The sequence below is a fragment of the Saccopteryx leptura genome, chromosome 5 (assembly GCF_036850995.1).
Source record: "Saccopteryx leptura isolate mSacLep1 chromosome 5, mSacLep1_pri_phased_curated, whole genome shotgun sequence".
Classification (NCBI taxonomy): domain Eukaryota; kingdom Metazoa; phylum Chordata; class Mammalia; order Chiroptera; family Emballonuridae; genus Saccopteryx; species Saccopteryx leptura.
The window spans coordinates 949,746-1,057,832 of NC_089507.1; the positions used below are offsets into that span (position 1 = coordinate 949,746).

Below are 108,087 nucleotides of genomic sequence, written 5' to 3' on the forward strand. Positions count from 1 at the left end.
TTGCCAACACCTTAATTGTTTATTGATTGCTTTCTCATATGTGCCTTGACCGCGGGCCTTCAGCAGACCGAGTAACCCCTTGCTGGAGCCAGCGACCTTGGGCTCAAGCTGGTGAACTTTTGTCAAACCAGATGAGCCCTCGCTGAAGCTGGCGACCTCAGGGTCTTGAACCTGGGTCTTCCGCATCCCAGTCTGATGCTCTATCCACTGCACCACCGCCCGGTCAGGCAGATCTGCTTTTTCTTTCTTTCTTTTCTTTTTTTTTTTTTTTTGTATTTTTCTGAAGCTGGAAACAGGGAGGCAGTCAGACTCCCGCATGCCCCTGACGGGGATCCACCCGGCACACCCACCGGGGGCGATGCTCTGCCCATCTGGGGCATTGCTCTGTTGCAACCAGAGCCATTCCAGTGCCTGAGGCAGAGGCCACAGAGCCATCCTCAACGCCCAGGCCAACTTTGCTCCAGTGGAGCCTTGGCTGTGGGAGGGGAAGAGAGAGACAGAGGAAGGAGAGGGGGAGGGGTGGAGAAGCAGATGGGTGCCTCTCCTGTGTGCCCTGGCCGGGAATGGAACCCGGGACTTCCGCACGCCAGGCCAATGCTCTACCACTGAGCCAACCGGCCAGGGCCCAGATCTGCTTTTTAAAAGAGATCTTTCTACATCTGTGGGAAAACTGGTGAGCTCTGATCAAATCCTGAATTTAGTTAACAATAACGGACCAATGCTGGTTTCTTAGTTTTTATTTATTTATTTTTTTACAGAGACAGAGAGTGAGTCAGAGAGAGGGATAGACAGGGACAGACAGACAGACAGGAACGGAGAGAGATGAGAAGCATCAATCATTAGTTTTTCGTTGCACATTGCGACACCTTAGTTGTTCATTGATTGCTTTCTCATATGTGCCTTGACCACGGGCCTTCAGCAGACCGAGTAACCCCTTGCTAGAGCTAGTGACCTTGGGTTCAAGCTGGTGGGCTTTTTGCTCTAACCAGATGAGCCCGCGCTCAAGCTGGTGACCTTGGGGTCTTGAACCTGGGTCCTTGGTATCCCAGTCCAATGCTGTATCCACTGTGCCACCACCTGGGCAGGCTGGTTTCTTAGTTTTGACAAAGCTACTATGGAAATGTAACATATTGATAGCATGGAAAACAGGTGCGGGGTTGAGGGGACAGTGTATGAGCTTTAAATCTTTTCTGTTCATATAAAGTTATTTACATAAAAATAATAAAAAGGATCTATCTGGCGTAGGGGTGAAGAGGGGAGAGGGAAGAAGAGGGCAGGATTGGTGTTCTGTGTGGCTACTATCTCTAGTCAGTCCCCAACTCAGGTGGCAGAGCCTGTTACCTGTAAAGACTGAACTGGTCTTGAAGCACTCCCCAAGCTTACCAGCACTTATATCTGGCTGCTGACCCAGGGCTTAGGAAGGGTTTTTATTTTTTTCTTTCTACCTTTTAATTTCCTGCAGTTTTCATAATGAGAAATACAAGTATTGCCCTGGCCTTGAGCATCGTCCTGATATGCCAAGGTTGCCAGTTTTATCCCTGGTCAGGGCATATATAAGAGTCAACCAATGAATGTACCATTAAGTGGAAAAACAAATCTGTTTCTCTCTCAAATCAATAAAAATAGAAAAACTAATTAAAAGAAATAGAAGTGTTACTTGAGCACAAAACAATGTTTCTTTAGCCGAAGCCTGAATGCGTTGGCAGCGCTGGCCTCGGGCCCTGCTGCCCTGGGTGGTCCTCCACCTGGGGCAGTCGCCGCGGAGGGTGGGGTAGCAGACGCCCCAGGAGGGGTGGGGGCAGCATGGCGGAGGTCTCCCCGTCTTCTCGCCATCGCCCTCGGTCTTCAGGCATTGCTTCCTTCCTTCTGAGGGACCCAAGAGGCTGCCGAAGCCTTTCCGCCCTGGGGGCGTGGGGTCGGGAGACAGGAAAGGAGAGCCGGGGTTGGGAGCGGCCGGAGGGGACCGTGGGCGGGGGAGGCGGGGCTTCGAGGCGCGTGGCCAATGCGGTGGTGGGATTGCGGGGCGGGGCTCTGGGGCGGGGCCAGCGCAGCGAGAGCGCGGGTGGCCCGCTGGCTGGATAGGTCTCTAACCCCCCCCCGCCCCCCACCACCACCCCGGGCGCCAGCGGCCAAGGCGGGGCCTCCACATCCTCCCTAGAACTTACGAGCTGGTCTTTCCGCGGGCACAGCGGCTCTGCACGGCTCCCACAGCCCTGGGCTTTCCCCTTTGCGTTCTGGAGGGAGCGCAGCCAGCCGGGCAGGTGCGAGCACGCGTCCTCGGGAGGAGGGCTAGGACCCCACACTGCCAGTCCTATCCCGCAGCTATTGACATCGTATTACAGACCTGAGGCCTTTCACACTTGCCCCAAGGTCGTGCCACTAGTTAGGTAGGTGTGGGTGTGAGTTGAATTGCGTCCCTCAAGAGATAAGTTTAAGTCCTAACTCCCTGCCTGTGAAGGCGACCTTATTTGGAAACAGGGTCTTTGCAGATGATCAAGTTAGGTAATAGGTCATTAGGTGGGCCCTACTCCAGTAACTGGTGTCCTCATGAAAGAAAACAGAGACTGGAAGCACACAGGGAGAAGGCCATGTGAAGGTGGAGCCTGGGGCTTGAACGGTGCTTACACAAGCCGGAGAGCCCCAGGTTCTGCCAACCACCACCAGAAGCTATGCAGAGGCAAGGGAAGGTTCTCCTGGGCGCCTTCAGAGGGAACCTTGCCCTACATATGCCCTGCTTCAGGCATCTGGCCTCCAGAACTGTGAGAGAATGACCTTGTGTTGTTTTGTGGTACTTCAGTGATGGCCCTTGCCTGACCTGTGGTGGCGCAGTGGATAAAGCTGTCAACCTGGAATGCTGAGGTCGCCGGTTCAAAACCCTGGGCTTACCAGGTCAAAACACATACAGGAGTTGATGATTCCTGGCCCCCCCCCCCCCCACACACACATTCTCTCTCTCTCTTTCTCTCATTCTCTATTCTCTAAAATGAATAAATAAAGTCTTAAAAAAAAAAAAAAAAACTAACTAATTAAATAAATAAAGATGGCCCTAAGCAATCAGCGCGGGGAACCAGGCCTGGAAGCCTGGCAGTCATAGGAGACATCTCACACCAGCTGGGAGTATGTTCCAGGGACTCAGCCAGCCTGGGATGGGTCAAGGAAGGTTTCTGCAGAAAGTAATATCACAGCTAAGACCTGGCATGGGGATGGGGAAGGGAGACAGTGCAGAACCTGCCCAGGGTGGGTGTGCATAGCTGGCCAAAGGGTGATGTCCAGATAGGACTCAGCTTCACAGACCAAGAGCTCTGGAGAGAGGCAGGGCTCGAGAGGCAGAGCTGGATGTCCTCCCTGTTCCTGAAAGTCCAACGTGAGGCTGTCTGAGAAGTGGGAGTTCTGTGAGCAGCACTGGGAGACCTAGCAGGTGGGTAACATGGTCCATTTTGTGGTTTAAAAAAAATCCCCCTGCCTGACCTGTGGTGGCACAGTGGATAAAGCGTCAACCTGGAATGCTGAGGTCGCCGGTTCAAAACCCTGGGCTTGCCTGGTCAAGGCACATATGGGAGTTGATGCTTCCTGCTCCCCCCCACCACACTCTCTCTCCTCTCTAAAATGAATAAATTTAAAAATTAAATTAAAAAAAAATTCCTCTGGCCTGGTCTGGTGCTCAGTGAATAGAGAGAGTGTTGTCTTGGCGTGCCAAGGCTGCAGGTTCAATCCTTGGTCAGGAAACATATGAGAAATAATGAGTGCACAACTAAGTTGAACGAGTTAATGCTTCTCCCCCCCCCAAAAAAAAAAATCAATGGGGCCTGACCTGTGGTGGTGCAGTGGATAAAGCCTTGACCTGGAACGCTGAGGTCGCTGGTTTGAAACCCTGGGCTTGCCTGGTCAAGGCACATATGGGAGTTGATGCTTCCTGCTCCTCCCTACCTTCTCTCTCTCTCTCTCTCTCTCTTCTCTGAAATGAATAAATAAAATAAAAATAAAAAGAAAAAAAATTAATGGGGAAAAATATTTAAATTTTTATTTATTTAAATTTTTATTTTTCTTTAAGTGAGAAGCTAGGAGACAGAGAAACAGACTTCTGCATGCACCCCGACCAGATCCACCCAGCAAGCCCCCTACCAGGCAATGCTATGCCCATCTGGGGCCACTGCCTCCTTAGCACCCAGAGCCAACTCTCTCCAACCGAGCCATGGCTGCAAGAGGAGAAGAGAGAAATAAAAACAGAGAAGGGAGAGGAGGAGGGGTGGAGAAACAGATGGTAGCTTCTCCTGTGTGCCCTGACCAGAAATCAAAACTGGGACATCCATACACTGGGCCAACACTCTACCATTGAGCCAACTGGTCAGGGCCTAAATTTTTTTTTTTAATTTTAGAGAGGAGAGAGAGAGAGAAGGGTGAGGAGCATGAAGCATCAACTCCTATATGTGCCTTGACCAGGCAAACCCAGGGTTTCAAACCGGCAACTTCAGCATTCCAGGTTAACGTTTTATCCACTGCGCCACCACAGGTCAGGCTCAGGGCCTAAATTTTTTATTTTAATTTTTATTTATTTATTTTTTACAGAGACAGAGTCAGAGAGAGGGACAGACAAACAGGAATGGAGAGAGATGAGAAGCATCAATCATCAGTTTTTAGTTGCGACACCTTAGTTGTTCATTGATTGCTTTCTCATATGTGCCTTGACTGTGGGCCTTCAGCAGACCAAGTAACCCCTTGCTGGAGCCAGCGACCTTGGGTCCAAGCTGGTGAGCTTTGCTCAAACCAGATGAGCCTGCGCTCAAGCTGGCGACCTCGGGGTCTCGAACCTGGGTCCTCCACATCCCAGTCCGACGCTCTATCCACTGCACCACCACCTGGTCAGGCGGTCAGGGCCTAAATTTAAAAATTTTAAATTGGTTTTAGTGAGAGAGGAAGGGAGGAAGAGGAGGAGAGAGAGGAACATTGATCTGATCCTGTATGTGCCCTGACCAGGGATCGAACTGGCAACCTCTGTCCTTTTGGATGATGCTCTAACCATCTGAGCTATCCAGCCAGGGCAGGAAAAACTTTTTTTTTTTAATTCCTTCAGCTGGGTGCAGAGAATGGACTGTAAGGGAATACAGTGGGCAGTGGAACCAATGAAGAGAAAGCTGCCCCTAATTCCAAGGAGAAAGTTCAACCAAGGAAGACCTTGGTTGTGGTGGGGGCAGAGCAGCAGGAGAGAAGAGGAGGATTTAGGAAGTGGAATCTGGGAGGGGAAGGGGAGTCCTGGGGGGAATCTCCAGGAAGCAGCCTTTGTGGGGGAAGATGGGTCTGCCGTTGCCCCCCAGGACTGGATCCTGGCCCTGGGCTGTGGTTTGCTCCTGGAGGTGACTACTGAGACCAATAACAGGCATCTCAAGCCTCTCGGGGCTCCCATAGGCCAGTCCTAAGGCACGTAAAGAGACAGGTGGGCAGAGAGGGTGGGGGGGCCTCCTGTTCAGGCCTTTCAGCTAGGATTTGGGGTGTGGGGCTTAGCAGGGTTTCAGTCTGCATGTCCATCTATCTGCCTGACAGGGACCCATGCTCAGCAGAGTAGCCCATGTGAACTGAGTAGCCTTGCAGTACTGTTTGCTGGCTCCTGGGAGCTGTCCAGTGGATTGAAGTGGTCCTTGGGAAAGGCCAGCTTCCCTGAGAGTTGAGTGGTCAGGGCTGAGAAGAGACTGTTAGGAAGGTCTGAGGGTGGGGGAAGCCCCCGTAACTGGGGCCTGGCTCTGGGCTGAAGGGAGGGGGCCTTTCTTCCCTCCTCTCCTTGGAGGTAGGGGCCACCAGGGGGCACGGGAGGAGGGGCAGCTTGCAGCTGGAGACTGCTGGTTTCCACTTGGAAGCCCTCTTTATTTGGCCAGTGATGGAGAAAGGCTGGGGTCAGAGTGCACTCATCCCCATGGAAACAGCAATGAGCCTGGCCCCTAGGGGACCCTGGCCCTGGTGGGGGATGGGGAGACCAAGCTGGGCTCAGGGGCTCCTTTGGTTAAGGGGTCTGGACCTTGCTTTTGGCAGCAGCTTTTACAGGGAGGTCTGAACTCTGAGTTGCAGGGCCTGTGGCGAAAAGGAGCTGAGAAACAGAGGTGGCTTCAGCAGGGCCACAGAGAGAGCTCGGAGGGGTAAGTGGGTGGGTTGTGCCTCCTAGAACTTTACCCCGTAAGTGGGCGATTAGTAGTTGGTGGGCAGCCAGAGGAGTGAGGTTACAGGCCTTGCAGTGAGGGGACTCCCAGTTCTGCTTGATCTTGTGCTCCGTGGCTGCAGGGCTGGTTCCAGAGCCAGCAGGCAGGTCTGGGGTACTCTGGTCCTCAATGTCTTGCTCAGCTCAGTCTCAGCCTCGGATGCTGGCTGCAGGAGGTTGGGGATGGGGGCCGCAGGTAGGAGCCACAGTGGAGGGCAGCTGAACCTTAATGGTCAGAGCAGGATAGCCCTTACTCTCTGAAAGGCCTCTTGTCTATCTGTGGTTGCTACTTTGTGTCAAGACTGGCTTCTGCCCTGGCTGGGTAGCTCAGTTGGTTAGAGCATTGTCCTGATATGCCAAGGTTGTGGGTTCCATCCCTGGTTAGTGCAAATACAAACGTAAACCAGTGAATGCCTAACTAAGTGGAACAACAAATCAATGTTTCTCTCTTTCCCTTCCTTTCTCTCTCTAAAGTCAATAAATATCAATAAATATACAGAGTAAGATTCTTAGTCTCTCCATCGGCTTCATTTGCCCCTGTGTTAAGTTCCGAGTTTTCTTTCAGAGAAGTGACATAAGTCTCAAAGACCAAAAGAAGATTTGACCCCAGCTGCTGCCATTCTTGAGTGCCCTGCACATCTCTGGGTCCACTGGCTAAAGGCTTCACCTCTCCTGGCCCTCCACCACCTACCTACCTGAGGCCAGCTCTCCAAGAACAGCTGTTCTCTCAGCTCATCCTGCAGGGGAAACTACCCAGGCCTTCAGCACTTCCAAGCTGCGTGAGCACCAAAATAATTGCCCCAGAAACCAATGCCTACCTGTGGGAGCCTCACAGGTGAGCATACCTGTGAGGGATGTGCATCTGCAGATAGGACCTCCTTGTCCAGGAATCTACCTCTTCTTGGCTTCCTGCAGCCCACCAGGCAAGGCACATGGGTATGTGTAGATCTGGGGGGCTGTCCAGTTAGCCAGATTTGCTTAAAATATCTCAGAACCTCCGACAGACAGCTGGAAGCCCGCATTGGGCAGGAAAAAGACCAGCTAGCCCCAAATAACTTTCTTCAAGAAAAGCCAAACACACACACTTGAGTGGTTTGAATAAATTTACATGTTGATTGCATTATTCTGAATCAGATTTTTTGGGGGTGGGGGTGGGGGAGAGGAGCCTTCATTCCAAATCTATCAAATAAAATGAGATACAGTGGTGATTTATCTTGTATTACAGGGACTTAAAAGGTGTTGGGGCGGCCATAAGTTTTCAGGCTTGTTTTGCAGAGGGGCCCAGAGGCATATGGCAAAATGCAAATGTAAGGGGCCACTGCCCAGCTAGACCTCTTTTTAGAGGCTCTGGGTGGGCAGGGTATCTCTTCCGGTTGCTTGAGCTTGCCAGGACCCTGCAAGGACATTGCACACAGCATGACCTCACCATAGAGTTCCCAGACAAAAAGGTGAACAATTCCATAATCCCTGTCAGCTGGGATACTGGGGAGGGCCTTATCCCAGCCCTGGTGTGCACTAAGGTAGCCCCTGTTCTGGTGGGAAGCAGCTGTAGCTGGCAGCTGGCCAATTTCTCTTTATTGAGTGCTGCTTACTAGAGTCCTGCACTGGCAGAACTGACCAGGCCTTTGTACCCTCAACCCCTCAGTCACTGGATATGGCTGGTCCAAGGAAGGGGTGAGTCTGGCAGTGAGGTGGCTCCCTGCAGCTGAGACAGACCCTGTAGGAGCTGGCAGCTGGAGGGTGGGCAGGAAGATTCTTCAAGGGAAACGTGAGTGGCGACCATATGGATTATTGCCCTCACCACAGAATATTCCCAAAGCTGGACTCTGACCAGAGGCTGGCACTCCTGGGCCTCTGCCCCACCCCAGCCTCACTAGAATGGCACCCCCACCCCACCCCACCCCACCCCCGCTCCCTCCAGCAGTTTCAGGGACTGTGATCCCTGACGCTGACCACGGATACCCCACTGCACCCAGCTCCAGGCCAGCCCTAAGCCTGGGAGGCGGGGGAAGGTAACAGCTGAACCCAGGCCCTGTAGATATTCTGCAGGAAGACTGCAATGCCACGCTGCCTGCCGGTTCCCTCATCGCTGTGGTTGTTTGTCTGTGACCATCTCTGCCAAGTCGCTACGACAAGGTCCAGGACTGCAGGGGTGGAGGGGGCTCTGCACCCTCGGGAGCCTCTTCACTCTCCCTAGCACAGCCCAACCCGAGTTCCGCGTGGGGGGCACTGGCCCCGACCGCCACCTTCCCTACTAGGAGGAAGCATCGCCAGGCCAGGGACCATCCTCCTGCGCCCGCGGCCCAAGTGGCTCCCGCGCGTGGCGCGTACGAGCGCAGGGCGCCGGGCGGGTGGACAGCACAAGGAGGGCGCCGCGGCCCACATCCCGAGCCGAGCCGCGCGCGGGGTGGGCTCACGGGCGGCGATTGGTCGCGCGCGGCCGTGACGTCATCACGCGCTTCTCGCTCCGGCCTCCACTTCTGGCTCCGAGCATCTCGGTTCAGCCGACGCCTGGCGCGCGCCCTGCGGAGGAGCGAGAGCGGGCGCGCCTTGGCGCTGGTGTGAGGCGGCTCGCGGGTCCCACGGCCCCGGCCCCGCGGCCTCGGCCCCGTGCGGCCCCCCCCCCTCCCACCCGGCCCGCGGCCGCCGCCCCGCCCCGCCCCGCTCGCCCGGCGCGGATTTGAAAACCCGGCCGCAGCCCGCGAGCGCGGCAGCCAATCAGCGGCGCGCACTTTCCCGCGGCTTCTGCGGCGGCGGCGGCCCGGCGGCGGCGGCTCTCGGGGCGGGCGGGCGGGAGCGCGGGGGCGGGGTCGGCGCCGCGCGCGGAGAGCCTCGGCCTGGCCGCGCTGCGCCCGCCGCCGCCCCCTCCCCTCCGCGGCCGGCCCTGCCTTCCCCGCGGCCCCGGCCCCTTCCCCGCCGCCGCCGGAGCTGGGAGCCGCCGCCGTCCGAGGATGCGACGCACCGCAGGTCACTGGGGCCGCCGGGCCGCCGCAGGCCTGAGGGCGGGACAGGGGTCTGGGCTGGGGGCGCGAGGGGACCGGGCGGTCACGGGGCGGCGGGCCGGCGCGGCCATGTTGGGCCTCCGCGGCGGCTGCACCTGTGCCGGCCTGCCGAGCCGGGCGGCCTTTGTTCGCGGCGGCGCCGAGCGAGCTGGGCCGCCGGCCTTTGTGAGACGCGGGCCGAGCCGGGGTCGGGCCGCGGCCGGGCGGTGGGAGGGGCGCGGCTGGGAGGCGCTTTTTTGTCTGCATTGGGTCCCTGCATGACAGTGGCGGGCGCCGGCCGTTGGTCCAGCGCGGGCGCCCGGGAGCCGTACTGGATGGGCCTTGGCAGGTGGCGGCGGGCGCCGGGTATGGGGGACCCCACCGGACGGTGGGGCGCTTGCCGCTCTCGGCCCCGCCTTGGCGACCCCGGTCCTCAGTCCTGGGGGGCGTACAAGGGGGGCCCCTGAGGCCTCAGGACGCGCTGAAACGCGTCCCCTGTCCGCGCGCTGGCTCGGGCCCCCCCCACCCCTCCACTGGCCAGGAGGGCGGTTTCAAATCGAGGCATTTAAAAAAAACGCTGGTCTTGACTTTGGGTGGAAGGAACGCGGACCCATGGCAGCCTTCGTTAGTCTTTTCTCCCGGTGCCTCTGGACGTGAACAGTTTCAGATTTGACATTTCAGTGTAAACTTTGTAGCACAACGACGTGAATCATTTCCAGGCAGGTAGTAATTGGCGCCCTGGGGTGTGTGTATGTAACAAAACCCTGAAGAGAGAGGACCAGGGAGACTCAGTGAATTGGGAGCAGGTTAGGGAAGTAAGTTCTTCACTGACAGCCCGCGCTCACACTTCAAGGCCTTGGCTTTTCAATGAGTTTAAACACGGAGATGTATGTTCCTTAATCTCTAACCAACTTGAACGCCTCTTGTTAGTACCACAGGTCGGTTGTATCCAGTCTGTTTTAGGTACCTTTTAATATGGTTATCAAGATGGAAAATAAGCTATCCCATTTATGTGGTTGGAACTGTAACTCTTGTTTTCCAGAAGTGATTTAAGTCTCCTAGTTACATATTTAAATGTGAGGAGAGAAACAGTATTAAAAAAAACCACAACTCCAAACAGGAACATGAAGGAAACAGTTCTGTGAGCACAGACCTCACTTTCCTCATGTGTCAGTGTGTGGTCCTGCACCCCACAACCAGCCCTGGTTCAAGTCTAAACTGCCGCCTGGAAGTGAGGAGGACTCATGCCTTAAGCACGATGGCTTTGAGTCATTTCCTTTCCTTTTCTTCCATTTTCTCAGACGCCCAGCAGCCTTCAGTTTGGGGCCAGTGGTTGCTAATGTGAGGGCTCACCGCATGGTTGTGAGTTTGTGTAAGCTTTGTGAAGAACTCTGATCTCTTGAGTACGAAAATCCTCCCCTCCTGGCTGCATTGCTACCGACTGAGGCTGGCCTCTGGGTCCAGCAGTAAACGTTCCATTTTAAGAACATCAGATAAGTAACTTCTTGAGTTTCAGAGACTGCTGGGCAGTTAGTTCCTCCTGTGTGTGCACATACACGAGAGGTTCATGTGTAATGTGTAAACTTAAGAACTTGAAATTTGTGGAGACATACAGAGGAAACCGAGGTAAACAGGCCATCAGTTGTGGCTACCGGGCTTACATTTTTTATGCAGCTGATTTTACGCAGGGCTGTTGAAACGGTCTGGCTGAGGTATGAGGAAGCAGATGAAGAGTGAGTCAGAATTACAGGGGTTAGAGGCCCTGCGGCTGGGCTTCCAGTGTGTCCAGCCTTCCACCTACTCCATGTCCTCTCCTCCTCCAAGTAATCCAACCTTGAGAGGCTTACTCATATCGCAGAATGTAAATTAAAACTAATTAGTTACTTCCTCTTTTATGGTTTGGTGCTTCAGTGTAGAACATGTAAAAGTTGGTGGAATTAGATTTACTAAGAAGTGCTGATGAGAAGATAGAAAATGCTAATAAAATGTGCGCAATGTGAGATACAGGGTTCTTGTCACCAAGCACACATAAAAGGATGTGCTTCAATGATGGTGAGCCTGACCTGTGGTGGCACAGTGGATAACGTGGTAACCTGGAACGCTGAGGTCACCGGTTCAAAGCCCTCAATGAACAACTAAAGTGAAACAGCTATGAGTTGCTACTTCTCACTCCCTTGCCTCTCTCTCTCTGTAAAATCAATAAATAAAATCCTTAAAAAATAAATAAAATGATGCCAAAAGGTCATCATCCAAATTTAAGTTCTTTGTCCTTTTTTATCTGGACAGATAATCTTTTTAAAAAATTGATTAGAGAGAACAAGGGAGAGAGAAATATATCAATTTTATTGTTCTACTTATCTATGCAATCATTGGTTATTTCTTGTATGTGTACTGGCCCGAGAATTGAACCCACAACCTTGTATGTATAGGGATGACGCTCTAACCAACTGAGCTACCTGGTCAAATAATCTTTCCAAATAAAGGCTTTAATCAGCAGGAACTGAAGAAACAGGCTTTAGAGTCACATATTTGGTGTACTGAGTTGTTGGTGTTTTTGTTTGGTGGACTACTTGGCTGTAGAATGTATGCAGTTTTGGACCAGCTTCTTAGTCATCTGAGCCTCACTCTTTTGCTGGACTACAATAAATGTGTCCTTCTTTGCCACATACTTGGTGCCCTCTCCTGACTCCATGCTTTTGTGTAGACTTTTGTTGGGTGTGGACCACTGCTAGTCCTTGCCTTCTGAGTACAGAGGACCCAGCCTTTTCATGGCTGCCTGTGACCTTTCTCCCCTGTTGGCTGGGCTCTTGGAGGTAGGAGGACTCTCATCGCCTCTGCGGGTGCCCCCTCATGGCAGGTACTCAGTAAAGGTTGAATTAATGGGCATAGGGTTTAGGATAAACAAACAACCCTTTTTAATGCCAGCATTCGGCCCGTTTGCCTCTCTTTTTTTATAAGTCATTTTGGAGCAGAAAGAGACCCTCTGGAAGAAGCTGAGTGTGGAAAGTAAGGGGCTGCCCAAGGGCACCTTTCTTTAATCAGGGAGCCAAGAGTGTTTGCCAGCAGGCCTCTTTTCTTTCTTTTCTTTCTCATCATAGCTGACTCAAACATTAAACAAAAAATTATGAGCATGTAAGTACAACAGAACAGACCTGTAACTTTCTCTTAGATGATGCAAGCATTGATGTTTCCACAGTACCTCTTGGTGTCACTGAGCAAGGTAAAAAATATAAAGTCTACAAAATACAAAAGCCAGAGGTGACATGGAAGTTCCAGAGGGTTAGGCTCATACTGTACAAACTGTCTTTTACATGATTTGTTCATTTCTTTTTCAGGAAAGGTTATTTACAGTAAGCACTTGGGGGAGAACAAGACTGAAGTTGGTTACTGCAGGGACTCATCAGCATTTTGCATCTGTCTGTGATTGCAACGTAGCTGTTGAAGGAGTTGATTGATTTGATGAAATTTGGTTTGCTAGTTAAAAAAAAATCAACACAGACCTCAGATTAGTGTTCTGGGGTCTGCCTTCCAAAAGCAAATGGCCAACGATGAGTTTTGAAAGCATCTTAATTTCTGTAATACTTAATGGTTTTGACAAAACATACAAGGATAGAAACTGCAAAGTGTAGGTTGAGCTGAGTGCTGGCCTTTGCTAGTGGGTGTGTAGAGTGTTCTACTGGAAGGAGTTGGGGACCTCCATTTTTGTTTTAACTGGGTGTCATTAAAAGACTTGAGGATGGCCCTATCTAGTTGGCTCAGCAGTAAAACATCAGCCTGGCATGTGGAAGTCCTGGGTTTGACTTCTGGTTAGGGGACACAGGAGAGGTGACCATCGGCTTCTCTATCCTCCCCTTTTCCCTTTCCCCTTCCCCCTTCTCTGTCTGTCTCTCTTTCTCTTTTTCTTTCTCTTTTTCCTCCACAGCCACAGCTTGAATGGTTTGAGCAAGTTGGCCCTGGGCACTGAGGATGGCTCCATGCCTCCACTTCATGCACTGAAATAGCTCTGTTGCTGATCAACGGAACAGTGGCCCGAGAGAGGCAGAGCATCACCCTGTAGGGGGCTTGCCGGGTGGATCCCAGTTGGGGTGCATGGGGGAGTCTGTCTCTCTGCCTCCTTGCTCTGCCACCTCTCACTTAATAATTTTTTTTTAAAGGGACAGAGAGAGAGTCAGAGAGAGGGATAGACAGGGACAGACAGACAGGAACGGAGAGAGATGAGAAGCATCAATTATCAGTTTTTTGTTACGACACTTTAGTTCATTGATTGCTTTCTCATATGTGCCTTGACTGCAGGCCTTCAGCAGACTGAGTAACCCCTTGCTTGAGCCAGCGACCTTGGGTCCAAGCAGGTGAGCTTTTTGCTCAAGCCATATGAGCCTGTGCTTAAGCTGGCAACCTCGGGGTCTCGAACGTGGGTCCTCCACATCCCAGTCCGACGCTCTATCCACTGCGCCACCACCTGGTCAGGCTTTCACTTAATAATAATAATAAAAAAAAGAAAGTCGATGTGAATTCAGCTTATTCTGTTAGATGGTCTATAGCTACATCAGTGTTTTCACATTTCAGTTACTTTTTCACATGTTTTTGCTGCTGTGTTATGGAGGCCATCAGATCAGAAAGCATGTTTCTGACTCCAGAGTTACTGTCCTCAGTCAGTTCTGTGCACCTGGCCGGGTCTTTCTAAAATGTGCATGTGATCCTGTGAGGCCCGCTCTTCAGGGATCCGCATTGTCCTTTGGGGTTCAAGACCAGCCTCACTGCATTTCTTCTTTTGCCCTCTCCTGACCTCTTAGCTCACCTCTGGCTCCCATGCTTGTCCCTTGGGCCTTTGCACGGTCAGTTTGCCCCTTCCCCCATCCCCGTGCATATGTGGGCTCGGCTGGCTTTTCCTGTTCACTCCCCTCAGTTACTCAGCTTGTATGCCACGCCTAGGAAGCCACCGATTCCCTGCCTGCTTTGGGAGCTGCTCAGGGTGTGTCATCAGCACGTTGTCTCACCTACCTTGGGTGCTGTCCACGCTCACTCTGCTCCAGCCACTCTGGCCCCTGACGAGCTACCCACAGCCACGTGGGCCTCAAGCTATTGTCCTTGCTCTTCTTTTTGGACACCTCTGGGCACCTGCATGGCTTGCTCCTTTCCTGCCTTGACATCTTTGCCCCAACTGTCCCTTTCTAGGCATCTCCCCTGCCCACCCTTATCTCTGGCACTCACCCCCTGCCCCAGCCCTTTCTTTCCTTGCAGCAGCTTCCTCTGACAGGTGTGTTTCTTATTTGTCCGTCTTCATGAATGCATTGAGGTCTCTGTAGGGCGAGTTGTTTGGTCCTCTTGGCTTTGATTGCTGTCATACCCCCATGCTGTAGCGGTACTCGAGGGACTGTTTGAACGAATGGAGCCTCAGCCCCTTGTACTTTGTCCAAGATGTCCCAGAAGGGGTGTGGGTGATGAGGAGTGGCCTGAACATGCTTGCCCTGGTGTGAGGTGGGAAAAGTGTCACCTCACCATGGGCTGGTGACAGAGGTCGGAGGGAAGGCTCATGGACCAGTGCTAGAGAACAGTCGCCTTTCCAAGCACAGGGGTCAGGGTAGGAGGGGTGGGCAGATACAAAAAGAATGGTGTCCATGGGCTGGGGTCAGCGTGGGGCTCAGTGAGGGGAGAGTGGGCCCTGGGGGCTCGGGTTCACAGTTTGCAGGATGGGGGGGGGGCAGGGCGCCGTTCTCTTCTCACTGTGGACCAGTGGAGAGGGAAGGTGGGCCTAGCCTCTCATCTACTTCTGTTCTTCCCAAACAGAAGCTTGAGCTCACCCTCCGGCCGGCCGAGAACGGGCCCTGGAGCTTTGCTGTCGGCCCGAAAGAGGAAGCCCTAGATGGGGAGCATGGTGTGTGGTCCTTGCATGCTTTTCTGGCCTCTGTGCCCGCTGGTCCTCGGTGCTGCTCTGAGATGTCATTGTGCTGCTGCCGCAGCTCTGTGAGGAGCGGTGCTCCGTTCCGGCTGTGCTGCCTCCTGAGCCGTCCTGGGGGCGCTGCTGGGCTCCCGCCGGCCCAGCCTCCTTTCTTTGTCAGTGCTGGGCCCTGTGGCGGCTGCACGTTGTGCAGACTCTTGCCTTCCTCTCTGGGTTGTGAGTTTTTCAAGGTGAGGACCCTCTGACTGGTCTTCTGGGCTTCCAGCAGAGCCCAGAGGCACTCAGTTAACAAGTGGAGATACTTTTGCGTCTTCTGTTTTCCTAAAGATTTTTATTTTGTAAATATGTGAATTCCTAGATTTTTTTAAGTTAAAATATGTTAGAAAAAAAAGGCTTCTGAGTTGCTACCCCCAAAAGATTTGAAGTCGAGGTGCCATCTGTGCAGAGCTTCTCCGTAAGTGGCTTTGAGCTGCAAATCTTCTTTACCTCGTCTCATTGAATGCTCACAGCAGGAGACTGAATCCCAAAGATGTTAAGTAATGACCTGAAGTCACTGGGCTATAAGTGATTAGAGCTCCTGCAGGGCCCGGCCTCTCCCATTCTGTGCCCGGGGGCTTACTGCTCTGCCTCTCAGGGGACGTTTTAACAGACTCTCTGTCCTGGAATAGGAGGTGGGCCATCATATTTATTGATTTATTTTTAAGAGAGAGACAGACAGGCCTGACCTGTGGTGGCGCAGTGGATAAAACGACCTGGAAATGCTGAGGTCACCGGTTCGAAACCCTGGGCTTGCCTGGTCAAGGCACATATGGGAGTTGATGCTTCTAGCTCCTCCCCCCTTCTCTCTCTCTCTCTGTGTGTCTCTCTCTCCCTCTCTCTGTCCTCTCTAAAAATGAATAAATAAATAAAAAAATAAAAAAAGAAAGAGACAGACAGACAGGAAGAGAGAAGAGAGATGAGAAGCATCAACTTGCTGTTGCAGCACTTTAATTGCTCATTGATTGCTTTCTCATATGTGCCTTGATGGTCTGGGGGCGGCTCCAGCTGAGCCACTGACCCCTTGCTCATGTCAGCGACCTTTGGGCTCAAGCCAGCAACCATGGGATCATGTCTGTGACCCCATGCTCAAGCTGGCGACTTCTGGGTTTTGAACCTGGGTCCTCAGCATCCCAGGCTGATGCTCTATCCACTGCACCGCTGCCTGGTCAGGCATATCTTTTTGTTAGTAGGCACTGTACTTCTTTTTTTTTTTTTTTTTTTTTTTTTTTTTTGCATTTTTCTGAAGCTGGAAACAGGGAGAGACAGTCAGACAGACTCCCGCATGCGCCCGACCGGGATCCACCCGGCACGCCCACCAGGGGCGATGCTCTGCCCACCAGGGGGCGATGCTCTGCCCATCCTGGGCGTCGCCATGTTGCGACCAGAGCCACTCTAGCGCCTGAGGCAGAGGCCACAGAGCCATCCCCAGCGCCCGGGCCATCTTTGCTCCAATGGAGCCTTGGCTGCGGGAGGGGAAGAGAGAGACAGAGAGGAAAGCGCGGCGGAGGGGTGGAGAAGCAAATGGGCGCTTCTCCTGTGTGCCCTGGCCGGGAATCGAACCCGGGTCCTCCGCACGCTAGGCCGATGCTCTACCGCTGAGCCAACCGGCCAGGGCCTAGGCACTGTACTTCTGACTATCAGCTATGTCCTTGTCCCATGGAGTTTATAGAACTGTGAGGGGGACAGAATATCACTTTTTATTTATTTATTTATTTATTTATTTATTTATTTATTTATTTTTACAGAAGCAGAGATAGACAGGGACAGAGAGAGATGAGAAGCATCAATCATCAGTTTCTCGTTGCGCATTGCGACTTCTTAGTTGTTCATTGATTGCTTTCTCATATGTGCCTTGACCGCGGGCCTTCAGCAGTCGGAGTAACCCCCTACTGGAGCCAGCGACCTTGGGTCCAAGCTGGTGAGCTCTTTGCTCAAGCCAGATGAGCCCGCGCTCAAGCTGGCGACCTCGGGGTCTCGAACCTGGGTCCTTCCGCATCCCAGTCCGACGCTCTATCCACTGCGCCACCACCTGGTCAGGCTTTTTAAAATTTTTTTTTATTTATTAATTTTTTAAATTCATTTTTAGAGAGGAGAGAGAGAGGGAGAGAGAGAGACAAAGAGGGAGAGAGAGGAGAGAGAGAGAGAAGGGGGAGGAGCTGGAAGCATCAACTCCCATATATGCCTTGACCAGGCAAACCCAGGGTTTCAGAATATCACATTTTTGAAGAACCCGTGAAATGGGCTTGCCAAGTGATTGAACCTGAATCTTTATGGCTAACAACCAATTTACAGGAAGTACAGGGAGAAAGGAACACATTAACCACTCACTGCAGGATTGCCATTAGCGGGACTCAGAACATAGGAACCAGAAGACCAGTCACCTGGTTTGGTCAGCAAGGAAGGAGGAGGATCTGTGGATAAGAGATGGGAGGCATGTCACTAACTGCCCTCTGCAGGGTTTGTTGGCACCAAGACAAGGCTAGTTACAGACACAGCGAAACGCCACTCTGTTACTTGGGACAGAAATTAGAACACTCACTAGATTTGCTAGTAAGGAATTCCAATTTTTTTAGCTCCCATAGTGGTTTTGTTGTGCTGAAGAAAAGAATCTGTCCCTTTCAGAGATGCATACAGATCTTTACCGATGAGGTGAGGCACCATCTGTTTGCTTCATGCGTCTGTGAGGGGAGCAGTGAGTGTGGCTGGATCAGGCCGGCATGGGTCGATGGTGGCATGGGTATGCAGGATTCTACGTAGTTTATCGACCGTTGCATGTGTTCAGAACTCTGCAGAACAAAAGAAAGCCAAGAAGGAACGACGGGGGTGTCTAGGGCGATTCTCCCTAACTGGGGACCGGGGTTAGTGCTGGATGGAGCAGGGCAGTGCTTGAGCTGGTGGGCATGAGTATTGCACATGCAGGCACAGCCTATGCAGAGACCCTGGGTAAGAGCAGAAGGCCAGGCTGGTTTGGCTGGACCAGCGGGGGGGGGGGGGGGGGGGGGGAGGGGAGAGGGAACAGTTGGAGGTTCTTGCAGGAAGGGTGTGTGTGAGTGTGAGTGACGAGGCTCTGTCTGCTCTGGACAGCACATGCTTCAGTCCTCTGTAGAGCTGTTGAAAAGGGACGTATTGCTTCTGAGTGGAAGCTATAGGAGACATGTGCCTTATCACACACTCTTTCTGTCTTTTTTTTTTAATTAATTAACTAATTAATTTTTTATAGAGACAGTGAGTCAGAGAGAGGGATAGACAGGGACAGACAGACAGGAACAGAGAGAGATGAGAAGCATCAATCATTAGTTTTTCACTACACGTTGCAACACCTTAGTGGTTCATTGATTGCTTTCTCATACGTGCCTTGACCACGGGCCTTCAGCAGACCGAGTGACCCCTAGCTGGAGCCAGCGACCTTGGGTTCAAGCTGGTGGACTTTTGCTCAAACCAGATGAGCCCACACTCAAGCTGGCGACCTTGGGGTCTCAAACCTGGGTCTTCTACATCCCAGTCCAACGCTCTATCCACTGCGCCACCGCCTGGTCAGGCCACTCTTTCTGTCTTTTGTGAAAGCACGCATGTGTACTCTGAGCAAGGATACCTTTGGGTTGAGCCAAGCAACAGCTGATTGCTGTGGGGCTTGATACTGCACCATAACCTAGTGCAGTGGTTCTCAAAGTCTGGTCCCCTGGGAACTTGTTAGAAAGGCGGATTCTCACCCCCCCCCCCCCACTACTGAATTACGAGCTCTGGATGGGGCCCAGCAGTTGTGTGGTGCTGAGCCTGCGCCTGGCGCTGATGGCCTCAGCACTGAGAGCCTGTCTGCCAGTTTGTTGATTGATAAACCAGTGGGGAGACTGTTTGTCCTGAGAAAGATGGTGGTGATGGACCAGCACTGACGACGTGGTGGGGAGAGAAGTGCAGCCAAACTGACCAGCCTGTTGTTTGGGCTCTGAGAGACGCTGGGTGGGGGGGGAGGGGTCAGTGATGGCCCCTAGTTTTTCCTTTCCTTTCTTTTCCCCATTTCCCCACCTCTCTGCCCTCTGGAGGGCAGCCATTTACTCTATCTGTGAGTCTGTTTCTGTTTCATGGTGTTGATTCATTTGTGGGGTTTTTTTTTTGTTGTTTTTTTTTAGATTCTACTTGTAAGAAAAAATTATATGGCATTTGTCTTTCTGTGTCTGACTTATTTCACTTAGCATAGTACCCTCTAGGTCCGTTTATGTTTTTGCTGGTGGCAGAATTTCATTCTTTATTATTGCTGAGTAGTATTCCATTATATGTGTACCACAGCTTTTTTTATCCAGTCATCCATCGAAGGACACTTAGGTTGATTCCATGTCTTGGTTATTGTGAAGAATGCTGCAGTGAACATAAGGGTGCATGTGTCTTTTTTTTTTTTTTATTCATTTTTAGAGAGGAGAGGGAGAGACAGAGAGAGAGAGAAGGGGGGGAGGAACTAGAAGCATCAACTCCCATATGTGCCTTGACCAGGCAAGCCCAGGGTTTTGAACTGGCGACCTCAGCATTTCCAGGTCGATGCTTTATCCACTGCGCCACCACAGGTCAGGCTGTATGTGTCTTTTTGAATTAGTGTTTCGAGATTCTTTGGCTAAACCCAGAAGTGGATTCACAGTTCCATTTTTAATTTTTTGAGGAATCTCCATACTGTTTTACACAGTGGCTGCACCAAATGCATTCCCCCCAGCAGTGCAGAGGTTTGCCTTTCTCCACATCCTCACAATACTTGTTTGTTGATTTATTGATTAGCCATGCTGGCAGCTGTGAGGTGGTAGGTGGTTGTGGTTTGATTTGCATTTCTCTGATGATAAGTGATTTTGGGCACCTTTTCATTTGTCTGTTGGCCATCTGTGTGTCCTCTTTGGAAAAATGTGTGTTCAGGTCTTTGATAATTTTCTAAGTCTTCTGTTTCTGTTTAGAACTCCTATTATGTAGATGTTTCATTAGCATGATCTTTATATCTTTTTCTTTTTTTTCCTCTCTTCCCCCTCCCTCCCTCCTTTCTTCTTCCTCTCCCTTTGGCAAGACTGTAGGACATGGGCCCTGGCTGGTTGGCTCAGTGGTAGAGCGTCAGCCTGGCGTGCAAGGGGTCCCGGGTTCGATTCCCGGCCAGGGCACACAGGAGAAGCGCCCATCTGCTTCTCCACCCCTCCCCCTCTCCTTCCTCTCTGTCTCTCTCTTCCCCTCCCGCAGCCGAGGCTCCATTGGAGCAAAGATGGCCCGGGCACTGAGGATGGCTCTGTGGCCTCTGCCTCAGGCGCTAGAATGGCTCTGGATGTAACAGAGTGACCTCCCAGAGGGGCAGAACATCGCTCCCTGGTGGGCGTGCCGGGTGGATCCCGGTCGGGCGCATGCGGGAGTCTGTCTGACTGCCTCCCCGTTTCCAGCTTCGGAAAAATGAAAAAAAAAAAAAAAAGACTGTAGGACATGGATGCTCTCTGGTTGCCTTCTTTTGTCCCCTAGCAGTAGGGGGATGCTATTATAACATGCTATAATTTATAGTTATTTTGGGAATATTTTTACATTTTTGTAATGTTCCTTTAAACATCTAGAGAAAATCTTTAGCCTGACCAGGCAGTGGCGCAGTGGATAAAGTATCAGCCTGGGACACTGAGGACCTAGTTTGAAACCCTAAGGTTGCTGGCTTGGGCCCAAAGATTGCTGGCTGTAGCAAGGGGTCACTGGCTCAGCTGGAGCCCCTGCCCAAGTCAAGTCATGTATGAGAAAACAATCAATGAACAACTAAAGTGCTGTAACAATGAGTTGATGCTTCTCATCTCTCTCCTGTCTCTCTCTTTCTCTCTCTCTCTCTCCCCCTCTCTCTCTTGCTAAAAATACAAACAAACAGAAAACACTTTAACTAGATAATGTATTCCCATGCCTCAGAGTTAGAGGGTAGCGTGACAGTCCCCTGGACCCCGGCCCAGCACCTGCCACCACCCCGAGCTGCAGTGGGTGTTGAGGGACACTGGGCCGGCGGGTACGCTCCAGCCTTGGCCGGGGGTTCTTGGGATTTCTCTCACTTCTCTCATTGCGTGTTTCTTTGAGTTCCCAGTTTTCTTTTGCTCTTAAGTTCTTGTCTCAGTAAGTTTCTTTGGGTGCCTGGTGGACCTCAGTGGAGGGCTGAAGGAGCCAAGGGAAGGTCAGGGTCTGAGGGCTGTCCTCTGGGCTCTGCAGGGCGCTCACCACTGGCCTTGCAAGGTGCCTTCCCACTCTGGGCGCTGCGCTGCGTCCAGGTCCCGGCACTGAGCTGTCGCTCAGCTGGCCCACTGGCTGCCTGGCTGTGTGGGGCGCGGACTTCAGGCCAGTCCCTCCCCAGCCCCAAGCCCCTGTCTTTGCGGCAGGTGACCCTGATGTTGAGGGAATTGTCATGCTGCTGGGAGTGTGTTTCAGACAGAAAAAAGGTTCTCACAGATACGTGAGTGATACAGATTCATGTGTATCCCTGTCCATTCGATGACATGAGGATTTAAGAATGAGGTAAAATTCAATTAACATAAAATTCACCATTTAAACCATTTTAAAGCTTATAATTTGGTGAGTTTTTTAGTAAGTTCTCAGCATTGCATACTGTCACCACTGATTCCAGAATATCCCCATCGTCCTGGGAAGGAGCCTTGTGACCCTCACCCCAGCCCCTGGCAGCCACCATCCCGCCCTCTCTGTGGACGTGACTGTTCCCAGCATTTTGTGTGAGCGGCGTCCTGTACTCCTGGCCTGTGCTGACTTCTTTCCCCCAGCTTCATGCTTCCCAGCTCCATCCGGCTGTGACGCATCTGTGCCCTGCTCCTGTCTACGGCCGCCCAGTGCCCTGCTCTGGGGGTGGGTGACGTTCCTTGTGTCCACTTATCCATTGTTGGACATGCACTTGTTTTTGCTTTTATGAATATTCCTGTGAAGGTTCATGCACGTGTTTTTTAATTTTATTTTAATATTTTTAGCAGGAGAGAGATGGAAAGGAAGGAAGGAAGGAAGGAAGGAAGGAAGGAAGGGAGGGAGGGAGGAAGAAAGAAAAGAAAAGAAGGAAAGGAGGGAGGGAGAGATGAGATGAGAAGCATCAATTCCTAGTTGCATCACTTAAAAGTTGTTCATTGATTGCTTCTCATTTGTGCATATCTTGACTGGGGGCTCAGGCCAAGCCAGTGACCCCTTGCTCATCCCAGCGATCTCAGGCTCAAGCCGATGATCATGGGATCACATCTGTAATCCCACACACAAGCCAGGGACCCAACACTCAAGCTGGTGAGCCTGCACTCAAGCCAGCAACCTTGGGTTTTGAACCTGGTGCTGGTCTACAGGGTCCCAGGTCGACGCTCTATCTAGTGCGCCACCGCCTGGCTTTGTGTGTTTATTTTGTTCTTTAGATTCTACACATAAGGGTGATGATATGTGTGACTTATTTCACCTCTAAGTCCATCCAATGCTAGGATTTCGTTCCTTTTTTATGGCTGAGTAATATTCCATTCCATATACCACATCTTTATCTACTCGTCTATGGATGGGCTCTTGGGTGGCTTCCATCTCTTGGCTATTGTAAATAATACTGCAATAAAAATAGGGGTGCACTTGACCTGTGGTGCAGTGGATAAAGCATTGACCTGGAAGGCTGAGGTCGGTTACCAGTTTGAAACCTTGGGCTTGCTTAGTCAAGGCACAGATGAGACGCAACCAGTGAACAACTAAAGTGAATCAACTATGAGTTGCTACTTCTGGCTCTCTGTCTCTCTCTTTCCTCTCTCTGTAAAATCAGTAAATGAAATCTTAAAAAAAAAAAGTTTCCAGACAAGCTAGCTGTCGTTGGGGAGCCCGGTTGCTCCCAGTTGAGGACGGCCACTCTGCGTGGCTGTGGCTGCAGGCCTTGCTGTCACCTCCGCAGTCGGGTGCTTCTGCTGTCCCTCCTTGGAGGGCCTCCCTGGTGGCCTCACAGGGTGCTCTTGGTGGGCGACCTCCCTGCCTGTACCTTGACTAGCTGCTCCTTGGGGTCTTGGTGCCCTCAGGGACTATAGCTGTACAGTGAAGACCCTGCATTATGACAGTGTGGCCAGAGGGGTCTCACACTTGGGCCCAGTGATCAGTGTGCACATGGCCGGTAGTACACATTAGGGCCCAGCAGTTGCCCTTGGCGAAGTTTTCTTCAGGTGGTAACTTTGTCCAGTTTACGGCCACTCCTGTCATGGCCTTTAGTTTGGGCTGAGGCAGGGCTGGGTTGGGATGGGGATGGGGTGGTGGCCAGGCCCCCGCCAGGACGGACGCACGCCGCTGTCTCCCTTTCTGCCTTGGCTCTCCCCATCACTGAAGTGTGCCAGGCACAGGGCGGCTGGTTTTCTACTTTGCTGACCAAGTGACCGGCTCACGGTGCGGAACCTCTGCCTGGGGCCGCAGGGGGACAGGCCTGGCTCTGCGCTCCGGGCAGGGGGTGGTGGCGTCTCTCTGAGGAGCATAAGGCAGATCAGGTGATGTGTCCACCACCACATCGCTTATGAGGTCGTGGCCCAACTTGCCTGGCTTTTGTGTTCTGTTCCTTAAAGGCTGCTCCAGTTCTTTTTTTTTTGCTTTGTGATTTTGTGTCATTTTTGTGGTATTAGAACTGCCTTCTGTGATCTAAATCATTATACACCAATGGTTTTCAACCGCTGGTCCGTGGGCTGGTGCTGATCTACCAGGTGTTTCGTGCCAGTTCGTGAGAGAGTTAACCACCCTGACACTGTATGAAGTTAGCTCTTTTGCGGGCCGGCGGTTGAGAACCACTGCAGTACATCATAAACTGGCTCAGAAAAAAACCCCCCAAACCCACAACATTGTAGAGATGTTGGTGCACGCATTTAGGTTTTAAATGTAACACCTTTCTTTCTTTCTTTGTTTTTCCTCATAGTGTAGGGTTCTGAGGACAGAAGCATCTGGCCTGAATGGAATTTAGCATCAAAAAAAGTCCTCTTTCTGTTGAGAAAGTGGTGAAGTACATGAGGATGAAGCAGGCACCGGAGATGCTGGGCGGCACCAACGGGAAGGCCCCGAGCTGCGAAGTGAACCGCGAGTGCTCCGTGCTCCTGGGCAAAGGCCCGCTCTCCGCGGGGCTGCAGGAGGGCGTCATGCAGAAGTTCAACGGCCACGACACGCTCCCCTTTCTCCCGGCAGAGAAGCTGAAAGACCTGACCTCCCGCGTTTTCAATGGAGAACCCGGTGCTCATGATGCCAAACTGCGTTTTGAGTCCCAGGAGATGAAAGGGGCCGGGACCCCGCCTAACACTACCCCCATCAAAAATGGCTCTCCAGAAATCAAACTGAAAATCACCAAGACGTACATGAATGGGAAACCTCTCTTCGAGTCTTCCATCTGTGGGGACGGTGCTGCAGCTGTGTCCCAGTCAGAGGAGAATGGACAGAACCCAGAGAGTAAGGCGAGGAGGAGCCGGAAGAGGAGCATCAAGTATGACTCTTTCCTGGAGCAGGGCCTTGTGGAAGCAGCTCTGGTGTCCGAGGCCTCGAGTCCCTCAGACAGAAAGGTACTCATGGGGGTTCTGCCTGGGGTGGGGCCGCACAGCAGCCAGCCCGTGACCCGTGACCCATGACCCATGACCCATGACCCGTGCCCGGGAGAGCTCCCAGGGACAGCGCCCTGTGTTTGGTGGCTGCAGGGGTGGGGACAGTGCTGCTGAGAGGGCTGGGTTGTGGCGTGGGCCCTGGCTCCAGGACCCAGCATGGCCTCTTTTAGGCCTCCCAGCAGGCTGCTGAGCCTGTTCTGAGGCCCAAAGAGGTCAGCTAAATATATAAGGTTAAAATGGTAAAAAGAGGTCAGATCAGTTTCTGGACCCAGGTGTGGTCAGTTCCAGACCTTCCGGCGATACTATTTTCATGGGGGTCCTGTTCTGAATGTTCTGTGGCCTCGTGCTGGTCAGTTGGTGGAGGTGTGTCGGGGCCTATTGTGGGGTTTCCAGTTCCCTCCCATCCAAGGACTGAGCTGTGCGGAAGAGGCCTGCCTGTCACCCTTCCCAGTGGTCCCTGTGGACTCACCGTCTCCTCCCCCTGGGGGCCCCGCAGAGGGCCTGCCTCCTTGGGGACTGGCTGTGATGCACAGTCATCTTCCTGGTGCCCAGCGCCAAGTCCCGCCCTTGAACACACTTGACTGAGCTTCACTCATCACAGGCTGGGCTGTAGAACCCTAGCCTACCTACCGTGGAAGGATGTGGTACTTACGTCATTATGTCTTAAAGGACACTCAGGGGGCCCACCACTTAAATGAGTATAAGCCGTATAAAACCTCCAAGGAACCTTGTTCCCGGCCGGCGGAACCAGGGAGGGTGCTGTTCCCACTTGCAGGGTACAAGAGGGTAGCTGAAGCCAGCTTTGGTTGTGTATCATCACCAAGGTTAGAGTATTCAGTTTAAAGTAGAGCCAACACCTGGTTGGTGGTGGCACAGTGGATAGAGCATCGGCCTGGGGCACTGAGGTGCCCCCAATTGGAAATCCTGAAATTGTCGCCAGCTTGAGTGTGGGATCATTCACATGATCCCAAGGTCTCTGGCTTGACTGGAGCCCCCCGGTCAAGGCACATATGAGAAGCAATCAATGAACAACTAAGGTGCCACAACTATGAGTTGATGCTTCTCATCTCTCTCCTCCTTCTTTCTCTCCCTTCCTGTCTTTCTCTCTCAAAAAATAAGTAAATCAATAAAAAGTCAATAAAAAAATCAATAAAATTATAGTTGAGCAGGCCCTGGCTGGGTGGCTGAGTTGAGAAAGCATTATCCTGGTGCACTGAGGCCGTGGGTTTGACCTCTGGGCAGGCATGGACGAGAAGCAGTGACTCTAAATGCAACAACTAAAGGGAACAATGGGTTCAGTCTTCTCCCTCGTCTTCTCCCTCTTTCCCTCTCCTCATTTCTCTCTTTCTATCTCTCTCAAATTAATGGAAAAGTTAAAAAAGTAAAAATAAAATTGTAGTCGAGGAATTTTATTTACAATTTCCACAGATAGGAGAAGAAATGGCCAAAATATCCTTGAACTTGTAAAATAATGAAGAACTTAGCAGGTTCAAAAGACGTAGATTGAGTACTCAGGGGCTTTTTAGGTCTCAGTCTTTTTTTTTTTTTTTTTGTATTTTTCTGAAGCTGGAAACGGGGAGAGACAGTCAGACAGACTCCCGCATGTGCCCGACTGGGATCCACCTGGCACGCCCACCAGGGGCGACGCTCTGCCCACCAGGGGGCGATGCTCTGCCCCTCCGGGGCGTCGCTCTGCCGCGACCAGAGCTACCCTAGCGCCTGGGGCAGAGGCCAAGGAGCCATCCCCAGCGCCCGGGCCATCTTTGCTCCAATGGAGCCTTGGCTGCGGGAGGGGAAGAGAGAGACAGAGAGGAAGGAGGGGGGGTGGAGAAGCAAATGGGCACTTCTCCTATGTGCCCTGGCTGGGAATCGAACCCGGGTCCCCCGCACGCCAGGCCGATGCTCTACCGCTGAGCCAACCGGCCAGGGTAGGTCTCAGTCTTATGATTATAATAGCGAGTTTCTAAAAATGCCATTCAGGGACCTGGACTGTAGGTTGCTGTGGAGGTGCCTGTGGTTGTGGTGAACTCACACAAGGGGAGAGGCCGCTGCAGGTGACTCCCCACCCTGCCACTTGGTTTTGTTAAAACGGATAAATCACCTGATTTCTGACTTACCATCTTCCAAGTGGGAACGCTACTACTTGTCCTGATGGGTTTGTCACATGGCTTAGATGACACAAATATGTAAAACAGTGTGTGAACTACTCTGAGAAAGCGTGCAATGTGACAGCTCTGAGCCCGCCCCCAGCCCCGTGCACACGCTGAGCCCCGAGGGCGTGGCCCCTGAAGAGGGCGGGGCCGCAGTGACTGTGTGTCCCCCGAAGAGCAGAACGCAAGTGCTGGGAGGAGGCCGCCACCTGTGTTCCATGGCGGAGAAACTGGGGTCAGAGCCCCAGGACTCAGATCACGAGGGGGCAGCTGAGACTTGCTGCCAGGCCCTGCTGCTGTCCTCACCACTCCGCCTCCTGCCACCCTGGGTGAGGCGTGTCCTGAGGGCTGGGGTTCCCTGAGAGTTCTGTGACTGATGAATAAAGGTCAGTCCAAGACCATCCACCAGGCTGGGAAATAGGCTTCGGCCACCACCTGCCTGCCGTGAGGCCTGCCTGTGTGGGAACCAGGCCAGCGCTTAGCTGACGGCAGGAGAGGCACGGTCTCAGTGACGCTGGCTGTGGGGGCGCTGATCTGGAAAAGAGGGGTGTGGGGTCCAGCCTGGTCGGTCCTCGGTCTCCTGTGGGTGAAAGGCTGGGCTCAATGTTGTTGTGGGCGTGACAGTGTCTGTCTGTCATTCATTTTAGGTTCCAGCTAAGAAAGAGTCCTGTCCGGGTGCTGGCAGAGACAAAGACCACCTGTTGAAATACAACATCGGTGATTTGGTGTGGTCCAAGGTGTCCGGTTACCCTTGGTGGCCATGCATGGTTTCTGCTGACCCGCTGCTTCACAGCCACACCAAACTCAAAGGTACTGCGTGGGGCGGTCCTCTGCCTCCCTCCTGCCCTCACCTTCCTCCCTTCCCTGCTGCTTCCTAGTCCTCCTTCAACAGCCCCATTTTGGGTCTTTCTTTTTTCTTTTATATTGTGTTAAAATGCACATGACATGACATTTGCCATCTTAACCGGGTTTAAGTGCACAGTTGAGTGATACTAAGCACCTTCCTATTGTGTGGCTCTGTCATCTTGTCACACTGACACTGTCCTCGTGAAACACTCCCGCCCCGCCCCTGCCCTAGCTCCTTCCTCCCCTCCCCCCGCACTGTCCTCTGGCTTCTTTCTGTGGTTTTGATTTGCATTTTCCTGATGATGAGTGATAACTGAGCATCTTTTCATGCGTTTACTGGCCCTGTGTATATTTGCTTTGGAGAAATGTCTGTTTAAATCCTTTGCTCATATTTGGATCGGGTTGTTTGTTATTGTTGAGCTTACCGGGGTTCACTTTTGCAGTTTTACATAGTCAGTGATTCAGAGGTGACAATGATCATTTCTTTTTACGTCCACTCAGGTTGTACTGTATTTGATTGAGGTAGTACTAGGGCAGAAGTGGTCTTTGTCTTGAATTGCTTTTTTCTTTTCTTTTTCTTTTTTTTTTTTAGTGTGAGAGAGAGGGCCAAACGGACAAACAGGAAGGGAGAGAGATGAGAAGCATCAATTCATAGTTACGACACTTTAGTTCTTTGTTGATTGCTTCTCATAGGTGCCTTGACCAGAGGGCTCCAGCTTAGCCAATGACCCCATGCTCTAGCCAGTGACCTTTGGGCTTAAGCTGGTGAGCCCACGCTGAAGTGGGTGACCTCAGAGTTTTGAACCTGGGTTCTCAGTGTCCCAAGCCAACTCTCTGTCCACTGCACCACTGCCTGGTTAGGCTGCAGGTTTTATGGTAAATAGCGTTATTTAGATGTACAGTAATTGCTTATTTTAGCATAACTTTTTATTTTTTTATTTTAACTTTTTTTTATTTATTCATTTTAGAGATGAGAGAGAGAGAAGAGGGGGAGGAGCAGGAAGCATCAACTCCCATATGTGCCTTGACCAGGCAAGCCCAGGGTTTTGAACCAGCGACCTCAGCGTTCCAGGTCGATGCTTGATCCACTGTGCCACCACCAGTCAGGCTAGCATAACTTTTTAGAAATAGTAGAGCATCGTGCTCGCTTCAGCAGCACATATACTAAAATTAGAAATAGTAGAGCATATACTAAGTTTGAGTTGTAAAAATGTCCCAGTTGGCCCTGGCCGGTTGGCTCAGTGGTAGAGCGTCGGCCTGGTGTGCAGGAGTCCCGGGTTCGATTCCCGGCCAGGGCACACAGGAGAGGCGCCTATCTGCTTCTCCACCCCTCCCCCTCTCCTTCCTTTCTGTCTCTCTCTTCCCCTCCCGCAGCCAAGGCTCCATTGGAGCAAAGTTGGCCCAGGCGCTGAGGATGGCTCCGTGGCCTCTGCCTCAGGTGCTAGAATGGCTCTGATTGCGGCAGAGCGACGCCCCAGATGGGCAGAGCATCATCCCCTGGTGGGCATGCCGGGTGGATCCCGGTCGGGCGCATGCGGGAGTCTGTCTGACTGCCTCTCCGTTTCCGACTTCAGAAAAATACAAAAAAAAAAAAAGTCCCAGTTAATTTTATTAGGCCTGTGGGAAGGAGAAAACTAGAAATAGTCACCTTTGGTATCATGAAACTTGGGAATATAAATTGGCACGTGGAGCAGTTGAAGAACATGCTAAGAATATGATGCATTATTGATACAGATTACAGTAGATGGTAATTTAAATCACTGGATAACTCCTAAATCACACCGTCTGTGTGTTTTGGAGGAAAAAATGAGTGGTCAGGTGGTTTGAGGTTTCTTTGGAAAGTTCTCTAGAGTAAAGTTGTAAAGTTTGAGTTTAGTTGTGAGTTGGCAGAGAGATGCTGCTGAACAAGTTAGTGCCCCAGGTGACCTGTTTACCTGTCACGTGTGGTGACCAGAGCCGTGGGGGTTCTGGCCATCTGGATGGCCCTTGGGTGTGTGTGCGTGGTGGCCGCTCCCCCCCTCCCCTGGCTGAGGCCTCAGCTCTGGGAGGAGCAGCGTGGACGGGGGCCCAGCTGACCAGCTGAGAACGCGGGCAGCTGCTGGGAGTGGGGCTGGGGGAGCCCGCCTGGCCAGCAGGGCGGGGTGGGGGCTCAGGATGCAGAGGACTCCACCTGAGTCCTCAGTGCCCCCACCATGTCCTGCCCAGGCCTTCTGCCTCCAGGCCCAGGCGGACATGCAGGCTCCACAGCACTGCCCAGGCCTTCGGCCTCCAGGCCCAGGCGGACATGCAGGCTCCACAGCACTGCCCAGGCCTTCTGCCTCCAGGCCCAGGCGGACATGCAGGCTCCACAGCACTGCCCAGGCCTTCGGCCTCCAGGCCCAGGCGGACATGCAGGCTCCACAGCACTGCCCAGGCCTTCTGCCTCCAGGCCCAGGCGGACATGCAGGCTCCACAGCACTGCCCAGGCCTTCGGCCTCCAGGCCCAGGCGGACATGCAGGCTCCAGAGCACTGCGTGGCCGGGGGAGCCTCTGGGCTGGCTCCAGCTGAGACTCCACGAGGCTCTTTGTATCCTCAACTTGCCCGACTCGGGGAGTCCTTCCCAGGGGCTTTAGGGACCCCAGCATGCACCCTGGAGGTATCTCAATCTGAAGAGTTTGAAAACAAACACCAGCTGAGACTGCCCTTTGCCTGGGAAGGGCCTTCGGAAGAGAGAGAGCCAGGGTGACCCCCCAGCTGGAAAGAGTGGAGTGACATTTGGGAAGAGAAGGTCAGAGAACCTCAGGAAGGATGTGAAGTGGGGGGAGGACAGAGGCGTGGTGGGCGGGTGTCAGACACCGGGAGCTCCTGGGGTCAGCTGTCCCATGTCCCTGTTCAGTGTCCCACACTGTTCTGGGAAGGCGTTAGCACGCATGGTCTGTGGCCATGCTGGTGGGCTGAGTTCCTTGACAGCCTTCCCCGGGATTCAGTGCTCCTTGTTGATTTATTAACTTCTAAAATGGTAAGTGTCCATTTTTACCCTGCTTTCTCTGTTGGATTAGTTGTTATTTTTCTGTGAAAATGAGCTCTCCCTCCTAAAAAATGACTTATTTGTTAGAGTCCTCACTCTTCAGTGCTCACGTTGTTCCAGATGTGACCGTTAGTCCCTTTCAGCTGTGTCCTCAGACATCTCCATCAGCCTGTGGCACTTCCTGCCTGTGGCCCAGCGAGATGTCCCAGGCTCATTTTGCACTTTGTCCTCTGAACCCCCATCCTGGACTTGCCACTTCTTGGAGGAAACCAGGGCGCTCTTGATGGAGGGTAGTTGTGGGAGCCCAGAACTGGGCCCTGCAGGGCGTGTGGTTTCAGGGGTGGAGCAGGGTGGTGTCCTTTGGAGTTTAGGTGTCCTTACTGGGGAAGGACAGGTGTGAGGAAGGGCTTCTGTGTGGAGCTGGTGAGCACGGCGTCTTGTGAATCAGGTAGTGTTTCCATCACCATACCCCCTTTTCCCACCCCAGGTCTTTTTTCTCTTTTTTCTGTGTGTGTGCACTTGTTTTTATTTGTCATGCTTGGGATTGTAGCTGTGCTTGAACCTGATCTCAGGCACACTCCACAGCACACGTGCAGGACAGAGCACAGCTTACAAGCTGCAGCTCAGTATGGGTTGCTTTGCAGGTTTAGATTTCCTCCGAAAATCAAAGTTAGCAGAAATCTTACCAGCTTGTTTCTGATACGGAGTAGCAGAGCTGGTCTGGGCTGCCGTCTCCCGGGTGGACGTCTGGATGGGGCTTCTGGTTTCACACGGGAGGCTGGCTGGGTTCCCTGCGTCCGGGAGGCTCACAGTCTCTCTGGCATGCCTGCACTCTTCTGGTTTCCTCTTTAGAAAACAGGTCTGGAATCAAGTAACTTTTCGTTATGGAGATTTTAGTCATCACTTTTTCTATTTTATGGAATGGAACTCTCATTGCTTTATTTCTAAATTCAGTGTTTTCTAAGAATATTACAGGTAGCCTGGCCTTTTCATGTCTTGGGTTGTTTGATATTAAGTTCTCCTTACTAATTTTTTTTCTTTTGCTTGTTCTGTCAGCTGCTAAGAGGTGTGTTACAGTCTCTCAGTGTGACGGTGGCCTGCCTTGTGCTTGCAGTTTTGTTGGTTTCTGCTTTACCTATGTTGGGGCTCTGGTGCCCTCCAGAGCCTGAACGTGGAAACGCAGGTGTGGGGATGCTTGTCCTGTTTCCCTTGGAACTCTGTGGCTTCATGTCCTTGTGACGGACCCTGTGCTCTGTGCTTGCTCCTGTGGACACCTGGCCTTGTCTGTGTCCTTGTGACGGACCCTGTGCTCTGTGCTTGCTCCTGTGGACACCTGGCCTTGTCTGTGTCCTTGTGACGGACCCTGTGCTCTGTGCTTGCTCCTGTAGACACCTGGCCTTGTCTGTGTCCTTGTGACGGACTCTGTGCTCTGTGCTTGCTCCTGTAGACACCTGGCCTTGTCTGTGTCCTTGTGACGGACCCTGTGCTCTGTGCTTGCTCCTGTGGACACCTGGCCTTGTCTGTGTCCTTGTGACGGACCCTGTGCTCTGTGCTTGCTCCTGTGGACACCTGGCCTTGTCTGTGTCCTTGTGACGGACCCTGTGCTCTGTGCTTGCTCCTGTAGACACCTGGCCTTGTCTGTGTCTTTGTGGCTTCTCTTCCTCCCTGCAGCCTCAGCTTGGAGGAGCCTCGTCCCTTTGTGAGTCCACCCTGCACACAGACGGCTGCTGTCGATTCAGAGGCTCCACAGATTTTGGAGAAAGATGGGCTCGGTTCAGCCCAGATGGGCCGGGGCCACCTTAGGTCCAGTGGGCCACAGGGGAGGAAAGTCACCTCCTACCACATTAGGTGTCTGGCCTCCTATTAGGAGGTATGGATGTTGGGGAGTCAGTGACAGGTGTTTTCATACCAACAACTGTGATCAGTGAATATCAGAATCAGTACAGGAAGGAAGATTACTTATAATAGTGGTAGCACAAGTTAATTATGTGGTAAAATAAAGCAATGAGATATTCACCTCTCAATTTGCACCAAAATAAGTTACATGTAGATTAAAGAAACCTATAAAAAATAGGAGGTAATTGGGTTACATTGTTACCAAATTTCTAGGCAGGAAAGAACTTCAAAAATGTTACATTTATTTCACAAACTTGGAATCAGATAATGGTATCCCTCCTGTGTTTTTTCTACCTGATACATAAGTAGTAGCATTTTTTATGTCACTATTTATAAAAACTCTGTAACTTTATATCATTTCATCATATACACTGTAACATCTCCTTCCTTATGCAAATACTTTGACATGTATCTATATTATGGCATCCAAGGAAAGTATTAAAGTGTAGCCTGACCAGGCAGTGGTGCAGTAGATAGAGCATTGGACTGGGATGCAGAGGACCCAGGTTTAAAACCCTGAGGTCACCAGCTTGAGCACGAGCTCACCAGCTTGAGCATGGAGTTACTGACTTGAGCATGGGATCATGGACATGACCACATGGTCACTGGCTTGAAGCCCAAGGTTGTTGGCTTGAGCAAGAGGTACTCATTCTGCTGTAGCCCCCCAGTCAAAGCACATATGAGAAAGTAATCAATGAACAACTAAGGTGCCGCAACGAAGAATTGATGTTTCTCATCTCTCTCCCTTCCTGTCCCTCTGTCTCTCTCACTGTCTCTGTGACCTCCCCCAAAATTGAAAGTATTAAAGTTTAATGGGAGAAGTCACCAATCAACTGACATATTTCTTAATCTTACCTGTTTTAAAATCAAGAAGCATACGTACTTATAAACATGTCAAATTGTATTGAGGCCTGGCCTATGGTGGCACAGTGGATAGAGTATCAACCTAGAACACTGAGGTCACTGGTTCAAAACCCTAGACTTGCCTGGTCAAGGCACGTATGACAGACAACTAAAGTGAAGCGACATGAGTTGGTACTTCTTCCCCAACCCCAGTAAAATCAATAAATAAAATCTTTTTAAAAAGCCCTGGCTGGTTGGCTCAGTGGTAGAGCGTCGACCTGGCGTGCGGGAGTCCCGGGTTCGATTCCCGGCCAGGGCACACAGGAGAAGCGCCCATCTGCTTCTCCACCCCTCCCCCTCTCCTTCCTCTCTCTTTCTTCCCGTCCTGCAGCCCAGGCTCCACTGGAGCAAATTTGGCCCGGACGCTGAAGATGGCTCCATGGCCTCTGCCTCAGGCGCTGGAATGGCTCTGGTTGCAACAGAGCGACGCCCCAGAAGGGCAGAGCATCGCCCCCTGGTGGGCATGCTGGGTGGATTCCAGTCGGGCGCATGCGGGAGTCTGACTGCCTCTCGTTTCCAACTTCAGAAAAATACAAAAAAGATCTTTAAAAAAGTATTGAGAGGTTAATAGTGAAAAACAGTTTTTTCTACTCCTAAGAAGTAATTATTTTTAATTCAACATTTTCTTCTGTGTAGTTTTAACTGCTAATTTTATCATTTGGACATTTCTGTTGACTTCCTATCCTGGAAAATGGCCCTGGCCAGGGGCACAGTAGATAGGGCATTGTTCCAGAGCATGGAGGTTTCAGTTCGATCCCAGGGTCACTGGCTCTATCCTAAGGGTGCTGGCTCAACCCTGAGGTCACTGGTTAGAACCCTAATTAGGGCACGAGTGAGAGACAATCAATGGGTGTACAACTACGTGGAATGAGTTGATGCTTCTCTCTTTTCTCTCCCTTCCTCCCCCACCTTCCCCCAAAGAAAATTGGTCTCTTTAGTTATTTCCTATTTCTTCCATTTCCACTTTCCCATATAATTAGCTCACTTTATTATTATTATTATTTTCTCCTTTTTTTATTAAGTGAGAGGTGGGAGGCAGAGATAGACTCCCACGTGCCCCCTGACCGACTGGGATCCACCTGTCAAGCCCCCTACCACACAATGATCTGCCCATATGGGGCTGCTGCTCTGTTGCTTGGCAACCAAGCTCTTTTAGTATCTGAGGCGAGGCCACTGGAGCCATCCTCAGCGCATGGCACAACTTGCTCAAACAAGGGGGAAGGTTGGAGAAACAGTCACTTCTCCTGTATGCCCTGACTGGGAATTGAACCTGGGACTTCCACACGCCAGGAGCCAACTGGTCAGGGCCCTAACTCACTGTTTTTTCAAACATAAGTGTTTATCTGATTTTGTCTATGAATAAATGTCACTCAGAAAAACCACCTGTGTGCTGTAATTGACTTTCTGTCTTATATGACCTTTTGTTTTACCTGTAGTCAATTATTGCCTTTCTTTTTAAATCGTATATGTTGCTGTCCATACAGCCTTAATTGTTTTCAATTATTTGCTTCTCTGTCCTTAAAACTTATCCTGTTATATATAAGTCTGCAGTTGAGGGGGATGAAAACCTGTGTTAGATCCTATTTTCCTTTTCTTCTCCTTAGGTCTTATCTTTTTTTTTTTTTTTCAGAGAGAGAGTCAGAGAGAGGGATAGATAGGGACAGACAGACAGGAACGGAGAGAGATGAGAAGCATCAATCATCAGTTTTTCATTGAGACACCTTAGTTGTTCATTGATTGCTTTCTCATATGTGCCTTGACTGTGGGCCTTCAGCAGACCGAATGACCCCTTGCTTAAGCCAGCGACCTTGGGTCCAAGCTGGTGAGCTTTGCTCAAACCAGATGAGCCCGCGCTCAAGCTGGCGACCTCGGGGTCTCGAACCTGGGTCCTCAGCATTCCGGTCTGATGCTCTATCCACTGCGCCACCGCCTGGTCAGGCAGATCTTATCTTTTCACACTCTTTCGTTGCTGCTCAGACAGCCCTCTGGTGTGGGGGATTCTTTCCTCTTGTCTTCTCCTGGAGCTTTCTGCGGAGGCTTCTCTCTCCGCTGCCGTCTGGGTTGCGGGGACTCCCACCTTTGCCTTTCCTCCTCTGGGCCGGCCTTTCCTGAGCCTCAGGTGCTGTTTTCTGCGGTTCCACACTGGGCTCTTTTTCGTCAGTTTTCTTTTTTGCTGGTGTATGTTGTTGGTGACCTAAGAAAGTTTGAACAGGAGGTAAATTTGAGTCCCTGTGGTTTGGAGGATGTGACTTTTCTGTCCCCACATCTGATTTACGGATTTGGCTGGGTATAGAATTTTATGTTGAGAATATTTTTTTTTTTTTGAGAGAGAGAGAGAAACAGGAAAGGAGAGAGACAAAAAGCATCAGCTCATAGTTGCAGCACCTTAGTTGTTCATTGATTGCTTCTCATACGTGTCTTGACCAGGGACTCCAGCCGAGCCAGTGACCCCCTTGCTCAAGCCAGCAACCGTGGGCTCATGCCAGTGACCATGAGATCATATTGATGAGCCCATGCTCAAGCTGGCAACCTTGGGCTTTGGAACCTGGGACCTCAGTGTCCGAGGTTGACACTCTATCCCTTGTGCCACCTCTCATCAGGGGAGAATAATATTTCTTAGAATATTTAGGTATTAATTATTTCATTTCCTGCTAGTATCTACAGTTGCTCTTTTTTTTTTTTTTTTTTTTTACAGAGACAGAGATAGACAGGGACAGACAGACAGGAATGGAGAGAGATGAGAAGCATCAATCATCAGTTTCTCGTTGCACATTGTGCCTTCTTAGTTGTTCATTGATTGCTTTCTCACATGTGCCTTGATCGCGGGCCTTCAGCAGACCGAGTAACCCCCTGCTGGAGCCAGCGACCTTGGGTCCAAGCTGGTGAGCTCTTTGCTCAAGCCAGATGAGCCCACGCTCAAGCTGGCGATCTCGGGGTCTCGAACCTGGGTCTTTCCGCATCCCAGTCCGACGCTCTATCCACTGCGCCACCACCTGTTCAGGCTTTTTAAAAGATTTTATTGGCCCTGGTTGGTTGGTTGGCTCAGTGGTAGAGCATCGACCCCGTGTGTGGAAGCCCTGGGTTCGATTCCCAGTCAGCACACACAGGGGAAGTGTCCACCTGCTTCTCCACCCCTCTTCTCTCTCTTCTCTCTCTTCTTTCTCTTCCTCTCTCTCTGTTTTCTCTCTCTCGCTCTCTTGCTCTCTCCTCCTCCTGCAGCATGGCTTAATTGGAGTGATTTGGCCCCACGTGCTAAGGATGGTTCTATGGCCTCCACATCAAGCACTAAGAAGAACTTCGTTGCCTGACCAGGCGGTGGCGCAGTGGATAGACCATTGGACTGGGATGTGGAGGACCCAGGTTCGAGACCCGAGGTCGATGACTTGATCGTGGGCTCATCTGGTTTGAGCAAAGCTCACTAGCTTGAACCTAAGGTTGCTGCCTTGAGCAAGGGGTTACTCGGTCTGCTGTAACCCCCCGGTCAAGGCACATATGAGAAACCAATCAATGAACAACTAAGGTGCCGCAACTAATAGTTGATGCTTCTCATCTCTCTCCCTTTCTCTGTCTGTCTGTCCCTCTTTGTCCCTCTGTCTCTCTCTCTGTCACACACACACACACACACACACATACACATACACAAAAGAACTTTGTTGCTCAGCAACAGAGCAACGCCTCAGATGGGCAGAGCATTGCCCCCTAGTGGGCATGCCAGGTGGATCCCAGTTGGGGCACATGCAGGAGTCTGTCTCTACCTCCCCTCCTCTCACTGAATTAAAAAAAAAAAAAAAAAAAGATTTTCGCCTGACCAGGCGGTGGCACAGTGGATAGAGCGTCGGACTGGGATGCAGAGGACCCAGGTTCGAGACCCCGAGGTCGCCAGCTTGAGTGTGGGCTCATCTGGTTTGAGCAAAATCCCACCAGCTTGAACCCAAGGTCGCTGGCTCCAGCAAGGGGTTACTCAGTCTGCTGAAGGCCCGCAGTCAAGGCACATATGAGATAGCAATCAATGAACAACTAAGGTGTTGCAACGCGCAGTGAAAAACTAATGATTGATGCTTCTCATCTCTCTTCGTTCCTGTCTTTCTGTCCCTATCCCTCTCTCTGACTCACTCTCTGTCTCTGTAAAAAAAAAAAAGAAAAAAGAAAAAAGATTTTATTGTCCCTGGGCATTGGCTAAATGGATAGAGCATCAACCTGGTGTGTGGATGTCCTGGGTTAGATTCCTGGTCAGGGCACACAGGAGAAGCACCCATCTGCTTCTCTTCTCCCTCTCTCACAGTCAGTCGCTTGATTGGTTTGAGCGTAGGCCCTGGACGCTGAGGATAGCTTGGTTGCTCTGAGCGTCAGCCTCAAGCACTAAAAATAGCTTGGTTGATTCAAGCATTGGTCGCAGACAGGGTTGCCATGTGGATCCTGGTTGAAACACGTGTGGGAGTCTATCTCCCCTCCTCTCACTTAAAAAAAAAAAAGATTTTATTTATTTATTTTAGAGAGAGAAGAGAAAGGAGAAGGGGGAGGAGTGGGAAGCCTCAACTCATAGTAGCTTCTTGTTTGTGTCTTGACCGGGCAAGTTCGTGATTTCAAACCAGCGACCTCCGCATTCCAGGTCGATGCTCTATACACTGCGCCACCGCACAGGCTAGAGTTGCTCTTGAAGTACCTTGTCGTTCTACCTGTCGTTCCATTAACATGGAAGAAACTGTCGTGTCCCCCCCCCCCCCCCGGCAGCTTCAGTGTCACAGAGATGTGTCCTGGGGGGGGGGTGTGGGGGAGGCTCTCAGGGCTGCATTAGTTCTGAGGCATGTTCTTGTGTTCATTGTTTGGAGTTTCTGTTTTTCTTTCAAGGGGGCTATTATTGGGTATTGTGCCCCTGACTGTCCTGTAGTTTTCTTATGGGGCAGGCGTTTTTTATCTTGTTTTTTTTTTCTTCTTTCTGAGAGATTTCTTCTTATCTTCCAAGCCTTCTTGTTGAATTTTATTTTCATGATTGCAGTTTAAAATTACTAATAGCTTTTTCTGTGTTCTCTTTTCATTGCGAACGAGATGTTTCTCATGTGGTCGATGTCTTCCTAGCTGTGTTTGTGTCCCTGCAGACTGCTTGTGTGTTTGGTGGCCTGTGTTTGAGTGGGAAGTGCTTGGAGCAGCCTAAAGCCTGTGTGTTTGTGGGGGGGCTGTTTCCTTATTTCAGAGCAGTGGTTTTCATCTTTTTCACTTGGGGACCAGTGAAAATAGGATTATTTGGGGGACAGAAGTCACCTTGAATGTAAGCAAATTCCACTAAGATCATTGTGTCTATAATCTTCATAGTTGTATGATCAGGGTAGTTAACTCTTTCACAGCCCAGCATGAAATTTCTGGTGGACTGGTTTGCAGACGGGCAAACACAGCTTTAGAGTGTTTGGCTGGTTTGCTTTGTTGGGGGATCTCCAACAGTGTTCTTGGATTTCTCGTGGCCAGTGTTCTGTGTGAGGGAACAGGACAGGCCGTTCCGTGACGGAGACCACTTCTTCCCCATGGGCACAGAGATCTGACCTGATAGCCAGCTTACTAGTTTTCAACCTCACTCCACCTCAGCCCAGTCTGCACCCCGTCTCTTGGGTTTGAGGACCAGGTGTTCCTTCCTTACCCAGGGCCTGCTGGATGTACTGGGGATGTGGCTTTATTCCTTTCTGCTGAGAGCAAAGCAGTGACCATTTCCTGGGTCACACTGTGGCCTCCTGGCTGCCCTTGGAGGTCACCAGTGCCCTTACCCCACTCTGAGGTCTGGAGGGGGTGGCTGGCAGGACTGCCAGCTGGTAGGAGGTAGGGCTGGTCTTTGCACTGGCTGCTCCCTTCACTGCTGACTGTCCTCTCTGTCGAGTGGCAGGGTGTGATGTCCTCTCCTGTCTTTTCGTTTGGTATCTTTCTAAGTGCATCTGGGAGGGAGGCAGTGGAGTAATTTAGTCAGTGTTCTTTCCCGGGCAGCTTTGAACCTTGTCTGGGTGTCCCCCCTTGGCCTGGAGCACTGGCATAAGAGCAGGTTATGCGAGAGCGACAGTCAGCATCAGTTAGCAGCTCAGTGTCAGTGCTTAATAATAGTCTTGCTTAATTTCATCCCAAATTCTAACTTTCAAGGTCTAAAATTTTATTTTGAAAACCAGGTCAGAAGAAAAGTGCGCGGCAGTACCACGTGCAGTTCTTCGGTGATGCCCCCGAGAGGGCCTGGATATTCGAGAAGAGCCTGGTAGCTTTTGAAGGAGAAGGACAGTTTGAAAAATTATGCCAAGAAAGTGCCAAGCAGGCCCCCACGAAAGCTGAGAAAATTAAGGTGATTGATGATCCTTAAGTACAATTTCAAACCAAAAGCTTAGTTTTTATTCTTAATTCTTGACCTTGTTCTGAACTTATGTGGTTTAGAATCGTGTGGTGACGCCTCACGCCTGTCACTGCTCACTCTACCCCAGTGTGCTGTGTCACAGTGAGGTCAACGTGACTATGTTCCCCTAAGACAGCGTGAGTTGTCATTCTCACTTTCCTCTGCAGATACAGAAATGTATTTAATACATAACTTACACGTATGCATTTACATTAGTCAAATGTGGTTAAAATTCATTCCTAGCTTAAAGAAAGAGTTATATTGGGCTGAACTTTGTAAAACCTTTAAATTACTTGGCTTTTATAATTTTGATTTGTAAATTTATCTGAAATTCCAGAAGTATCCTTTAAAGTGGGTTAACTTTTGTTTTCCTAGTGAGACTTAGAGTGTCTGTGTTTTCCTTTTCAGCTGTTGAAACCTATTTCAGGGAAGCTGAGGGCACAGTGGGAGATGGGCCTCCTCCAGGCAGAAGAGGCTGCAGCCTTGTCAGTGGAGGAGCGAAAAGCCAAGTTCACCTTCCTCTACGTGGGGGACCAGCTCCACCTGAACCCCCACGTGGCCAAGGAGGCAGGCATCGTGGTGGAGGCGCTGGAGCCCACCAGAGTCACTGGAGAGGCTGCTGGGGACGCTAGGTCCTGGAGGGAGGAGGGCGTCCCCATCAAGAGAGGGCGGAGAGCCAAGCTGTCTCACTTTGCTGAGAGTCAGGACGGTGGCCTTGGGACAGTGACGACGACTCCTCCAAAGGTGGCAGAGTCCGACCCCAGGAGAGGCATGGGGTCTCCTCCTGGGAGGAAGAGGACTGTAGCGTCCGCTCCACGGAGCAGGAAGGGAGATGCGGCATCCCAGTTCCTGGTCTTCTGTCAGAAGCACCGGGACGAGGTGGGTACTGCGGGGTGCGGCGTGTCCTCACGCTGGGGGGGGGGGGGTCAGAGGAGCTGCCTGTCTTGAGGAGCCGTGGGCTTCCTGTGGGTTCCAGACCTGGAACGCCCCGCTGTGCACCAGCCACTGACCATCATCCCGTGGCCGAGATGTTCATTCTTGGTGCCTGAGGAGGTGCAGGGACTGAGACGTAGCTTTCACTGGGAGCCCCCTGCCAGCCCTCAGCCTGGTGCTCAGCAGGGCCCTGGGGGATGTCTTCCCGGGGCCTGTGTGCACTGACAGACCTCCTGTGCCCAAGAGCACCATCTCTGCTGAGCACCTGTTTCCGCAGTATTTAACAGGACAGTATCAGTCATGAAAGCATTTGAGTGATTTTCTTACTCATGTTTATGGGATGCATGATCTGTTAGTGTATTGTGAAGGCTTGATTCCCCATTAATTTTTTTCATTTTAAGTGAGAGGCCGGGAGGCAGAGAGACAGACTCCTGCATGAGCCCTGACTGGGACCCACCCGGCATGCCCCCTACCACACACTGGGCTGACGCTCTACTGCTGAGCCAACTGGCCAGGGCCCCCATTAATTTTCTAAAAAAATTTTTCCATTTGAGAGAATGAGGACGGGGGAAAGAGAAAGAAGCATCAACTCATTGTTCCATTTAGTTCCATTTAGATGTGCACTCATTGGGTGCTTCTGCGTGCTCTGACCGGGGGTAGAACTCACGACCTCAGCTGCTGGGACGACACTTTATCCACTGTGCCACCTGGCCAGGGCCCCATTTTTGGTTTTGTTCACTGTTGCTGTGATGGGGAGGGGCTTTTCTCAGGAAGGTAAAGGGGTATAATGTTAGAAAATCTATTGTGATTTATTCTGTCACAGATTAATGGTTATCTTAATAGATGGAGAAAAGGCATTAGATGAAATTAATTGCTCTTTGATATGAGTTAGCAACCCAGGATTAGGAGGGGAATTCCTTAAGTTGAAGGGTTTGTATCAAAAACTTTATACTAGCATCACACTTATCAATGAAATGTTAGAAGCATTCTCTTTAAAATTCACAAGGCAGGATGCCTTTCTGTCACCTCTTACATTAAATGTTATAGTAAAAATGTATACTAGGCGTACAGCAATACAGTAAGACAATAAATAAAAAAGCATAGTTGTGGAGGCAGAAAGCTGACATTGTTTGCAGAGGTCTGTGTGGGAAACTTGGAGACTCTACGGAACATCTTTAGAGGGAGGGCTCACTGCCTGTCCTGTGGTGCTGCAGTGGGTAGAGCATGAACCTGGATTGCCGGGGTTGCCAGTTTGGAATCCCAGACTTGCCAGGTCAAGACAAATAAAGGAGGTAACTACGAGTTGATGCTTCCCGCTCTTTTCCCCCTCCCCCTCCCTCCTGTCTCTCCCTCCTTCCCCTCTCTCCCCCTCCCTCCCTCTTCCCCACTCCCTTTCTCCTCCCTTCCTCTCTCCTTCCCTCTCCTCTCTAAAATGAATACATAAAATCTTAAAAAAAAATAAGAGAGTTAACCAGAACTGCTGAATATAATGCAGAATTCAAGAGCAGAACAGAGAAAATGTCATGTTAAAAAAGGTGCTGTTTTCCTGACCAGGAGGTGTAGTGGGTAGAGTGTCAGTGTGGGATGTGGAGGACCCAGACTTGAAACCCCCTGGTCACCTGCTTGAGCATGAGCTCATCTGGCTTGAGCACGGGGTCACAGACATGACTCCATGGTCGCTGGCTTGAGCCCAAGGTCGCTGGCTTGAGCATGAGCTCATCTGGCTTGAGCACGGGATCACAGACATGGTTCCATGGTCGCTGGCTTGAGCAAGGGGTCACTGGCTCAGCTTGAGCCCCCTGTTCAAGGCACATATGAGAAGCAATCAATGAACAGCTAGTGACACAACTACGAGTTGATGCGTCTCATCTCTCTCCCTTCCTTGTTTCTTTCTTGCTAAAAAAATAAAGATACTGATTTTGATATAAGTATGAGGTACTGACGAATAAATATAACAAAATATGCATGACTTTGGTGAAAAATCACTGACATTTTAGCAGCAGTAGAGGTTATCTGTTCCTCTATGGAGCTGCAGTTGGAGCAGTCATTCTCCCGCGCTAGAGGTTGAGTCCATGCAACCCTAGTAAAGCTCAGCGGGATCCCCTGCCCTTCCCCTGAGGAGGCCGCCAGCCACGTTTCAGAGAAGCCTGGCCTAAAAGCTAGGCCTGCGGAGGAAGACCTGTGACTGAAAACACTGATGAGTGTGGCAGTGCCGTGCGGGACAGTGACGTGTGGGACAGCAGAGCCCAGAGTGGACTTGTGTGGCCCCAGATGGGCAAGGACTCCTGCAGGACTGGCACTGGGCCACACTGGCCATTTCACAGTGTGGTTCCCCTTGTCACTTTGGGAGATGAGAGGATTTCTTAAGCCACACGTGTGATGTCCCTGAAGGAACAGCATTACAGGACAGTGTGTGCCAGGCAGTGAGCCCAGGGGACGCACAGGCCCTGTGCAGAGCTCAGACAGTCCCGAGGAGAAGGGGTCCATGAAAGTGGCACCTTATGGAAGGGCCCGGATGGCCAGTGCACGTGGGAGGAGATGCTGCTCAGCCTCCGCAGCCGCCAGGGGACCGTGTCACTGTCACCAGTGCCCTGCAGCCTGGGTGCCACACAGCCTTGTGCTCTGAGCACCCTCCAGAGCCCATGGTACCTGTTTTTGCTGTTGGTGTCACACTGAAGGCCAAACCAAACTGCAGGTGCACAGTGGACACTCAGCCCTGCTTTAGGACAGATGCCCCGTCTGCCTGTGTGCCGGCCTTGGGCGTGAGGTCTGGGCCCTTTGCCGGCAGGGTCAGGTGCTGGCTGGCTAATTGTTATCGGGAAGGCATGAGTCTTGGTGCTTGTTAACCTGAGTGTGCATTCTGTGTGAGTGACCCCAACTGGGGCTGGAGAGCTGCCCAGGTCCTCCCAGTAGACCAGGCGGGGTCTTTCTAGGTGGGCCTCTTTTTGGGAGTGGTAGCCTGTTACACCCAAGGGTGTTTTTGTTTGGCTGTCAGTTGATGACCAGCGCCCAGCCCTGAGACCTCGAGCCGGGTGGAACGTCCCCTCTGCCCCTGGCCTCTCCTTTTCTAGGGTCACTCAGTAGGGGACTGGGATTGTCAGGACATTGGTTGCCACTTGCTAAGGTCAGCTTCCAGCTTCTTTCTTGTAAATGAAGAGGTGCACTGCCTGTGGAGGTGGGTTAGTTCCTGGTCAGCGCTGTTTGCTAGCCTGTCTGGCAGGCGTGGCTCAGCCCTGCAGCTCAGTGTGCTGGCTGCCCCTGGAGCACAGCCCACAGCCTGAGGCTGGGAGGGACTGGATGACATCACAGTGGGGACGGAGGGACCCCCGAGAGCCTGGATGCGGAGAGTGCACGTGCCTGGTGGCAGTGGGCGGTCCTCAGTGGGGACGGAGGGACCCCCAGAGCCTGGATGGGGAGAGTGCACGTGCCTGGTGGCAGTGGGCGGTCCTCAGTGGGGACGAGGGACCCCCGAGAGCCTGGATGCGGAGACTGCACGTGCCTGGTGGCAGTGGGCGGTCCTCAGTGGGGACGAGGGACCCCCAGAGCCTGGATGGGGAGAGTGCACGTGCCTGGTGGCAGTGGGCGGTCCTCAGTGGGGACGGAGGGACCCCCAGAGCCTGGATGTGGAGAGTGCACGTGCCTGGTGGCAGTGGGCGGTCCTCAGTGGGGACGGAGGGACCCCCAGAGCCTGGATGTGGAGAGTGCACGTGCCTGGTGGCAGTGGGCGGTCCTCAGTGGGGACGGAGGGACCCCCGAGAGCCTGGATGTGGAGAGTGCACGTGCCTGGTGGCAGTGGGCGGTCCTCAGTGGGGACGGAGGGACCCCCGAGAGCCTGGATGGGGAGAGTGCACGTGCCTGGTGGCAGTGGGCGGTCCTCAGTGGGGACGGAGGGACCCCCAGAGCCTGGATGTGGAGAGTGCACGTGCCTGGTGGCAGTGGGCGGTCCTCAGTGGGGACGGAGGGACCCCCAGAGCCTGGATGCGGAGAGTGCACGTGCCTGGTGGCAGTGGGCGGTCCTCAGTGGGGACGGAGGGACCCCCAGAGCCTGGATGGGGAGAGTGCACGTGCCTGGTGGCAGTGGGCGGTCCTCAGTGGGGACGGAGGGACCCCCGAGAGCCTGGATGTGGAGAGTGCACGTGCCTGGTGGCAGTGGGCGGTCCTCAGTGGGGACGGAGGGACCCCCAGAGCCTGGATGCGGAGAGTGCACGTGCCTGGTGGCAGTGGGCGGTCCTCAGTGGGGACGGAGGGACCCCGAGAGCCTGGATGGGGAGAGTGCACGTGCCTGGTGGCAGTGGGCGGTCCTCCTGAGCGTCAGGTCACTGAGGACTTTCCTGCAGGCTGCATTGTTAGTAGCAGTCCAGTAGTTAGGAGTAGTTTTTGCTCTTGGTTTTCAGTTTCTGAGGGTCTTTTCCACCGTCCTGGTCCTCCTGTTTCCAGGTCCAGTAGAGCTGAGGCCCTGCTGTCTGCCTGTTCATGATGCATACAGTTGTCCCGTAACAGCTCACTTCGTTGTCTGTGGGTCAGGAATTTGGGAGCACTTCGCTGGGGGTTCTGCCCCAGGGTTTCCCACAGGTCGCAGTTGGGCCGTCAGCTGGGCTGCATCTCCTAAGGCTTGACCTGGAGGAGGGTCTTCCAGGGTGCTGCCCTCATCACCTGAAGGAGACTGGTGCACTGTGCCCTCGTGGGGCGGCTTCCCTGCAGCAGGGGACCCACAGGAGGGCAGGGCGGAGGGCCCTCCCCCCAGGCCGGGCAGTCACCGCCACTGTGTCCGCCCCTGCCCTGCCGTCCGGAGGAGGCGAGCGCGGGAGCCTGAGGCCCACACCTCCAGTGTCCTCAGGGCTAGTGAGGACACGCAGCTCTCAGTTTGGTGGCCATCTGCGGGGTGCAGCCTTGGTGATGGCCCTGACCACGCCTTCCTCAGCCATGTGGGATTGCAGGTATCTGGCTTTTTGTAGTTTCTCTTACGTATCTAAGTACTTTATTAAAAATAAAGGAGTAGCTACTATTGGCTGCGTGGCCTGTTGGCTGCATGGCAGCGTGTCACCGTGAAAGTGGTACCCGGTTCTCACAGTGGCACTCAGGTTGCTGGGGATCACCTGCCCCGCAGCCTCTGCACTGAGCTCAGGGACCTGAGTGAGGCCGTCCTCTTTTACCAGTGACAAGACACGGGGGGGGGGGGGCTCAAGCCTCAGCATGCGTGTGTGCACGAGGGCGTGTGTGGAACCAGTCACCATTGTACCGCACTGCCGTGGAACGTAGACATGAATGAGTGGTCCTGGCCTCCTTACCCGAGGGATAAAGGTGCTTCCTCTGTCCCCGGGAAGACGCTGTACAGGGAGGACGTGCTGTGAGCAGCTGCACCCCCAGGAGGTGAGCATGGTGGAGCTGCCGGGTGGCGGCTGCGGTGCTGGACGTGTCCTGTCCGGGGCCCAGTGCTCCTCCGTGAACAGATGGGAGCCGCGCTGTCGCCGAGACCTGCGTGTGGCCGGTGGAGGAGTGTTTCAGGAAGTGTGACCCGTGCAGGTGTTAGCAGGTCGAGCCTGCTCTGCCCACTGCTCACTGTCACTGGGGAGCAGCTGGCCGGGCGAGGGGACCGCAGAAGGCGTTGCCACACGGCAGGATCCCCCCCCTGCTCCCCTCCCCTCTCCCGTGTCCCCAGCTGAGGAGCGGCACTGAGTCAGGAGACCGCTGCTGAAACCAGGCTGAGGCGGGGCAGGTGTGGGGTGTTGGGGAGCTGCCGGTCTGGCCTGGACTCAGCAGGGGAGGGGCGGCCCTGGGCTGGGGCAGGCTCGCCCGACGAGCAGCTGTGAACACTGCTGTGATGGGTTTCGATCAAGGGCGTCGTCTGGTGTGGTAACTGCGTGGGGTGGCAGGTTCGTGCGTGACCACCCACGGAGGAGCCCTGGCTGGAGCCTCCGGAGGCCACTGCCCAGGACTTGTGTCACGTGAAGGTCTGAGGTGCCTGATGCTCGGTGCTGAGGGCTAATTGAGCTCACTCCTCATGCAGCCTGGGTGGCAGGCAGGCAGGAAGACCCTGCTCGTCTGAAAGGGGCGGCACCCCAAGGGTAGAGGAGGAAGCAGGTGGGGACTGGGGACATGGGGAGAGTGGTGACATGCAGCGTGACAGTTCACGGGGCCCCGAGGACACGGCAGACCACTGGAGGTCAGAGCCAACTTCGTGTTGCAGAAGGTGACCTGCAATGAAAGGCCAGAGGACTGGGGTCCCCGGGTCAAGAGGACATGGCAAGGGGCTGGGACAACTGTCTGTGGTGATGGCTTTGCGTTGGGGGGCAGGAGATAGGTCCTGGTGGTGCCTGACCAGTGCCAGCCCAGGTCACTGGGGGGCAGAGACACCACCCCCACTTGTCCCCTCCACAGAACTACCCCCTGGAGGACCCACATCCGAGTGGGCTCTGGCTGCTCGGTGTGGCTAGCACTCTGAGTCAGTTTAGAGGGCACTAAAGGGACCGGGTCTCTGTGCCATTACCTGGCTGTGCTTGTACGGCTGGAGAACGGCCACAGGAAGTGTGGGGACAAGGCCTGTGGACACGGGCCCTGAAATCTCCTGTCACTGTCACGTGCTGTGAGAGCCTGCTCTTTCCGCCCGTGCGGAAGTGTGAACTGCGTTCTCAGGTGCAGGACGCACAACAGTAGGTGGGCCAGGTCTGCCTGTGAGCCACAGCTTACTGACCTCTGTGCTCCTGCGGTGAAGGCTTTCCAGCTCGACGTGCTCGAGAACCCTGGGGCCTTGAGAACACTGGTGCCAGGCCCAGTGCATTGAGGTCTCGGGCAGGACCTGAACAGTCAGGTGGAAACTCCCAGGCTGCTGCAGGGGGCCCAGCGGAGGCCCCGGCCTGGCTGGAGGGTGCCCGTGGCGGTCCTGTAGGCCTGTGAAGACGGGCTCCTGGCTGGCAGGTCTGGTGGGCTGGAGTGTCTGCATTTCTTGGGTGATATGGGTGCAGGTGCTGCAGCCTGGTGTGGCTGGTGGGCCAGGGTGGCCCTGTCTCTTGGCTCTGCTGGGTGGTGGCAGAGCTGCTGGGCGGGGGCGGGGCTTGGGCACCCCACCAGTGTGCCATCCATCCAGAGCATGCGCCAGAAAGTGCAGGCTGGGTGCTCTGGCCAGCGCGACGCCAGGCCCCACCTCACTCCATGTTCTGAGACCACAGTTCTGGGGGACGTTTCCCCTACAACTCATTTTTTAACATAACCTAGAAAAGTGAAACTTCCTAACAACTTTTTTTTTTTTAATTTAATGAGAGGAAGAGAGGCCGGGACAGATCCCTGCATGTGCCCCGACCAGGATCCACCCGGCAAGCCCACCAGGGGGTGATGCTCTGCCCATCTGGGGCCCTTGCTCTGTTGCTCAGCAACCGAGCCCTTCCTTAGAGCCTGAGCAAGGCCATGGAGCCATCCTCAACACCCGGACCGAGTCGCTCCAGTAGAGCCCTGGCTGCAGGAGGAGAGAGAGAGAGAGGGAAAGGAGAGGGAGAAGGGTGGAGAAGCAGATGGGCGCTTCTCCTGTGTGCCCTAACTGGGAATCAACCCAGAGTTTCCACATGCCAGGCTGCCACTCTACCACTAAGCCAACTGGCCAGGGCCACTTCCTAACAATTTCATGATTTTGGAAAACTATTTTTTCTCAGTGTTGATCATTTCCTGTGCAGACATGATACACTTGGATCATCTGCTCCAGCCTTGTTTTCCTTTAGGGTTTTCAGTGAGTTTCAGCCTCAGGTCAGCATGAGTCCTCTCGGGAGCTTTTGTGGGACAGTTGTGACTGGATTGTGTGCAAACCAAAACCCAGGTGAGTTTTGGGTGCGTGGCCTCCTCAGCACACCCTCCCTGTGCTTACAGGTGGTGGCGGAGCACCCGGATGCCTCGGTGGAGGAGATTGAGGAGCTGCTGGGGTCCCAGTGGAGCATGCTCAGCGAGAAGCAGAAAGCCCGCTACAACACCAAGTTCGCTGTCCTGGCCGCGTCGCTGTCTGAAGATGACTTGGGTAAGTGCTTAGGCACGCTGTGTGCTGTGTGGCCAGCTGAGCGCCGGCTGGGGACCATAGGGCGGCACCCGCTGCCCAGCTCCGACCTGCCGTGCCGTGCTGGCCCTGAGAGTGTGTGGTCACAGCGAGACTCTGCTGTCACCTGTGTCCTCTGCGTCCTGAGCTGTCCGTGCACACCAGTGGCTGCGGGTCCCTTGCTCTTCCTCCTGAGTGGAGGGGGCGCCCTGGACCCTGTGGCCAGGGGGCAGCATGAGGGCCACGCTGGGACAGTAGGCTGTGTGACCATGTGACGGGAGGGTCAGGCCTCATGCTGTGTCCTGGGTAGGCTACACTGGCGCCACTCGAGGGGCCAAAGCGTAGGGCTGTGGCCTGGGAGGAGGGCTCTCAGCTCGCTTGCTGAGAACTCGCAGGGCAAGGACAGTGACTGGGGACCGACCTCACGTGAGGTGTCCTGGTTCTTCCTGGGCCTTCAGTTTAAAGCACAGGAAGGGGCTTCTCTGCTTTAGCAGCAGCAGGAGAAGAGGACTGAGCTCTGCAGAGAACCTGACACTGTCTGCACGTGTGTGCACACGCATGCTGTGGAAGAGTAGCGTTTTTAATGTAAAAAGTGTGACGTATTGGGGCAACAGTTTAAAATATTAAAGAACTTCGTGTCTCTCAGGGCTCATCATTGAAGGATTTTGGAGAGGCCAGATGTAAAGTGTGTCACGACTTAAGGAGGCCGAGACCTGGGTGATGCAGCCTGCTGTGCACACGCGTGTGTGTGGCGGCTCAGTCGTGGGTCCCGCTGTGCGCACACGCTCTGGGCTGCCTTTCCTTCCCGGTCGGGGGGCTCTCTGCCTCAGCTGTCTCACGGTGTTAATGTTGGCTCTGGTTCATTTGTTCACTGTTCATTGTAAATACTGTATAATTTAGAATAGTGAGGATGTTTAGGGTTTGTGTATTTTCTTAAACGGCAAAGGCTCAAGCTGACTCCAGCATGCTGGACCTAGAAAGGGTCTCTCTGAGAGACGCGTGTTCAGGGGTGAGGAGGGCTTTCCTGAAGCCAGGTTCAGCTTACCTTTGAGGAGGAGTGAGAGGTTGTGTCAGTTTGTCGTCTGGACGGTTGCTGGGCACGTAGTGGACAGGAGGGAAGGTCAGCTTCTGCCATGTGCATCGGGTATGTGTGCCTGGAGGCCCCTTCGCCTTCCTGTCGGGGACCCCAGTGCTGACAGCCGAGACAGCGGTTGTGGCCGTGGTGTTGGCCACCCACTGTCCCGGCGTTAGGGATTGGGACAGAGCCACGTGGCTATTTCTGTGAGATGGGGGTAGCCTCGTTCCAGCGGGTCTTCATGGGGAGCGAGGGAGGCCATGCCAGGGCTGCCTGCTGCCACGGGGGCCCACAGCCTCGTGGACACGGAGTGCCTGAAGGTGGGCAGCTCCGGTGGGCTGCGGCTGCCCAGTCAGGCCGGCTGTGCCCAGTGCTGGTTTGGCGCAGGGGCTGAGCCGACGCCACTGCCCACTGCTTCGCAGGCCTCTTGCTGGGCTGAGGTCAGGAGCCTGGCTCCGAAGGACCACTCAGCAGGCTGGCCCCCAGCAGGCTGGGCCTGGCAGTCAGGGTGGCCAGGGCGTCGTCTCAGCTCTGGCTCTGGGCAGGGATGGACGCCGTGGGCCGCTGGTGCGCTCTGTCCCACCGGGGACTCAGGTTCAGGGGTGACGCTGGTCTCCCCCATGATGTTAGAGGGGAATAACCCCAAACCTCTGAAGTAGTTGTGCAGGTGGGAAGAGAGAGAGAGAGAGAGAGAGTGTGTGTGTGTGTGTGTGTGTGTGTGTGTATGTGTGTGTGAAACCAAACTAGCGCGTCCTCTGGGGTCTGCGCTTGTCCTCCGTCTGATTGGACCCTGAGGCTGGGGTGAGCTGCTGTTTCTGGGATCAGCTCCTGGCACAGGGGGGCCGTGTAGACAGCCTTGAACTTGCAGAGGCAGACGGAGCGTGGCTCCTGAGGTGCTGCTCTGAGGAGATGGGTCAAACATAGCACCTTGGGTTCAAGCTGGCAGGCTTTTTACTCAAACCAGATGAGCCTATGCTCAAGCTGGCGACCTCGGGGTCTCGAACCTGGGTCCTCCGCATCCCAGTCCGACGCTTTATCCACTGTGCCACCGCCTGGTCAGGCGGATTATGTTTAAGTTTAATGCTATAGTACGCTAAAATGTAATCATAGCATGTGCCAATTTAGTAATGTGTAGATCAGATAAGGACTTTTCCAGTCCGTGCTGCACAGCCCTGGGGCCAGCGGGGTTGCCGGAGAGCCGCCCTGGCTGTCCTTGCCCCGTGAGTGCCCAGCACAAGCGCAAGCGGCCTGTGCGGTGTTTTTCATGCATGTTTTCCCATCCCCATTCCTAGGTAACTTAAATGGGAAGAAAAGAACCCACCCAAAGAGGACCCAGGACCCTACAGAAGAGGCTGACGTAGAGGACACACCCAGGAAAAGACTCAGGATGGACAAGCACAGTCTTCGGAAGGTGATCAGTCTGGGTCTGCCTGGCTGGGGCCACGTGCTGTGTGACCCTCGGTTCCGCGGGTTTCCTGACTCCTGACGGAGTGGGTGGACGAGGCGGCCTCTCGAGCTCCCCACCTGGTGGGATGCGGCACGGTCTTCCTGGTGTGGCCGCTGCAGAGAGCTCACCTGCAGGGCCGTGGCTGGCCCTGACACTGGCTTGCAGAAGGACACACATACAGCCTTGGACAGCACCTGACGTTTAGCTCCCACAGGTCACACGGGAAACGGCCCTGGTCTCTAGGGCATGTTGTTGAGTGTGGAGATAGTGAAGTCACGCGTGACGGGGCAGCCTCTGTCCCTGAGAGAGGTGTGGCATGCTTCCGGAGAGTGTGAAAGTGCACAGGCACCAGGATGGATCTCGTGGGCTTAGGCAGTGTGTCGGGCTTATTATGGGGTTCGATGGGGACCCCGACTGTTGATGCAACAGAGATGGCAGCTCCACGGGTGTGAGGGCCGCAGCTCGTACCTCGCAGCTCTGGCAGATTCCACCCGCGTTGGCAGAGCTCGCCGGTGCCTGCAGGAGAGGGACAGCAGCCAAGTCCACGTGGCCGGGGAAGCCGCGGCCACTGCTGCCCTGTGGTGCTCAGCCGACAGGAGGGTCACCTGAACCTGATGTCCAGAGGACGTTGTCACTGACGGAGGCCTCCTGCAGTGGACGGGACGTCCCCGCTGGGGTCTGTGGTGTGCAGGGTTCACACTGACTGCAGTGGACATCCCCACTGGGGTCTGTGGTGTGCAGGGCTCGTGCTGACTGCAGTGGACGTCCCCGCTGGGGTCTGTGGTGTGCAGGGCTTGTGCTGACCGCAGTGGACATCCCTGCTGGGGTCTGTGGTGTGCAGGGTTCACACTGACCGCAGTGGACGTCCCCGCTGGGGTCTGTGGTGTGCAGGGTTCACACTGACTGCAGTGGACGTCCCCACTGGGGTTTGAGGTGTGCAGGGCTCGTGCTGACTGCAGTGGACATCCCCGCTGGGGTCTGTGGTGTTCAGGGCTCGTGCTGACTGCAGTGGACGTCCCCGCTGGGGTCTGTGGTGTGCAGGGCTCGTGCTGACCGCAGTGGACATCCCTGCTGGCGTCTGTGGTGTGCAGGGTTCACACTGACTGCAGTGGACGTCCCCGCTGGGGTCTGTGGTGTGCAGGGCTCATGCTCACTGCAGTGGACATCCCCACTGGGGTCTGTGGTGTGCAGGGCTCGTGCTGACTGCAGTGGACATCCCTGCTGGGGTTTGAAGTGTTCGGGGCTCACGCTGGGAGCAGAGCTCTAGCCTTGTACCGGGAACGTTTTGGGGGTGCTCTTACTGTTTTGCTCTGCTTTGAAGAATGGAGAATGAGCCATACATGCTGACGTGTACCCAGGCAGCCACTGCATCACCCTTTGCTTCTTTAGGGCCGTTTTTACGGCTTGGGGGCAGGCGGCCTGGCCCGTGTTCCTCGCCCACAGGCAGCTCCAGGCACCTGGCAGGTGGTGGGAGTGACTGTCCGGTGGTGGCTCAGGGAAGCACAGCTCCACCCACTCTGGCTGCTGGCAGCCCTGTGCCGACATGCTTGCTTTGAAGTATTCCTATAAATGATACACCTAAGAACGTGGCCCCAACGTTGGAGTCTCGGAGTTCACGTCGAGCAGCTGGGTGGCCGTGTTCTCTTTATCACCGAGGGGCTCAGGGCACAGCGTGCAGCAGGCTCTCTGGTGTCTGCTCTGGGTTGGCTCCGAGGTCGTGTCGTCCACCGTGCCGGCTGCCACCATGCAGGCGCAGGCACCTGCACCTTCTCCGGCCCCCCAGGTCCTGTCCCCTGGCCTTGTCCTGGGCAGGCTGTCGTGGCTTGGCAGTGCAGGGACTCGGCCCCTGGGGTGGCTGGTCGAACACAGCACGTTTGTCGCAAAGTCCCCGGGATTATTCTCATCTGTGCTGTTTGAGTTCTGGGTCCTGGACACAGTGCTCGTGGTCCCTGTGATGTGTGTTTTAGTCACGATCTCTCCTGAGATTTGTTTGGAGCTTGTCTGTGAAAATGACGTCCTCAGTGTAGGAGTTTGTGGTGACGTTGGCAGGGACTTACCCTGGTGCCACCTGAGAGGCTTGGGCAGCCCAGAGAATGGTCCTTTCCTCTCCTCTGAACCACACTGGAAGCCAAGGGAAAGTTTGGGTGGCATGTGGAGAGCCACCCAGCGGTCCAGTGCCGTTTGCGAGCCCCAGTGGTGTGGCCGCTGTGAGCTGGGCAGGCCTGTGTCCACTGCAGTGCGGCCAGGCTGTCGGCGTCATGCCGGCTCACTGCCCGGGGAAGATGTTGCCGCCACAGCTGGTCAGCAGCGTAGCCTGTGTGGCGGTGGTCGTTCCCTTTCCCTGCTTCTCATCTTCCTTGTCGACGTCACTGTTTTGAATCGCAGAGAGAGGCCGTGGCTGAGAGGACATCCCGGACGGGCTCCTGCAAGGCCGCAGAGGTGGTGTCCTCCCCGAAGAGCCAGGCAGGTAATGTGGCCATGCCTCCTGTGGGGGGGCGGGGCCAGCACCTGGACTCTGTCCCGCTGGGGGTGTGGGGGGGGGGGCCAGGCTGGGAGGGACCGGGAGCCTCCAGAGGAATTGACTGCCCACTGGGCTGGACAGGTGCCGGTAGGAGTGACTGCCCTGGAAAAGCAAACCATCTAAGTGGTCAGTTGTTTCAGCAGCTCGACTAGATGTTACTGAAGTTACTCTTGTACTGATTTCTGCGTGGCTTTGTTGTTTTCAAAAGTAAAATTATGCTAGAGAAGTAACTCAGACCAGAGGTGTCTTCTGCGATGGTGCTGGTCACTGCTGTCCACGCCCCCACTGTCCAGTACCTCCCCGAGTGTGGGCCAGGGAGTCCCCCAGGGAGCACTCGCTGGTTGTTTCACATTCTGAGGAGCAGCTGTGGGTGTTAGTGAGAAGCAGCCGCCAGGCCGCGGAGGTGATAGTCACCCTCGGATGGGCCTCTGGTCGTTGGCTGAGGGAGCTTCCACCTCCAACTCTTAGTTGGGAAGGAAAACAGAATTCAGGAGGAAGTGAAGGTTGGAAATGGTCTGGTTCCTTTTTATGCCTGAGGTGCTGTGCTGGCTTTAAAATACCAGTTAGACAGACTTAAAAAACGACGTCCGTGGGCAGCTTGAGCACTGAGTGAGTGTGTGATGGTGTGAGGGCTAGTTACTTGTGAGCACACGGCGAGATTGCGGCTCTGATTCAGTCGTACCTTTGAGAGACACCCACCAGCCTACTGAGGGCCAGGAGTGTCTGGGCTTGCTGCAGTTACCTGGTGTGCCTGGATCTGCAGTGGCCCCAGGGTGATGTTTTGGGGACCAGGCAGAGGACAGTGCAGCTCACTGTACAGTGTCTCTGCTTTTGATCATGTACAGATTTTCTCACAATAAACACGTAAGCCCTTCGCACAGAAAGGGAGCTATCTCCAGAATGTCCTTTACTAGAGGGGTAATTTTAACGCAGTCGAGGGACTGAGAGCTTGGTGTTTCCAAGCTTTACTTTATAAACCCAAATTGTTTTGCAGCCACGAAGCACCTGTCCGACGCGTGCAAACCCCTGAAGAAGCGCGGCCGGGCCCCCGCAGCGGCGTCTGCGGCTCCTGCATTTAGCAAGAGCTCGTCTCCTTCCGCGTCCCTAACTGAGAACGAGGTAAAATAGTAGTGGTCATGGTGGCCGTGGCGCTCACGATGCTGCGTGCTGAGCCAAGGTCAGACTCGCCCGGCGTAAGGCCGGTGTTCTCCACGAGTGCAGGCGAGCTGTAGTTCTCTAGACTGTGGTGGAGCCATGGATGGACGGAGTCATTGTTGTAGTCTGAGTCCCTGAGCTCTAAGCACACACGCACATAGTGCACACCTGGCGTGAGAGCCATACTGTAGGACCAGGCACTTAGCTGTTCCTGAAATCTTCTTCACGTGGAAGGAGGTCTGGTTTGTCCTGATGTGACACTCCGCCCCCCCAGGGGACGAAGGGCGGGACACACTCTTCTGATTCCTGTGGTTCACAGAGGGATGTGGCTTTGGGTCTGTGGCTTTTTTTGGTCCTTAAATTCTGGCATATTCTTAGATACTTGAGCGTTGAGGTGAGTCAGGACCACCATGGCAACGGCTCCTCTCTTCTGGACTTGCAGAGTACGTGATGTTGTGACCACCGTTGTGTCACGACACCTGGACTTGAGCAAGTCTGGAGTCTGAGCCGTTACGAGAGACAAAAACAGCCTCCTGATGCAGATCTGACTCTTCTGTCCAGAGGGAGTTTGGGATTCCAGACTTGAGTGACTGCCCTAGGAGATTATGTCAAGTTTTAATTTCTTGTTATTCCCTGTGGTTTTCTTTTTCTCACCGTAGACAGGAGTGCTGCTTCTAGAATGTTTATGAGAAGACACTAACCTGGGCTTTTCAGTGTAGGGCAGTGAGGCCGGGAGTGGGCACAGACCCCTCACCCTGCTGGGTCAGAAGGTGGCACTCTTACCTGTCTCTGCCACGGCCCCAGTGGGGACAGTGTTCCCTGCTCTCCGCCAGCCTCAGGGGCTTCCTCCCACTAGGCGAGGGGCAGGCCATCCAGTGCGGGAGGTGTCTTCCAGCCGCCAAGGTGCAGAGGGGCCTGAGCCCGCTGCCCGGGTCCCCGGCACTGTAACAGCACCCCTGGTGGGCGCTCTCGGGGACCAGCCAGCTCAGCAGTGCCGAGCAGCAGCTCGCGTGTGGGACGGGCTTCCTCACAGCGGCTGTGTGGAGGTAGCCGGCGCTCCTACGTTTGGGCATACCCAGGGATGCAGTGAGAATTCTTCACCGGACCCTGGGAGCTTACGGAAACATGAAAAGGCACAGCCTGTACAAAATAGTTTTCCTTTTTCTTGTCCAAGCTCAGATGAATTTCCTAAGAACCCAAGTGGAAGGGTGGCCTGCTGTTCTGAAGAATACGATATAGAAATAAAATGCTGCAGTTCCATAGACCTTTAGCTTAAGTTGGTTTTTTAATTTTAATTTTTTGTTGATTTTAGATGGAGAGGAAGGGAGACAGAGAGGGAGGGAGGGAGAGAGGGAGGGAGGGAGAGAGGGAGGGAGGGAGGCATGCGTTTTGCCATCCCGCTCAGTCGTGCTTCCCGCGTGCGCCCTGACGGGATCAAACCTACAACTTGGCTGTTTCGGGACGGGGCTGTAACCAACTGGCTAACAGGCCAGGGCCTAAGTTGGCAGTTTTTTGTTTGAAAAAGTTTTTTAATGAGTTTCTTACACTATCAATTGGTACATGTGTCCAGTGGAGTTTTCCTGACACTCTTACCAGACGCAGTCCAAAGGAAAACCCGGGCCGCTCCGCCCTGGCCTGTGGTCCCCGACCTAAGTCATGCGGGGCCAAGAGCAGTGTCCCGGCACTGCGGTGGGCGCAGAGTACAGCTTGTTAGACAGACCTTGTTGGAGGCGGTTATTTTAAGCTGGGTGAGCTAAAGCTTTGTGGCTTAGACATTCGTTCTGAACTTGGGAAGCATTTTATAGTCATTAGACTTAATTGATTGTTAATTCTTTAACTTCAGAAGCAGATAGGTTAGTAAATACACCAGGCCACACACACCATATACCTCCCTGCAGTTTGAAGGTGACACACAGACCTCACAGTGAGCACTCGGCTCCTCAGAAGAACATCTAGAGATCTGGGCTTTCCCGTCAGCTCACGTCCGTGTGGCTGTGTTCACCTCTCAGCAGAGCCGTCTTCACAGACCTCACCTCCTTAACTGCTGCGCTGAGCAGAGGGCTGCCTGTGGCGGTCACTGCCTGGACCACAGTGGGTCCAGCACAGGCCGCATGCAAGCCGGGGGCGCAGACTGCTGGGTCCCTCGGGTGGGCGTGGTGACCGTGGACGTACGATGTGGGGCTTCAGCCCTTTCCATCACCCTTGATCCCAATAAGGAGCCAAATAAAGTTGGTATTTCAAGACACTTTAGGTCACATCATGGTTTACGTCCTCCTCGGAAAGCGCGTATGCAATAACCACCATTTATATTGGGATGATTAGTGCCGAGGGCCACGTCACCCCAGCGAGGACAGGGGAGGAGAGGGCACACTTGCATGACAGAGGCCTGCGAAGGGGTTGATGTGATTTAAGTGTGTGTAACTTCATTTCTTATTCCCTTAGTAGAGCAAATTCTCATTTTTCTCGCCTTCACTGGTAACAGCTTTTATGGGAGCCCACACCAGTCAAGTTGGACTTGAACCCAGCTGCCCTGTACTGCACTTAACATGGTGTCACGCCCCAGGATGCCTGCTGCAGGTGGCGTATCATCGTACACACTCAGTGACACCCTCACAGTCATTTTATGGAAGATGGGTGACAGTCTGTTTTTATTGGTATTAATAAACACATACAATGAAGAAAACAGATAACATTTTAAGACCAAGGTAAGATACCTACTCAAGGCCATCTAACCAGTCACATTCATCTCATGATAGAAACACATTCTAGTTCAGTGATCACTTAGATTCAAGGTGCAAGGGTGCCCTTCAGTGGGGGGCTGCCCTGGGCCTGTGACAGGGACACCACACTGAGGAGTCGGTCTCGCTAGAGGTCACCTTTGTTCTCCAGTTCATGACTTAGTGAATTTTTACTGGCAAACGTCAACATCCATACCTTCAGAAACAGTAAGACAGCACACGTGCAGTGGCGGCGCCCACACCGCCTGTCCTCGCCCACGGAGCGTGCACTCTGCTGTGTCCTCGCCTCGTTTCAGCACGGAAGGCAGGAGGGGTTTGATTTTGTCCTTTTTTACTGAACAGTTTTACTAGGACACTAGATGGAGTAAGTTTGTAGGGCAAATGTCATCTGCAGTGTCGTGAACCATCCACCTCCCAACAGGCCCACAAGCAGGGGACAGCCATCACGCTGAATGTCTGTGTGCCGTGCCCGGGGTCACGTGTGTGCATGCTGAGGACAAGGCCTCACGTGCCCTCAGCTCACGGAGGCAGGAGGGCGCTGTCTGAGTCGCGTGTCCACAGCACACGGTTGTTCCCGCAGCCTCTTCCAATGCGCCTGACCTCTCGTGGAAGTTTCCATTACTTACTGTAACGCATGCAAACACTTGAGATACCTGGCACCTTGCAAGGACTCAGTGGTTCGCTCTGTGATGACATGGTTATAACAATAAAGTAACAAAGTCACCATCGCTCCGTTCTTATCTGAAAGCACACGCTCTGTCGGGCCTGGAGAGGGGCCCTCGGACCGCGTGCCGCTGCTTCCTGCGCCTGGGACGGAGCACCGCCAGGGGGCGAGCACGGGCGGGGCGGTGGCCGCGGGCTGGGGCTCTGCTCAGACGTAGTGGACACGTGGCCTGCAGGCCATCTGAGTGCCGTCCCTAGAGGACATGAGGAGCCCAGCAGTCGTGTGTGGTTCTCAGAGCGCACTAAATTAGAAAGCATAAAAGCCGGTGGTGTAAACATGGCCCTAGTTCAAGAACCAATAACCGAAGGTAAAGACCCACCGGAGAGGCCTTTGACCAGCACTCAGGGCTTCACTGGAAACCGTAGCACAGCAGGTTTTGGACAGTGGCCAGCCAGCTACCAACGCGTGACAGGTGCCTTTCTCTTGTGAAGAAGGACGGGGCCATCAGAATGACTTACGTGTCCACAGAGCGGCACAAAGCTAGCATCAGCTGAGGACGCGGGAGCCTGGCTGGGGAGCAGCACCCCCTGGGGACCAGGGGCAGGTGACGGCCAGGCGGAGGGAGGTGTGCTCAGCACGCTGTGGCGAGGGACGACCACACTGACAGAACTGTCCCCTCCTGCGGTCAGTGGTGGCGACGCTGAGGGACGTCCCTGGTTGGCCCTGCGGCTTCTGGAGGCTGAATGGGGGCTCTGCAGAGCAGGAGGTTGTGTGTCCTCTGCTGCTGGCGCCTGGGCCGCGCTGTACGCTCTCGCCCGGAGGCACCTGAGCTGCTGTGGCCAAGGTGGGTTTCCATGGTGACGGCGCAGGGCTGCTGTATGCTGCTGCCCGTGTACCGTGTGTGCTGTGGTGGCTGCGAGGGGCCCTGTGTGGAGGGGCGTTTGCAGGAGTTGGCAGCAGCTGCTCTGGAAGGCAGGCCCCGCCTGGGCGCAGAGCAGCAGCACGGGCCAGCGTGGCTCTTGCCCACCACCTGCCCACATGGCCTGTCTCCTGAGGGCCTTGCTCGGAGGTGACACAGGCTGGGTGTCTGCAGAGGTGGTTTAGGTGCGGGCGCATCCTGGTGCTCTGTAGTGGGCCTCTTGTCTGTTATTTCCCCTCCTCCCAACTGGAAGGAGCCCCAGGATTGAGAGGCTGTTTATAGACGCCCAGGGCAGTGTTGCCAAACCTCAGGCAGGGCTGGCCCCAGCGTCCCAGGTGCCTGACTTTGCTCAGGGCCTGGGCAGTGGGACGGGGGACACATCATTGGCCAATTCAAGGGGTTTATGTAGTTGGTGACCGGAGGTGATGAGAACAGCCAGGCTTGAGGGCAAAGCAGAGCCTGCATGTGCTGAGCAGTTGGCGGCTCACTACGGCCAGTCCATCAGAAATGTCCTAGAAAGAGAAGGCGGTCAATTAGCATCAGTTCCAAACCCAAAATGTGCCCCGGTGTGGGTGTAAAGGATAAAAATGCCCTTGAGGAGGATCTTGACCCAAAACCTGGTGCGTGTGTGGGCGCCGGGCCTGCAGTGGCTGATGGTCAGTGTGATGTGTTGACCGTCAGTGATAGTGTCAGCGTGTTTGGGTGAAGGACAGCATCCACTCTGAGGCCCCATTTTATAGGGGAGGTCCTCACATCACGCGAACACCCCTCTGATAGCTAGGAAACAGGAGCACTGTGACTCTGACCAGGCTGCCTGACTTCTTTCTCCATGCCATCCTGACGTGTTTCTGAAAGACCGTAGCCCCTCTAAGTGGTGACTGCAGTCCTGAGGTGACTGGCCCGTAGACCTTTGTATGGGGAGGGGACACCAGCCCATTGACTTCATGTGAGACTGACATTTTACACTTTGAAATTGCTTCATCGCCTCACTTTCTAAAAACTCCATGAACAGAAGAAACAGGCTGAAGACTGCTGTTTGTCTTTGAGATTTTGACTCTAATTATGGTCTTTTGCTGAAAGAATTGAAGGATCACTCTTATTAGAAAAGGTTTCTCAGATGTTCTCAACCTGTTCACTGGCTTCTAAGTTGTCCTTTAAGAAATGTGTTGAACCCTCTGTATGGTAGGAGTTTGGTTGGTGAGGTTGACTTTGACCCTGTCACTACTGGTTTGCTGTTTTAGCTAGAATTCTGGAGCTAGGTCACCGTGACGGGGTGTGGTTTGCCCTCAGCACGTACAAGATGCGTGTCCCTCTTGTTTCTCGCGCTACTTGTGAGGGGCATCTGCACCCCTGTCCCTCCAGGGGCTCAGTGTCAGGCCACATCTTGCTGGGTACTGTTGTAACTAGGGTTATATGTTTGAGCTGCAGGTGTGATGTTATCTGGCCTGTGTATAGTTGTGGGGTCATTGTATGTGATTTGTCAGCATATGCTTTGAAGCGTGCTAACTACTGAGCTGCTACCCCCTCAGGAAGCGGCTGAGGAGGCGGTGGGGGCGGCCCAGCCAGCAGGAGGGTGTGCAGCGACCGTGTGGACGGGGGGACGGGCAGGACTGTGCTGCTCTCCAGTCGGCCCTCCCGGCGCTCGGCCAGGACACGGTTGGGGCGACAGGGTTATGTTGGAGGCTCGTGGTCGCTGTGACAAGGGTGGCCTGGGTCTGCGGCCAGGCCACCACACAGCTCTTGCTGGCCCGTCCAGGGTTTGGGGGCTGCACGGCAGCTGCCAGCATTAGGAGGACAGGACGGGACTTAGGCTTGGCCCTGGGATTCGGGGCCGCTCTGCGGGTTCCGGTCTGTGTCCTCTCGAGGGGTGGCTGGCTTTTATACAAGTCACGTTACACTGTAGTACGTTAGGCAGTGAATGACTTCCAACATTTCACTGTGACAGGAACTTGGAAGACCTGTTTGAGGTTAGTCTTGATTTTCAGATGATGAATTCTGCTGGGCACAGGGTCCTTATCTATAAATCCAAAATGCTGTGTGAAAGGACATCTGGTTTTCTCTTTACAAAAGCATAACTTAAACGTGGAGTATCTATTGTTCAAGGTCTGTCATTGTATTTCAAAAATGATGTAGCGTTATACTTGTGAGGGGGTTTGTCTTGTCAAAAAATGAAAAATTCACTGTGTGTGACACCGTGCAAGGTAGCCTGGGGACTGCTTTCCAGGGACAGCAGGGAGGACCTGCGGGGACTCGCACATCACCCCTAGAAGCTGGGCTATGCACGTCCGCCAGGTTACAGGACGATGGAGACCGTTGTCCTGAACACCCGCCGTGACTGCAGTGGAGGCTGCGCTCCCGGCCGGGAAGGAGGGCGTGTCCCGGGTGCAGGCGGGTGGAGACTGTCCCACGCTGAGTAGGGAGTCGAGGAAGGGCTTGGACACGCGAGGACTGTGCAGCAGGACTGAGGGCCGCGGTGGCCGTGGGGAGCAGTGGGGAGTTGTTGACAGTGTCTGTGTCCGTCCAGTTATTCCATTTTTCTTTTCCCAAATGCATCCTATTGGATATGGAGTAGACCCTAGATGTCCTAGACTGAGATTTGGGACTGTGTTGGGACCGTACAGGTGACTCTCGCTTTCACAAACGCATCTCCTCCGAGTAAGTACCGGTCACCTGGTGCCCTGGAGCCTGCAGCTGGAGTGAGGCGTGTGCCCAAGTGTAGCCCTGGTGCTGGGCCCTCGGGGGGGGGGGGGGTTGCGAGCAAAGCTGGTGGACCCCGACTGTGCTGGTTGTCGAGCTGCTTGCTGGAAGGGGTGGGGGCTGGAAGACAACTGTCCCCCCATGTGTGTCACGGGCTGTGCTATTGTAAGGTCTGTAACTTGTATATGCACCTGAGACCCCAACCAGGAAGCGAGCCTCCTGTGTCTCGAACAGTTTTATTTCCTTTCAACATGTGTACCCAGTGCTTGTTTCCTCCAACAGACTGTGTTAATGTGGGAGCTTGCTCCTCCTGGAAACGTGCTCACTTTCTCTGTAAATCTGAAATAAAAGGTGCTGTTCCTTCCTCTGACCCAGGACTGGTCTGTGTTTTCTGTCTCCATGCACGTCGGTGCAGCCGTGTTGAGGGAGAGGTGTGGGTTGGCGGGTAGGCACCGGGCTGTCTCCCTTGGAGCCCACACGAAGGCCCTTCCTTGGGGCCTGGGGACTCCGGCGGGCAGGCTGGCCTCGGTGTGCAGCTGCTGCCCCCGCGCCTGCCCACTGTGCCCACCAGTCTCCAGTGCTTGGCCCTGTCGGACCGGTATCTGAAAGACGTGACTTGGAGTGTGAGCTCAGAGCATGTTTTCAGGTCACCTTATTCCCAGGGTCCGTGTTAGTGAAGGAGGCGGGGCCCCGTCCAGGCAGTCCTCGGCAGTGACCATGCCTGACCACAGGGGCCTCCAGAGTGTAATGTCCACTCACACTGCTGTTTCCCTCTTCTTGGAAAACGCAAAGGAATCATTTAAAAGGTCACTTTCTCTCTAAGACTTATTCTCACGGGGTGTGTCTAAACCTCAGAGAGTATGATGGCTGGAAAGGTGGCCACACACCTGTCACCTCCGCCACGGACATCAGTCGGTACCAACAGGCCCCACTCTGACACCAGTTTTTAAAGTCAGCACATGCCTGTGTTGTTGTTTTTCTCTTTCCCTCTGCTGGTGGTGAGGCAGTGGGCCCGATGGAGAAGCTTGTCGGGGACTGGTGGAGCCGTGGAGCCTGTGGTCTGCCTCTTTAGTCTTTGTTTCTGACTTCGGGCGGCCAACTCCCACATCGCGCAGGGTCACCGGCACCAGCAGGCCCGCAGGGCAGCGCTTGTTCTCGTGTGGAAGGAAGTGCAGTTTATGCGTTTGCTCTGTAGAAAAATTCTGTCTTCAACATTCAGTGAACATCAGAAATAGGAGATGTACTTCTAGGTTTTGGGGTTTCGTTTTGTTTTTATCTCAAATTGGTAAATATCTAAAAGAAAGTTTTCTAATTTAAAGACTTACTGATTTCTATTTAGAGACTTCACTGTTACTAGTCAAGTAAGGGGAGTGCTGAGTACAAGACGGGATGGGTGTGTCCTGGTCTGAGTGTGGGAGAGAGGGTCACGTGCAGCCCGGGAGCCCCTGCACCCCCCCCCCCCCGGCCGTTCAGTTGGACTCAGCAGAGGCAGACCACACCTGGATGTTTCCCCCTCCCTCTTCCCTTCCCCTCGAAGGCGGGCAGTGCGGGGAGGACGCGCCGGGGGGGCCCGATGGGCCCGGTCAGCACTCCGGTGTACCCCCCTTTGAAGCACTGAGCCTCTCACTCAGCAGTCGTAGATGTGCAGGAGGGTCACGGCGTGAAGGCTCACGGTCTGACTGCACTTGGGTTCTTTCAGAAATTCACTTGGTCTCGATAATGTTGCTCTTCCTCGAAAATAGTTGGACTGTAACCGATGGGGTGAGAGGTCAGGACGCCCATTCCAAAGCCTGCCTGAGGCCACCTGTGGGAGCACCTGGGTTTTCATGATGTTAGGTCATCTTGAAGGAGTGTGAGGGAGGGTCAGAGCTTTTCCCGCATACAGATGTACACACATGTACTAGATACCGAGTGGAACAAAGTCCGTTTCTGAATTCCTACCCAGCCTGTCGACAAGTTGTGTGACGTGCGCTTGCGACCCAAGCGTGCGTGCAAGGGCACGCCCCCGGCGGTCCGTCCCTGCGCTCCCTGCGACTAGTGAACTGTCGCCGCCTCCTCACCTGCAGGTCTCAGACGGCCCGGGAGACGAGCCCTTGGAGTCTCCGTACGAAAGTGCCGATGAAACTCAGACCGAAGTGTCTGTCTCGTCCAAAAAGTCAGAACGAGGAGTAACGGCCAAGAAGGAGCACGTCTGTCAGGTGAGGAGCCCCTGGGTCCCCGGCTGGCACCCTCTGGGCTTGCAGTGGGGAGAGGCGGTGTGGTTGGAGCCAGTGGCCAGGGGCTGCTGCAGCCTCTGGTCTCTCCACGGACACGCACACACGTGGGGTGGGTGGGCAGGCCCTGGGGCACGGTGCCGTGAGTGCGTCTTGCAGCCACGGGAGCTGTGCCCGGCCTCCTGGCTGCCTGGGCCGAGCGTGACCTCTGACGACACTGGGCCAGCACGCTCCTGGCTTTTTGGTTCTGTCGGTCGCCATGGCTGTTGCTAAGGGGTCCCTTCTTGTACCCCGTTGCCGGGTGCTTACCCAGCACTGGGGGGGAGGTCTGTGTGTCCTGTCCCCTGGGGCCGCCCGTGGGGCAGGGGCTGTGCGGGGGCTTCACTGTGCCTTTCTGTCCGCAGCTGTGTGAGAAGACCGGCAGCCTGCTGCTCTGCGAGGGCCCTTGCTGCGGGGCCTTCCACCTCTCCTGCCTCGGGCTGTCGCGGCCGCCGGAGGGGAGGTTCACCTGTGGCGAGTGCACCTCAGGCAAGTGCCATCCGGGCTCCGCAGTCACCAGGGCTGGCTTCAGGAGGTGTCCTGGGACATCTGCTCCCGGCCTCGCTTCACACCGAGGGCTCGGGCCTTCTTCACAGGTGTGACCAGCTGAGCACAGGTCCCTCCGTGCCCCTGGTAGGCAGCTTCCCCTTGGTGGCCCCAAAAGTGCTCCCCTGGCTACCTTCCATCAGGTGGTAGGTGTGACTACTTCCAAGAAAGGGTCACTCAGAATGAGCTGGGGTAAGGTGACTCTGGGCAGCGCGAGCCTTGCTCTGTGACGTGGATGTGGTCGTGACCTAGCCGGTCCTGGGACGCTGACGTTCCAGGAACGTGGGGCTTTTCCCGGGCTGCGGCGTGGCCTGTCCCAGGCGGTTGCTCTGACCTCGCCGGCACAGCGGCCATCCCTGGTCACCTGTCTGCAGCCAGCTCCTGACTGTGCTCAGAACACACCCTCGGTCAGGACACACAGAGTCTTCAGGGAGCTCCCCCAGGTCACGGCCGTGCACTGGACACCCCGCTCCAGGGCACCAGGCCTCTAAGGGGTTTTCCACGTGATCGGTCACCACTCTTGGTGGGACGGTGAAAGCCTTTCTCCCTAGGAGCCCCCGTTTCTTCCTGCTTCTCGCTCACTTGAACGGGCTCCCACCGGCCTGCCGGTCACTCCCCTGTCCTCCAGGTGAGGCTGGAGCTCAGACCTCAGTGCCGTCCCCTGACAGGGGGACCTCCCGAGGCCGGTGTGGACGGCTCTGGGAAGTGACGTGTCCAGCGGCCAGTTGAGTGGCTAATGCTTGTTCTCTGTCCCTCTCTGCCCTGCCCCCAACCACCTGTTAGGGATGCACACGTGCTTTGTGTGCAAGGAGAGCGAGGCGGACGTGCGGCGCTGCGTCGTGTCGCAGTGCGGGAAGTTCTACCACGAGGCCTGCGTGAGGAAGTTCCCGCTCACTGTGTTCGAGAGCCGCGGCTTCCGCTGCCCCCTGCACAGCTGCCTCAGCTGCCACGCCTCCAACCCCGTCAACCCGCGCCCCTCGAAAGGTACGCAGGTGGGGGGGCCGCAGGCGTGCGGGAGGGTGCAGTGCTGTCTGCCTCCCCCTCGAAAGGTACGCAGGTGGGGGGGCCGCAGGCGTGCGGGAGGGTGCAGTGCTGTCTGCCTCCCCGTCCCTGGATCAGTGCCACCTGCTGGGGCACGGTTTCCCCGACAGAGGACTTGCTCCCCTGCCCCTTCCGGCTCCCTTTCCTGCCGTAAAGGTCATCTTAAACTTTGATCTTAGGGGGAGACCTTTGAACTGGTAGGTTCTATTCTTATTTCAATGGTTCTTCATACACAAGGGAGATACTTTCAGGTCCTGTTGTACTATTTTATCTTTGGTGTGCAGCACTGAGGATGACAAGTCACCTACTGCCAGGGCACCTGTGGCCATGTTGGGGCTGTTTTGGGGGCACATGCTGGCTGGCATTCAGTGGGCAGTGCGGGGACCCTGCTGTGCTGGGTGTAGTGCCCAGATGCCCTCCAGCAGTAGCGCCTGGGCTGGGGGCTTTCCTTTAGAGTTTGGCATTTTGAATGCTTGACCGTTTCCTCAAGCATATTGTTTTTTAAGAAGCTTTGCCTCAAGGAGATGTGTTTTCAGGATGTCTGTTAACCACTCTTACCCCCCATGTCCTGGTTCACATTCTCATCAGACCCCCCGCTGATTTCAGCGCTGACATCCTGAATGTGGGGCTGGGTGGCTCTCTCCGCCCGCCATGTGCCGGGCCTTCAGCCTGTCTCTCTGCCTCAGGCAAAATGATGCGGTGTGTCCGCTGCCCTGTGGCCTACCACGGCGGGGACGCGTGTCTGGCCGCGGGCTGCGTGGTGGTCGCGTCCCACGGCATCGTCTGCCCGAGCCACTTCACCGCGCGGAAGGGGAAGCGGCATCACGCCCACGTCAACGTGAGCTGGTGCTTCGTGTGCTCCAAAGGTGAGGGCCGGCGGGCTGGGGCCGGGCGGCCGCGGGGCCTTTCTGCTGCCTGCACCGGGCACCGGCCGGGCACGTGTGAATGCTCAGGGAGCGCTGGTCTCACGGCCTCGGGTCGCAGCCCCTCTGCCCCCGGGAGCCCCTGTGGAGGGCCCTCCGGGGCGTGCTGGGCTAGTCGTCTGCGGCCCTGCGCACGCGGTGTTTCCTGTGTGTTCACGTGGGGTGGTGCCTGCGACTTCCTCAGCTAACTGCCATTGTTTCAGATGCGTGGGAGGCTGTTAGTGGTGATATAAAACCTCCTGTGCCAGCCCCTGGGGACGGGTGAGAAGTGACGGGGGCGGGCGTGTGGGGGTGCCAACAGAGCCCCGTGTCCTTGCAGGCGGGAGCCTGCTGTGCTGCGAGTCCTGCCCGGCCGCCTTCCACCCCGACTGCCTGAACATCGAGATGCCCGACGGCAGCTGGTTCTGCAACGACTGCCGGGCGGGGAAGAAGCTGCACCACCAGGACATTGTCTGGGTGAAGCTGGGCAACTACAGGTGTGAGAGCCGGAACCGGTGCCCGTCTCCTCGTTCAGTGTTTTTACAGTGCTTGCAGTGTTGAAATGATTGTCATTCTCTCTGAAGAGTCTGTGAATCCTGTTTTTAATATTTATAATAGATGGTGGCCGGCAGAAGTTTGCCATCCCAAAAATGTTCCCCCAAATATTCAGAAAATGAAGCACGAGGTTGGAGAATTCCCTGTGTTTTTCTTTGGGTCTAAAGATTATTACTGGACGCATCAGGCTCGAGTGTTCCCGTACATGGAAGGGGACCGAGGCAGCCGCTACCAGGGGGTCAGAGGCATCGGCAGAGTCTTCAAAAACGGTACGGACAGTTCCAGGTGGAATGAACAGCAGTTGTGGTGCTAATCCTGATTTCTGCTTTTAAAAAAAGCTCATTCATTCTAGAGAGAGGAGAGAGATAAGGGGAGGGGAACGGGGGACGACTCCTAGCATGTGCTGCTTCCATTTGCTCTGACCGGGCAAGCCCCCAGTTTCAAACCAGTGACCTGGGCATTCCAGGTCGACGCTTTGTCCACTGTACCACCACAGGTCAGGCCTGACTTCTGCTTTTTGAAAGTGTGGTTTCTGTAGAAAACCCTGGAGTAAGCATTCTAGCTGTACTTTATCGTTTTTTATTTTTTATTTTCTTAATTTTTTTTGTTCAGTTAAGAGGAGGGGAGGCAGAGACAAACTCCCGCATATGCCCTGACCAACCAGGATCCACCTGGCAGGCCCCTACCTGGCAGGTGATGCTCTGCCTGGCTGGACTGCAGCTCCGTTGCTCAGCAACCCAGCTATTTTACCACCTGAGGCTGAGGCCATGAAGCCATCCTCAGCACCCGGGAGCCAACTTTGCTGGAATCATTTGAGCCATGGCTGCAGGAGGGGAAGAGAGGGGGAGGGGTGGGTTGGAGAAGCGGATGGTCATTTCTCCTGTGTGCCCTGATTGGAAATCGAACCTGGGACTTCCACATGCTGGGCCAACATTCTACCACTGAGCCAACCAGCCAGGGCTAGCTGTTCTTTAAACAAGATATTTGCCAACTATGTTCTGAGTGTGGAATGAGACTATGGTGGTAACTCCTATTGTGCTGGTTTGGGGTTCATGTCACTGGCATGCCTGAAAACCGTTTGTAGGAAATGACGTCAGTGCTGATTGCAGGCGTTTCTTCTAGCCTGCTGTGTGTGAGGGGAAGGTGTGCAGGGGCTTGCCTGTTGTCTAGACTGCAAGCACTGGGCTTGCTTTGTCTGTCAGCAACACTGGGCATCAGCTGTGGACAGGTAGACTGATGCCCCACCCTCATTTACACAGCCAGATGTGTGGTGTCATCAGGTGATGAGACAGGACAGAAAGGTAGCCACTGGGCTGCAGGAGGCATGCTCACGCCGGGCCGGGAGTGAGGGCGGGCAGCTGCCTGCGGCCAGGTCGGGAGAGCACGGGTCAGAGCTGACAGCACCACCATGGCTTGGTGAGCGGCAGAGCTGCAGGCTGCCGTGCACAGGGGACTTCTGTCCTCTGGTCCTTGGCACACCGCAGGCACTCAGGTCTGAATGAGGGCGTTATACAACAAAAGACATTCAAAAGCTATTATTGAGAGATTGAAGTTGCGAGGGAGCTGACCATGTTGAGTGCTGGCCGGTGCTTGGTCCAGCCGGGCTTCCTTGGTGGTGGAGGCCTGACTAGTGACCGGCACCGGCGGGCCGGCCCGTATGCCCAGTGCTGACCCTGGTTCCTGTCCCTGATCGTGGCTGAGGGTGTGGCTGTGGCGGTCGCCCCCGACAGCAGCCTGCCCGGTGAGCTGGTGCTGAGACCCACTGGGATCTTGGCCAGCTGGGGGTCCTTGCGGCTGTTCAGGTTAAAACTTCTGCAGCATCTAAAACCTTCCCCTTGACAGTTTTGCAAACCCTCTAGTTTTATGGAAACTGGAAACCACACTTAGCAGGGAGAGGGAAGTTCAGAGCGAATCACTAAAGCACAGAGCTTCACGGGTCAGGGTGTCTTTTACTAAGACCTTCTGCTCGTGTCTCCCTGATGTTGTAGCACTGCAGGAAGCTGAAGCTCGTTTCCGTGAAATCAAACTTCAGCGGGAAGCCAGAGAGACACAGGAGAGTGAGCGGAAGCCCCCGCCTTACAAGCACATCAAGGTGATGGCCCACCGCCCGGGAACTGCCGTGGGGTGTCTTGTGCGTGTGTGTTGCGAGGTCACAGTGTGAGGGGTGTCGTGAGCAAGCCTCTCTCCCAGGAAGGCCGATAGCAGGTGCTGTCGCCTCGAGCGTGTGTTCTCATGCATGGTGGGTGCAGGGCTGGGGGCGCCATCTGCCTGTGAGCGTGACTCTCAGCCTCACATCCTGGCCGGTCGGCCTAGAGCAGGAGGGACGAGGTGACATCCTGGAGCCATTGTCACCAAGTGCTGGAGACAAGCTAGGGCTGGAGGTGTTCGGCCCAGGCCCGTGCCCGGCTGGAACCTCTGAGACAGAATGGTGCGCCCACCTGCAAGGGCGTGGCGGGCGGGGAAGGGCGGCCGCTGCTGAGTGTGGCTCTGCATCTCTGCTGCAGTGGGTCCAGGAGCCCAGCAGGACATGCTTGCGTCACACAGCTCGGCTCCGAGACACGGTCGGAGACCCGTGCTTGCCAGCGGCTCGGTCGCAGTGCTGCCGTGTGGGCTGCAGACGGAGTGTCCTGTTGTGAGCTGTACTGCATCTGCTCGGGGAAAGGTCCCAGGAGCAGGGACTGGGTCAGACAGCCAGGAACTTGCGGGTTCTCGAGGCGTTGTTCAGGCGCTCCCCAAAGTTCCGCTGCTGCCCCCATGGTTTCCCGAGTGCTGCCCTCTGCTCTGGCTGCTTCTCAGCTTTCTTTGCTGCTTTGTTGTTGGGTCACTCTGGCTCCGTTAATAATAAAGTGAGGTCATAGTGCAGAGACTGCCCTGTGCCCACCTGCTCCCGTGGGCATCTGGGGGTACCCAGTGTGGAGGGTCAGACAGATGTGGGGCCGTGAGGAGAGCAGGGCTCGTCAGGCAGGGGCCGGGCGTCGCCTGTGTTGAGCTGTGTCTTCCTGTGACGACCGCCTGGGTGGACAAGGGGACGACGGCCGGCACACACGTGCTGGGTTCCCACCTCCCACAGCTCCTGGGCCCGTGGCCTGTCTGCGCCTGGGCGGCCCGAGGGCCCTCGCGTGGTTTTTGTTTTTGTTTTCAGTGAGAGAGACAGACAGGAAGGGAGAGAGATGCCTCCCATGTGTACCTTGATCTGGGGGCTCCACTCCAGCCCAGCCAGTGACCCTTTTCTCAAGCCAGTAACCTTGGGCTTTAAGCCAGAGAGCCCGGCTCAAGCTGGCAACCTCAAGGTTTTGAACCTGAGACCTCAGCATCACAGATTGACACTGCCTACTGTGCCATCACCAGCCAGGCCCAGGGCTTCTGTGATGAGTGTGGGCTGCAGGACCTCCTGCTGGGTCCCCCACTGGGCCTGAGCCACCGAAGCTCACAGACGCAGGAGGCTGGCAGGGTGGGGCAGGGGCCCCGCCGGGCGCCAGGCAGCACGCCCTTGTGTGGGGGCTGAGGCAGGTTACCTGTCCCTGCAGGTGAACAAGCCCTATGGGAAAGTGCAGATCTACACGGCCGACATTTCTGAGATTCCCAAGTGCAACTGTAAGCCCACGGATGAGAACCCTTGTGGCTCCGACTCGGAGTGTCTCAACAGGATGCTGATGTTCGAGTGCCACCCGCAGGTGTGCCCGGCCGGGGCCTTCTGCCAGAACCAGTGCTTCAGCAAGCGCCAGTACCCGGAGACCAAGATCATCAGGACGGACGGGAAGGGCTGGGGACTGGTCGCCACAAGGGACATCCGAAAGGTCCGTCCCTCCCTCAGGCCCGTGGCCCAGCGGCTCCCCGGGTGGACTCAGTGCATCTGAATGCACACGGGGAGGGGGTGCCGGTGTGGTTTTGAGTCCTCGCGGTGGGATGCTGTGAAGCATGGCCTGGAGGTCATTGTTCCCGCGGAGCTCGTCATTCCCGACGTGGGCCCTCACGCAGCGCGGTGCTGCTTGTGCGAAGCAGGCCGTGGGAAGGAGCGCTTCCCGCAGGAGCCGCCACGGGGAGGCCGGGCAGTGCGTGGCGCCCGCTGGTCTGCTCTGTGTCACCAGCCCTCCTCTGACCCCAGGGGGAGTTTGTGAACGAGTATGTCGGGGAGCTGATCGACGAAGAGGAGTGCATGGCCCGGATCAAGCGTGCGCACGAGAATGACATCACTCACTTCTACATGCTCACCATAGACAAGGTAGCCTCCCCGTCCCCATCCCCACGCTGGGCGGGCAGTGTCCTTGGCCTGGTGCCCGCACGCAGCCCCTGCTGGCACATCCGCTGGGCGGCTGCTCTGTGAGACGAGTGCAGGGTCTCCTCTGGCTCCTGAGGGCAGAGGCTTCCTGTGCCCATGGGCACGCGGGGACGCTGAATGCCCTCTCTGCGCGTCCCCGCCTGCGTGAGCCCAGATTAGTAAACCGGGATAAAGGTCTGCCGGTGGGGTCAGCACTCTCGGAAGAAGGGTGGATCAAGACCCTCTGGACAAGTGGGATGGGTGACAGGTGCACCTGGGACGCGGTCACGGTGCTGACGATGCCCTCCGGCCCTGGGCCCTTCAGGGCTCCTGGTGTGACCACAGCCACCGCAAGGTGGCAGACTGACACCCCGTCTGCCACGCCCTCCCTTTGTGGGGTGGTGAGGGAGGCAGCTGCATTAAAAGGTGAAACCCAGGCCTGTGCCTTACCATGTTTCAGGGTCTAAACTTAAACTTGTGTGTTGTAAAAAGTGCCACCTTGCTCAGTGAACACAGGGTGGTCCCTGAAATGACCACACGCCCAGGACACCGGCTGAAGCAGAGGAACCCGGGACACGAGGGAGGGGTCACACCGCCAGCATTTCTCACAAAAGTGAGCCAGCAGAGCCCACCTGCATGTTCGCAGAGCACAGCGCCCTCCACAGAAGGGTGGGCTTTGGTCTCGCTGAGATGAGAGCAGACCTGAAAGAGAACAAACTGAGGGAGTGTGTGTGTCAGAGGCGGCTGAAGCCAGAAGAGGAGCTGAGAGATCACAAACAGCAGAAGACATCGAGGCACAGACTGGCCTGGCTTGAACACACAGGCACGCTGAGGATTGCCCTGTGGTCATGGCGGTGAGCCCAGTAGTGGGGTAGGAAGGCCAGCCCTCCAGGCCGCAGCGCAGCAGGCAGAGACCCGGAGGAGGAGACCCGGAGGGCCGCGCTCAGCACGTGGAGGGGCAGCCACACGCCCTGTTTCAGGTGGAGAGGTGACACCTTGCAAAGGTCGCTGGGATTTCAGTTCCAGGACTGAGTGTTTCAGTCACCCTTGCTGGACAGTTCCAGTCCGTGCAGAACGCAGTCTGCACAATTGTGCTGTGTCTTCAGCCATGAGAGTGGACCTCTGAAATGTGGCCCGAGCCCAGCGCCAGCAAAGGGGCAGCAGGCGGGGGCTGGTTCCCAGGGCCGCTGCCCGCGCCCCCGTGGTGACACAGGTGGACTGAGCTGGGGGGGTACGGGAGGTGGTTACAGCGTGGGTGGGGCCGTGCCAGCCAGACCCCGCGTGCAGAGAGCAAGGATTGGTCCAGTAGCATAAAACTGAGGAAGTTTGAGGAAAGCTACTATGAAGTTAAAACACCTGTGAGAAAGTTCTTGACACACATTTATTCAGCACGTGTACAAAAACAGAACCCGATAGCCAGTCAGAGAAACAGGGATGCTGGGGCCAGCTGCCCTGCATCTGGGGCAGGCGTCCCAGGAGGCCTGGAGAAGGACTTTGGCGGATGCTGGCTGTACGCAAGCGCAGGACTGCAGTCTTGTCCCACTGCAGGTGGGGCCAGGCAGGGGAGCATCACTGTGCCGGGTCAGGGACTGTCCCTGCGTCCCCAAGGTTTGGTTGTCGCAGCGTCCAGTGTGGTGAGAACAGAAAAGCATGGTCTGAGGCCACGTCTGTGTTCAAGGGGCAGAGTAGTGTGGGTGTGCGTGTGGCCTGCCATGTGGGCCAGCCCTTGGGGGCTTTGTTACAGGCTGGCCGGCCACATGGCAGGGGCCCTGCCCGTGATGGGCCCACGGCGGCCTCAGTGCCGTGCTCTTGGTGCCATGGAGCTCCACGTTTGTCCCCATCACAGACGTGATTTGGGTTCACTGGTGACCAGCAGTTGACACAGACTTGTTTTCGGTACCTGGCCGCTCCCGTCAGAGCCGGGACTCCTCTGTGGCGGCCCATCTGGAGCCCGACCCTGTGGTGTGCAGGCGGGCGGAGGCTGTGGTCTGCCCACGTCCCGCGGCTGGGCAGCGGCACCACCTCTGGATTTTGCTGCGGTCACTGTGGGCGTCCTCAGGCACTTGCCTGCAGCTGGCCTGCCCAGCTGGCTTTCTCAACGTGTTCCTTCTGGGCCTCTGCCTTTGTGACATTGGTGTCACAGTCTGAAGTCAGGTTTCCGTACTTCCATTTGCATTTCCAGCTGCTTAGAATTGGGGTCCGCTCCCTCCTGCGTGTTGGGGTGCACTTGCTCTCAGAGTTGTGTTTGTATCCTGCGCCTATTCATAATTGGGGTGGTCTTGTCTTCTCTGTGTGAGCTTTGGGGACAGTTGGTGTTGACCTTCAGCATCCTGGCTCCCTTGTTTCTCACCCAGTGGGTGGCGTTGGGACCGTCAAAAAGAAGGGTCCTGCTGCAGGCTCCCAGGGCTCGGTCCTGTCCACGTGGTCCTGACCCACCCTCTGTGAGCGACAGAAACAGGCCTGGATTGGGGGTGTCCTGTGTGAGTGGACACAGGAGACCATGGTTTCCAGTACGACACTGGAGGCACAGCCGTCTCCTGACCCTGAAACCCCCTTAGGTGGGACTGGCGGCTGGGAGTTGGCCACGTGTCAGTGCTACTTGAAACGTGAGTTGTACCTTTCAGGACCGTATAATTGATGCTGGCCCCAAAGGCAACTATTCCCGGTTCATGAACCACAGCTGCCAGCCCAACTGTGAGACCCTCAAGTGGACGGTGAACGGTGACACTCGCGTGGGCCTGTTTGCCGTGTGCGACATCCCTGCAGGTACGCTCCGGGCGGGGTGGCCAGGAGGGGCGGCGGCTGGTGACAGAGCTGAGTGTGTGTTCCTCAGTTGTGTCTGTTGAACGAGGCAGAGCTGCACTGCCGAGGTTGGCCGCGTAGGCATGGGGGCCGCGGGCACACCTGGCAGCTGGATGAATGCTTCCTGGCAAAGGTGGGTGGTGCTTCCATGGGGCTTGTCTGTTGTCGCCAGGGACGGAGCTGACCTTTAACTACAACCTCGACTGTCTGGGCAATGAGAAGACCGTGTGCCGCTGTGGCGCCTCCAACTGCAGCGGCTTCCTCGGGGACAGGCCGAAGGTGAGCCCCCCCCACGCTCCTGTAGTCACAGGTGGCTTCTTCCAAGGTGGCCCACTGCCAGGATGGGCAGACGCGGGCGTGGGCAAGGCTGGCTGGCCCGTCTGTCCACACTCCTCCCAGTGCCATGTCCAGGGCTGCAGCAGCTGGGGCTGGGCCCCAGGGGGCATCACCCCGGATGGGCGACCCTACTGTGGGACCCAGGACTCCACAGCATCAGAGCCACTGCTGTCCTGGGCTGGCAGCTGCCTCACTCGTCTCTGCCCCTGTTGTCCTGTGGCCTCTCCCCACCTGTCTTCTTTTTGTAAGGACAGCAGTCAGGCCAGATTAGGGGCCCCGCGCCAGTGACTCACCCTAAATTACATCAGCAACAACCCTGTCTCCAAACAAGGCCACACTCGCAGGTTGCAGGAAGGACATGAATTTGAGGGGCACACAGGCGACTGCTCCTCCCGTGTCTCCACGTCCCTTGTTGCCCTGGGTCCTTGTCCCTGTGTGGGCGTCGGCAGGTCTGGGCCTGTGGATCTTGGCTGCTGAGAGGTGCTTGTGCTTGCTGGCCTGCTGACCTCAGGTCCGTGGTGGAGGAGGGGCGTGTAGCTGGGCCAGGTCACGGCCTCGCCCGTTCTTCTCCACCAGTGTTACTGCTTCAGTCAGTGCCCTCTATTGTTATTTTATCTTTCCGTTGATTTGAGAGAGAGGGAGAGAGGGCATCAGCTCGCTGTTCCACTTAGTTCTGCACTCATTGGTTGCTCCTCGTACATGCCCTGGTCAGGAATCGAACCCGCAACCTCTCTGCACTGGGATGGCACTCTCTCCATTGAACCACCGGCCAGGGCTGGTCCATGCTGTTTTTTTACATGAACTGTGCTTCATTCTTAACCCTAGGCCTCAGCGGCGCCGTCCTCAGAGGAGAAGGGGAAGAAGACCAAGAAGAAGAAGAACAAGAGGCGCAGGACGAGAGGCGATGGGAAGAAGGTGTCTGAGGACGAGTGCTTCCGCTGTGGCGACGGCGGCCAGCTGGTCCTGTGTGACCGCAAGTCCTGCACCAAGGCCTACCACCTGTCGTGCCTGGGCCTGGGCAAGCGGCCCTTCGGTGGGTCCCGGGTCACACGTGGTGGCTGTTTGGGGACTGTGTCCCCGGCCCGGGTGGCGTGGGCGTGGGCACGTCCCGGGAAGACCCTGGCAACAGTGGGTGAGTGGCACTGTGCCCTCAGGAGGAAAAGCGAAGCCCTGCCCAAAGTCAGGAAAGCCAAGTGCTGTAAAAAGGAAAGTCAAACGTGTTTATTAAAAAACACGAGTTTGTATGGCAGGTGACAGAGCCAGGCTGACAGGCTGTTAGGTCTGTGGCGTCACCCCGACCTAACACAGCCCTTGGGAATTGAAGGCAGGAAGGTCAGGGGCCAGCACAGACCAGCAGGACTGCGACTAGCCCGGGGTAGACGGCCACAGAGCAGGTGAGGGGCAGGGCCAGCGGCAGGCGGTGGGTCTCACAGGCCCTGCCGCCAAGCGGGCTTCCCTGCGTGTGACAGTGGGGAGGGAGGAGCCTCTTGCCTGGGCATGAGGCCTGGTGCACGCTGCCCGTCTGATAACACGCGGTCTTGTTGCAGGGAAGTGGGTGTGCCCTTGGCACCACTGTGACGTGTGCGGCAAGCCCTCGGCAGCCTCCTGCCACTTCTGCCCCAACTCCTTCTGCAGGGAGCACCAGGGCGGGGCGGCCTTCAGCTGCACCCCGGATGGGCGGCCCTACTGCGGTGAGCATGACTCGGGGGCAGAGTGCATGACCGGCGCTAAGGCTGAGAAGTCCTTTCCAGAACCCATGAAGCCCAAGGGCAAGAGGAAGAGAAGGAGGTGCTGGCGGAGGGTCATGGACAGCAAATAGCACCGGGGGCTTGGGTGGATCGAGGGTGGCCAGGGTCCAGCCTGCCTGTGGGTGGGGCCAAGTGTGAAGACTGGCCAGGGGACCCAGGGCAGAGCCGTGAGACAGTGAGACAGCCGTGTAGTTTCCCCTGGGGGGGGGCGCCCCCACCACTGAGCCATCAGCAGCACCCGCTGCACCCGCACTGACCACCATCTGAGCCGCGTGGTTCGGAATGTCCCAGGACAGACGCCTTGCCCACAGCATTACGGCCACACTTGAATTGCTGCAGATGTCAACATTCCCTCCCACTCGATCTTTTTAGGTTATGATTGAAAAATTGGCATATGAAATGTTTTTATCTCACCCAAACGTATAGACTAGTGTTTTTCTAAAGAGTCACTGTTGTCTCCTGAATCTGAACATTGTTTCTTGGCCTGCTTACCTGTTGTCACCAACTCAGGAGGAACCAGGCCGGGCCTGCTGGGCAAGGACTCGGACCTCAGTTCCTTGGAAACCATGATTTTGACCATCAGTTTTGCTTTTATGCAACTAATGTGAAATTCTTCCTCGGAATATTCCTTTTTCATCATGGTGAGAAGCTGGCCCAGGAATAGTGATAGTGCTAGTGTTTTAAGATTTCCCATCGTTTTTTCTCTTGTGGATTTTTTTTTTTTTTTTTTTTTTTTTTTTTTTTTTTTTTTTTTCATTTTTCTGAAGCTGGAAACGGGGAGAGACAGTCAGACAGACTCCCGCATGCGCCCGACCGGGATCCACCCGGCACGCCCACCAGGGGCGACGCTCTGCCCACCAGGGGGCGATGCTCTGCCCATCCTGGGCGTCGCCATATTGCGACCAGAGCCACTCTAGCGCCTGGGGCAGAGGCCACAGAGCCATCCCCAGCGCCCGGGCCATCTTTGCTCCAATGGAGCCCTGGCAGCGGGAGGGGAAGAGAGAGACAGAGAGGAAAGTGCGGCGGAGGGGTGGAGAAGCAAATGGACGCTTCTCCTGTGTGCCCTGGCCGGGAATCGAACCCGGGTCCTCCGCACGCTAGGCCGACGCTCTACCGCTGAGCCAACCGGCCAGGGCTCTCTCTTGTGGATTTTAACTGAGCGTTGCTACTGTGTCAGTGTCAGCGTGCAGGCCCCGCTGAGGAGTGGCTTTCCCCGGGCGGCTCACCTGGGCCCTCGCCCAACCTCAGTAGATTCTTACCAACACTTGGGGAGCGACTGTATTTTTTTTTTTCATTTTTGAGTTTTCTTCACCGGTTTCTGGCTTTTATTCTCAATACATTTTTGCTAAACTCGTTTCACAATTACCACCGACTGAACCGTGTATTTACTGATGCGTCCCCGAGTCCTCCCGGCAGGTTTGAACCAGCGGGGTGTGGCCTGTGCGTCTGCTTGGTGATGACTAGCTGAGGGGAAGGCTCTACGCTGCGTTGGGTTTGGTTCTGCCCGGCCCCTAGCGAGGGCCCTGCGGTGCCCACACAGCTGGGAAACAGGCTCGCCAAGTGTTCTTTTCAGGGCCCGAGACCCCGAGGTTAGGACTGGCCCCTGAAGTCATGTCCACTTCCTCATACTTTGTGCCTCTGATCATGGACAACAGTTGTGCTGGTCAGATGAGCTCAGCCAGGTCCAGACGTGCCCAGCAGCGTCCGTGGAAGAGTTCCAGGGTGTGAGAAACTTTTGGGAGGCACTCAGCTCTCTGTGGAAGATGTGCTTCTGCTTTTCTAGAGCCTCTCGACCCTGGGAAGTTGGGAGCCCCCTAGGAAAGGGGGAGCAGTCCTCCAGGCACCGTGTGCGTTCAGAGGGCCGGCCTGTCTTCACGCACAAGGGGAGGGAAAGAGGGGGCCTCAGCAGCAGGCACTTTCTTCTGACCATCTTAATATGTAGTTCCCAAGGAGAACATCTGTCCTGCAGAAAACTTGACACATTGGTTTGGTTTGTTGCTCGTGGACTCTGGCCTTGAATTGCAGGGTGGCCTTCGCCCCGGCGCCTCTCCACTTTCCTGTGGTTTTGTGACATGAGCTGGGGGGTTGTCTGCAGGCCATGACCCCGGAGAGGTTCTGGGTGCGAGGCCCCCTGGGGCCCCACACCTCCCGAGTGCTGGCTGGCAGGACTTGTACGGACTGGCCGTCCCCATGGCCTCTACCAGGATCCTGGACAGTGACGGCTTATAGAACGGAAAGGAAAACCAGAGCTGTCCCCAATGGCTTCGGCACATGTGGCTCAGTCTGTGTGGAGGCGCACTTGCCCGATAAGATGGGACTGTGGAGAGTTTCAGCTCGGAACTTTCTCTTCATTGTCTTAAAAGTACTGGCTTGGTTTATAGATTTGTGCTGCTTCTGCTCTCGGCGCCGAAGGGTGTTTCAGTGGTGGGCCGAGAGGCCTGGCAGTGTTCACACCCCCGCGTGGCTGAGATCCTGGCACGAGTGGCACACAGGGAGGGCGTGGCCGTGCTCTCCAGACACCAGGGCCCAGGCGTCAGCTGACGTCACTTCTTTCCCGCCAGCTAAGGACTGGACGTCAGAACATCAGAACTGGTTTTGCAGTGTGCACTTTCGGGAGCAGAGTAACTTATTTCTGTATTTGACAGTAGTTAAAAACCTTGTGATTTTTGAGTCACTTTGATACTTCCAAATTTTTAATGTCCTTTCTTTACGAAACTTATTGGGAAACTGATTTTCAATGTGGTTGCCTTCTTTCCAAAATTGGCTAAGGAGCGAATAACACTAACTTTGAAAATCTTTAGAAAGCCAGTTTGTGAACCCCGAGTCCCACCAGCTCGGCAGGCCCTGTGCTGTCTCAGCGGGCGCGAGTGCATTTGGGGGTCAGTCTTTCTGAACGTCCGCTTCAACCCTTTGTCATTAATGTGAAGCAGAACCACAAAAACTGCCCAGCACCTCAGGATTCCTTGGTGTCAGGAACCTGTGTCCACATGTCTGCCGGCCGGCACTGGCCTGGGAAGGTGAATGGCACCCCCACCTTCGGCAGGGCCCAGGAGGCTGTTTGCTTGGCCGTGACCGCGTGTGGCACCCCAGTACACGGTGCGAGGTCTGTCCGTTCTCCAAGGAGGGCCCTCGTGCCCCGGGCCCCAGACACACTCAGGTCTGTGCTCCTGACACCTCTGAAGTGTTATCTCGACAAGGAACCACGTGTCCAGTGCCCCTCTTCCTGAACTACCTTTTCAAAAACTAAGTAAAGGCCGTTCTAATGAAAGTTAATGCCAATGGCTGTTAGTTGCCAAATTCTTGATCCTATGAGGAGTGCAGTGTTTAATGAATGTTAGTAAATACTGTGTCCATGATGGTGTCCACCATACCCTGTTCAGATGTGAAATACCCTGTCAGAAATTAAATATAAATTTAAATGTTCCTATTGGTGTCTTAACTTGATATGAGGTCAGGCTCCTTTTAGGAATACTGGGTGCTATCACCAGTTTTGATAGACTCAAAAACTTGAAGTTAACGTCTAGGGGGTAAATATACTGAAATGTAGATTTGGGAACTGCCAATATTGGGGGGAAATAGCATTTAAAGTGGGAAGTTGTGTTTGGAAAATTGTGTATGAGTATTTTTGTATTAAAAAAATTTAAAAGACGTTTATCGTAAACTTCTTTTCTGTGGAATCACACTCTGAATTCTGGGGTCTGTCTGCGGCAGTCTGCCGACACTCCCTCAGAAGAGCTCCCTTCTCACACTGTCACTCTGCTTGACTGGCCAGGGCGAAACTAACGTTGCCTCCTCGGGAAGTGTAACAAATACAAAAACAGTAACTGTAATTCTGATCTTGGAAAAATGTATTTTTAATTTTAAAAAATATGTTGGTTCCAAATTCCCATTGAAGGCGACACAGTCGGGTGGGCGGCATCGCTGACCCCGCCCGCCCTGCCCGAGAGCACGCACTGGCACGGACACAGCTCTGACTCTTCTTCGAAAAGCTAGCCCTCCTCACTCGAGTGGTCCTCACAGTGAGCACAGCGCCTGAGCCTGGTGCGTGCTCCCGCGGCACAGAGGACGAGAACACCGCAGGCCCGCCCGCCGCAGCCGCGCCAGGCACCACCTTTGGTCCTCTCAACCTCGTGGGCGGGGAGAGCCCCTCCCTCGTGGTCAGTGGAATTTAAGAGAAATAAAAAAGGTAAAAGTCTAACAGGCAGAGCTGTCACTAAAATTAGGAAGTTATAACTTTTTTGGTTAACTTGAACATTCAAAAATGTAATATTGAATCCAAAAAAGTGTCTTAGATCGCACAAAAAGTAACCCATATTAAAAGTCTAAAAAGTCCAGAACACCCCCCAGAGAAGACTCCAGAGGCCAAGGCAGCGGGGGCGCGGCAGCTGGTGAGGCTGCCGCTCAGCGAGGCCGCGGGCGGCGCGGGCAGCCCTAGGACACGTTGGCCATGGGCTTGTACTTCTTGAAGCGCGTCCACTGGCCCGTGGCGTAGTTCATCTCGAACACCGTGTCCACCAGCATGGTGGTGCTGCCCTGGCCGTCCGACTTGGGCAGGTCCTCCGTGTGCTCGCTCAGCTTGATCTGGATCACGTCCCCCTGCTCCTGGCATGGGTTCTCTGCGGGGGCGGGGGCGACTGGGTGGGCGCCTGCGGCCTTGGGCCTGTCCCCCCCAGCCCACCACCCCACCCAGGCCGACCCCACGGACCCACCTCTGGAGCCAGCCATGAAGCCCAGGATGAGGGCCTTCTCGGGCCGCGTGACTTTGTTGGCCGTCTTGAACATCTCCTGAGCGGCAAATATCTGCTCTCTCTGCGTGTGGTGAAGGTGTGAGTGTCTGCCGGCCGCGCCAGGCGCCCCCAGAACACTGCTACGGGTGTGGGTGTGGGTGGGTGAGGCCACACTACCTACCTGGTGGCCTGCAGCCTCTCCAGGGCACACCTACCGTGAGCGACAGGTTCTTCTTGGGCTGCTGCTGGGCAGGAGGCTGGGTCTGGGGGGCCACCAAAGCCACTGGAGGTGCCTGGGCAGCAGGGGTGACGGCCGGGGGTGTGGTAGGCGTCAAGGGCGAGGCGGGCGCTGGGGGCGTGGGCGCGGCCGGGCTTGGGCCGCTGTTGTACATGGGTGCCCTCTGCTTGAACGGCGCCTGCAGGGCAGCACTCGGGGGGCCGGGCTCCTCGGGGGGCCGGCTGGTCTGCAGGCTGTCTTCCCGGGAAGGCGGGGCTGTGTGCACAGGGAGGCCTGCTAAGGGGCTGGCGTGATGGGGGCCTCTTTCTCCCAGGCTCTGTGCTGGGCCCTGCCACTACCAGAGAGGGGACCGGCCCTGCTCCACTTCCCAGGCCCTCGTGCTGACGGTGTCCTGTCCGAATCCACACACCACCTGGTCTTTGCACCTGTCGGCCCTGAGACCTCGGCTGTACAAGCTCTTGGCCCCTCTCAGGAGGCCCTCTTCCCCACTGCTGCGGCAGGAGCCATGAACAGCACCCCCAGCGGGGCGGTAGGCACAGGCCCCAGAGATCCCTACTCTGTAGCCAGAGGGCTTAGAACTTCTCAGACTGGCAGACAAGACATCCGGGCTCTGGTCAGCTCCTGGCCTGAGGACCAGCAGGTCCCTCACTCTGGCACTAAAGAGAAGGCAGGGAGGCAGCCTCCTTGAGTCCAACCAGGTTGGCAGACCCCAAAGGCCACCTCTGGCCACCCTCTCCCTAGAGCCAAGCTCCGGGCAGGCAAAGCTGAGCCTGACCCAGTGAAAACCTCAGAGAACCACTAACCCCGTCCACATTGCAACACCTTCTTTCCAAAACACTGGACCTGTGTCACCTCGGCTACCCTTCCCACTCCACAGCGGGGACTCACTCCTGCAGAGCTGTGCGTGGGGCAGCTGCGTGTTGCCCCCAGGAAGGGTGCAGCAGGTGGAAACTAGGGTTATTTCTTTAACCTGTCCTGCCCTCAGCCAGCACAGAACAGGTCCTGACGCCAGCGAAGCACGACATGGGCAGGGGACACTGCTTGGTGGCCGCCGGTGAGGGGCCACGGGCAGGCTGCCCCAACATGGGGTCCAGCACTGCTGCCCACTCACCTGCTGGGGTGTCGGAGCTGGGAATATAGGACGAGGCCGGGACCACACTGGGCGTGGCGGGCAGGTAGCTCGTGGAGGGCAGCGCAGGCTCATTATTTAGAGACCCGAGTTTCTGGAAGACAGAGTGTGAGACCCTGCAGTGCTGCTCCCAGACAGGCCTCCACCTGCAGGACTCTGACCCTGCAGCGGGCGTGGGCACTGCTCTCCCCGGGGCTGGGGGAGGGGCCGCCACTGCCCACAGCCCCCCCCCTGCAGCTGCTCAGGTGGGGGGGGGGCCTGGGCTGCTTGTTTGGTTGAGGAGCTTCCAGAGCAGCCGTTTTTGAGACGTTTTTCCTCATAAACACGCAACAGAAAACATACCCACTTTATGAAAACAAAACACACCTCTGCAATGGGAAGACAATAATCTGTCACCCAGCAGTGAGCAGCAGTGACGGGCGTCCTGCAGGCCACAAGCCGCTCATGCAGCCTGTGCGGGAGACGCCCCAGCAGCACCGCACACGCTGGGAACCCCGTCTGGCAGCCTCAGCTCACCAGCGCTCCCGCCCCGCACCTGCCAGGTGGCATCGCCCCCTCTGGACGGGGGTGCACACATCCCACACCAGGTGGCACGCCCACACTGCATACCTGTCCATGTATATACACACACGCACGTACACAACTGTACACAGTTTCCGACGACAACTCAGTGGCCAAGAATCAGACAAGAGAGGGCGCACGGTAACCTCCTGCGATGCTGGAGGTGAGACTGGCGGGCAGGCAGGCACGCCACACGGAAGCCCTACCTGTGTGGACACCAGGCCGGCTGCGTAGTCGGGAGTGGCGTTCTCAATGACCGTCTCCTCCTTGGTGGGCTTCTCCACCACTTCCGTATCTGCTGACAGAGGTGCATCAGCGCGCCTGGCCGGCCCTCCTGAGCAGGCTCAGAAGCCGGTCCTGACAGCTGCCCAGCCTGCCCTCCCTGCTGTCTCCAGGCAAAGCACACACGTCCTTCGGGAAAGAGCAGCCACCCTTCCCTGGACGGCGGCTCCACGGAGCCAAGAACAGGCCCGAGTGCTGACCGAGCCCCCGGCTGGGCGGCAGCCACTCCCTCTGCAGACCCCGATGGGAGCCCCGAGTACACACCCAACGTCTTCCTCCTCCTCTTTGCCTCTCGGCCGGCCCGGACCGTATCCAGCTCAGAAATGTCAAGCAGCTGCCAAGACAGACAGAAGCCCACCCTTAACTACAGTGTCGGGGGCACCCAGGGCAGCCTCGTGAGGGCCCGACATCAAGAGATGTGCCCACCTTCACCCCCCTCTCCTTCTGCAGCGGTGTCCTCGAGGGAGGGATGGGGGTCCGGTTCCCGGCAGGGCTGAAGACGCTGGGGGTGGTGGGGCTCCGGAAGGGCGCCTGCTTTGGGATGCCTTTGAGGGGGGCTGCGGAGAGGACGGTGCCGTCAGTGCTCCAGCGGCCGTGACAGCAGAGACGGCCTGTCTCCTGCCACCTGTGCCTCCTACGCTGCCCTCAGGAGCAGAGGCGCTGGCGCCACACTCAGGAGCAGCTTGCCACCCTGTGTCTCGCCCAGGGTGCCTGTGCCCATCTCCTGTGTCTCGCCCAGGGTGCCTGTGCCCATCTCCTGTGTCTCGCCCAGGGTGCCTGTGCCCATCTCCTGTGTCTCGCCCAGGGTGCCTGTGCCCATCTCCTGTGTCTCGCCCAGGGTGCCTGTGCCCATCTCCTGTGTCTCGCCCAGGGTGCCTGTGCCCATCTCCTGGTGTTGCGCAGGCATGAGCCCAGGTCCCACGGACTTGCAGTATCTCTGAGGGCGGGTGGAGGGGACGGCCCATGTCACCTGCGACCATCCTGAGGAAGCGAGGGCCTGCCCTTTCCCTGTGGACAAGCGTCAGGGACTGAGTCAGCCTGCCAGGAAGAGCAAGCCTTTGGCAAGCAATGGTATCACAGCCAACCTGTGACTGTTTTGTTTTTTTTTAAAGAGACAAAGACAGGAACAGAGAGAGATGAGAAGCATCAGTTCGGAGCTGAGGCACCTTAGTTGTTCAGATTGCTTTCTCATATGTGCCTTGACTGGGGGGCTACAGCAGAGTGAGTGACCCCTGTTCAAGCCAGTGACCTTGGGATCATGTTAATGATCCCGTGCTCAATCTGGCAACCTCAGGGTTTTGAACCTGGGTCCTCAGTGTACAGGCTGACACTCGATCCACTGCACCACCACCGGTCAGGCAACCTGTGACATTTTTGTCAGAAGCACTGAACACAAGGCCACCCCTGCCACCCTCCATCCTAATGCACTGCCTCTCCCGCCACAGGCAGCACTCAACCCACACCCCTCCTGCACCTCTGTGGGCAGGTCTGTCACAGGCTCGACGCCCTCCCTGTCCCCTCAGCCTGGCCCCACATTGCCTGTCAAAGGGAAGTCGCTGGACATCTGAACCGGGCCTGGTCCCAGCCCTGGGCAGCAGGCACCCCTGTTCCTGACGCCGGGACCCTGCCTCGGTGCTCAGCGTGTGGACACGGGCCACACCCTCAGTTCCCACACCACCACCACCAGGCACAACTCACAGGCAGCCCCCTTAGCGCTGCCAACAGGGTCTGAGCACAACTGGGGCCCAGGACACAGGACAGACCTGCGGCCACTCCTGCATCCACGGACCTCAGAGGGGCCACAGCCACCTAGTGTGCTTCCAAGGCAACCAGGGCGACAGACTGGCCTGAGGTGACGGGCCAGGGGACCACCCCTCACACAGTGACAAGTCAGCTAGTACCCAGACACCAGGCCCTACATGAAAGGTCCAGGACTGGGGTCTGCATGTGACAGAAGGCAAGTGAGCCAGCGAGGTGCCGGCAGAGGGCACCTCTCCAAGCTTCCCTCTGGCTCCCACCTCATGTTCGTCTGCCGTTTACACGTGACCGTCCCGGCTGTTTGCTGGGCCCTGGGCAGTGAGTGTGTGTGTGGGGGGGCCCAGGGTGGGGGACACAGGGACATGAAACTCAGGGGGATGACCTTCAACTCACTGGGTGTGTGTCCACACTTTCCAGAGGGGTGCAGGGCAGCCGTGCCCTCGTGGTAACGACCTCTTCTGCTGAGGTCCTGCACGAGGCTGTGTCCCCACCCTGAGGGGGGCAGGCCTAGGAGCAGCACAGGGCCCACTGGCTGCAGCCCCTCCCTCCCAGCCTCCGGAAGCTCAGGGAGGAGCCATGTCCACTCTCTGGGCAGGCAGTTTGCCTCGCAGGACACGCCCACAGCTGCTACAGAGGAGAGCTGCGGGAGTCCACTTCCGTGGCAAACCCTCTGGGACCAGCTCTGGGCTCTGCCCGCCCTTTCCACAAACAGCCAGGAGGCACCTTCTGGGCTGCCATGTGGCCAGACCTCACTATCTGAACGACTTTGCCAAACGAGGAAAATCCTCTCTCTCAGGTCAAACCCTCAGGCCTGACGAGTGATGGGCAGCTCTGGGCCCTAAGCCAGCCCAGAAGCCGAGGAGGCCTGCAGCCGGGCATCTGATCTGGGCCTGGACAGAGGGCAGCCAGCGCCACTCTGGCGAGGTGCGTGCGGCCTTACTTGTGGTGTCCATCTTCCGGAGCAGCCCCCGGCCCTTGGCGTGGAAGGGCACGCCCGCACTCCTCTTCAGCTGCTGGGCAGTCTCAGTGGCTGCAAGAAGAAGGTTGTGCCGTCAGCATGCCCCACGCTGACCACACGGCCTCCGCCCGCTGACATGCACAGTGTGGGTGTGCGTGCTCCCGCAGGGACGGCGCGCCTGTCGCTCCACACGTGCACTCCCTGCTCACCCGGGAGCCAGGGCAAGTGTGAAGGCTACAGCTGCACCATCTGCGCAGAAAGCAGAGCTGCCCAGGAGGGTGGGTCCACGGGGGGTTCTCCCTGCCCACACCTCTGTGAGGATGTGAAGTCCCAGATGGGACTGGGGGCCTTGTGGTCAGCCCTGGTCGAGTGTCCTCATCAACGGTGGCCAGCAGGTACAGCCTGGTGTTCCCCTCCCACGTGCAGACGTGAGAAAGGAAACGAGAGATTCTCCTGACATGGCTCAGGGAGGGACAGCGCCCGCACCCAGCTGACCACACAGAGGGGCCTGTGGCCCAGGCTGCACCCTGCCTGCTCCATGAAGCCAGAACTGCACAGGCCCAGGGCACTGCTGGTTCTGAACCAAGAGTCACGGTGGCTGCTGGGTGTCACTCAGATTCTTCGCAAACAGGGCATTTATGGGTTTACTTAATACTGGATCAATTTCATAACCATTCAAAATAAAACAGCTCACTGAAATCTGTGTGTTGCTCTTCGGCTGAAGGACCCGACCACCCTGCCTTTCCCGGCACTCACCATCCACACTAAGCTCATGAGCCACGATTTGGGAAAACAGTAAATAAAATGACCAATCATCTTGCCCTGGCCGGTTGGCTCAGTGGTAGAGTGTTGGCCTGGCGTGCAGGAGTCCTGGGTTCGATTCCTGGCCAGGGCACACAGGAGAAGCGCCCATCTGCTTCTCCACCCCTCCCCCTCTCCTTCCTCTCTGTCTCTCTCTTCCCCTCCCGCAGCCAAGGCTCCATTGGAGCAAAGTTGGCCCGGGCGCTGAAGATGGCTCCTTGGCCTCTGCCTCAGGTGCTAGAATGGCTCTGGTTGCAACAGAGCAACGCCCCAGATGGGCAGAGCATTGCCCCCTGGCGGGCATGCCAGGTGGATCCTGGTCGGGCGCATGCGGGAGTCTGTCTGACTGCCTCTCTGTTTCCAACTTCAGAAAAATACAAAAAAGAAAAAAAAAACAAAAACCGACCAATCATCTTTAAAGCCCAAATGAGGCCGCCTGCCTCTTCACCCGTGTGCCTTGGTTGGCACAGATTTCATTTTATTTATTTATTTATTTATTTATTTATTTTTTCATTTTTCTGAAGCTGGAAACGGGGAGAGACAGTCAGACAGACTCCCGCATGCGCCCGACCGGGATCCACCCGGCACGCCCACCATGGGGCGACGCTCTGCCCACCAGGGGGCGATGCTCTGCCCATCCTGGGTGTCGCCATATTGCGACCAGAGCCACTCTAGCGCCTGAGGCAGAGGCCACAGAGCCATCTCCAGCGCCCGGGCCATCTTTGCTCCAGTGGAGCCTTGGCTGCGGGAGGGGAAGAGAGAGACAGAGAGGAAAGCGCGGCGGAGGGGTGGAGAAGCAAATGGGCGCTTCTCCTGTGTGCCCTGGCCGGGAATCGAACCCGGGTCCTCCGCACGCTAGGCCGACGCTCTACCGCTGAGCCAACCGGCCAGGGCACAGATTTCATTTTTGTAACAAAGATGACAGAACTTTAGCCTGAACATTCTGAAATTTCTAAAACAGATTGTTAGAACACAGTTCAGTACAGCAAAAAAGTTTCTAAAGACACCCAAAAACTTTACGTAGGACTCTGTCTTCAAAAGACAGTGTAGGCACCAGGAAATCTGGAAGCAATCTAAGAATAAAAACTACAGAAATCGGACAAATGCCCGATCTGCGTGGCGAGGTTTCCAAGCCCTAGCCCCCTCCGTGGGGCTCAGCCCGGGTGCGGGGTGTGTGTGTGTGTGTGTGTGTGTGTGGGTGTGTGTGTGTGGGTGTGTGTATGTGTGTGTGTGTGTGTGTGTGGGTGTGGGTGTGTGTATGGGTGTGGGTGTGGCACTCACACTTCTGCAGCAGCTCCGCCCTCAGCGTGGCACTCTTCGGTTTCCTCTTCAGCTGGAAGTGCTTCACTGGGGGCGTGAGGGGGCCGGCCAGGGTCGTCAGGGCGCTTTTATTCAGGTACCGGCACTCCAGCGGCAGCATGGCGGATGCCTCGCACTCAGTCACTGTCCGTTTAACACCAGCACAAGGTTAGGAGGGGCTCTCCCTTACCCCTTACAGAGCTAGTAGGGAACACCCAAAATGCCGCTTTCTAATCACAGCCATGGGACACTGGGGGGGGGGGGGGGCTATGGGCGGCTCTAGGTTTGTTTTCAGAGACGGGCAAAGGGCTGGTGGCAGACAGGAGGAGTCTGCCCACAACACGTGGCTGTGCAGCAGCACAGCCCCCAGCTGCCACTCCTGAGGTCAAGTTCACTTTAGAGAAAACCCTGCTCCCCCTTCTCAGCGTGAACCGAATGGGCGCACATACCCTTTTCTCTAAGTTCTCCTAAAATATCCTGGACGTTGGGGTTCTGCTCTTCAAGATCAAGGTTGAGAGAACCCGTGTCCGGGAAGGACTTGAGGATGTCCGCGACCATGAGGACCCAGGGGTCCGAGTCCAGGGTGGCTAGCTGGATGATCTCCGCCAGGGCGCCTTTCATCTGCCGGGAAGAGGACACCGGTCCTGAGCCAGACCCTGTCCTGCCCCTCCCGGGCACCGCCGCCCTCCTCGGGCCGCACAGCCGCGGGCCACCCCTCGCACAGGAGCGCACGGAAGGGGCTGAGCACTAGGGCCTGACGCTCTCTTCTTAAACAAGAGGAGCCCCCTGCAAACCCCTCTAACTGCCAGGGGGTGGGCACAGGGCAACGTCCGTCCGACCTCTCCAGAAACTGCCCCCAGCCCCAGCCTGCCCTCACAGGACCCTGTGGGCTCCCTCCCTCTGTGCCACCCAGCCCAGGGCCTTCTTGCCTTCTCGGGCTCCTGTAGCCTCTGCCAGGCTGCAACACCCACTCGGACCTGGTGTCCCCACATTGGCCTGTGCCCACCTTCCTGGTGGGGCCGCCGCACCTCCACAGCCTCCCCAGGCAGCACCTGGTCTCCTCACGTGCTGCCACCACAGGAACCGTGAACGTGAAGGTCATCCAGGATGACCCGACACTTTCTACTCCCGCCTTCTCTGAGTGTGTGTTGCTAAGAACAGGCCAGGCACCCACCCGTTTAGGGAACCAGGGAGGCATCTCGGGTGTGGAGAGCTGGGCCTCAGGCAGGGACGGGAAGGGGAGCGCCGAGGCAGGCGGGGGCTCGGCCTGGGAAGGTGGGGAAGGCGTGCGGAGCTGTCTGTCCTGCTTGTGACCTGCAAGCCCAGCATGTGCCGAGGCCTCCCCATGGCACAGAGGATCGCTGCGGGGGCTGCAGTCAGCAGGTGCTGGGGTTCAGGACAGGGAGCACCCGAGACAGCAGGAGCCCCTGGAGCCCTCAGGAGCCGGGCCAGGCCCTGCACGTCCCACAGCCGGTGCCGGGCTCCCATTCTCCCCTCTGGACAGCACCAGAAAGAGGCCCTGAAGGAGGCCAGCACACCAGAGGACCAGGGTGACGTGGGGCGGTGCCCATGTCCCCTCAGTGCCCAGCAGACCGAGTTCTTCCCCCAGGGCAGCTCTGCCACCCGGAGCCCAGACTCCCAGGGACCCTTGTAGCCAGTGGAGTCCCCTCCATGCGCCTGTCTGCCCTGCTCCGCTTGGCCACAACCCCAACAGGTGCAGTCATCACATGACCCAAAGCATTCCCCTCCTAGGTATGCACCTGAGCGCTCCCAGAAACTGCCATGAACTTTCACGGCGGCCTGGCTCTCAATAAACCACAGGGGGGACCACCCAAGCGTCTGCATTGCTCAGGGCCCAGAAAACAGCTGGGATGTCAGTCACGTGAAGGCAGCAAGTGAGCGTGCCTTGCTGAGTACTGCTGAGTAATGTGGCCCATCAACACAGTGGGACACCATTCAGTCATTAGAAAGGAATTAAGTACTGAGCCACACGGACAAGCCCTGAAAACACAGCACTAAGTTAAAGAAGCCAGTCACCAAAGACCACATATAGCACGTTCCGTTCACTGGAACACCCGGAAGAGGCAGATCCACAGGCACAGAAAGTAAGCGGGTGGTTGCCTGGGGCTGGGAGCTGTGGGGGAGCCTGCTGATTGGTACAGGGTTTTTTTGGGAGGAGGAAAATGTTCTCAAATTGATTAGCATGACATACTAAAAACCAATTCAACTATACATAGTAACTGAATTCTAAGGTGAGTTACATCTCAACAGAGTTGTTAAAACTCATTTACAATTAAACTAATATTTTTAGTGCTCCTTTGGCTGCACGATACTAAAAAAATTGGAACAATACCAACAAGATTAGATTCCCTGGCCAAGAGGCTCCGTGGTCAGTGTCATCTCAGGTTACTGAGGTCCTGGGTTCTATCCCTGGTCTGGGAACATACAAGAAGCAATCAATGAGTGCACAACCATGTGGAAAACAAGTTGATGCTCTCTCTCCTTCCCCCTCTTTTTCTCTCTCTCTTTTCCCTTTCCTCTCTCAAGTCAATGGAAAAAAAAAAGTTAAGTTATTTAAATTAAAACCATAATGTTGCTGACATAGTTAAAAACAAACAAAAAAAAACCTGACCAGGTAGTGGCACAGTGGATAGAGCGTTGAGGCCCCAGGTTCAAAACCCCAAACTCCCTGGCTCGGCTGGAGTCCCAGTCAAGGCACACATGAGAAGCAATCAATGAACAACTAAGGTGCCACAACTATGAGTTGAAGCTTCTCATCTCTCTCCATTCCTGTCTCTCTCTAAAAACTAAGAGTAGCCTGGCCCTGCAAAAGGATGATACACAAATTTTGTGAAGTATTTCATATAAAAAAAAGTAATAACTTTTTCAAATCTAAGAATAAAAGAGAATTTCCAAAACCAGATAAAAAAGGTCTACCAAAAATAACATGAAATATAAACTTATTGGCAAAACAGTTGAGAGTTTTCCCTGTGTGATCAGAAACAAGGTAATATGCTGAAGAGTCCTGGTAAGCACCCCGAGGCAAGAAAAAGAAGGAGAGGGTAACTGAAAAGAGAAACAATAATAGAAAGTACACAGAAAAATACAGATTCTACAGGGAAATGATTGCAGGCAGTAAGACTTTAGCACAGATGCTATTCATAAACTCATCTAAAAAGAAAACTTCAACATGTTTACATAACACCCTGAAACAAACTATGAAATATCTAGAAATTCATCTAACAGAAGACTGGAGACCCTTATGGAGAAAGTCATCAAGCTTTACAGCAAATGTTAATGAAGATCTAAATACAGATGCCAATATCCATAACTTAGAACAGGGGCTGGGAACCTTTTTGGCTGAGAGCCATGAATGCCACATATTTTAAAATGTAATTCCGTGAGAGCCATACAACGACCCGTGCATTATCCAATAAAAATTTGGTGTTGCCTGACCTGTGGTGGCGCAGTGGATAAAGCGTCGACCTGGAAATGCTGAGGTCGCCGGTTCGAAACCCTGGGCTTGCCTGGTCAAGGCACATATGGGAGTTGATGCTTCCAGCTCCTCCCCCTTCTCTCTCTCTGTCTCTCCTCTCTCTCTCTCTCTCTCTCTCTCTCTCTCTCTCCTCTCTAAAAAATTGTATAAATAAAAAAAAAAAATATTTGGTGTTGTCCCGGAGGACAGCTGTGATTGGCTCCAGCCACCCGCAACCAGAACATGAGTGGTAGGAAATGAATGGATTGTAATACATGAGAACGTTTTATATTTTAAAGTTATTATATTTTTTATTAAAGATTTGTCTGTGAGCCAGATGCAGCCATCAAAAGAGCCACATCTGGTTCGCGAGCCATAGGTTCCCGACCCCTGACTTAGAAGATTCAACATTGACATGCTTTAACCCCAGGATAGACTATAAATTCAACTTAGTCCTAATCGAAATCTCACCTAGTTGTATGTGGGTGTATGTGTAACCTAAGAGATGAAAACAACAGACAGTATTAAAGTGCAAAGGGCCAAGAATAGCCAAGACGCGCCTGGAGAAGGAGAATCAAGTGGCAGGGTCTGTTAGCTGCCAAGACTTATGCATTGAGGGGCAACACCAGGACTCAATGGGTTATTAACACAGTGATCTATAAACAGCCTAAAGGAGCAGAGGAGAGCCCAGAAACAAACCCACAGCACAAGTGACAGCAATCAATGGACCCTTTTTTTTTTTTAATTTTTTTGGGGGGGTATTTTCCTATTTTTTTTATTTTTCATTTATTGATTTTTTTTAGAGGGGGGGAGAGAGAGAGAGAGAGAAAGGGGAGGAGCAGGAAGCATCAACTCCCATATGTGCCTTGACCGGGCAAGCCAAGGGTTTCGAACCGGCAACCTCAGCGTTCCAGGTCTACGCTTTATCCCACTGCGCCACCACAGGTCAGGCCAATGGCCCCTTTTTGAAACACTAAATGACAGTCATTTCAATAAATGGCGCTGGGCTTGATGCAACATTCATATGCAAAGTAATAAAATCGGAACCGCAGTGTCACACAATTATTAATTCCAAATAGAATCAAATGGGAAAAGCAAAACTGTAAACTCTGAAGCGACAGCAGGGGTGTTCCCCCTATCCCCACAGAAGCACATCCAAAGGAAGGAAGACAAACTCGGCTCCAACCACCCGGGGGAAGACAAGTACATTCTCCTCTAGCTACAGCTCAGTGTCTGTGTGCAGAACGCTAGGGCAGCCCACACTGGACGATACCTGTAACTTGCCACTGAAAAGCCACAGCTATCCAACCTTATTTAAGAAAAAAAAAAAAAAAATCCCTACAGAATGAAAAGAAAAAAAAAAAAAAATAGAAACAAAAGATCTGAACAGCCTGACCTGTGGTGGCGCAGTAGATAAAGCGTCGACCTGGAAATGCTGAGGTCACCAGTTCGAAACCCTGGGCTTGCCTGGTCAAGGCACATATGGGAGTTGATGCTTCCAGCTCCTCCCCCCTTCTCTCTCTCTCTCTCTCTCTGTCTCTCTCCCCTCTCTAAAAATGAATAAATAAAATAAAAATTAAAAAAAAAAAAAAAGATCTGAACAGACAATTCACAACGAAGAAAACCAAACAAGTGAGTCCACCCATGAAACCATGCTCAGCCAGCAATGGGATGTGACGCACAGCAAGCGCGGTGACAGCAGTGGATCCTGGGGTGGGCGCGTCTGGAAGTTGCCAAGGGAAGTCTTCCAAGTTCCCATCGAAAGAAAAAAATAGATTCCGGAACGACACGCAGTGCGTCCGATGTTAAGTAACTAGATTTTGCGGGGGAAATCATTTCGAAACACAAGCCAGTATCCCATCACGACGCTGAAACGAATAGAAGGCGGTCTTGTCCGTGACGCCTCCATAACGACAACAACAAAAAGCGACGCAGACACTTTGGAAAACAAAGAAATCAACATACAACGCCCGCTGGCGAGTGGCGCGTCGCGCGTGGGTTGAATCTGACCCAACCCCCGGTGGGCACAGCCGGGCACTGAGCCATCCAGATGGAAAGTCCGGGCGGCCCGAGCGCGAGCGCAGACATCGCTCATCACCAGCCACGCCGGCCGCCGCCAGCTGTGTCCCCGTGCTGCGTGTTCCGGGGTCGCTGGAGGGACGCGGGAGCCCCCCGCGGGCCGCCCACGGGGGCGCACGGCGCGCACGCAAAGCCGGTAACATGACCGAGAAGCCGGGCGCCGACGCGGAGGGGCGGGGAGGCCGCGAGCGGGTCCCCGGCGCGCGTAGGCATGTCACACCGCCTCCCCGGCCACCATGGCGGCGGCGGCAGCCGTCGGGGAGGCTTCCCACCCCTGTGGGGTCCTCAACATTTTTTTCTTGGAAAAACGGCGGAGTTCACGTCTCACGGAAAACCAGGGGCCGCGCCGCGATGGGAACGGACACACACACTCACTCTCACACTCACGTTCACGCATGCCCGCCCACCGACCAGAATGACGCGGAGACGCGAGCGTGCGGCGGGGCCCGCGGAGGACAGGGACCCGCACGTGGGCTGGGTCGTGGGGCGCCGGCGCTGGGAAGTTCTCCGAGAGCCGGGGACGCCCGCACGGCCCGCTCGGGAACCCGGGCGTGGAGCGCCGCTTCTCCCCGCGGAGCCGGCGCGAACATGTGCCCGCGCCCCCCGGACCCCCGGCTGCCCCGCGGCGACGGGCTCCGCTCTCCCTCCCGGAGGACGCGGGCTGCGGGGACGAGGGCAGCGCCGGCAGCGGGACAGCGCCGTCGAGACTCCGAGGTCCGGGTCTCGGGGACAGGGACGGGGAGGCCGGCCCTGCACCGCGCCCCGCCGCCCGCCTCACCTCGTCCACCGTGCGGCGCGGGAGGTGCAGCGTCCCGAGCAGCAGCTTGAGCTTCACGGCCGACGAGAGGCTGTGGAAGCAGAGGCGGATGTTGTCGATGACCGCGGCCGTGAGCAGGGACGCGATGCTGGGCGGCGCCCACAGCTCGTCCGTGGCCCCTAGCTTGTTGTGCAGCCACAGGCCCGTGTCGCTCTCCCGCATGGACGCCATCTTGGGGGGGAAAAAGCCGGCCGCCGCCGCCGAGCCGGCATCTTATGAAGACACCTACGCGCCCGCGGCGAGGACCCCCAACATGGCGGCGCCGGAATTGGGCGCCTGTGGTGACGTAGGCGGGGGGCGGGGCCTCGGCGGGCCGCTTCGTGGGGACGCCGGCGGAGGGCCGCCGGGCTGCCGGGGCGCCGTAACCTAACGTGGCGGCGCTCGCGGTCTCTGGGCGGCCGTGGGAGATGACGTCAAGAGAGAGTCGTCGCGCCCTGAGGGCAGGGCGCGGGCGCGCGCACGCGCGGCGGCCAGGCGGGGGCTCTCACCTGCTCCGCCTTGGATTTGCGGAGCAAGATCGGCGCGGGCAGCCGGCTAGGGCCCCTCGCAGGCCCTTGGAGGCAGTTTTCGAGGTCAGAAAGACACATTTAGGGGCAATTTTGTCCAAGAGAGCCAGGTAGGGTCCAGCTTTTGTTCATTTCTTTAACGTGCGCGGAGCACCTACGATGTGCCGTGTCCATGCCAAGTCCAAATCCGTAGAACACTTTGGTGTGAGTTTATTTGGACCAGATCTGACGGGCTGACCAAAGCAGAACCTCATCAGAGGATGGAGACATGCTCTGCCGTTGTGTGTGGTGTTCTTCTTTCCTCGCACTTAGTGTCCAAGGACAGAACGAGGGGATGGCGTGAAACCCTTCGGTGGTCGATTGGGGGACGGGAGAAGGCAAGGCGGGGACAGCTTGGGTCGGAGAGACACGTGCTTCTATATGGGTGGGCGCGGGTAGTTAATGCCTAACGTTTACATGGAGCACATGGAGATCTTATGCCTGCGGGGGGTCTGGAAAAGAAGATGACTCGACATTCCGAAGGTATGTTATCCTACGTGAACCCAAGATAAAAGTCGGACCTTGGCTCAGAAGCAGTAGTCCTGGGACATGACTGTCCAGCATGACCTGTGCGGTCAGGAACTTGTGGTCAGTCCTTCCTGTGTGGTTACTTCAGTCACTGAGCTTTTCAGACTGGCCACATAGCCCCCTTTTTCAGCCACATCTGGGAGCTGGGGGGTGCCCTAGTGAGACAGGAACCTTTGTTTTTGTGGGTCCCATGATCCAGAGGCAGTGGGCAGTCTGCAGAAGGTGTGGAGAGAAGAGCTGGGCAGCTGGGTAGGCCGGGAAGGGGGTGCAGTTTTATGATGCAGATCTACCCACAGGGACTTGAGCCAGCTCCCTCAGGCCTGGCCAGCCTCTCTACTGTGGTAGCCATTTACCAGGCAGCTGTCCCAAGAAAGAACACGCGGCTATGCCTGCAGCTGCTCCCTGTCCTCAGGGTCAGATGCAGGTGGCTTTGCTGGGGCCTGTCCCTGACACCTGCACGTGCCACGTTTGGGATCATCCTTTCCAGATGCTCAAAGAGGGGCGTCATTGGTCACGTCCCCTTGAAAGGAAGTCATCCCCATCTTGGCGAGGTTCTTATCACCCTCCCGCCCCCAGAGTCATGTTAGGCATGGGCTTCGGCCAAAAGCTGAGTGCCTGGAGGGGCCCTCTCCCACCCTGGCCAAGCCCCTCCTTGCCACCAGGCTGGCTTCCTGGCCTGTCTCCAGTCATCACAGCACTGAGTCAGGAGTGGGGCTCTGGTGGACCAGGACAGCAAATTTGTGAGCTATGCGGACATTTACTGTGGCATGGCCAAGGCCACCTCTTTGAGCACCTGCACACAGAGCACCCCAGAGGCTCAGGAGCTCCCCCAACCTTTCTACCACAACATCCCTTATATCTGCCACCCCTGTCACAACCTGGGTCTCCTCTCCAGAAAGGGTGCCTGTGGCCAGACCTCCCTATCGCCCACCATGCCCGGAGGCTCCGTCCTGCTTGTCACCCAGAGCACTGGGGGAGGGGTTGGGGGCACCACTGCCGCCTCCTCTGTCTGCACCTGGGCAGCAGTTCAGACCTCAGATCAGGGCCCACTGTCCTCGTTGGTGGGGATGAGGCCCAACTCTGGTTTTATTTTGTTTGAGTCTATTTGTCTTCCTTTTACCATCAGTCCCAGAGTTTGCTTCTGTCCCCAGACACCTCACCCCTTACTCTGGCATGCTTGGAATATGTCCTGGTGTGTGTGTCTTTCACAAGGTGTTCTCAGGTATATGTTTGTGTCTGAATGGACAGAGATGAGATTTGTGCCAAACCTTGTCTCCAGCACATTTTAGCTTTCCATTCCTCTCCAGGACAATGGGTAAGGGCCTGAGAGGTGCATGTCCCAGAAAAGGGCTGTTGGCCAGAGGGCACCCAGGCTGCCAAAGGGGACTGCACCATTCCCCTCCCACAGCCGTGGGCTGGAAGCTGGGCTGACATAAGCCATTGTTAAATTTTCAGGAATTTTACAAGTCTGTCCTTAAACACAGCCATTGTTGAAAATCAGATTTCATTGACTTCATTTTACTACTTTACCTTTCACAAGGTATCTTATATTTGTCACTGTTATCCACATTCTAGGCACTACTTATAGCCACTGTAACTGAATGTCGGAAGTGCTGTCCTGCAGGTCCTCAAGTGATGGTCATGAGAATGTTGAAAAAAATTGGGGGATAGGTGTGGGGATTGAACAAGAAAAAAAAAAAGGTGAAAGAACTCACGGACGTGGACAACAGTGTGGTGACTGCCCCTAGGGGTGGGGAGGAGGGGGGAGGAGAAGGGGCGGAGCTTTGGGGGAGATTGATGGAGACTTGACGTGGGGTGATGAACACACGGTGCATGTACAGAAAATGTGTGCAGAATTGTGCATCTGCAACCTGTATGATTTTGTTAAACACTGTCACCCAAATAAATTCAATAAAAAGGAAAAAAAATTGGCTTAATAAAGATAATTTTTTTAGTGGCAGGATTTGTGTGTGTTATAAGATTTTACATGTTGATTTTAGAGAGAGGAAAGAGAAGTGGGGGGGCATGGCTGCTTCACTCTAACTGTTCATTGATTGCTTGTTGTATGTGCCTCAACCGGGCAAGCCCAGGGTTTTGAACCAGCAACCTCAGCATTCCAGGTCGATGCTCTATCCACTGCGCCACCATAGGCTGGGCAATAAATATAATTTTAATGTTAAAAATGGATTCCCAGCTAGGCTGTCTGTGTGGAGTGTGCAGGTTCTCCTTGCGCCCACGTGGGTTTTGCCACATCCCCACAATGCCTGTGGGATGAGTGACTGTTTGCACTGTCCCAGTGTGAGTGAGGGTGGGGTCCCGCCTTGTGCCCTGAGCTACAGGATAGACTGGCCAGCCGTGACCCTGAACCGGAATATGCAGATTGGAAAATCATTATTCTGCTTGTTTTTATTTTCTTAAATGTATATACAGTTCACGTTGATTTTAATATTTAATATTAGAAGTGATGTGGGTCTTCATTTAGAGGTTTGGTGATTTTTTTGTGACTAGAAACATGCAGTAGGAACTTAACTCTTGTTTATATCGCTTAGCCTAGGTGACATTGGTTCCATTATATGTCATTTTGCTTAAAGGCACAGTTCCCAAGAACCTGTCAAGGAAGTGAAGTGAGGGTCTCCCCAGGATCACTGGCTTCCCAACTTCACTTTTACTGATGTTGCATTGGCAGCTTGAACCCAGCAGTGTTGGGAATATTTACACCATAGATATTGGCAGAAGGGTTTTACTGATTGTTTTGGTGACTCTCCAGACTTAAAGTGGTAGAGAAAAATGCTAACAATGAAGATTAAAGTTAAAAGTGTTTTGTGTCTGTTGTCATTATGTTGCAAATAGCACATACACACAAAATTGAGGCAGTTTTTACTTCCAATATTCAAAAACTATTACCCGATGCAACCAAGGAGTCCCTCATGTCACTCACTGTTGGCTGCAGTTCTGAAGTAAGTGGTGCTGGAGCTAAAACAAGTTCCAGTTAATAATTAAAATTGTTGTTCATAGACACAAACAACAACAGTATGGTGATTACCAGAGGGAAAGGGGGGTGGAAGGAGGTCGGGGAGGGAGGTAGAAGAGGGTAAAGGGGGATAAATGGTGGGGGAAGAAGACGTGACTTGGGGTGGTGAACGCAATATAACATCAGATGATGTATTATAGAATTGTTCACCCGAATCCAAATAATTTTATTAACCAGTGTCACCCCAATAAATTCAATAAAAAGAATAGAGTTGTTTGAAGGTGAGAAATAGTTTCACACATGATCACAGATCAATTTTTTTTTTTTTTTTTATTTTTTATTTATTCATTTTAGAGAGGAGGGAGAGAGAGAGACAGAGAGAGAGAGGAGAGAGAGACGGGGAGGAGCTGGAAGCATCAACTCCCATATGTGCCTTGACCAGGCAAGCCCAGGGTTTCGAACTGGTGACCTCAGCATTTCCAGGTCAACGCTTTATCCACTGCGCCACCACAGGTCAGGCCACAGATCAAATTTAATGACAATACACTTACTGGGAAAAGCACAGAGTAGAATCCATTTGTCAAATAATGATCGAAGTGTAACTAACCATCAGCTGAGATGAAAATCTTTCTTCACTGGATGCAGATGTCCTTGGCAGCTGTATTCATAACAGCCAAAAACTTGAAACAATCCAAATAACTTTGACCCTGTTTGTGGCCTTCTATAGAATGTGTGGTACTTCGTGTATTTGAGTCCTCTGTTTTATGTCCTTGGATTCAATTCTGTGTCATCAGGAAAAATTCTACATAGTCACTGGCTTAACAAAAAGAAGACAGACCACTAGGAGGAGGTATTTGCAAAATTAAAGAGCAGTTGAGGATTGAAATTTAGAATGGAAAAAGGAATGCCTGCAAATCAGAGGGAAAAAGGAAATCCAATAGACAAATGGGCAAAAGATAAGAATAGGCAGTTCATAGAAGGGAAACCCCAAACCTGAGAAACAAAGGGATGTTTAAAGTCATCAGTCACCTGAGAAATCCAAATTATAATGACGTGATGCCTCATTACACTTATTAGATGGCAATATTAGGAAGTCGAAGTTTTTGTTTTTAAATATGGATATCTCATTGTCCCAACACCGTATGTTGAAAAGACATCTTTCTCAAATGAACTGCCTTTGTTTTGGGGGGGGGGGTTGTTGCAGAGACAGAGAGAGGGACAGATAGACAGGAAGGGAGAGAGATGAGAAGCATCAATTCTTCCTTGCGGTTTCTTAGTTGCTCATTGATTGATTTCTCATATGTGCCTTGACTGTGGGGCTACAGTAGGCTGAGTGACCCCTTGCTTGAGCCAGCAACCTTGGGCTCAAGCTGGTGAGCCTTGCTCAAACCAGATGAGCCCGCGCTCAAGCTGGCGACCTCGGGGTCTCGAACCTGGGTTTTCCACATCCCCGTCCGACGCTCTGTCCACTGCGCCACCACCTGGTCAGGCTAAAATGAACTGCCTTTGTAAAATATTTGTCGTTCATGTCCATGTGGGTCTATTTCTGGACTCCTTTCTATCCTGATTTGTTTATTTACATATATGTGTATTTATGTGTATATATACATATATTTTTTTATTGATTTCAGAGAGAGAAGAAGGAGGGAAGAGAGAGAGAGAGAGACAGGAACATCCAGCTGTTTCTGTATTTGCCCTGATCCGGGATTGAACTGGCAACCTCTGTGATTGGGGACAATGCTTTAACCAACTGTGCTATCTGGCCAGGGCTATCCTGATTTGTCTATACTATCTTTATCTACCTATCCTTACACTGATGTGACAGTCTTGATACTGTAGCTTTGTAATGTTTTGCAATAGTGTTAATTCTCCCAGAAAAGGCACATAGGAGAAACAACTACTATGAGTTGATGTTTCCCACTCCTCTCCCTTCTCTTTCTCTCCTCTCTCTAAAATCAATCAATAAAATCTTTAAGAAGTCTGTGTATACATATATACATATATATGTATATGAATGTAAAACAGGGCATTGTAAAACTTGCAGTATCTGACATCCAATAAGTTACGGTAAATGCAGAGAAGCAGGAAATACAACCCACGGGGGGGGGGGGGATAATCTGATCAGAACTGAAGGGCCAGGCTGACATCTGGTCTCCCTGCTGTGAGACAATCAGGCTACAGTGACTGAACCAGTTTACCTTTTGAGCCACAAAGCCCTGGATCACACGTCTCTCCTTGCTGGCTCAGCTGAGTCAACCTGACATGATTGAAAGCAAACTCTGCCTGTGTCCCTGGAACCCATGGACCCCCCCCCCCCCGACACCCTCTTTTCCCCCTTCTCTGGTTCCTGTTTATCAGCGTCACTCATGGGCTCCATCCACCTCCTCATCTCAGTCCCCCCCCCCCTGCTGGGAAGGCTAATGCAGGGTAAGGGGGAGTTGGGGAGTGCATCCTGACAGCAGAGAATTAGGTCGGTGGGTCTGTGGATTTATCTGCTCTGGGAGGCAAGGACAGCCCCCGAGACTGTCCCAGCCAGAGCCCAAGCAAGCATGAGGTGGCTGAACAGCCTCTTTGAGGTTCAGATGCCCCCAGACCCACCTGGGTCCCTGAGTGGTGGCCCCCAGAGTGTGTGGAGGGCTCTAGATGTTGCAGTGAAGGCATCAGAAGGGTTCATTTCACAAGCGTCCTGGTATCACTGAGGAGGCCCTATTTGTGCCAACAGCTCCCACAGTCCAGTCTCCAGGTCCTGAAACTGGGCCCGCAGGGCCAGCATCTCCAGCGCACCGTTTCTGACCAATGCCTGCCTCACCAGCGTTCTCTCGTACCCACCCTTCACTTCCCCACCCCTGAAGGGCCTGCGCGGTAGCTCCTTCTCAGTGCTCTTTGTTCGCTCTCCCCCCAGCCGGGAGAAAAGCAGCTCCTCCCCAGGCGCGGCTGCCCGAGCAGGTGAGTCTCCCGCTCACCTGGGTCCCTGCACTCACACACTCAGGCATCCTGGGCATCTTCTCACCGCCCAGTGGTTCCAGATGCCGCAGACCCAGAAAGAGCAAAGACACCAGCCCCTGCCCTCCCAGTGCCTGACATCCCAGTGACGCGACAAATACTAAGGCTTTCAACTGCACCACCAGCGACAAATCGGGCAGCTCACTCAGCAGATTCGGTGGCACTTTTCTCCCAGCTGTGACCGCATAAAATGTCTCCAGACATCGTCAAATATCCCTGAGGGCAAAACTGCCCCCCACCCCCACCCAGGAGCTCTAGGTACATTGAAACATCAACATATTTCATGAATACAGTATATATATATATTAAGTCAAAAGGTGAGAACTGTAAGAAAACAAAAAATGTAGGTCAGAGTAAGGGCAGCTGGGGGGGGCGGGGTGGTGCTATGGACGGAATGTGTCCCCCCAAATTCATACACTGAAGCCCTAACCCCCACGTCCCACCTGCCGCGCGGTGCCAGGGCCGTGCCCGCGCCGGGTGTGGGACTCCAAACAAAGAAGCGAGCGAAAATGCGCGCGGCCTGCCGTTCCCCGCCATGCTGGTGTTCTGCCCGCGCGCGTTTCTGGATCCCCCGGCCCGGGCCGGGGCTTCAGCAAGACCCTGTTCCTAAGAAGCCCGAGACGGGCATCTCGGCCCCGCGTCCGTCCCACGCGCACGAGCAGAGGGGGAGGTCACTAGCACGGCCCCTCCCTGGGTCAGGAAACCCACGTACCACCGGGCCGTGAACGTCTCCATCTCATGACTGGGCGACAACCAACCCGAGAGACCCGGAGATGGCTGTGGGGGCCAGGCACGGCCCCACCCAGGCGCAGCTGGACGTGGGCCTGGGCTTCTGCGCCCTTACTGGGCTTTGTAGAGACCAGTGGACGCCAAGTGGGTCCTCGGTTCTCAGAGGGACCGGTCTCCCCGCACTCGCTGGCTGGCATGGGGGGACGTGAGACACACAGGCCTCGGGCGCCCACAAGGGCCACACGCGGGGGCCATACGGCAACAACCCAGTGCGTTCAAGGGGAAGAAAAGGCCACAGAGAGGCCTAGAGACGCGTCCGAGGTCACACAGTTGGGGGAGCGGCTGAAGGACAGCGGCCAATAAGTGTCTGGGCTTGGAGAGGTGGAGAGTGGGGTGGGGGCGAGGCCGGCAGTAATAAGAGCTGGAGAGGGTAGACCTCCACGACCCCGCGGGCCCGGGTGGCTCCTGGACCAGATCTCTCCTCTACCACCCGCACCCCAAATCCCCGAAACCAGCAAATCTCCCACCCTGGCCCCCATCCCGCGAACACCTGCTCTCATCCCACGACCCATCACCCCAACCTCAACCCACGAACACTAACCGCGAACCCCCCTACCGCAAACACCCCGCCGCCCCCACAGCCTAGAGACCCCCACCCGACCCCGCCCTTACCGCGGTTCAGAGACCCCGCGAAAGCAGAGGTCTCTTCACCCCTTCACGGATGAGGGAGTGAAGGCTGGGTGCAGGGAGAACACAGCTGGCGTGGGGATTCGGTCAGAAATGGTGCACTTGGAGATGCTGGCCCTGCAGGCCCAGTTTCCGGGCCACCCGATTGGCCCCCCACCGGCCCGAGGGGAAGAAAGGTGCTTGTTGCACTGGCCCCCAGCTCTTCACGTGCACCAAGCCCCTCCCTCGGGATCGGCCCCAGGGACACCCCAGCCCTGAACTGCCAAGCTCCACTGCAGATTTCCTGCTTCCTCAGCTTTGCTCCCTCCACTGATGGCTCTGAAAATTCCACCCAGAGGCCGCCTCCTCCAGGCAGCCCTCCTTCAACCTGTGCGCCAGACGGTGCTCCATCCGCAACCTGGGGCGAAGGTCAGGCACAGAAAAATCCTGGAGCTGCCTGGGTCCGGTTAAGCTAGCGGTTCGTGCAGTCTCCGGGTTTCCATGACGACGACATCGGAGGGGGAACCCGGGCGGGGTTGGGTGGGAGCGCATGCGCGGTGCGCGCTGAACGCTGCACGTCCTCCGAAGTCGCCCGCACTGCTTTCGCGGGGTCCCTGAACCGCGGTAAGGGCGGGGTCGGGGTGGGAGTCTCTGGGTCGTGGGGGCGGTGGGGTGTTTGAGGTAGGGGGGTTCGAGGTTAACATTCGTGGGTTGAGGTTGGGGTGATGGGTCGTGGGTGTTCGCGGGGTGGGGCTTGCATTGGTTTCGGTGGTACGGGGGGTGGTAAAGGGGGTGGGGTGGAAGAGGGGATGAGGGGGTAGAGGAGGTGGAGGGCGGGAGGCGCGCCGACCCTTCCCCGGCTCGCTGCAGGGCGCAGGCTCCCTCCGCTCGGCCATGGCCCCCCCGTCGCCGTGCAGACCCCCGAGGCCGCGGCTGCTGTTGCTACTGCTGCTGCTGAGCGTGGCCGTGCTGGGCGCCCAGGCCCGCGCCGAGCCCGTAGCCGGGAGCACCGTCCCTGCGCAGAGTAGGTGCCGCGCGGGGGTCCCCTGCCCGGGCCCCACCCGGGCGTGCGAGAAGCCGCCCCTCGCCTTTGTCCCCGGCGGTCCCTGCGCCCCTCTCGCAGCCGGGCTCCCTGGACGCTTCTTTTGGGGGGGATGAGGGGTGGGCGGAGGCCGGCTGCTTCGTGGGACAAAGCTGGAGCGTCCCCGCGCTGACCCGCGTCCCCACAGGCCGCCCGTGCGTGGACTGTCACGCGTTCGAGTTTATGCAGCGCGCCCTGCAGGACCTGCGGAAGACAGCCTACAGCCTGGACACGCGGGTGAGGACCGGCCCCTCCCAGGACCGCGGGGCTGCATTCTCAAGTCTCCCAGCCCCACTGACGGTGCAGCGCCCTAATCTGGCTGCAGTTTTCCCCGGGGCATTCTGGGGACCAGCCTCGTCTGGGAGCGCCCCCCTCAAATGCCCTGCACACTAGTTCCAGGCCTGGCCGCCACCCCAAGGCCTCATTAATCATTTTCCCTGTGCCATCTCCCCCCAACCCCAGCTGGACCCTGAGAAAGAATACTAGTCCCAATCCTGCCTTCCCTACACGGGCAGAGAGGAAACTGAGGCAGGGAGAAGCAGTGGTCCCTTCTTGGGGGGTGGGGTAGTGCTGGGCATGGTAGGTGGGCTTGGGCAGGGTGGGCTGGGAGGAACAGGTTCATGCATAGGCTGCCTCAGGGTAACAGGAGGCAGGGGGCAGCCCCAGGTGTGGAATGGACCGTGAGCCTCATGGAGCCTGTGCTGTGCCCCAGCCAGAGCCTTTGTTTATGACTGAGACGATGGGAGAATTCCCAGAAGTAAAAAGAAGGCCAGGCCCCAGTCGCGTCCCCTTTTCTGGCCAATTACGAAGGTCCCAGACCGAGCCTGTAACAGCACCCCAGGGTTTGAGGGGCCTGAGTCTGTGCATCAGGAGCTGGGCTCCTGAGAAGAGCGGCCCCCACACCCCCCTCAAGGGTGAGGGGATGTCAGAGGATGGGGGACCCCAGGAGAGGCTGAAAGAGTTGGAGAAGCAGGGACAGAGTCCTCTGGGTGGAGGGGTGGATGTGCACATGGTCACCGCAGTGCTGCTGCAGAGGCAGGGCCTGCAGGAAGAGAGAGGGAGGAGTGGGCCGAGGTTCCCAGGCTGAGGCTGAGAGGGCAGCAAAGGGTCCCCGCTAAGTGGGGTGAAGACACAGTCAGGTGGTGCTTTGAGAGCCTCAGAGGCAGGTGGAGACAGACAGCTGGTGGCTGGGGCTGGCTGCGTCACCCCCTGATGGTCTTTGTTGCTTTGCAGACGGACGCCCTCCTGCTGCAGGCGGAGCGCCGGGCTCTGTGTGCCTGCTGGCCCTCTGGGCTCTGAGGACCCTTGTCAGCACTGTCTCTCATCAATAAACAACCCAACCTAGCACGCCTGTGTCCCGTCTCCGTGCTCTGGTCACCGTGGCCCACCTGCGTTGTCCTCAGGAGCCCCTGGGCAGGCCCCTCTCTGGGTGGGCCTTGATTTCCCCAGTTGTTCAAGGTGGACTGAGACCCTCTGAGCACCTGTCCCACCACAGTGCCCACGCTGAGCAGAGACGTGCCCGTCTGGCCACTGGCCTGGACCCTCGGGCCCTGTGGCTACGGCAGGTCCGCCTCCCAGGCACCTGCTCGCCCACCCGCCTGCCCTTGTTTTTAGGATGGGCAACGTAGAAGCTGGCCTGGTCCCTGGAGCAGCTGCCCCAGTGCCAAGCCCCTCTGCACTGGGGACGGCTGTCATCGCAGGCTCCCTGGAAGCATAGCCAGTGGACCCAGCCTGTGGGGACGGGGGGGGGGGGGGGCTCCTCCCGGAAGGAAGGGCTGGAACCTTCCCCACAGCCTTCATCCTGCCTGTAGGTCCCTTCTCTAGCCCACAGCCCAGCCCCTGGGTGCCATGGACCAGGGCCTGACCTCCACTCACATCTTAGTGCTAGGAAGGAGGTCTCCTGGGAAAGCATTTGAAAGTTTTTATTATGAAAGGAGTTCTTTAAAACAGTGGTCCCCAACCTTTTTTGGGCCACGGACCGGTTTAATGTCAGAAAATATTTTCACAGACCGGCCTTTAGGGCGGGACGGATAAATGTATCACATGACCAAGACAAGCGTCAAGAGTGAGTCTTAGACGGATGTAACAGAGGGAATCTAGTCATTTAAAAAAAAAAATAAAACATCGTTCAGACTTAAATATAAATAAAATGGAAATAAGGTAAGTTATTTATTCTTTCTCTGCTGACCGGTACCAAATGGCCCACGGACCGATACCGGTCCACGGCCCGGGGGTTGGGGACCACTGCTTTAAAACACCCAGGAGCACAGCAAGGCAACCGTTGGAGGTGACCACCGCGGGACCCTTGGCCTGTCTGGGGTTTGGGTTCTCTGGTTGTTCCGGCACGGTGTCTGCTGCTGCCTGAGCAGGTAGAGCTGGACATACCTGGTCGGCTGCCTGAGGACAGCCCAGTTTTAACCCTCAAGTCCCCCGCCTGGTCTGTCCTCCAGATGTTGGCTGTCTCTATGATGAATATGGTCTGCTTCTACTTGAGCTGCCTCCAGGACCCAGCAGGACCAACCCTGCCCCTCTCCCCAACCCCCACCCATAACCTGTCTGCCCTGTTAGTGCTTTCCTGCCGGAAAGGCCAGGCATGCAGGTGTTGGGACCATAGTGAAGAAACCAGAGTCCTACCTTAGCCCAGGTGGGAAGCTGAGCTAAATGCTTGGTGACCATGATGCCTGTGAACCCCACAGCAGGCCAGACACTGGACCCCACAGCAGGCCAGAGACACTGGAGAGGTACTGAAACCAGGGCAGGCCTAGTGTGGCCCTCGGGCCTGGGCCTGTGCATGGTGTGGTGGCAGGGACTGGGGACCCCCTTGTCCTGGGACCCCAGAAAGAAGCAGAGGGGCAGCCAAGGCAGGTACCTCTCCTGTAGGGTCAAGGTCCATACTCACGTCTTACTCACTGATGTCAGTCACAGGGACCATTTCTGAGTGCAAGGGAGGCTGGGATGCAGCCTGTTTCCTGGGCTTGGCTGACAGTTTTTGCAAGTGCTAACACAGGACCAACGAAGACTCCAGTGTAAAACAAAAGTGCTTTTAGGATAAGCACTTTTTTTAGTATAAAAATATCCCATGCGGCCCTGGCCGGTTGGCTCAGTGGTAGAGTGTCGGCCTCGCGTGCAAGGGGTCCCGAGTTCAATTCCCGGCCAGGGCACACAGGAGAAGCGCCCATCTGCTTTTCCACCCCTTCCCCTCTCCTTCCTCTCTGTCTCTCTCTTCCCCTCCCGCAGCGAGGCTCCATTGGAGCAAAGATGGCCTGGGTGCTGGGGATGGCTCCTTGGCCTCTGCCTCAGGCGCTAGAATGGCTCTGGTCGCAACAGAGCGAAGCCCCAGAGGGGCAGAGCATCGCCCCCTGGTGGGCGTGCCGGGTGGATCCCGGTCGGGCGCATGCGGGAGTCTGTCTGTCTCCCCGTTTCCAGCTTCGGAAAAATACAAAAAAACAACAAAAAAAAATCTTTAAAAATATCCCATGCAATGTTCAAGACATAGTTACACTGAAGATTTTTCTTTTTTAATTCAAAATTTACATTTAGCTAGACATCCTGTATTGTATGGGCAGCCATGAGCCCTGGCACAAACTGGGGTTGCCGCTGATAGAAAAGATGAGGACAGCTGAGTGCTTGTCATAAAAAGCGTTATCAGGGCAGGTGCCCCTTGGGAGGAAGTAGAGGCTCGCATCTGGTGGCGTGAGGTGTGTGGGGGTGGGGCCAGAAGGCTGCTCTGTGTGGTCTGTCCAGTGAGGGGCCCTACAGCTGCAGGGGTAGGAGGGGGTCAAGAGGGAGTGGAGGCATCATGATGGAGAGAAGTCCCCTCGGGAGCCTTGGAGGGGGGGGCACTGAGCAAGTAGGGATGTGATGGAACATCTAAACAGGACGCAGGTAGAGAATGGGTTCTGGGGTAGCAAGGACAGAATTGGCCATGGTGGGGTGATGGCAGTGGACAGCAGGGCCAGGGATGGGTGCTGGTAGTGTGCTATGTGAAAGGCGAGACAATGGGATTGGCCTGACTGGAT

The 108,087-nt window shown here is 55.2% G+C and overlaps 3 protein-coding genes and 2 non-coding genes across 11 annotated transcripts; 4 read left to right on the plus strand and 1 right to left on the minus strand.

Moving 5' to 3' along the window:
* Positions 1–8,942: 8,942 nt before the first annotated feature.
* NSD2 (nuclear receptor binding SET domain protein 2) lies at positions 8,943–77,131 on the plus strand. Of its 6 annotated transcripts, none has more exons than XM_066384762.1 (22): positions 8,943–9,151; positions 23,988–24,618; positions 27,455–27,617; positions 39,604–39,770; positions 40,227–40,697; positions 48,606–48,750; positions 51,133–51,251; positions 53,673–53,754; positions 54,803–54,927; positions 64,048–64,179; positions 64,599–64,722; positions 65,563–65,763; positions 66,507–66,686; positions 67,063–67,219; positions 67,341–67,546; positions 69,266–69,369; positions 70,805–71,074; positions 71,383–71,499; positions 74,160–74,301; positions 74,510–74,616; positions 75,499–75,706; positions 76,221–77,131. In XM_066384762.1, exons 2-22 carry the CDS (start codon positions 24,022–24,024, stop codon positions 76,490–76,492), a joined length of 4,089 nt encoding a protein of 1,362 aa, XP_066240859.1. In that variant the 5' UTR covers positions 8,943–9,151; positions 23,988–24,021; the 3' UTR covers positions 76,493–77,131. The 6 variants fall into 6 exon arrangements, with proteins under 6 accessions (XP_066240859.1, XP_066240862.1, XP_066240866.1 ...); XM_066384765.1 differs by having other exon boundaries at positions 23,993–24,618; XM_066384767.1 differs by lacking the exon at positions 8,943–9,151 and adding an exon at positions 15,023–15,040.
* LOC136407388 (small Cajal body-specific RNA 23) lies at positions 73,930–74,053 on the plus strand. Its single transcript, XR_010751929.1, has one exon. It is a non-coding gene; the product is annotated as a small Cajal body-specific RNA 23 (non-coding RNA).
* Positions 77,132–80,240: 3,109 nt separating the features above from the next.
* NELFA (negative elongation factor complex member A) lies at positions 80,241–97,357 on the minus strand. Of its 2 annotated transcripts, none has more exons than XM_066384787.1 (11): positions 93,615–94,648; positions 88,624–88,795; positions 88,157–88,318; positions 86,057–86,146; positions 83,785–83,915; positions 83,623–83,692; positions 83,283–83,371; positions 82,498–82,609; positions 81,364–81,641; positions 81,131–81,230; positions 80,241–81,037 (listed from the first exon to the last, which is right to left on the minus strand). In XM_066384787.1, exons 1-11 carry the CDS (start codon positions 93,735–93,737, stop codon positions 80,853–80,855), a joined length of 1,512 nt encoding a protein of 503 aa, XP_066240884.1. In that variant the 5' UTR covers positions 93,738–94,648; the 3' UTR covers positions 80,241–80,852. The 2 variants fall into 2 exon arrangements, with proteins under 2 accessions (XP_066240884.1, XP_066240883.1); XM_066384786.1 differs by having other exon boundaries at positions 80,242–81,037; positions 94,507–97,357.
* Positions 97,358–103,525: 6,168 nt separating this feature from the next.
* On the plus strand, positions 103,526–105,415 carry NICOL1 (NELL2 interacting cell ontogeny regulator 1). The gene is made up of 4 exons (XM_066384790.1): positions 103,526–103,611; positions 103,858–104,011; positions 104,217–104,305; positions 105,302–105,415. Exons 2-4 carry the CDS (start codon positions 103,882–103,884, stop codon positions 105,365–105,367), a joined length of 285 nt encoding a protein of 94 aa, XP_066240887.1. The 5' UTR covers positions 103,526–103,611; positions 103,858–103,881; the 3' UTR covers positions 105,368–105,415.
* Positions 105,416–107,152: 1,737 nt separating this feature from the next.
* On the plus strand, positions 107,153–107,229 carry TRNAA-CGC (transfer RNA alanine (anticodon CGC)). The gene has a single exon. It is a non-coding gene; the product is annotated as a tRNA-Ala (tRNA).
* The last annotated feature ends 858 nt before the right edge of the window (positions 107,230–108,087 follow it).

Bases quoted from the DNA above. Each gene is read 5' to 3' on its own strand.
- NELFA (XM_066384786.1), bottom strand. From the start codon at position 94,716: ATGGCGTCCATGCGGGAGAGCGACACGGGCCTGTGGCTGCACAACAAG. The intron at 81,642-82,497 runs GTGAGTGGGCAG...CTGTGCACACAG, and splicing joins CAGCTCCGACACCCCAGCAG to CCCCGCCTTCCCGGGAAGAC. The intron at 81,231-81,363 runs GTAGGTGTGCCC...CACCACACGCAG, and splicing joins AGAAGAACCTGTCGCTCACG to AGAGAGCAGATATTTGCCGC.
- NSD2 (XM_066384762.1), top strand. From the start codon at position 24,022: ATGGAATTTAGCATCAAAAAAAGTCCTCTTTCTGTTGAGAAAGTGGTG. The intron at 51,252-53,672 runs GTGATCAGTCTG...TTTGAATCGCAG, and splicing joins ACAAGCACAGTCTTCGGAAG to AGAGAGGCCGTGGCTGAGAG. The intron at 75,707-76,220 runs GTGGGTCCCGGG...GTCTTGTTGCAG, and splicing joins CCTGGGCAAGCGGCCCTTCG to GGAAGTGGGTGTGCCCTTGG.
- NICOL1 (XM_066384790.1), top strand. From the start codon at position 103,882: ATGGCCCCCCCGTCGCCGTGCAGACCCCCGAGGCCGCGGCTGCTGTTG. The intron at 104,012-104,216 runs GTAGGTGCCGCG...GCGTCCCCACAG, and splicing joins GAGCACCGTCCCTGCGCAGA to GCCGCCCGTGCGTGGACTGT. The intron at 104,306-105,301 runs GTGAGGACCGGC...GTTGCTTTGCAG, and splicing joins CCTACAGCCTGGACACGCGG to ACGGACGCCCTCCTGCTGCA.